Here is a 144,179-nt window from a genome sequence, read left to right as displayed (position 1 = left end):
TTTTAAAACAGGTAAAAAGGTAAACACAATGCAACAAGCAACCTGACATCTGATCAGGTAAAAATGTTAGGTATTTATAGTGACAAGGACCCAAAATGGAACCCAGGTGTGTGTTGATTGGTTGGAGAAGAGTCACGTGACAAAAGTGGAGGGAAACATGAGCAGAGAAATGAGGAGGGGAGGGGCAGAACCCTAATGGCAGGTGACGGAAATGAGAGACTGAACAAAAATAATTCATGAAGATGTTGGGTTCACGAAGACTACTTTTATTGTCCTCAAAGGGGACAGACAATACAAGACAACATGCAACATAGTACATGGAGACATTTGAACTTGCATTCCATTCCGTTGCAAATTCACTGCAGTGACAGCAGAGGGTAGAATGCAAGATCTGAAACTCTGAATACAGCGGCTAGCAGCTATTTGACAGGATGGACTCTACTTTATTCAGCAGCGGCTTTTTAATGGAGCTCAGACAGGCAGTTTAATTGGGTTCCAATGATTTTACTTCTAACTTTGACAGTGGCATTGAGTCAACTGTTTTGCTTGACCTTGAGAAGGCAGGGCAACAGAATTAAATTAATACTTTCAATGTCAGAGTTCTGTCAAGCTAAACTTAGCCAGTTGACACACACTGAAAAAGAGTTGTTGCACAAATGACAGTTTGTTGTCAATTATATAAAGGACTTTGGCCATTTTTCACAATCACAATGAAGCAGTCGTTTTCAACCAAACAATGTCCTTTTCTCCAAGTTGAGATTCAAGAACAGAAAAACTGGATAAAGGTTAGAAAATTAAGCAAGTGCACACAGTGTGTTTCCCGAATCCAGACTTGTTATAATTTAAGCTGCAGATGAACAGGAGCCTAACTCAGATGGGGACGTGGCCACATACAGGGATGAAATCGTTAAAGTGTTGTGTTCATAAAAACATTGTGGCACTGAAAACCTTACATTTTATTGTACTTGTATCAGTTGTTCACTGGGTTCTTCTGATGTTTGACTTTTCTTCCCCACACCTGATGTTTACAGGTGTTTCGCTCTTTGAGCCTCGTTGCACAATTTGCTATTGATCATTTTAGAAATTTTAATCTGAAAGAATCACTTTCTCATTCCTTCAGTTTTGACCACTGATTTTATTTGCGTTTGCTTTCCCCTCCAGCACTGCCAGCACTTCCTGTGACATTTAGGAGCTTGTCATTTTGCCCTACAGAGCACTAAAATAAAGTGAAGAGAGAATTTACTTTGTCCTTTCAGCAGAAAAAGTTTGAAGTATGGAGCAACTTCGACATCACTACCAGCAGTGAAACAATGTTCGTGGGGTTTCTTTAAATGTCAATAGGGCGAAAGTTCACGTGTAAGAATTAGGATTTTAATTCCATTGAAGCTAATTAAATTCATTTGTTTATTCACTCATGCATGTCTCAATGTCGATGGATGAAGTTAAACATTATTCTTTATAATAAAATAGGAAGCAAGAAAAGCTAAATGAGACATGCAAGTGTGGAAAGTCTCAATGTCACTGAGGAAGATGATGAAGATTAGCTCAGTGCTGTCATGTTGTCACTTCTCCTGCCATTGTATTAAAATAACTTGTTTCTTTTACAGCAGGCTGGAAGTCAACTGTAAGACTGACCTACTACATCCTGTTACGTCTGAGACCAAGACCTATAATTTATATCATTTATCAGAATCTGTCAGAATTTTTATTTAAAAAAATCCCAATTAATAAACAGGGATAAACTGGACACACATATTTACATTTTCTAAATTTTTGGTTTTATTAACTATAAATTACACTGGAGGCCTGGTTTACCATTTTCCAAGAGAAACTACAGCTCTGGAAAAAAGATCTTGTGAATAAATGAATCAAGTGTCACCTTCTATTACAGTGATGGCAGCGGCAGAGTATGGAGGAGAGAAGGAACTGCACAGCATCCAAAGCAGCCCCTCATCGCGGTGCAGGTTTTGTGGCTCGGGCATGCTACAAGTACTTTTCGGCGATGATATATATGTGCAAAGCGGAGTAGGGAGTAGCCAAATGAATTGTCAAGTGTGCCAACCCATGCTGTCTGTTCAAGGTCAAGTTGAAGTGAAGGTCTCCAAACTCATTTGCAAATGCGTTAAAGACGGGTTAATGGATAGATAATGCCGGGCACAGATGTCTGCTCATCAATCTCCCGGAGTACTGAGGCGAAGCGGCAACGTTGCAGGAGAAACGTACAGTCATAAAAAGTGCATTTAACAATTGTGCGTAATTAGATGAAAATAATGATGCATGATTGTTAATAAATGTAGACGATTTGGAATCATGTGTCCTGTGCCTAAACATTATGGACAGCAATGACCATCCTGGGACATGTGTTTGTTATTCTTTGTTTGTACCTAATTTCAGCAGCCGTGTCCAAACTTTTTATTTTCCATCGCGTTTTCTTATCGTTGCTGTGTAACCAAGTGGTTTATCTGGCAATCATGACGATTGAGGTCCCTGAAATAGCTACTTAAAATAATATTTTTTACAGATTTGTGTCCACATATTGAACACCAACGTAAGACTATCCAAAAGAGCCTAAACATCTGCAAGCGGCAGGACATGCTGTAAAAGCATTTCACAGAAACCTCTACTGCACAATTCGCATTTACTGTACATGACTGTAGAGGGTGAAGCGGCGTGTCGTCCGAGACTAATGAATAAAAGCATCACATTAGCATAAGCTGATGCTAAAGCTGCACATTGATCATGTTGAACATGCAGACAGCAGAGTGAAAGTCGAAACAATCTATTCAGCTGAGGGGAAAATGAATTACATTGAAGCTGTGCCACAGAAAACATGAAATAAATACACTTCATCCATAAGACAAAGATCGTAGGGTCTTATCGTGTTACTGTACTGTAATTCGATCATCATTTGATCATTTAGCTCTGATAACACTTTGCCCTAACAGCGTTTTGAGTGCTGTTTTACAGTGTTAAACATCATAGTTTCCCTCTAAAGATGGCAGGTGTGATCAGGAGATGTACCAGAAATAATCGCATCGGACTTGGAGTTAAACAGAAGGCCAGTTGCTGGTTCCATCGGCATGAAGTAGAAAGTTTATTAGAGTATTTCTACTTTTAAAAGAGTGGAAGAAGCTGTTGTTTCTAACACTTCCTGGTAATGTGAACATCCCTGTGGAGTACAAGAACATGGCCACTACTTTTGTCGAATGCCATTCCAGGCTTCATGCAGGCTTCATGCAGACTTCATACCTGCACCATCCTATCTATCTGGGATTCTGGCTGGAAGCCTTTGTTGCATGCTGTGCATCCTCTTTCCCTCCCTGTGCAGCATCCACCCTGTCAGTACCAACATAAATGTGTAGCCAGTGTAGCAAACCTAATGTAAAGTTTGCCGGGAGGAGGTTGGATCAACAAAGCAGAAAAGTTTCCAACAGGAGACCGGAGTTCAAGTCCAGAGTGAAACCACGTTCCACACAAAAAGTAATGTTTCTTGTGAGATTGTTCGACAATGATTATCGTCCTTAGTTTAGTCTATTCGTCGTCAAAAGAGAAGAGGTCAGCTCACCCAGATGCTAACAGGTCGTGCAATAGTGACATTTTTTGCTGCAATAAATTTCTTTTTACTGAAATATGGAATAGATTGGAAACACTCCGTCAAATGCAGATCCACCACAAAGTAGGAGTTGATTCAAAGCAACAGCAACAATACAGGCACAAGAAACGCTCAGCATTTTAAATTGGGGAGTATTTATCACAAAGCTGTTTTGTTACATTGCATTGCATCACAAGTGTTTGTATTTTGCAGATTCTGCAGTATGAGATTATTTCTGCCTCCACAGTCGTTCTTATTTGGTTAAGTTCTCAAGCTGCTTACGAAAACCTCACACAAACTGTGTTGTACGCTGGTGTTAATTATTCACAGCACTGTACAGTAGGAATCTCTTATCATTTTAGATGAAATCTCTATAGGATTTTGTAACGGAAACATCCTAAAGGTAAAAGAGTAAAAACAAAAATCCCCACATGTAGCACTTAGTGAAGGCTTTTCAGATGCCATCTGCGTGGTCTCCCCTCAGTATGGACGCCCTCATGTGCTCGGAGAGATGGGCAGCAGAGCAGCTGAATGTCCCAGCCAGACTGAACGCAGGCAGATTCCCTTCAAGTCTGCCTCAAGATACCTCATAATCACTTTAAACTCACCACGGGAGCAACTCCAAGAATACCACCATCACTAACGCGCTTATTCACCAGCTCAAATCCCATACAGCTCGGATCTATAGTAATGTCATCAAAACAAGTGCATTGTCAGTTTGATTGGGGTTTTTGTTTGTAGCAGGGTGCAACATCAGCGGCGACACCGTTAGCAGCAGCCAAGATGAACGGTGACACCTCTTTTGTCAGTAGCACATATTTATAATGATCTATAATGTTTTCATAAAGACTGGAGTCATGTTTCACCTCCTATCTCCTCGTGCCATGTCAGAAGTTAAACGGATCAAAAATATTCAAATTAATATAAAACTGAAAATGATTGCTGTCTTCCCACCCACACCCTCAGTACAACACAGAATCAGCATCAACGTAGGGTCTTCAGTGACTGTCCCCATCAATCAGGGGTCATCGATAACAATCAACTGAGCTTTAAAGACCACATCTCTTGTCTCTCAGCAGCAGATTTGTCCTCTACAACATCAGAAAGATCAGACGTACGTCTCTGAATATGCAACCCAACTCATTTTGCAGGCACTGGTCATATCTCATCTCAACACTCACGATCGAACCCCTCCAGATGTTACAAAATGCAGCAACACATCTCGTTTTAGTCAGTGCCCCGGCCAACATCTTCACCATGAAGAAACAACAAGAACAAACACTCCAATCAACTCCCTAAAAAGCAATTGAAAAGCAGAAGTCAGGGGATGGATAAGGCAATTAATAATGGTTGGAACTCTTACCATCACTTTTGGGATAACTTTTTTGAAAGTGGAAACTTTTTCACTTTGTATGTTTACTGGGTGTGTTCAGTGAAGACAAGAAAGACCATGACTGTGTTTTACCAGTTTAGAATTGTGTTTTTATGATTGTGACTTCAGTAAAGATCAGATCGCATTCCATGACCAATGACCAAGCCACAGCTCAAACAACGCAAAGTCTAAACATTCACAGTTCTCATAAGCCCATTTTAAAGACGTCTACTATTGATAGATTTCTGACCAAGTCTAACTGGCACAGGCCTGGGCTCCGAGAAGTCACCCAAACATGGTCCAGAGCTCATGTGAAGCCCTCAAAATTCCTTTAGGATTTTGCAAACCGTGATGTGATGAGGCCTAAAATGTGGCTTGTGTTTTTCTGATGTTATACATTGCAAAGTCGTGCAGGTTCCAGGGGGGGTTGGTTGAATTAATTGTTCCGACTGCAACATCGCAAATCCCTGAAGGCCCTGATTATAGTAAATGACAGGTCCTGCAAACTCCAACAGTATCTTCAGTGTGTGATAAGTCTGTTGTGCACAGATACGTTTGAAGTCTGAAGATCAGCTAATATTTTCTATTCTGAGGGACATGCAAAGGCTTACGTGGCTGCATTAGATTAAAAACAAATATTTAGAGCCTCTTTAACTCCCCAAATCAGCACCGTGCAAGAGGCCATTTTATCTACAGTAGAATTTTACAGCATTTTTACTTTTTAGGGAAATAGTGGCAATACAACGATAGTTTGACTTTACCGTATATAAGACTTAGGCCTTGGATTCTTGCTGTTCATGCATGTGCATAGACAACGGCAACAACACTGGCCTCATCGCTCACATTTTCTTTTACTTTGCTTATATCTGGATGATTTTAATCATAGCAGAGACAGGGCAGGCCTGAGCCTAATCTATGTTTTCCAACAACACAACTTCGATGTTGGCAGAGAAAATGGCACTGAAAATATGAATAGAAATACGGAATTAGCAAAATGGATGCACGAGGCAAGCCTGTAGTTTAAAGCCAGTATATCTGCGCCCTTACTCATGATTAGTAACGGATCTGAGCAGTTCCACCCCTGCAGATCAGCAGCTGGGTAAAATTAAATATTCCCCATTTTCCCAGACTGAAAAATACATGCAGGACATTTGAGATACGGCTCATCCCATTTCAAAGCTCAGTATGTGGCCTACCAACCAGCTGTTTCTTCCTACTTTAAGGGGGGGATGCACAGTGGGTCCTAACTGAATTACCTTGTGATCATGTTCTATTTGCCAAGTATTGCACTCAGGTAGTGATCACTCACCGGCAATTACATAACGTCAGCTGAACCAGTTAAAAAGCTGTAAATTATAGCGGCCAGTTAACTCGGCGTCTGGATCTTTGTAGCCATCTGAATAAGATGTTAATCGCCGGCTCTTACAGATAAAAGGAAATTATGTAGTGATTGTTAACTGGGGACATGGTTTTCTAGTTTTTCATAATTATTGCCTTATCTCTAAATTTGTATTCCTCTTGGAGGAGGAGTTATTGCTGCCTCACATTCCAAACACATGCACCCAGGTTAATTGTGATTCTAAATTGCCTGTAGGTGTGATTTTTGACTGAACGGTTGAGTGCGCCCTGCTGATCACCCAATGACGGCTGGATGTGGCTCCCGCGACCCTTAAATTTTTCAATATTTACCTGCCCTACCCGTAACTGTGGAGACGTTGTAACGTCTCATGGGCTGTTGAGTGAATTCAAGGTCATCACACAAAGAGGACAGACCACAGATGGTTTCAAGTACACTCTTTGCAGAAGGGACTTTGGAGCCCTGCATGCTTCATTTGATAAGCATTATAAAAGCACAGAATTCTGTCCTGCTACTTTCTGCAGACTTATATGTTCTGCATAAGAATAACTACCTCATAGACATTAACATGAGACACACACACTCACAGCCTGAAACACCCGACAGGAAGTAAATATGCATCATGAATAAGAAAGTATTTTGGATTTAGTAATTTATCTTTCTGTCATCAGTCAGCTCAAAGTGCAGTCAAGGAGCAGTCTAAACATTCAAAGATAAATGGAAAAATCACGGGGCCCCAGATCCAGAGCTCCTGTATGAAGCGAGTGTTAAGGTGATACAGCTCAGCAAAAAGGCTCAAAATGAACAACAGGGGACAAAAATTAGACTCAAAATGGCTGAAAACAAAAGATAATAAAAATTCCAGTTGATTTTCTCTTATAGTTTGGATGAGCAACACCTTAGAGTTAGTTTGTGGCAGCAGATTTTTACTTTGGTTTAAAATTCTCTTAGAAAATTGTTTTAAACAAACTAATTTCGTTCTTACCACAGACTCAGAAGTAAATGATGTGAAAATACCATAAGTCTGAGGAGCTATTAACAGTGTTTGTTTTAAAACAGAGGCGAAGAACATCACGTTAAACCAAGAACTAAAGTAAGCGAGTCAACATACACAAAAATCTGATTAAATCACCAAAACCAATGAGCCAATTCTTTTTAATTTTACAAAATCAGTATACACATACTTCTGCTCTGCTTTTGCTTCTTCAATGAGTGCTTTTAACTTCTCACCAACACTTAGTTACCACGCTTATCTACTTATCAGCAACGGGTGCAGTAGTTACCTATAATCAGAGGTGTCCTCAGGTCTCAAGGCTCATTACAAGATTCAGTTACAAGTGGGCCAACCAAACTAAAAAATCAGAATTCCATACAATCATGATGATGTGTGGCACGGAAATGTATTCACTATGTAGAGTTCAGAATTGAGGGGGCCTTGTGGTTCAGTGGTAGAGGATGGGGGTTGGGATGCAGAAGGCCGTGGGCTCAAATCCCACTCCCCAGGGTGTGGCCCTGCCCAGCCACTAAGGACAACCTTGTAAAATGGGAGCGTTGGCAGGAAGGTTAGCCGGCGTAAAAAGAAAAAATCACGCCGCAAATCCATGTGTGGAGCATGTTCCGGTGCGGCACAGGCCAAAAGCCATGGATGTGGTTTCCTATTCTAACAACTTTAATAGTTATTTAATTGTATGGTTTAAGGAGCCTTATGATTACAGGTAAATACGTGGTTTGCACAAACCGTCATTGTAATAGCTTGACCTGTTGAATTCTTTGGCTTAGTAGAGCAAATGACCCCCGAAGAACCTTTGCCCTTGAGTGAACCAAGCTTCATCTCGCCATCCCTTGGGGCCAAAGGTAGAGTTTACACTGATCACACGATGCACAGTGCAAAGGTTTCCGAGCATCATAACCCCTTTGATTTGACTTTTATTTATTTGATTCATTCAGCTAAGAAGAGGTTCTGTGCATTTTTATGAATGAATGTGAACGTGGGCCTGCTTACATGGGGAGGAGCAGAAATCACTTTTCATGCACATTATTTGTCATTGCAGCTCATTAGCGTCAGTTTGTACAAGTGTAAGAAGGTGTGTGTGAATGCATGAAATGGAGTTAAGTGAAGCCCTGGGCTCGAAAAATGAAAACATGCTCTGTAAATCCTGTAGATAAGAGCTTTAAACAAAGTCTTCTCCGCAGTCTGAACATACGGTACCTGTGCATAGGCGGCGTTATACAGTACAATCAGACGCAGGAGAACCATCATTCAGCCATCCTTGACTCAGATCAGTGACCAGAGTGCAAAATGAGACCCCCCCCGGCCAAAGAGGGGGAGTTTTGCACTCGTAAATCCTCAGATGGGGCTACTCCGCTAAGGTCAACACGGATCAATCCACATTAGTACTGGTGGATGATGAGCACACATCTAGTGAAAGGACGTAATCGATAAAGTGATTCTCTTTTTAATTTTTTTTTTCCCTCCCACCGACGGACTCGTGTGCTTTTCAAATTACACGCTTTTGAGTTTCAGAGCCGAGGATGGAAACAACTCAAGCTAGAGGTTTTTTTTGTTCGCTCATGCCACAGGTACTGCAGGATGTCTCTCCTCGGTGGAGAGGAGCGCGGCGTCTGGCGTGCATGGCGAGGCAGATGGCTTCGGCAGCTCTCTGCAGCCTGACTGCGACTTCACCATGTGGAGTGAGGCTCAAAGCTACTTTAATCAAAGAACGCGACAAGGTCCTGGAGCAGGATTGTGTGTGTGCGTGTGAGTGTGTGTGTGTATTCAACACGAGCGTCAGTTTTTACCTTGTTTACCGTATCTGCTTTTGCACTTTAATTGCTTCAGCCTGTATTTTCCTTCGCACACTTTCAAATTCTGTTTCTGCCTCATGTTTATCACTTCTCTTCCTACTTGTTTCTCCCTGAAATGGATTCATTTCTCTTTGGCCTGTGCGAAGAAATGATATGTAAATGACTTTAATAAGTGTAAAAGGATTTCTTCGCTGCTACCTGCACGTTGCTTTGCACATGTGCACTTAAGAAAAGTGGAATTCAGGCAGTTAGGAGGCTTTTTGCAGCTACAAAAACAAAATCCACTGGCACATTCAAGGGTGAGTAACCATGTTGCTATACTTCTTGGAGGAAGAGAGTCAGGACACGGTTGGAAAGTGAGAGAGAAATCAAATCAGTGGTGTGAAGCATTGGAGAGACTCCTCTTCCATCCACATGTACAGAGCCTGAGAAATATCTGCATGTACCCATAAGTATGAAAATGCAAACGTACATAAGCTCCAAAAAAGCCAACATAAGTGACGAAGAGGTCGTCAGGCCACAATCTACGAGCATTGTTTGTAAAGAAAGGGTCTGATAGGACGACACGTGCACTTTTCCTTTTCCGAGCGCTGTATCAGAGCCAGGCGGGCGGAGAGTGAGGAAATACATTAAGCATGCTTCCCTCGTATCCATTCGCCCTGCTTCTACATAATTAAAAGCCTCACCTGTTTTTCAAAGGCTTAATATCCTTTTTTTTTTTAAAGGATTTTCTCTGCTCCGTCTGTATCAGTGAAGATCACAGCTTTTACCTGGATACACCTAATGGGTTTATGAGACGTGATTAAACCATTTTGTACAGCTGTGTACGTTTAAAGTACAACATTGCCTTTTTTTTTTTTCAAATCTTCTGTACTATACAGTAATCTGACGTAACTAATGTATTCTTTCATGTACTTTAACCTTATTTGAAAAAAAGCATGCGAGCCTTGAAACAAATTGGGTGACGTGGACTAGTTATTCAACTTAGCTGTTTTCGTAGGTCTGTGCATCACCGAGTTTTATCAACCATGGCAACGCGTCTACGTGACATTTTGTTCCAGAGAAGGTGGTGAATGAAATCGCAACCAGTAGAGGCCGATACTACTATCACAGATATGGAAAGGCGGAGCCAAGTGAGGAGACTGAGGGACAAAACTCGTTTATTGTCGCTCCTGACAGGAGGGTACGAAGGAAAACATGACTGACAACGGAAATATGCAGAGCAACACGGATCCCAGCAAACAACCTAGAACACCAAACCCGAAAGAAAGCAGGACAAATAAGAAACCAAAATACATCCCACTAAACCTAAGTCACCGACCGAGAAACCCAACTACATGTCAAAACCGTCATCATCCACGTCTTCACTGAACACACCCATTAAACAGCAATTTACATTGAGTCATTTATTAATTCCACTGCGAAAAAAGTTATGGTGGAAAAAGTAATAGCAGCAGTGTTTTAATAACTGGCATAAAGCACATTTTGCAGCAATAACCTGGATCTGTGGATTAGACCTGTGCAACGTCCAGGAGGAATTTCTGGAGGAAAGTAACTGTTTCAGCTCAGTCTAATGATTAGAGAACAGTTCTCTTGAGGTCCTGATGGACCTCTTCTCATGGACCACATCATCTGATGCTGCTTGTGAATAGCACTATTGAGTGGTTTGATAAGTCAACATTTTCCTGGACTGGACTCCAGGTTTGTTAACACCTGACTCCTGTTACATTTAGTGACATCAGAAGCCAGGTGTTACTTTTTCCACCATCACTTTGTATGTTTTGTGGGTGTGTTAAGTACAAATATTGTATGTGTGGGTGCTGACATTGCAGATCAGATCACATTTCTTGACCAATTTATGCAAAAAACAAGAAAATTGAAAATTTATGGGCTGTTCCCAATGCGGTGTCTCCACAGCAAATCATGTGCCTCCATCTAACTCTGTCCTCTGCATCCTCTTCACTCACACCAACTAACTTCATGTCCTCCCTCACTACATCCATAAATCTCCTCTTTGTCCTCTAGACCTCCTGCCTGGCAGCTCCAACCTCAGTATCCTTCTACCGATATATTCACAGTTTCTCCTCTGAACATGTCCAAACCACCTCAATCTGGCCTCTCTGACTTTATCTCCAAAACATCTAACATGAGCTGTCCCTCTGATGCCCTCCTTCCTCATCCTGTCCTGAACCTCAACATCTTAAGCTCTGCTACCTCCAGCTCTGCCTCCTGTCTTTTCTTCAGTGCCACTGTCTCTAAGCCGAACAACATCTTTGGTCTCACCACCGTCTTGAACATCTTTCCTTTCATTCTTGCTGATTCTTTTTTATCACACAAGACACCTGACACTTTTCTCCACCTGTTCCAACCTGCCTGCACTCGCCTCTTCACCTCTTTTCCACACTCTCCGTTGCTCTGAACCGTTGACCCTAAGTACTTAAAGTCCTGCACCTTCTTCACCTCTGCTCCCTGTAACCTCACCGTTCAACCTGGGTCCCTGTCAGACCTCCACCTCTCTAGATTTTCGTCCATCTGCTCCCTGCTCTCACTACAGATCACAATGTCATCTGCAAACATCATTGTCCATGAATATTCCTGTCTAACCTCATCTGTCAGCCTGTCCATCACCAGAGCAAACAAGAAGGGGCTCAGAGCTGATCCTTGATGCAGACCCACCTCCACCTTGAACTCCTCTGTCCCACCTACAGCACCTCACCACTGTCTTACAGCTCTCATACATGTCCTGCACCACTCTAACATACTTCTCTGCTGCTCCAGACTTCCTCAGTGATGTTACTATTTCTAGAAACTCTATTATCAGTGGTAATCTCGAAACAGTGGAACAAGTGGTCACTGTAAGGCTACTTTGTAAGTGTATGTATGCGAAGCAACACTTACAAGTTCCTTTTGCATCATTATGTTGAGTTCTGTTGAGTTGTCAAAATTGAATAAAACAAATATATAATTAGGTCAATGCAGAGCTTTGATTTATCCAAAAAGGTGCCTTGATTCAAATTCACATGAACATATGAGCCCCCTCGATCTGCTCAGTGTATACTACACCTATCTGGGTTTGTTTCGTTTTCAGTTACAGCCTCTAAAAGATGAACTGAACAAAAAACATGAATGTGCACAGAGCATGTATCTGCTTTTTCACTTCTGCAGTCTCGCTTGATTCCCTCTTAATATGATAAAAAATAAATAAATAAATAAATAAAAAGACACACGGTGCCTTTCTCCAGTCTGTGGAACCTGCTCCCCTGATGCTGCTGCTCAGGATGTTTATAGACCTAAAGGGAACCACGAGAGGATTCAGGTACTAGCGACTGAAATGGAGAAGTCTGAACTGGGGCGACAGCTATAATAGAGTCACTTGGTGTCTCGGTGGAATAATGATCGCAATTAGTGGGGAATAAAGGGGAGATTACTGAGGGAGCTGCCTTGTTTTCAGCAGACTTATGTCCGACGAGCACCAAACGACCACTACAGAGTCCAAACAAGCATTAATCCCTTCCTCTCTCGCTCCTTCTGCTTTCTTTTGATATAAAGCATCAAAAAAAACGATTTTTTTTTTTACGGTAGTTGTGTGATCTTGCTCGGATTGAAGCTACAGTGTCTCCTCCACCCCCCACCCCCACCGCAGACCAAGGTGGGTTAGTTATTGTTAACACAAGCAAGGAAAAGAGGAATGAGCAGTGAAGTGCTGTAAGAATCAATATAAACCGGTTATTTTCCAGGTGCAAAACAAAGTTGACGTTTTAGGGGGAAATCAGCACGTGAACGATATTAAAGGCAATTAGATTTTTTTCTCTTGGGTTTGTGCCTGCAACTGTACATGTTACATTGTGTCTACACATAAACATTGTCATATGTTACATTGTATACACATATATATACACACATAAAGTGTAACTGTACACTTTCTGTGTAGACACTGTTACACACCTAATGTGTGTGTGTGTGTGTATATATATATATATATATATATACACACACACACACACACACACTGTAGGATTTTTAAAGAATTCATTTATAAATTCCTGCGTAAAATAAGTATTTGGTCAATAACAAAAGTTTGACTCAATACTTTGTAATTTAACCTTTGTTGACAATGACAGAGGTCAAACGTTTCCTGTAGGTCTTCACCACGTTGTCACACCGTAGCTGGTATTTTGGCTGGTATTTTCTAGAGTAGTGATGTTTTGGGGCTGTTGCTGTGCAACACAGGCTTTCAACTCCCTCCACAGATTTTCTATAGGGTTGAGGTCTGGAGACTGGCTAGGCCACTCCAGGACCTTGAAATGCTTCTTACGGGGCCACTCCTTTGTTGGTGTGTTTGGGATCGTTGTCATGCTGGAAGACCCAGCCACAATGCTCTCGCTGATGAAACCAGGTTTTTGCTCAAAATCTCACGATAAATGGCCCCATTCATTCTTTCAGTCGTCCTGTCCCCTTTGCAGAAAAACAGCCCCAAAGTATGATATTTCCACCCCCGTGCTTCACAGTGGGTTTTGATGTTCTTGGGATGCAGCATTCTTCTTCCTCCAAACACGAAAAGTTGAGTTGTTACCAAAAATTTCTATTTTGGTCTCATCTGACCACAAGCTCCCAATCCTCCTCTGGATCATCCACATGGTCACGGGTAAATGTTAGACGGGCCTGGACATGTGCTGGCTTAAGCAGGGGGACACGTCTGGCACTGCAGGATTTGATTCCCTGTCGGCGTAGTGTGTTACTGATGGTAACCTTTGTTACTTTGGTCCCAGCTCTCTGCAGCCCATTCACTAGGTCCCCCCGTGTAGTTCTGGGATTTTTGCTCACCGTTCTCATGATCAGTTTGACCCCACGGGATGAGATCTTGCGTGGAGCCCCAGATGAAGGGAGATTATCAATGACCTTGTATGTCTTCCATTTTCTAATAATTGCTCCCACAGTTGATTTATTCACACCGAGCTGTTTGCCTATTGTAGATTCACTCTTCCCAGCCGTGTGCAGGTCTACAATTCTGCTCCTGGTGTCCTTCAACAGCTTTTTGGTCTTGGCCATGGTGGCGTTTGGAGTCTGACTGTTTGAGGCTGTGGTCAGTTGTCTTTTATACAGATAACTAGTTCAAACAGGTGCCATTAATACAAGTAACGAGTGGAGGACAGAAGAGCTTCTTAAAGAAGAAGTTACAGGTTTGTCAGAGCCAGAAATCTTGTTTGTTTGTTATTGACCAAATACTTATTTTATGCAGGAATTTATAAATAAATTCTTTAAAAATCCTACAATGCGATTTCTTGGATTTTTTTTCCACATTCTGTCTCTCTGTCTCTCACAGTTGAAGTGTAACTATGATGAAAATTACAGACCTCTGTCACCAATTTAAGCGGGAGAACTTGCACAATCGGGGGCTGACTAAATACTTTTTTGCCCCACTATATATATATATATATATATATATATATATAGCCCTTGCATTTACAGCTCAGTCCACTTCAAGGCCACCATCACTGTTTATCTGTTTATCCATATATGTATTTATCTAATACACATTGCATGCATGTCCTTCCCATCAAACAATGTCCAAGCCCATTCTTTTAAAAAACGAAAAATGTTGTATCCATTGGTGGGAATTTTTTTCAACCACTTTTTTCCTCAACATTTCTGGCACTCGGAGAATTATGTATCACATGGTCAACCTGTGCAAGTGCATTCTGATGGATGCACGAGACCAATCAATCTGTTCCAGAGTTAAACTATTTTCAGGTGCTGTCAATACAAAAATATCAGTAAAATGCGTACATCACCACGGGTACATAAGGGAAAAATTATGACACCTTTGAGCTTAGTAGCACAACCCTCCTGGCCCTTGGCTCCACAACTTACCTACATAATAATTACATTTAATGTTCTGTTTGTGTGGATGAGGTGAATTGTGATGGTATATGGATTGAAACAGAGCTGCATTCACAGCATGAGTCAGTCTGAGATCAGTTACTGTTAGTGGAGCTGCTGCAGAGTAAAATGCAGGGTACAGTAAAATCTACAGATTAGAGTCTATCAGCCTCCGGGTTTCTGCCTTTGATACAGTCCTACATGTATTCTGGGCATCGTTTTCTCAGAAATGTACATTAAACTAGCATAAATTGTAAAAAAAACTAAGTTAAACTAAACGTTTTAACAGTTTTAATGTAATAATTTGTACGTATTATTGGGCACAATTATGGTGTTACTGTGTGTGAAACCAAAAGCTACAATTCATACACTAAACCCATTTTATTTTCTTAATAAATGAATAATACGGCATCAAGGTCTAGGATTTTTGTTTTTGATTTTTCTCTTCTTAAACACACAGGTCAATTTCAGATCACGCCCAACACTTTGGAGCTGTAATGACCTTTCAAAACATAAACCTGTATTTGCTGTGCTGCTCATGAACTCATGCCTAAACGTATCCGCTTAGCCACTTGCTAACTTAGATTTAGTTTTTAGAAGTTTAGTTTAGATAATCTACCTGCTGCAAAATTCCTATGTGGCATACGTTGCTTCAATGCAGAGCCTGGTACGCATGTTACATAAAGAATATTCATTTCATCAGTAGTCGTCACTGTAATCTGTGCAGTGGAGTCAGAAATGACTCCAAACAGGAAAAAAAAAAACACGAGTGATTGAATAAAGTGCACAGTGGATTGTGGCGACTAATAGAATAAGCAACTCTTAGAGGAGTCGCGTCTTTAATCAGAGTACAAAGTAATAACACATCTTCCACTAAAGACACTGGATCATCAAAGCTGTGACGCCAAGACTCCTTTGTTTTATTCCATCACTCATCACTTCCCCTGGCGCATTAAGGCACTCGACGGCCCTAACAAGCTCTCCCACGACATTTACTTGGACTTAATGGATGTGCAGTTTATATGTGTGTGTGTGTTGTTGTTACTCCTGTAATGAACAAATGCCCTATGACCTGCCTAGACATTCAGACAGCATCTTCAAATGAAAAGAGTCACCAAATTAGTGTTTTTGAAGCATCCTGCAACCTTTCCAATGTACAAACAACACCCACTCATGATGGTACAACTAGTCCGCATAACATTTGGCTTTCTGAAGGCGAGCGTGTGCTTTCCAAGCCAAGATCACTTGTTGTGTTCAAATATAATGTTGTACCATTCAGAAAGTCAATGCAGTTCTCCAAATGTTGAATAATGCTTTTTTCTTTTAATTTTAGATTTTTTAAATTATAGTCTGTTTTTACAACCATTTCATTTGGGCAAAGTTATTACACGAACTGAATCATGTGCTTCTCTTAAAATCAGCACGGAATGCAGACATTGAAATATTAATGACTGATACACGATACACTGATACACACCACAGAAAAACTAAACACACTACCTATTCAAAATCTCCCCAGAGTAATGGTTGTGAATCCAAACTATCACTGCTTCATAGTTACAGACACTTAAAAATGAATTTAAAATCTAAAATTAGGACTCAAACTGCTTAAAACAGCAAAACTTAATGTACTTTTAGTTTTCTAAACCTAACCCAGAAAATATCCCCACCTACTCTGAAGCCAATAAGAAGGAGGGTAGTCATCAGAGGACAGCTATTAAGGCCTGCGGTTATCCTAAGTGGGCCTTAAGCAGGATGGCTAATAGATCCAACGGACAGAGCAGAGACTCGGAGTTGAAGGAAAAACCCGGTGATTCCTTATATGGCTGAGTATCATCAAAGTTCAAAAGGATTTCCCAAACACCACATACCTGTTCACTTCAAACCCACCAACATACTGAGACAAAGACTTGTCCAACCGAACGTCCAAACACTTAAACACAAAAAGAGGAACGTAGTCTATACTACAATGAAGAGTGTTTAGACCTCTACATTGGAGAAACTAAAAAGGCCTCTACATAAGAGCATGCAATGCTTCTAGAACAGCCTTCTTCCTCCTACGGAACATTGTCAAAATCCTCAAACAAAACCAGCAGAAGAAAAATCAGCTGTAGTCAAAACTGTAGCAACTAGCACTGCCCTGTCTGCTAAAAATTACATTTCTATGCAACTAAACTGCAAAACCAAATATGATAAATAAAATCAATCATCTATTCCACTGATGCAATGTATTTTTTAATACTTTATGGGCTATATTTAGAAACAGCAAGCAATTCTCCAACTCAACAAGACCTCTGTATTATAGAGTTACTATTTCTCTGCATTTGCAGTTTAAGTTTATAGAAACCAGACTTTTTATGCCCCCAATACCAAAGAATTATTAATGTTGATTAACTGCTAATAATGAATTTAATCATACTTATCTACAAATGTTTGTATGAGAAAACACTGGAATAACAGCTGTATCCTACCTATGACACTGTTATTTTACTTTTTTTTACAATAACGTTGGCAACAGTAAAGTCATTGCCTGCACAGGTTGGATCTCTGTCACAAGAAACAGAACCCGCGATCACTTGGACAAACGATCAGATGTCAATAATATTATATATCTGGATAAAATTGGAAGCAAATTTCTTCAAGCCTCCTTTAAGACTATATTTGCAAACTCGATAGTACATGATCTGAACTGAAGGTTCCTCCAAGTGATGTCATCCGGAGGCCTTTTCCAGCTAGACCTAGAGAGATATTTTAATATAGGGAGGTCAGAGCTGCATTTAATGGCATTTATTTACATGTGCTACCCAAACCAGAACCAAAAGCACCAAGTTAAATATCAGGCGTCCTTAAAAGAAATATTTATAAAATGTGACACTGAAGTCTGACTCTGAAACTCAGGTCATGTTTGAATTACTGCTCTAAAGTGTATATAAAGTTGGATGAACATTAATGTTGCAGTGAAGATCAGTTTGGTGTCAGGCCAACAGCCCCAGTCTGAGTCTCTCAGAGCGTTTGACACATTATTGCAGCTTGTACACTACAGCATGTGGAAGCATCTTTGCTTTTCATTCAGAAAGACTTCCAGCTGGTAAAGCTGTGAGTGAAAATGTAATTTTCCAAACCTCCCAATCTCAGATCTGTTGTCAGCCAGTGATAAGCTGAAAAGCGGTTTTCTAGGATCCCCCATTCAGGAATAGAAGTGCTGGCTGCTGATTAATCGCTTCCTACCCCCCACACCCATCTCTCTCTCTCTGCCTCACTTGGCCTGTGATAAAATAAAAGCAAACAAATTAAAATGTTGGCCGTGGAAAAACCCTGGAGTTTGTGAATTCAATATGAATAATATAAACAGGTGGCTGCGGAGATACAACTAAAGATGTGGTCAAACCAGGAGACAGACACATAGCAGCAGAGACAGGTGGACATTAATGGGGTGAAAGGAAAACCAGCCGAGCAACACTCAGGCAATGGAGCCACGGGAGGGAGGCAGACAGTTTGACAGACCCAAAGAGACGGACAGGCAGACAGCTGCAAGGTCGACAGGTTCGCGTACAGTGAAACTGTTTCCCCGGCAACAGACAGGCGATCACTCATTCACGGACTGCAGAGTTGAGTTCAGTCAATCTTTATTGTCCCCAGGGGATAATTAGGAAGGGCAAACAGGCAGATGGAGGATGGCAGGGACAGACAGACATGTAGAGGTAAAGTGGCTCAATGCTCTTGTGGAAACTCTACACACACTTGTCCTGCTGATATGCAGCTTGCTACCCTGGTGTTGTCATAACAACTGAAACTGAAATACTGCCTAATTATCATTTTAGGAGGTGGGTAAGAAAAGGCTCCGAGGGAATTTTGTTAGATTTTGTTTTTTTAGTCGAGTAGAGGTTTGGATGCAACAGGACATGCTGTCCCACATCTGGAACTGAACCCCAGTCCGTCCACGAAATGGTTGACAAACTGCTGCCTTTTCTTTTGCTCCCCTGTGTGAAGGCTACAGTAATAGCTGCACCATGTGTGGAGGCACTTCCCAAATGTTGCCCTGAGATCGCAAAATGAAATAAATGACTAGTGTAGAACTGTGCTGATGAAGTGTGGAGGCTCAACATGTTGCCACAGACAGACGGGGGGCAAAGAGAAATAAGTAAATGAATATTGCTGCTGAGGTGTTTTACTACATACAGGTCTGAACATATTTTCCAGGACTAGCAAACCAGCCCCTATGTTTCCGATTCTAAACACAATATTTCAGACTAACATCATCTAATGATATTATAGGTATACAGAAAAGAAGGGGACCAAAGATGGATCCCTGAAGTGCGCCAGATTCATCTGAAGCAGAGTTGGACAGGACATGTGAAGTTTACCGTGACGTCTCTCCGACAAATAAGAATGAAATCAAATACTTCAAAAATACTGCAAATGATTTAATAGGACGCAGTATAACCCCTGAATAAAATATACATTGATGCTGGATTTTAGAAATTGATAGAAATATTTACATTAAAAAGTTTTGATATCTGGTGATCGACTTTTTTTAAAATAAAAACAAAAGAAATTATTGTAAATTTGATTTAAATGTAAGTGTCTTTGCCATCGTACACAACAGTTTAGTGTTACTTAAAGCCCAACATGCACAATGACCTAAGACAGAATTTCAAAAGAATTTTCAAAAATGTGCAACATTCAACGGTAAAGTATAGTATTAGGGAGGATGTGGTTTTTTGGGGGGTTTCCTTATCAGCTCAAAGGAACCAGTGATTTCCATAAAAGCAGCTTGATTTTTGGCAAAATGTAATGAATGTGTGCATTATGTGTCATGCTATAAAAAGCAGTTAAAGTTTTATTAGATTTTGGGTTGTGACAAAAGCTTGCATCTTCTCTTTTAATAAAAACAAATGTTTTATGACCATGGTTTCAATGAAGATGGTTTTTGTTCTTCCGCATATCAAACATGAAACCAATTACATTTTTTAAATGAGCTCCTTGTCCTTAAGTGTCTGAAACATCCCTCCCCCCACAGAGTCTGCATGTTTCTGTCTGAACGTCAACTCCAAACCATTTAGACTTGGAGACCTCCTACATTATGGTGGTGATAGAAGTGATTACATTTCTCTTACGGCTCAGGCCAATGTGCATCTCTTTGAGAATTTGTCCAATTAGAAGTGTTTTCGTTGTCCGAATCGTTTGCAAATGATTTATTACAAGTAAAGTAACCAGCACTAAAATGTATCAGACATGTTGCATAGGTCAATTTAGGTATTTTGCAAGACTGACTAGAAGCAAATACTGCTGCATCAGCACACTTAGTTGTGCTTACTGTTAGGGTCCACTATCCTTTTTCTTCTGTAGTAACAAACAGTGTTGTTACACGTATTGTGTGATGTGTGCATACGCACACCAAACTACATAAAATGACCCAGTTGACAGGCCATAGCTCCAGATATTTCCTAAATAAACCATTTAAAAACTAAGTAAGTAAAATACTAAGCAAATAGTGTAGGTGATCATCAGGTAGGGGAAACACTCAACCGGTATCTGGGAAGACAGGAGAAGCAAGTTAGCAACAGGTCTGTGCTTTACAGGTAAAGCGTTCAAAATGGCGGATGGCTTACTCAGAGTATGCTGCCGTTGGCTCCTGGTGGAGACGGGAAGACAGCAGGAGTCTGCTTCCGCCACACGCTCCGCCAGTGTGAGGAGGGGGAGGGCTGACGGGCAGGAAAGAGGGAACAGATTGAGAACAACGACAAAGTGCAATAACCCAAGATCCCAATCAAAAGTCCCAGAAACAAGGTCCGACAGAGATCTGAAGAGCCAGAGACCAAAAAGCACAGAGCAGACGTCTCCAGAAGAAAGAAACACCTACATGAATAAAAAAGAATATACAATCCAAATCTTCCAACTAACAATTCTATGTTGCTTCTATTGTTCTATAATGCTGTAACCTTTGCTACACGTTGTCTCCAACCTATTTCTTTATTTATTACTCCCCCCCACTATTGGCTGCTGTTCATACTGCACATTTCTGTCTTCCTTTTATAATCTTAAATATAAAATCAAGATGCATCTTCTTGGTTTATTCATCTCGTCCATTATTGTCATACCTAGGTCATGTTTCCCACACAGGAGCCAGCCACTGTCCTCTTTGTCTTTATCAGTTATCATTAGTTGTGACTGCAGTGCACCATCATCATCATCATCCTCATCAAGTGCTTTGAGTACCAAATGATGATGATGATGCCAAAATGTAACCACCATGGGTAGAGTCACGGTGGCCAATAAAGATTTTGGTTTCTGATTAATTATTAGACTCATTTCTCCAAATAGAAACTTGGAGTTGGATCCAGCATCAAACCATTTTTTGAAATTGTTAGTGATGTAAGTCTGACCTGTGTGTGTGAAGTCAAAATAAGGAAGTTGCCTCAGGATGACATGTTTCCAGGCCACTGAGGCACCAAGGTCGTGTTCATGGTGTCTGTAGAGCTGTGGGCGGTTTAATGACCCCAGGAGAAATTTCGATCCTCTCACAAGTCACACGGATAAAACACAGTGTTCTCTTTGTACAAACAGCGATTGCGCATTTTAAAATGTGACTACTTTAGAAGACGTGTAATCAAATCTGAGGCATAAAACAGAAACGTTTTTTAAAAAGTGCATATTCGCATTCGTGACCTTTGCATTCGTGCATTTCCGGCTAAGTCCCTGCAGGTGTTACTGCATTTTCTTTCCCTGCAGCATGGATGTGGAGGAAATGTTTATTCGGCACTGGAGCTGTTTGCTCCTGCCGTGACAAAGAGCCGTGTGTCAGAGAGCACCACAAACTGCCCGAAGTAGTTTATTACTGCAGTCTGCCAAGCCACTCCTGCTAATATCAGCCCGGTCATTTGGAAGCTGCCAGTCGGAGAATCGGCCTGTTTACCTGTCCGCCTGGCTGACTATCACTCTGTATGTGTGAGCACCCGAAAAAACCTCGGGTCCCTTCTTGAGAGGCCTCGGGCAATTTTAACACATTATCGGCCATTCAGGATGAGAGCATCCGCTAAGAGCTTGAAATTTCAGAAAGCTCCTGATTGCATTTATCCAGAGTCCTTTTATTAGCGATTCTACCTGGAGTCCACACAAAGGAGACCTGAAGTACGAGAGTGCTTTTTATTCAATTTCACACCACAACACTCTGAAGAACACTAATGGCTTTTGTTTGGCTTCCAGATGCTGTTTCATGTGGGATTCACTGAAGAGTTTTGCTTTTTCTAAATAAAATCTTTTCCCTCTGACAACAATCAGCTTCTGCAACATTTGTGTCGAACTGGTCGCATTTTAGACACATTTTTTAGGCAGGACTAAATGCTTTTTTCACATCCTTAATAGATGTGTGATTACTTCCATCGTTCATCCTCCATAGCCCGGGGGGGGATTGATGGAGATGTGTCGGGGGTCCAGAACCACAGGTGTTAGGGAGGTAGCTGGTAATGAACGGCTTCCAGCAAAATGTTAATCATGATTAACGAGGGAGAGCAGCCAGGAGGCAGCGGAGCCTGACAACAGTGCAAGCTGACCAGGCGTGGCCAACCGCAGCCATCGGCACAAAGTCCACGCATGCAGGGGCTGTCAGAGAAGCGTGGACGGGCAAGGACGGTCACGTTGACATCCTCTTGCATTTTAAAGATCTATGGGCTGCATAAACCGGTGCTGGCCTTCTTGTGCCTTTGTGGGATGAGATGAAGAATGTGAAACGTACCACTGACTCCATCAACAATAAGAATATCTCTGTGTCAGGTACATTAGAAATTTCGTCTTTTAGATCCGTTTTTTTTCCTGGAACTCTGTGTTCGAAACCATCCTTATCTGTATTTGTAACAACATCGCATAGGGGAAGATGGATGGATTGTGTTGTTCTGGCTCCAAGGGAGAAGAAATCCTTCTGTTTCCTCTGCAAAGTTGTGTATGTGGCAGCGGAGCCACGAGCATCGAGAGCATCGAGAGGAAAACATTCGACATTAGCGCTGATGAAAACAAAATCTGAAACCCACAGTTTTACAGTTTGCATGGGCTGACAAGTTGGTTAAAACAGGAAAAATGGGCCGATGGGAGGTTATACTGAGGCAAAACGGCGAAATAATGAGCTTTTTCCTCATCATTCAATCTCATCATTCAACAGGTGCACGTTAAACACAAACGGCAAATGGAATGAGACAGCGTTTCTGGTCCGTGGGGCAGATCGCACTCCCAGAGGGGTCCATGCATTGTTTATTTGCCTCCTCACAGGAGGCCTGAGGGAGGAGGAAATCACCTTGTTGCTCGTCAGCGAGCTGCTGTGATGCCTCTGTGCATTGTCCGTATGGCAGCAGTAAACATGGACGCCGGAGTGTGTTCTGCCTGCTGTGGGCGGGCGGAGTGGGTGCTCATGCTAATCAAGTGGGAGTGTGTGTGTGTTTTATTGAGCCATTTGGGTGCACTTTCCTCCAAATGTCCATCTGAATTTCTTCCGCCTGTGTGCCCGACTTCTACTTATGTTCAACGTTGTGCTTATGAGGGCGATTACAATTTTACACTGCATCAGGAAGCTGCACACACCCGCAAGCAGGGGATTTAAAAACACCACCACGTGTGTTTACTTTGGATTTTTGATCGACAGGCCTCATCGATCTGATCTTTAAAAAAGATTAAAGCACAATGTTTACACACTACATTACATTAGAGCCAGATGCAGCATTTTCCCGAGGAGCTGGTGATGATTAAAACTTTGCAAACTTTAATATGGTGATTCGGGCATTTAGAAGAATATTTCTGAAAATTTTTTTTCAACCACAGTGCACAACCGAGACAAATAAACGAGTCCATGCACACTTGTCAATGAGGTCCAATTACCACAGTCCTTCTGTGCTCACTCAATAAATGTTCTCATGCAACACTATTGACTTATTGAATTTGGATTAAGTGACCCTTAAAAAATAAGGACATCTATTAACCGACAGCTGTGTAAATACATGTGTCAATATAAAGGAAAGGACCAGTCAATTGGCAATAATTTATGTGTTCATCGACTTTAGAAGGCGAGAAAGTTAATATTGTTTCTTCATCTTGTTCTTCTGTGGCAGAAATGATAAAGGGGAAATAATCAGAGAATATTCGATGAACACGGCTGCTTTGTGCATCAATAGTGGAACGTTATCCAAATAATTCTCGCTAACAATTTTGTGTTGCAGCAAATTAAATCTTGGAATCTTTTGAACCTGAAACTGCACCAGAGATAAATGACCTTTCCTTGAAACAATACTATTAAAACCTGGGATGTTCGAATTCATATTTTGGTACGAGAAGAAATTCTTCACTGCCCTCGCAGAAAGTAACGACTTGAAACTCTAAAGCCAAATACAAGCTGGTCAATATGAGTGTGCAGCTCATTTCGCTCAATTCCACACAATTCTAACAATTACCCACCGCTGCCATTTGCAGCTGACAAGTTGTCAAGATTACATAGTGCAGCTTTAATGCATCCTGGTGTGACAGGATTAATGTCACAATCAGATCGACTTCTGTCTCACACACACACACACACATGCACACGAAAGCTCCTGGTAACATCTTTTGACAAGTTGCACAGGCCACTGACAGAGCCTCAGCCTCTCAGTGAGGAGACAGTTTTATCAGCAGACGCTCAGAGTCAACTGATAACTCCACTGCAAAAATCAAGACTGATAGAAAGTGTCAGAGCTCAAACCACTGGAGCGTGAGCTCCGGCTTCATCAGGAGTTACAGGAGAAAAGCAGCTGCCTTTTTAGTTGTCGTCTGGTAACGTCAAGCGAGAAATGACAGTAGCAGACAGTAGAAGAAATGTGATGCTGATTTCGTGACTCTACACACACACTTCTCTGTGAAATCTTGTCAGCACAAGCATAATTATCCTGGTGATAACCAGCGCAAACCTCCTCCTGCCTTTCAGGCCCTGTACACAGCAGAGGAGGCCGTCATCGTGCTTTGACACTGACTTCTCAGTCCACGGTTAGTGTTCTGTAGGCCACATTCTACCTGCCAGGACTGTTATTTCTACAAGCCCAATTCAATGGGGCGATGATGTTTAGGGTGTGATCTTCGGGCCCTCAGGTGGCACTGCATTAAAAACTGGCATGATTCTCTACTGGACATCACTGCGTGGGCCCAGGAACACTTCTAGAAATCACCATCTGTGAACATGATGTGAACGTTCGCCCTGCAATCTACATGTGGACGTTGAAGCTGTCTCATGCAAATAACCCATATGATGGGTTGATGAAATTTGCAAATCATTGCATACTGATTTTATTTAGGTTTTACACATCGTCCAAACTTCTTTGGAACTGGCTACATATGCAAAAGTCAAGGAACAAAAAGTGGCACTGATTTTGACGGTTTCGGGTAAAACAACTGTGGGAAACTAGCCGTTATTTTGGCACTTTGGTAAGTTAATCAGATGCAACATTGTAAAAGCGCATTGTGCAGCAGCTAAGTGCACAACATTTACCTCTTAACCTTTATGCGCATTAGTGTTGCAGTATTTAATTTAAGCTGAAGCGAGTTTAAGTGTTTCACAATCACTACGACTTTACCATCATTATACGTACGGTTGTTGGGGCAGAATACTACTAGACAAAAACGTCCAATTAAAGCTTCCATCCATGCTTGCTGCGTCTTGTTTGGGCCACAGTCCAAACAGGGTGGCGGCAGGCATCATTTCCCCCTGCAGCCTCCACCTAATCCATCACAGATCATGCACAGTAATCCAGACCGACGGCACTGATGCACTTTGACTGTGCAGACGTTTGCACTTCTCAGATGAGAGAGAAAGAAGAATTCTCCAAGTCCTCAACGATAACATGTCACTCTTTTGTTCTGCCTTTGTTTTAAAACCACTTTGACGTGTTTGCTGCTCTTTGTGGCTTTTCCCAAAAGGATAAAAATCTCATTTGTGCTGCATCCCCAGCCCCCTTTCTATTACATCTTGTGGGCAGATTTAAACCAAATGAGACGCATTCACATACATGCTCCGTGTTTAATCTGGGAAAGAGGAATGGAAAGAAAGTGCTGATGTGGGGAACTAAATGAATCCTATACAAAACAGCTCTCTGGCCTGTGAAGGCTTTCTTGTTCTGTGCCAGGAATAATAAGTTCCTCCCGCAATGTGTTCGAGGAAAAGAGCTGCTTTGAGGAGTCCAGCCTCTTAACCTTTAGTTGTAGTAATTCATTAATGCGCTCAGCTCTGCAGAAAATCAGGCTGAATCCAGCTCATGAAGTTACCTTAAAGTCGTGTGACCATAAATAGTTGGACGACTGCTAACTTAAAAAATGCAGAAATTCAAATGTGCCAGTGGTTCTAGAAATGGAAATTTTGACTTTTTTCATACAATCAAAAACCTCCAGGCAGCCACGTGTCGGGATTTGGACTCCACGTTTTGACCGGCATCAAACATCACTCTGCAAATCGATAATCCACCGCTCATTAATGGGACGAAGGTGAAAAAGGAAGAAGCACAAATTTACTGATTGTGCTGCACCGGCCAGGTTTTATTACACGATCTACAGCTTTATCACACAGACTTGTTAACCACCATCGCTTTGATGTGTTCATTTCTCATTATTAAACATCTAAAAGTTTATGTTCATCTGGACTTTACAAAGTGCAAAATTAAAAGATCACTGCTACAATACTATCAGTAACCCTCTGGCTGTCCACTTTCCGGACGGCCGCCCACCCTGAGCCTGGATCTCGTGGAGGTTTCTCAAAGTTAAGTGCTTTGTGACGTTTGTTATGAATTGACGTTGAACTGAATATTGTGAAAAACACGAGCAGACTTATATTATGGGATCACGTGTCATCTTGTCCTTAATCTTTTTTTGTTGCACATTAAACATCACAGACTGCTGACAATACGGTGGGTTTCTAGAAAAATACTTTGTGGACTGTTTGACCTTCCCTTAACCCCAACCACTCCACCATTTTAATGAATTGATTAGTGACTTTTAGCAGCCAGGTTCTCCTCCCACAGTCTGTGACACCGACTCTTGAACAATTCTGTGCCTATTGCACACTTTTAATAATCAGTACGGCACTTTTAATGTTCATTTTTCTGCCTTTTCTCATTTCGGTTGCACCACATTACCGTCACAAATTCCCTCTATGATACAGCCTCGTTGGAAAAAACTGCTACAGTAAATCTAGAAGCCTGTAATATAGACCGTGAATCCCACAGCTCACATCCCCTTCAGCTATATGCCAACTTTTAATTGATAGGATCAATAAAGTCACATTTTCAGTAGAGCATAAAAGTAGAGCTGTGAGTTAGAAGACGACCTGCGAAGAGGTAATACATCGATATTCTATACAGTGTATCTCATAAGTGCTTTGTCATCCTTCTTTTTCCCCGTCACCTGAATTCAGTCCTCCTGTGTGTTTGAATGCTTCTGCAGAATACAAAGAGCTGGAGGACGATGTCTTACTACGAAAGCCGGGTGAAGTGAAATAACAGACGAACACAAATTAATGCAGTAATGAATAACTTCAAACTACAGGGGACATAAATACTTTACACGGCAGCTGAAGGAGGAAGTTGAGTCCAAAAGATTGAGGTCTGAGAATCAGTGTTCGAGCACCTGGGGACGGACTCGCCGTTTGATTTGGGTTTGATGCTGGTCAGGAATTCCGTCACACCCCTCAGATATTATTATGACTTTCTTTATTTTTCTCTGAAGGACACTTAAAATCTAATTCGTAGCAGTTTCATTCCTGTCGACGTCCCTCTCAACATTTTTGGACAAGGTGCCCGGCAGCTGTCTCACACACTCTGCACATAAAGGGAAAACGCCTCTGAGGGGACTCCCTCCCCCACCCAAATCTGTTACAAATGGTGATTCCAGTTAAAGAGAGTGTGTGTGTGTTAATGGTGCAGCTGCCCCCGGCCCTGAGCCCAGAGGAGCCTACAACACAAAATCAAAATCTCTTCACTCGACAAGCACAACTAATGAAGAGTTCCACTGCAAGAGAAGACATCTGCCTTTTGAATTGATGTGAGGGTTTCGCTCATTCGTGAATTTACATTAAACAAGCGTACAGCCACAGTGTGGCTCGCTTGATCTGCTGAGCCTCCGTGGGGCTCAGTTTTCCACTTTGAAGACCAAATTAGGGGAAGTTCTTATCACAGTGATCATTTTGAGATTTTATCAATCAAGTCCATATTCTCTTTAGTCAAACTTCCAGCGTGTGAATGAACAATGTCGAAAGCTGTATTTCTACGGTTTACTTCATTAACATTGGTTAAAGTGCACAAAGTTTTTGGGTCCTGATTCTGATGCCCCCTGAGTGCAGAGTTTCGACAAGCCTCCAAATTCGCCAATCTGTTCAAGAGACCGGATGTCAATGATGAATGTGTAAAACATTAAGTCCCCACTACCACCGGCTGCCCCCTGCATTGTTGTCTCCTCCTCCCACTGCTCCTCAGATGCTGCTGCGCTCAGTACTGTTCTTGATGCTCCTGCATTTGAAAGCTATGCCAATTGCCCCACGCTATTAAGAAAAGGTAAAGTGGCTGCAAACACTGCAGCGTTAGGGGACGAAATACATTTCTACAGGACTTCATTAGGTTGGTGTTGTGCCACAGGATCATTTGCATGTTAATTCAATCATGTGCACCACTAACTGCAGAGTCACACAGGAGCTTGTTCAGTTTCTAACAGTGTAATATTGATCGCACCCGATTCCAGCAGAGGAAAATCCGACGTACACCTTCATCATTTGTCCCCCTGAACACCTGTAGAAGTGAGCCGTGTCCGAGTCCTTGTCCTACCTGCTGTTTCTACCACCAATCCTGATTAACAAGGACATCAATAGTCCACAGCATGCGCACGCTGTCAGTGGAGGTTTACACTGATGTCAATACACGATGCTAATGAGGTTTGGTGATTGTTTGCCATCAGATTAGTTCAGGGTCAATTTAGCAAGGTGTGCTCTGCAGCAAAAAGGTGACACTGTCAGGGTTTAGGGTTCAATTCCTCTCAGTAGCTGCATTGTCACTGCTGGAGGAAGAAGCCTGAGTGGGCGGGTCTTTGACGATGTAGCAGTTTCATCAAGCAATTCTGGAGCTGCACATGTGAGGTGGCTGTGAAATGAATTCCTAAAGGTCACCTAATGGTGGCAATTTGCTACTCCTGCAGCTTCTTTTCAATTCAGCTGCACTGGAAGATTGATTTCTTCTTTTCACATTTCTGAGACTGCAGCCGGAAACCTCTCTTACTTCCCGTTCTCGGGTTTGCTACGCGAGCTCGTCATCATACTGCTACCTGCCATGAAAAGCGGTTAGCAGTAAAGATATTTGGCCTTGTTTCTTGAACATCTTTCATTGGCCAGGAACATTTATAATGAACTTTATTTTGAGCCACGGGTCTCGGTCTGCAATAGAATGACTTTTTTGGATAATTTAGGCAAAGTACACATGGCCTCTGACGGGGTGTCAGTCTGGGGGATGAGTTCACTTCTTCCAGCCCGACTCCCCCCGTCCGATGTCCATCTGTGTTTAAGCTGAGTGCTGAGCAGACAGGCAGCCTAATTTTACCCAGTTTTTTTTTGGCAGGATTTGGCCTGAAATGGAAACCATAACAGAATTACCTCTTAAAATGCAGAGATGTTTGTCTCCAGTGCAGCAATGTCACCTGTAGGCAAATATCACCATTACAGGAGAAGGTTGACATGCCAACGAGCTACAACACGTGGGGACTGTGGCAACGTGAAGAGTCAGTGCCGTGTTATTTAAGGTTTGTTGCTAGGTTAATTTAGTCTATGCAGGTTCTTAGTACCATATTCTTTTACACTTTCATCTGTTTTCACAAAGCCTGCAAGACAAGGTACAGTACTTACTTTATATCTATGGCCTATAGCCATAGTCATATTGAAGCCATAGCCTCTGGCCTTAACACTTAAGGTAAAGTTAAGTTACCCTGAATAGTAACTTTGTCACAAACGGTGACAATGGCACATGTGCTTCCTAACTACAGTAGCCACGTTCCGCACATTGTGACGCAATCATCAATAAAGCGAACAACATCTCGCAGTACAGTCGAACTCTTGTCTTCTCAAATACTGAAGCGCCGGGTTTCCTATGTAACTGCACTGAAAGCTCTGAGCATCAATGACGTCTGGCCACGTGCCAGCGTGTAACGCAAACGGACTGGACAAAGGGGCGTTTTGACGCCTCAGGAATGAGAATGGGCCGAGCAGTCATACGGTGAGTCCCAGAGTCCCAGAACCAACCCCCTCTATATCAGGAAAACCACCCCCTCAACACGAGCCTCCATCAGTGTTCACCAATCAAGTGTTCCACTCACTTAAATGTAATACAGAGGAACGTGAATGAGCAGATGTCACCATCAAGTCCAACTCTGATTTCTCTGGTTGGACTCGTTCTTCATAATTCCATCTAAACAAGCACGGTACAGGTTTTCTTGAGTCTTCTTCATGCTGCTTTTCACTTCTTGTTTCTCCATCTGAATTTCATGCATCATAACAGTCACGCAGATGCAAACACATGTCGCATGAGGGCTGACAAATTAAAAATCAATTATATTAGAATTCAAGTGGACATTTGTCTTGGCAGCTGTTGAGTGTTAACCGGCTTCTGTATAAGTACTAACTTGAGTGTACATGAAGTGCACATGATTCGTGATGTCACGATGCCAGAAATTTGAAACATTCCACAAATCCATTCCAATTTTGTTACCACAATAAAAATAAGGAAAGAGACATTTTTTTTTAAAAACAATACTGCGTACACATACCTATCACATCTGTTGTGCAGGAATATTTACACACTCTGGTCATATCTTTTTTGTGTTATTTCAGCAGGTCACTATTAAAAAGGTAGTTGGAATTTTCCAATAGTCTTTTTCTACTTGTCCTGTAAAAAGGCAGTAATTTAAAGCTTTTCTTCTTCGCTTGCTTTGAGCGGCTAGTTGGGTCATCAGTCCTCCACACGTGTGCAGTAGCAGGAAGAATCACATTGCATTGTTACTAGAATAGTCACAGTTTTGGCCAAGTGCAGAGAAGAAGTTGGAGTCTGAACAAACCCGGCTGAGTCGCCTGAGTGAGGGTGTGTGATGTCAAAAGACTCTGGAAAGATCATGGATGATGTCTCCCAGTGCATAAGAAGATCAAGGGATTTCAAGGACAGGAAGTCTTAATTATTCGACAATCAGAGCTGCAGAGGTGTTTTTAAAGCTCGAGTACCCTCATCATTCCAAACAAGACGTCGGTGCAATTTGCATGCAGCCAACAGCGAGGATAATTATCTCAATCATTTGGTCCGAAAGATGCGTGCACGTTCATGCTCATAAACAAGAAGCCCGGAATCAAACACACACCAGCCTGTGGGGACGGTGTAACTCAAGTGTACAACCTCTCGCACACATGCCATCCCACGCACACGACTGTGGTCCTCTGATAAACAAAGCCATCATCTGCCATTAGCATCCTGTTGACCTGTTCATATGTGATATTAATCAGGCAGTGATTATGTGATCAAGGGAAGAGTGTTGTCCTGCAAAAAAAAGGGGGGAGAAAAAACACTTAGTACCTTTAGAGGTTTTCAAAATGTAACATTATTGGTGATGTGATGTGTATGTTTCATACTGAAACCGCACCGACTCAGTGCTTCAGGAAGCTTGAGTTTCTCCATCCTGTTTTTAACTTCTTCTTTTATTTGGGGGGGTCCATCGTTGTCATCATTGTTGACTTCTTCCATCTTGTTTCCATTTTTCTTCTCCTTCTTCCTTTTCTTTTCCTTCTACTTCCTTCTTTTTCTTCCTCCTCCTTCTTCTAATTCTTCTTCTTTATTACTAGATAAAATAAATGGACATTCAGGAGACAAAGGGGGTCTAAGAAATAATACTTCAGAATTTAATAAGAAATATTCAATCCTTTTGTTTTTAGAATCAGGAGGGGAAAACGTCTTTATAATGAAAACTACAGAAAAGACTGAAATAAGTGTTCTAATAAAATTTACTAACTCAAGTCATATTGAAGGTAGAGGTGGCAAAGGCCAAACAAAGAGCATATGAGGACTTGTATGTTAGGTTGGACACTAAAGAGGGAGAGGTGGATTTGTACAGGTTGGTGAGACAAAGATAGAGATGGGAAGGATGTGCAGCAGGTTAGTGTGATTAAAGATAAGGATGGACATGTATTGACAGGTGCCAGGAGTGTGATGGGAAGATGGAAGGAGAACTTTGAAGAGTTGATGAACGAGGAAAATGAAAGAACGAAGAGTAGAAGAGGTGACTGGTGTGGAGCAGGAAGTAGCAAAGATTAGTAAGAGTGAAGTGAGGAGGATGTTGAAGAGGATGAAGAGCGGAAAGGCAGCTTGTCCTGATGACATACCTGTGGAGGTATGGAATGTCTAGGAGAGGTGGCAGTAGAGTTTCTGACTAGTTTGTTTAACAGACAATAAAGTTGTGGGAAAGAGTAGTGGAAGCTCGGCTAAGGGCAGAGGTGAAGTGCAGGACTTTATGTTTGTTAAGGTTAGATTCACTGTGGAGACTCCTGAAAGGGAACAGCAGAAAGGAAAAGAGGACAACTAACTCCAGACATATGATACTGTTTCATCAACTATTAAATGTGACTTTTCCGATTCTGTTTTTCCTTATTTGGTTTTAATCTGGTTTTACAAAAAAAACAAAACAAAACCAAAAAAAACTCATAAAAATAAACTGCAATTTTAGAAAATAAGCAAAGATATTTCATGGTGACATTGTTGAAACTCACCATTAATCATCTCAGGATGTTAACTAAACTAAAATAATTTATTTTAATGTATTTATTTTAAATTGGCTATTTTCACTTTTCTATTATCAGGAGCTATACAGAATTTTACTTTTCTGTTCTTGGCAATATTGTATTGTATTAGTACATGGACAAAAACTGGATTTCATCACACCCTCAAAACTCTTTTGCTCTTGTCTTTTCCGCTACTAAACTTGTCTGGTTCAAAACCCTCTCATCTTTGTCTAAACACACAGACTAATTGTCACTTCAGTCAATTCAATCAGCTGCTGAATTAAAGGGCAGTCACGTGGCTCGAGTCCTGTCTGTTGACGTCCTTTCTGCTCGTAGTCTTCATACACGTGTTTCTATAATCTGCATGGATTCATCTGGATTTCCCTCTGTGTGAATCTATGCTCTGTAAATATAGTAACCTCCTGTTTTCCTTTTCATCCATAGTTATTCATTTTCCCTTCTTTTGAGAAATTGTCCTTGGTCTGGTTTAAGCATCTTAAAAAGACACAGGGAGTCATATGCAGTAAAGCTCCTTAGGCAAATCAATGAGCTTTGAAGACAGATTATATAACATATATATAAATGAATGTATATTTAATGAAGAGATGAAATGTTATATTTTGTCAGGTATGAAGATCTTTACCGCTTCAAACACGTAATTAATGTTAATGTTAATTACAAAATTTGAATATTTCAGGTATATTTTCTATAAAGAACTGTACAGCAGGGAGCGTGTTTGCTCCCATAGCTCTGTATTATTGATGATTTTCTAGGTCTTTCACTCAGCTGCGAAAACTTATTTTCTTTCAAGCGAAGTCTTGTTTCACCTGGTTGCCTCTCTGTGTGTGGCGCTGCTGCTCTTTTCTGTAACACCAGCTAACGGCAGAGAGACCATGCAGCTCATGGTGATGTATTTATCGAACTAAGTGAAAAAGAGGCCCAGACCCCGAAACAGTATCTGCGCTGGACCGGTTTCTGTCCAAAAACTTCATCTGCTGAGGAGACCCATCCCTGGATGGGAGACCCATCCCTGGAAATATGACACGGTGCAGTTTCTGCCCACATCTATCCTCCCAGTTACAAAACATTGGATTCTTGCTTCAATATTGCATCACCAACACATTACTCTGTGATTGGGAAACAGTTTGCAGTTGTTTTCCACGTTGGGATGGACACACTGCTAATAAATATTCATGGTAAATAACATTGTGGCCGTACTGCGGTTTGTTCTGGTAGCGTCTCTGTGTATATAAACCCACAACATCGTCTCTGCGATGGAGGGAATAGATTTTCTTTTCTTAAAGAACCTTGTGGTTCCTGTTCATACATTCTTTCAGTGTCTTTTTAGCAGGGCTGCGAATGACTGTCGGGGGCTAAACAGGGGGAACAAAGTCTATTTGTCTGAATTAATTGTGCTTTATTTACTGTGTTATATATATATTATGTATTGTGTTTTTTGATGATGGTAAGAGCTGTGTGACTTTTCTTTATTTTCATGGACTGCATCTTTAATTCCTATGTTATATAATAACACTTTGTTCAGCAAGCTACACAATGGTATTAGAGTTTCACATCAAGTACAGTAGAAATTGTTGTTTAATGCAGAGGCAAGAAGATGCCAGATGGTGGCAGCACTGTGCTGCAGAGTTGCTACAAATGGGCAGTTAATGTGCTGTTTGATTAGTGTGTGTTTGTGTGTGTGTGTGTCTAAATGCCCCTTTGGCATTTCCATTCATACAGATTCCTGCAAATTCAAACCTTGTGCATGAATCCATTAACTAACAGAGTGAAGTCCTCCAGCAGGACTGAGACTTTACAGACAAGCAGTCTGTTCCCTCGTGTCAGCGTGAGCGACTTTTTACACGTACACATTCACATCTATGTGGCAAACCAACTAACTGTCAGCCGCCTTGCCGCTAACAGATGCGATGGTGGGATGCGGCCAGTGTCAGAGTCAGCCTTCAATCTGACCATCTGAGAGGTGACAACGAGGAGAAACTTGGTGAGGAAGGCGGGATGAGATCATGGCTGAGGAGAGCAACGACAGTTCGGAGATGGTGTAATGTAAGCAAACAAAAATGGATTTAAATCCATTTAAAATGGAAAAACTCCAGCCCGTAGCCTCCTTGGCTTCCTGGATGCTTCCAGTTTAGGACAGGGACCGTGTGCATCTCATTATCATAAAACCAAACCATAGCGTTCAGAAAACACTTCAGGCCTTCTGTTTTTCGTGCACTAACAACCTCAGGGGTCAGCAATGAGCCAATCACAGCTTGACTCTGTGCATGAGTTCTAAACTTTTTTCTTAGCAGTCCACCGAGTTCTAAAACTCATAGAACTTTCTAGTATTCCAATTCGCAAAATATAACCTGCACCTGAACCTGAATTGTGATTCTCTTTGGTTTCAGACTTGATAAATGTTGCATGTAAGTGATTGTATGAGTGAGCTGGTTTGAAGACATGATTTCCCCGAACTGTTTTCCTGCACCCATTAAAGAGAATTTTTTAATTTATTATGTCTCACTTTGTTTGTGCACATATCGATATTTTCACATTTTTGCACTCATCAGTATGAGGCAGTAACAACTTATTGTAGCACCCTTAAAAAACCTTAAAAATACTCTAAATCCCTCTTTACAAACAGCCCAGATTCCTCTCAGTCCTCTGTCACGTCATTTCAAAGGCATTAAGATATTTGCATAAATGAGGATTCATTACATTTTGTTGAGTGACCAGCAGTAATGTAAAAGAATTTCAAAAAGAGCCACAATTTGCCGCCATGGGAAGCATCATTATCTGATTGGAGGAACTATACTTCTTCAGATGTGACTGGGCTTGTCATCGTTCATCCGGTGGTTCCTGTTCAAAGAAAACTCTAGCAACACGTGGGGCTCTTCATACGCCTGAATGGAAACTCATGGAAAATAGTTTTAACACTGCTCATTTTATTAAACATGATCTTTTAAACAATGTCAACAAATATGATTCATAATTAAAATCAGCCCATGAGACAAATGTGAAAGTAATCGCTCCTCGTATTTCTGACGTCTGAACAAATAAAAGGCATAATTATCGGAAGAACAAAATGCCAGGAGGCAGTACACGGCACAGTCTAGAAAAAATAAAAGGCCAGCGAGTGTCTGTGACTGACTGGTGTCATGTTCCCGTCTGGCCATCGTAACAGTTTGTTTGCCAGCTACAGAATATCTCCAGCCCTGTGACTGTCACCAAGTCTTCTCAACCACGCATTTCCCAAAGAACTACAGAGGACGTTCGGTGTTCCACCTTCTGGTATCAACGAGCCTCGTGGTTTTGAAACATCAGCCATAGTCACTGATCTAACAAAAGCCACAAGCTTCTGCATCCAACGTCATACAAAGTGTGGAAATGTACTCAGTAGATGGTGGAGAACAAAACCAGAGCTAAAATGGAGAAAACTGCCATCACAACTCGAATGTCAGTTCAGTATATCATGAGAAACATTTAGCAATACGTTCACCTTTAGAAAAGAAGTGAAAAGCTCTTGCTTGGTATAATGCTGCTGGTATAATGCTGCTACCAAAGCTATATAGCGGTGAACAGAACCCAGTGGTGTGTTAAAGAGACACACTTCAAATGTTGCCACCTAATAAATGGCTGTTAGGTTGTAAGTGTGTGCAAAGATCTTTGTTATAGGCCTCTGCTTCACGTCCGCTTCACCTCAGTAGGTCTTTCTATAGTCATAAAACTGTGTTAGGTTTAGGGAAAGATCGTGGTTTGGATTAAAATGATGCTCAAACAGCTGTTTCTTCTGTCATCAACAACAGTGACTTTTGCTTCACCACAAGATGCCACATGCATTCATACTATGCAGCTTCTGGCCTACTGGTGGATTCAGTTTGCCCCTAATGAAGAGTAATTATGAGCATTACAAGTTATTAAGGTCATTTAATGGGATGAAAACATTTAGAATGGCTGAACAGACTACAGGTTTGCACGAACACATTCCTACCAAATCATTGCTGTCCAAAGAAAAGTTTGGGCCTTTTGTTTTTAACTGTTCTTTAGGGGGTTTAGGAAATTTGAATCTCCCGGAGTTGCACAAACCATAGCTGATCTTGGGCCTGAAGCCAGAAAAGTTCAAATTTGAGGAGCGGCAGAGGAGAGCAGACAGAGGACAGGAGGGAGGCCGAAGCATCTCCATCTCCCTTCCAATCAGCCTGTTAGTGGCTGTCTAATGGCTCTGAAACAGCAACCTCACTGACATGCTCATCACATTTATTCTGCTACAGTTAGCAATGCAAATAAGGAGGGTAAGCAAGGGACTGTGGGGCAGGGAAGAGGGGGATCATTTACATGCTAAAACTCTCCCAGTTGCTGACGTGTAGAATATTTCAGCACACCTAAACATGAAATCTCCAAAGACAGAATCACTCCAGTGAGGGAAGGATGATAGGCAGCTTAGCTTCCGAAAAGCCTAAATGAGCACAATTATGCACCGACTGCTGCTGTGCATTAGCAAGCAAATGGGAGAGACTTATGATTAGGATTTATGCAAAGAGGGGTCTGAGGAATGATTGTGGTAGCAGCAGAAGAAATACACAGAGTAAATTGCGTTGACTGTAACTCAGAAGGCAGCAGGGAGAGGGAGAGGACCCAGCGGTGCAATCAAATCAGTCTCCTCACGATCTAATCATCATGGCTCTTCAGAACAATGTGTGACAAAAGTGCTGCGATATGAAGACAGTTTCATTGTGTTAATAACAAAATTCTCGTTTAAAGGTTGAGAAAAGAAAAGAAGCTGCAGCGAAGGCATCAACATATAGTATACAACATTTAGATTTTATTTTAAACTGAATTCGTGCAACTTCTTCTCTAGTGCAAGTGAAAATCTAAGTGGAAACAAAGGCCTAAAAGTAAAAAGGTATCATGGTGAAATTGACAATAAATTAAGCATTATTGCACAATTTTGCAATCAGTTGATACATTAGTGACTATTACTTAAAGGCTACAACCACTAGCTGGTTAGCTTAGCTTAGCATAAAGAACAGAGGTCGGGGGGCAATGAGGTCGTAAAATCCTCCCACTGTTTTTTTCACTGTGTTCGTAGGCAGAGGGAGAAGACAAAAATCGAGTGTAGGGGAAGGGATAGGGAAGGCTACAGAGTTGGAAGGTGGATATACTGTGAGTCCAGGGGACCAGGTGGAAAGGTAGCAAGGCTAGAAGCTTAGGAGCAGCGTTCAAGTTGTTCTACCATGGGCCAGATGGGAAGAGAAATGGAGTAGGAGTTAACCTGAAAGAGGAGTTGGTGAGGAATGTTCTACAGGTGAGGTAGAAACACTCAGGTGGACGACATCTCGTGTAGACGTTGTAATCTGAAAGAGAAAAGTAAAGTATTGGTAGGGGAGAGTGTAGCCAGATAACACAAGATGGCGGTGTGTAAAGAATGTTGTGTAGTTTTCAGGAAGGAGCTGAGACAGACTCTGGGTGGTTGGGAGGTGCTTCCAGATGACTGGACCACTACAGCTAATGTGATCAGGGAGACAGGTAGGAGGGTACTCGGTGTGTCATCTGGAAAGAGGAAAGCGGACAAGGAGACTTGGTGGTGGAACGAGGAAGTTCAGGAGTGTATACAGAGAAAGAGGTTAGCTAAGAAGAAGTGGGACACTGAGAGGACTGAAGAGAGTAGACAGGAGCACAGGGAGATACAGCGTAAGGTGAAGGTGGCAAAGGCCAAACAAAGAGCATATGAGGACTTGTATGTTAGGTTGGACACTAAAGAGGGAGAGGTGGATTTGTACAGGTTGGTGAGACAAAGACATAGAGATGGGAAGGATATGCAGCAGGTTAGTGTGATTAAAGATAAGGATGGAAATGTATTGACAGGTGCCAATCCATTCTCTATACAAAGGTGTCACTGAAAGTCTCTCTTGGTCCTGACATATTTTTACTGCATGTCAAGAATTGACCACACACCTCAGCGATAATAGCAATGCTGGTAGGTAGGAGAATTAAATTCCCTTTTTAAATCTTAAGTACCTGTGTCCCTTTTCATTTTTTCTTAGACTGGGCAACATCACATGTGCCTTTTAAAGAGAGTCTGTGGAAAGTCACCATGACCTGGTCAGGTGGGGCCGACAAGTATTGACTTTCCTGTTAAGCGTCAGATTAAAAGAACAACACCAGTTACATTTGTGGCTTCAATAGAAAGCTGGAGCCAAGAGACCAGGAGCCTGACTTTAAAGGCTGGAAACAGGAGGAAACGGGGTGAAGATTTGTCGAAAGATAACAGTGGATGACTGTTTTCGGGAGAAAGGCTGTTTCTACAGTATGAAGTGTAGTATCTTTGGTGACAGCACTGCCATTAGGTCAAAAATCAGTGCAGTGCTCTATAGCTCTAAATCACAACCATGAAGGCTTTGGGATTGGGGGGGGGGTGCGAGATGAAGGCTAATGAGGCAGGATGTGGAGAAGAAGGGGAAACAGTGACAAATCATCACAAGTGGAGAGTGAATGGAAGAAAATGGTAGAATCATTAAGGGAAATGAAGACACTGGAGGAAAGAGGGGGTAACACACACACACACACACACACACACACACACACACAGTCCCTCCTTCTTCCTGACTGAAAGCGTACAGGCCTGTAAATCCCACTGTATCATCTCTCCATCTTCACAATCCCACGATGGTCTCATACGCATCCAGTCCACCATCCTGCCACAGTCCTTACACTTTATTGTACGTTTTCCATGTCAGACTCACCAAACTCAGCAGATTCATAAATTGCTGGGCACGATGTTCCTGCTTATCGGACTTCATTGGCGGAAAAGGTTCCTTCATGAACAGAAATGCGTCAAATTTATTAGAGCTGGCTGGTGGAATTAAAGGACCCAAGACAATTAGAAAATGTTAATGGTTCTACAGTCAACCTTTGTTGTAATTTAAAGGTGAAGCCTGTGAGTTGGGATCTGGTTGCACCACATCTGTACAGTACTTTCACCCCTCTGGCACATTGTGCTTCTGAAAAGGTCTCGAATTAGCCGATTAATCAGCTCGTTAGTCACCATGATGGCCAACAGACTTTGTTCTGGCAGCCCCCCCACCCCCCACCCACGCAATGGCGAGCCATCGTTACGACTTCGCCACGGTGGCGAAAAACATACACCAGCACAGTCACACGGTCTCAGGCGGATAATGAGGCCTACAAATGAGACTAACCTCTCGTAGCAGAGCAGCCAATTAAACCACAGCGGCGGCATCGTGCTATGCCGCCGCTCTTCATAATAACAATGATGACGCCGATGATGGCGCCTGCACCGCTGAGACCAAACAAGACGTGAAACACCGACTGCCTCTAATCACTCCTCGATTCCCCACAGAGACAAAGAACACGAGGAGATCAGGAGGAGGTGGAGAGAGGCCAAAGGAGCTGACAGGGTCCAATGAAGCTTAGTGTAAAACATACTTTTTTTTTTCCCCCACATGAACTAAATTTAGACCCTCACAGAGGAGTACGGCACTTAACACGGGCGGTTAATAATGCGTGTGACTCTCCCTTTCCCTCCCGACCCCCCAACCAAGCAGCTGTAGGAGAAAGGAGGGGGCTGGAAATTGGAGACAACTTGGCAGCAGATGGATGTGTGACACTGACGTGAACACAAGTGGTCGCTTTGATGAGCTTGAGACAAATGTTTCCAACTGATCGGAACAGTGTGCAGAGTGCACAACACTGACAGGTGGAAAAGTGGATTACAGTCCGAAAGAGGCTCGAAGATGTAATACTTGTGTCAAAGAGCTCAATTAAAAGACACATCAACGCATCTCAAGATATTTAAAATCACTTAAAAATGGTGAACGATCACCGGAAACTTTCCAAAAGAGGCGCAAACAACCAAAAAGTGAAATGACCAAACACACACAAAGCATCTTTAAAAAAACCAATGAAAAATGACCCACTTACTAGGAACAAAAGAAAAGGGGAGGGGTCCTTACTCTGTCTGTGCCCAGAGGACCATTCTGTCCTAATGCATCCATGACTGTAGCCTATATATACTGTGCAGAGTTACAGTGGAGCTGAAGCTGACTCAGGTCTGTCACGCGTGTGGTGAAATCTTTACATTAGTGACTCGATGCTACAGATCAGTGGTCCTGTTCCACCGGGCCGCACAGAAAGAACAAATAACGTAATTTTATTCCCGTTCTATTGACGATGACAGTTTAAAAGATGCTTTTTTTTTTTTTTTTAATCGATTCTCTTTCTTATGAGGTACTTGTTTCAGCCAGGTGATACCAAAAATCTATGGGCTTGTATGCTCAACGCAACCCTCCTCCCAAACCTAGAGACTCGTGAGATGCTCCCGGCATCGTTTATATCCAGAGGTGTTGGTGCACGATGTGAGTTATTTTAGCTGCAAATGAGTTTTCATGGCCTCTGTGTCATCATGCAAACACTCAGATATGCTAATACCCAGTCTTCAGCAGGAGGTCGAGATGTCTTTTGCTCATATGAAGCCTGAGCCTGTTCGGTGGAGAGCTGGGAGGGACTGGTAGGTGCATGTGTGAGGTTGCCGCTTCCACCTGCTTCTAGTCTTTAAATTATGAAAATCTGTGTTCAAATCAATCAAAATTTTGCTTGACTATCGAACTTGCTGCACCGTGTGGATCCGCAGCCGTTTGGTTTCTCCCTTCAAGAGTGCAAAGCTAGTTTTCCTGAGGTCTGTCACCGGCGACTGTGCTGGTTAAAGCTGGACTGGACTCGTGCAGTTTACAGATGACGTATCTAATTGAGAAATGAAAATAGATGACTGTGTGATGTACAGTGCAGACAAAGCTGCTCCCGCTGACCCCCCGTTTTTCAGACGGCCCAGCTTCCACACTGCAGGTGAGCCTGACGACCTTTCACACAGAGCACCTGTCTAATCCCTGTGGCTTTACGCACTGCTGGTGACAGAGGAGACAGAGATGAGATCATATCAAGGATTACCACTTTAAATCCTGCCTATACTCCCCCCCCCCCCCCCTCCCCCTCACTCTGCTTCTGTTGCCTGGACTGAACACCCCCTCGGGGTGACAATAAAGTTAATCTAAATATTTCACACACTAATTTCAGCGTTTAGAGGGCTGATTTCCTCCTTTCCCCCCCGGCCATCCTGTTCCATTCTTCAAAATGTGTTATCTTTCATAATGTGCCCACTTCATCAATATTTCAACACATTCTCTGAGTGAACGAATGAGAAAACCTGCACAAATGAGTTTTCTGTGTTTTATTGTGTTTGCTCTGCAGAAACCTAAAGATTAGGGACTTTGTAGTTGTTGCCGTGCTTGTTTTAAATATTGCTTTTAATCCAGTGGGATTGTGCGCTGCTGTCATGCTCTTCTTATTTCTTTACAATGCTTTGCATTTTCTACTTTGTCTCATATTGTCTCTCTGTTCTTCCTCTGGTCCTTCTCCGCCGGCTAAGGGCATGGCTACACACACACACACACACACACACACACACACACACACACACACACAGCTCCAGCTGAGCTGCTCCTTGAAGTGGAGAAGGAGCTTAGGAGTGTGTGTGTGTGTCAGTGTGTTAGAGAGAGAGAGCTCATCCTGCACCACACACACAATGGTGGAAATTTTACATTGTGCCTCACTGGCACTTAAAAAAACATCAACAAACCCTCTGCAGAGGCCGTTTCCATGACAATGTCTGCTCGGCCAGTCCCGTTTTGGAGCATAGGGAGTGTGTTCAATTCCAGGGGAAGGAGGGAGAGAAGGAAGCGTAAGAGAGAAAGGAATGAAAGCAATCTGTGGAGAGGGCAGAAATAAAACGAGGACGAGAGGAAATAAAGGCAGAAAGTGGAGGAAAGGGATGAAAACAAACCAAGAAGGAGATGAAAGAACGTGGAGGAAAGTTTCAGGGGAGGAGAAAATGAAAAGAAGTGAGCAGAGGAAGGATGGTAGGAGAGGAAGGTGAAGGTGAAACTGAGCAGGACGAAAAAGAAATGTTGAGGTCAAAGGTCAAGTAAAAGGTAGAATAAACAGGGACGAGGTGGAAATAAAATCCAGGAGTCCAAGAAGAATCTGGTGACCTTCAGGAAAATTTTAATCTTCGAAATAAAACATTCATGCACAGAAAACGAGGTGCAAACATTTTCTTTTTACAGTAAATGTTACCTATAAAAATTGATTCTATCTGAAGACTTTACTACTTCTCTATAGTCAAGTTTGATAAAAAAAAAAACAACAACAACTCCATTAAACCAAACGCAATTAAGCAATCACATCAAATGGCTCAGATGAGATGACATCCTTTGACTATCACCCTGCAACGGCAGCGATGTCCAAATTAGACTTTGAGATCTTTTTACCCGCAAAGCCTTGACCTGCATCACTACTAATTTCCATTACTCTGCCATGATGGAGCTGTAATTAGCCAAAGAGCACTCGGTGGTAATGTAGAGGCAAATGAATGGGTGGTGGTAACACTGCGCGATACACAAAGAGATACGGTTCAGTGGGCAAATGAGACGGCAAATGGGGCGTAGCAAACTAGATAAAGTATTTCCAGTGTGTGTGTGTGTGTTTGTGTGTGTTTCCAAGGAAGCTCGTGGGTTTATTTCAATGTACATGCGCGTGTTACGTGTGAGCGTGGGCTGGGCTCTGCTGAGAAAGCCCCTCTCGTTGGTACGAGGCAACAGCTCCTTCCCAGAACGCCATTAACATTCATTCGCACAGGCAGCCTTCCACAAACAGTCATTAGAGGGGGAGCACTTCCTGTAACGCCGGATCACTGAGCCTCTTCACACTTCAAGTCACCGCCTTGCTCCTAACTCAGCGCTTTAATTGGAAAATCTATCAAACGCCGTATGAAATAAATACGTTCAGTCTGCTGCAGGGCTCCAGTATGTAAACTTTTTTTTTTTTTTTTTTGGTTTTGTTTCCTCCAAGCTGACGACTCCCTGGATAGAGACATTTTACGGTGCAGTCGCACAGTTTGTCGTCTTTGTGTTCCAGAGAGGAAACATTTATTTTGTTGCTTTTTGGTTTTCGGGCTCGTTAGCCTAATTGCCGCCTAATTCAAATTGAATCACGGCTTGTAAACAGAGTTTTTTTCCAGCCTGTCATCATGTCACATTTGATCCAAATGCTAAATTCGGCACTTTTCCTCTCAAGGGTTCATTGCCACCGTTAAAGGGCATTTTCAAACCTACTTCCTTTAGTCTGCTTGAAACACATTCGACTTGGTTTTCCCCACTTGGGAAAATGAGTTGCAAGGAGGTGGTTGCGAGGGGCGGTGGCTCTACAAAGCACTGGACTGTGAAGCCAAAGAGTCGAGATCAAGTCCATAGTCCTGTGTCTGGTGCGGTTCAGGCGAGACAGGTTTGGTTAAAGGAAGATCGTGGATGTTTTTAAAAGATACAACACACATTTTGTGTGAAAGGACTATTACATTTGGATGTGTTACACCAGCCCTTGATCTTCCTCTGACAGTGACCAGCTGCTGTAGCTGCTTAATCACGACCATTAAATACATTCATAACACTGAAGTCACACAAACTGGACTTTGTGCTGTAGCATCGTGTATTAGCACAGAGAGTGAAACCACATATTTTGGGGGACATAAATGCATTTTATTGATATGTTCAGTATCAACGTATTTGCAGCTTACATGTCAACATATTCTCGTTATGTTCACAGCCAATGTAGTGCGGTTGAATTTACGTTTCTCTGGAAAACGCAATCGAGTTTGCAGTTCAGCTGTGTAGCCACGTCATTTTTCGGAGAGGGGGTTGCAGGTGGGGACCAAAATAACTGCACAGAGTTAGTGTCACATTTTCAGGATTGCGACTGCTGGGATGTTGCTTTGATAATCATTTGAGTTTCGAGCAAATGGCAGTCGTGTATTTCTTCCATGTTGCAGAGCAGGTGATGATCTCATAGGGGAAAAAAAAAAAATCACCTGTTCAAAACAGAACCTTCTTCCCGTGTTTTTTGTTGTTCTTGTTTTTCCTGTTCCCACTTACTTCTTAAAGATTTATGTCTTCGGCAGGGATTCAGAAACCAGCAACGTGCTACCCCGTGACTTCTCTACTCTTTTACAAGACTTTTTTGACACAGAGCAACACCACAACAGTGAACCACGCTTAAGGCCTGGACTGAATTATTCATGTGCTGTTCTCCAAACACACGGCACCAGGTGTCAATAGTCCATCTGCTACTGCCAATAACACGCAGGTCATGTCCTGCAGATGGTCTGGATTAGAATCTCACGCTCATTCCAAAGTACTTTTGTAGGTGCTCAAATGCTGGTGAACTCTCTGGGCCTAATAAAGCTCCAGTTCTTGCTGCAATGCAATGGCACAGTTAAACACAAACACGAAACACCGTGTAGAAATTAAAATTTTTAATTTGATGCATAAGGTCGTTGAGCCAGCACCCCATTATCATCCAAATGATTCCAAAGTGCTCTTATTCATTCATGTGTTTCTGCTCCATTAACTCCAACCATTACACCTCGGATAAATAAACTGTAATAAAACGAGAAATATTGAAGCGCAGATGTTTTTGCTCACACAAATGACGGGCCACTAAATGAGTCACCGCTGCGCCGTCATTTCCACAATAACGAAGTGCTGCCATGCTTAAAAATGTCATGTCTTGTTCCCCAAACTATGCAGGTCCAATTTGTCACTTTGATTTGCACAAACAAATCTAAATCATTTTCTAACATGCTGATCTCGTGGCTCAAACTGGTGCAACTATGTCCTGTCCACTTCACATGTTAAATAAATTATATTTGAGTCTGAGAGATCCATAAAAAAATAAATGTGCCCAATGAATAAAGATTCTAAGTTAGTTTTAACCTGATATAATTTTAACAAGACACGTACAAATACTGTATGTACATCACTGCTAGTATAGTACACTAAACTGATCTAGGACGGAATTGGTCAGGTAGGAAGAATTGTTATCTGACTGGATAAAAAGCAACACCGAGCTGCACTTTTTGTGGACTTTTTTGATGCTGTGGCTCACAGCATTATGTCAATTTTCCATTTTCTTTTCTTAAGAATCACAAGAAAAAGAGAACTGAAAAAAAAAAGAATTAAAGATTCTTTGAAGGAAAAAGGTCACTGTACAAACCACTGTATGCACATGCTGCTGCTACCATCCTCGAATCACTGCAGGCTGTTGACCACGATGTCATCTCATCCATTCCCACAGTGAGTTACATAAAAAGGGGTTAGATGGTCATCGCTGCTGTATAGAAGGCATTAGCTTGAAATTCTAAAGGAAATATAAAAAGCTGGGAAAGCTTAAGTGAATACATGTTCCTGTACTTCCACCACAGCTTTCTGAGGACCAGTTTCAGGTTTGGATGCTGAAAATGAAAATCAATGTTATATTAAGTGTAAATGATTTATTATGCCCTAAAACTCAAACGAAGCAATGAATTTGGCTCCACCTGATGCTGTCTTTGGTCGATAGGCCGTGTTTGGTTCAATGTTGCTGGTTGCAGGAATGACTTAAAAATTAAAGGGCAATTATGTCAACTGAAATCCAAATGGCTCCAACAGTGTTGGTTTTTATCCAGCCTGAGTATGAACTGACTCTGGACATTGACCTTTTATTGTCTTTTGTCTTTTTAAATGGATCTTTTCCCATGAAGACTCTAACTCGGCAAGCGTCTTCCCTTTTGGTTCAAAGCGATCCCACAGGCCCTATATACTGATTTTATTTGGAGCGGTATAATGCACTCAGTGTGGAACTGTTTCCTAGGGACTAGTGCTCTAAAATTGATCAGCCTGAACTGAAAATCTTCAGATGTGTTAAACAATCACAACTCAGTTCAGTCATCATTGTTTTACACATCAAAGCCTTTACACTGAATTACGTTTTGAGCTGTTTAAAACAAACTAATTATTATTACGTGGCGCCAATATTCATCAGAATTCTTTTAATGATGTTTGAAAAGGTTTCATCTCGCAGCCTTGTGAGCAATGTTTTTTATTCAGTCACAGAAACACCCGTTTCTACAGATCAACTTTGTGCAAAGTCAGAAGGTTGATTCATGGTTTCTGGACACAGACGTTCGTATATATTTATACTGTACGATTGTATATTTTCAGTATGTTCCATATTCAGTATAGCCGGTGATAGTGACCAGGTGACCAGGTGATAGTGACGTATTTGGCTAAACATGAAAAAGTGGGTCAAATAACCCACCGATGAGGCTGCACTAGCCACTGCACTCTTTGGAAGAGCATCCGGCATTAAACCTGTGCCAAATGGGGCGACTGTGGTACAGGAGGTGGAGCGGTCGTCCGCCAATCTCGCAGTTGGTTCAATCTCCGCCTCCTTTGCTCAAAGTGTCTTTGAGCAAGACACTGAACCCCAACTTAGTTGCTCCCTGTGAGTGTTGGCCAGCTGCATAGCAGCTCCCCCACTGGTGGGTGGGTGAGTGAGTGTGAATGGGGGAATGAGAAGCAGCGTAAAGAGCTTTGAGTGCCAAAAGCGCTTCCATTTACCAAATCCAACATGTGGATCGTTAATCAGATTTTCATACTGAACTGGTTGAGGTTGGTTACCAACAGCCACCAACGGTCCTGTTAAACAACAGGGTGGGAGATAAATGTGCTACAGAGGGCAAAGAGAGGGGCACAGTGTCCAGAGGCAGCAGGGGAGGAGAAAGTCATGGATGCTGTGAAAGAGGGCCTGCAGGACGCTGGTGTGGCAGAGGAAGACGCAGAGGACAGAGTGAGATGAAAATGGACGATCTGCTGTGGCGACCACTGAAGGGAGAGGCCAAAATAAGAAGGTTAAAAAAAAACCCAAAAGCATTTGTGTAACTGCTTAAAGAGAACAACGCCAATATTAAAATTACAGTGCATGCAAACCCTAATACATAGTATAAACAGTCTGCACAGACAATAACTGGGTCCAGCTGGAAATAACTTGGGCTGCACAAAGACAGGGCATCATGCCGTGGGTCCAGGGACAGATTGGAATGACAAATCCATCCTTGTGAATGCATAAACCATAAATTGGCCTTTGTTGGTTTTACTGTGCACGACTGGGTAAACACTCACCTGTGGCTCTGCACAGCTCTTCTGGTATTTGTCATTCTGAAATATTTAATCACAATAAATAAGAGGCACCAAAACCTAATAATCGAGCTGAAAATTCTTGTTAGAATTACACATCTCTGCACATCTCTAGTAAAAAAGACATGAATAATTAAGTAGATATAAGGTGGAATTTGACTAATTTAATACTGCTGCAAGCAAAAATGTTTGTTTTTTTTAAGCAATGTACACGTAGCAACTTTAAGAAACTTTTGATTCAACTGAAAACCATAAAAGAGCAAAACTGTACGTTTATGTGCAAAGTGTTATTTTTCTTTTCATTCTCACCTGCGTTCCAGTGCAGTGCTGGCAATAAATCAAAATCCTAATGAATAAAGATTTCAAAAGTTTCCCGAGTAAATACAAATACAAATTTTCTTCCTTAAAGTTGTTGAATGGGACTATCAGTAATGAATGAGAGTCCTTTCCCAGAGTCATAAGCTGTGATTGGCTGTTTACTTTTGTGTACATATTATTTTGACTAAAGAGGTTTATCTGTCGTGACAGCATCATTTTATTCGTGCAGTTTCTTTTCCACAAAACGCTTTCTATTCATCTTGTCACCACATGTTCCTGTGGGCTGCAGAGTCGGGGTATTAATGTTCTGGTCACACACTTTCTCGAGCTTTTACTTTCATGTATTTACATTTACTGCAGTTTCCGCTGCACAGCAAACACTGTGGCGCATGAGACTGTTATAATTATCAATACCAAATACTAAAACCTAATTTTACTTATGTTTACATACAATGTTAAGGTCGTTTTTTTCCAGTGTTAGGATCTATTTTTACTGCTTCCTGACAGCTGGCTGTGGCTCGGGAGAACATCAACCTCTCGCTGCAGTGTCTTTTGTCAAGACGCTTAACCTCAAGTTGTCCCAGGGCCAAACTGTCATTGATGTGGCCTGGTTTTCGCCACAAAGATGAATAAAGTAGTTAAAGGTATTTTTTGTTCATCTGTGTTTGGACTAGTAAATTTATTGAGTTGCTATTCACATTAATATGGATGGTTTAGACTCAGGCCCCTTTTGAGCCCTTGCAAATGGGCCCATAGGCTCGTCCGTGACCTCTGAAGTTTTTTGTGTGTTTATCTTTGTGTTTATTTTGTGTCTTTTAACTGAGCACAGCAAATTTCTGCCTCAGAGAATCACCACCTTAATGCTGTGACCCTGGGAGCTGTGTTTTCAGGGGAAAGACCCCTGTTAGGTTCTCCCATAGCAAAGTGTTCCTAGAGGAGGGGTCAGACAAAATGTGATTCACAGACCCCCCTGATGATGTAGCAATGGCAGAATGTGGTACCTTGTTCTGGAGCCAGACCTGGTTCGGGATTGCGTCATTGGGCACAACCCGAAGAAAAGACATGGAGCCACCACCAGCAAGGGCAGGAATCAGGGTCGGGTGCGATGCAGGTCGGGCAGCAGGCATGTCAGGATGTATCGGCGTTCTGATCCCAGGCTTCAAAACCAGCTCTAGAAATGTGAAATATCACGTTTCTGTTTTAAGTCCAAAACTGCTGTGGTAGGTTGATACCAACTACATATAGTTGGGCTCTGGAACCAAACTGCTAAACTTATTTTGACTTATTTCTGGAGTTGACCAATGTGAGAGGCATCGGGAGGGGACGGGGGGAAACCAATTTTTTTTTTAAAGGGGACCAGGAAATGACGGGACCATTTCAGTTCAGGTATCTTGGGGTTTTGCTCATGACTGAGGGTAAAACAGATTGTGAGGTTGACAGGCGGTTTCATGTAGCTTCAGCCGTAATGCGGATGTTGTACTGAAGCATTGTGGTGAAGAGGGAGCTAAGCTGCAAGGTAAGGCTCTAAATTTACGAGCCAAACTACCCTCACCTATGGTCATGAGCTCTGGTTAATGACGGAAATAATAAGATCGCAAATACAACGGACCGAAATGAGCTACCTTCATAGGGTGGCCGGTCTCAGACTTAGACATAGGGTGTTGAGCTCACACATCTGAAGGGTGCTTGGAGTAAAGCCACTGCTCAACCATCTTGAAAGGAACCAGTAGAGCTGGTTCGGGCATTTTATAAGAATGTTACCTGAGCGCCTGCTGTTGGAGGTCTTCCAGGAACACCCAGCTGGTAGGAGACCCCATGGGAGACCCAGAACACATTAGAAAGATCATATATCTCACATGGCTGGGAAACATCTTGGACATCATGGTTCCTGCAGAGAAGGACGATGTGACGGCCTCATTTATAGTCGGTGCAGATCAATTTCCTCTGCCCTGCAGTGTGTTGACGTACCTTCACATTAGTGTGAAGTGTCACACGTGCTGTAGTGGTGAACTGGCAAATAGATGGTCTTAAGGGGTGAAACCTCCTCTGGTTTGAGTTCACTTTAATGGAACTAGGACTCAAAGACAGTCTGAAAGAGCTGAACCCAATTTGTGAGACAGTGTGGTGCAGCGGCACAGGTTTCTGCCTTAACCTTCAGGCCCACTCTCTCCAGTTTTTCAGGAGAATAAACATTAATGACCCGCGGTTCTGTATTTTTAAGACACTGACAATCCCCCAGTCTCTGCTGCATAACACAGTCAGACTGTGCAGCTGGAAGCTTGAAAATGTACCTTTTCTCCAGCCCTCTTGGCTAAGAACGCTGCAAAAATAAAAATAAAAATAAACTGCTGCTGCATTAGACCTTAGTGTAATCACATAATTACTTAAAAAATCTTGAGACATTAAAAGTACAAATAACGTTCCAGAGTCATCGTCAGCATTTGTCGGCGTTAGCATTAAACATTTCTTCAGTGAAGATATGCTTCCCCCACTTAGTTTGTGGAGGTGCAGAATGGAGATATTCCCCTGAGGCTTGACCCTCTAGCCAATCAGAGAAGGTTAGAATCTTAGCATCACTTACTGAAAAGGTATAAGGCAGCATTTCAAGCTTTCGTAATGGGTGGTTTGGTTTAGTTTGAGTCCCAAAAGTTTCATATTGTAGCTTTAATACGTATGTTTGTGTTTAGACTCTCACAGCACTTGGTTAAGATTTGAGAGGACTTGGGGACTTAGGGCAGAACTGTGTTTGCTGTAAGGAAACTTCATTTTGTGGGGAGACAAAGGCTGGATTGTGTCTTTGGAGTCTTGGGCTTGAAGCATGGAGGCGGTTTAAAACGTCCACGTTAAACAGGAACATGTGCAGCTGCTTCAGGCTGCTCCTGCAGAACAGAACCACACACTTCACACCCGTCTCCTTGGCCACACCAGCCCCGACGCCCTGCCGTTTCAGGGTCCTTCCCCCTCTTCCTCCACCCTTGTCCTCGCCTCTCACCCCGACCTCCGCTGTCTTCCCACATCCATCTTCTCATTAGTCATCACGCTGTTAACTCCTATCCCTTCGGAGAAACAACAACATGTCAGCAGGCCCTAACAAGGCCACAGCATCACCGTGGAAACGAGAGATAACGGGGCCGAAGTCAGAGGACATTTACGCTCCTTTAAGGTTAAGATTTCACTCTTAGTAGGTCGATCATCGTCAGGATCACCGCGCACTGTTGGCGTACTGGGCCTAAATTCAGTTTACCGCAGCTTGGATCCTATATTTAGAGCTCATGGAAGCATTTTTAAAAAAAGGGAAAAGAAAGATTGATGGGGCAAAAACACAAGTCAGACAGCCTGTAAACAAAATCCCTGGTCCGTTAAATTGATTTAAAATGTGTTGGTTCTATTAATGTAGCTTATGGTCTAAATGTATGAAAATAAAGCAGCTAAATACAACCTGCATCACTACTTTCCTGATTGTTTACTGCTATTTATGTACAATTTGACGTATTAGTTCTGCGCATTATTTCCATTTATAATATTTAGACTTTCTGAGTGAAGTACTGGCCTTTGGTATGTCTACACGTTTATGTCACGTGTCTAGTTACTCTCACCTTCAGATCATGTGAATGTCCCCCTGCAGCTGAGAATAATATAAATAAATGCACATTTTTTATGCTTTATCCTATTAATTACATTATTTCCACAAACATACCGGCGTTTGCATAAATATGGAATTAACACTGATTCTGCTCACGATTTACACTTGACCCGAAGTTGGAAGCTACATCACAGTGTCCCGTGAAAATCTCCAAACTACAGTCCTACCAATAAATATCAAAGTAGCTGTTGTAACTGCTGCGTCCATTACTGAGCTGTTACTGTGACGACCTGAAGACGGATGGAGCCACCGCACCAGGCCCACAGCAGCAGGCTGCAGACGATTACATCAAAGCGGCTGATTGGCTCATCAGTATGCCGCCGGTGACATTTCGCTGGCCACCTCATCGTCACAAACACGAACACACGGCAGAGCCGGGCTAGAGATGACTTGATGCAGGTTAAGTGCATCTGTGGGTTTTCAGGTGGAAACATGACTTTGGGTTCATGTTTCACTGGAGGAATTTTTTTTTTAAGTCCAAATTTCTGTAGTGATATTCAATATTTCACTAACTTAAGTAATTGTGATGAGTGACTGAACACTGTGTGGCTTGTATGTGTCCACACACACACATGCACACATACACACACACACACACACACACGGGGCCGGGGGGGGGGGGGGGCATGTGATTGATCTCCAGTTGGGATCAGGTGGAGCTGAGGACAGAGGGTTTTTTGAGGGCAAACGGAGCCTCAGAGAGACAGAGTGGTGTCCTCACGGCGAGCGACACAGCAACAGATGTGACAGGTGAACGGGCAACTTGCACGTCACACAAACACACACACAGTCAGCTAAGTGATGATGGTGTTTTTGATATTATTAATTTACCAAAAAATAACAATAAAATTGTGACTTTGAATATATTTCCTGTGGAGCTCGTCAGTCTGCACAAAACAAAACCTTGAACTTCACTAAAATGAGTCAGTCTAGACAGTCATGTGTATTAAACCTTAACTGAATCACTTTCCAAATCAAATGTAGAATCAGCCTGAGCACAATCAGCAGGCAACAGAGTTGAAGTTGCACTAATCAGTGTTTTTATTGTAACATTGGACTAAATGACTCAGTGTATGATAACACACCCACAGAGCATCTCACCAGACTCTGCAGCTCTACTTGCTCGTCTCAGCACCAGCTGGTGAACACAGCAGGGCGTTTAGCAGTAAGAGAGAGAGAGATTTCCCTCAGGGCTGGGTGGTTAAAAGAGAGTGGGAATACTGGACTTTGATCACTTTGTCAAAATGTAATGTAATGTAACCTTTATTTATAGAGCACAGAGGGTCCTTTGTCACATCTTTTGTCTCGTCTCTTTCTGATCAAATGTCTTGTCTTTTGGATTTTTTATTTTGTCTCCCTTTGGTAATTTTTGGTCTATTTTCATCTCTATGATATACAAAATTATCTGAAGTCTAATTTGAGGATTATTTTGCATCTGCGTCTTGTAACTGAGCTTTGTCTCCACCAGATGAGAGGCTGTGGACCTCTCAGTCCACTCTGCTCATGCCTTGTGGGCCTGTTGAATAATCCATTCATGCATTCATGCTGCGGCATGAATGTTGTGCCATGGTAAGTTTTTATTATGTTGTATTAAACAAATGTTGTTTATTAGCTTTGGTGTTATTAACTGAAAATTCAGTTTTTGTTTTAAATGTTCAATAAAAAACACATACTCACCAAAATTCGAAACAATATTGAACCAATTAATAGATTTTGCGAAATATTTCCCATTTTTAAATACAAATGAAACCATAGAAAGAGACAGATTGGACCATTTTCCTCCCCTTCAGCTTCCTGCTATCAGCTCCTACACAGTCTGAATTTTTCACCGTATTTCATCATGGTATCGATTTTACTTTAATTTCGTTTAGCAGCGGGAAGCGCCGCACGAGCATCTCACAGCATGACTCCAGTGTTTGTCCCCTGAAGGCACTGTCGGGCGCTGGTGCTAAAGTGACCTACGAACGGGGAGAGAAACATTTCCTCAAACCCTCAACTAAAGTGAACTGAAAGAAAGCAAACAGAGGCTCCTGCCCATCTGGTTCCAATCGAGAGTTGAGATGGAGCATCGGACCCCCCTCACAGTTCTTCTCTGGCTCTGAGGAAGAGGACGGCAACACACTCCCAATTTCCACACAGGTGGACACACAAAGACAACCTGCACGTGCCTCATTACATTTGCAGAGATGCCTCCTTTACTATGTTCTGTCAAACACAATATACACAAGCAGATGTGTAAACGATTCATGTGAACAAGGAAAATGTAGTAAAGCAGTTGGGACATTTTTTGTTGTTAACTGATATAATCATGGAAATACTGTCAGCATTTCATCTAGTCGCACACGAAGCAGCTGCACCTGTTCGACACAATGAAAGTCCCTGTATTCTTTTATGCGCTGTCTAATTAAACTCTTTTTTTTTTTTTGCATCCAGAGTGTAATTGTTGCCTCTAGGCTTCGGTGGCTCAGAAAGGGAGGGAAGTGTGCAACACCAAAAAAAGCATGTCCACCCACCTCAGGAATGAAACCAGGTTTCTACACCTGCTGCTGTTGTCCAGGGGAGTGGGTTTTATCAGCTAATGTATTGCGCCCTCCTGTGGAACTCTTAAATACTGGGGAAGCACATTAATTATAAAAAAAAAGGTTTGTAAATGTATTTCCAGCACAGCAAACATAGGTGCACAGGTTACATCTGAAATGCTCCTGCAGTGAAGTGATGCTAAATAGCTTCAGCATTTACTCACGTTAACCCCCAAATGAATCAGCTTATTGTAGTGGAACGAGCTAAAGATTAACATTTGGGCAACATCACAACACAACAGCCAAACCCTGTTCTCCTGGACTCCCCGGTCCGACGGTGCAGAAGTCCAGCAGCAGGGTTGCAGGGCCTGGCACCGCCTGGCACAGCTCAGCACTGGAACAACACTGGGAGTGTCTGCACCAGTTTGGTCAGATGGTTGGTGGAGTGACGACGAGGAGCTGGTGACGCAAACCGCACCAAAGAGCCCGAAAGAACCCACGAGATCCAGGTGGTGAGGCAATCCACTCCCACACACACACACACACACACACACACACACACAGGAGACTGCTGTGTGTTACATAACTGGGGTGGAGGGGCTTCACCATCTCTGTAGGAAACACACAGTTCATAGCAGTAGCCATGGAAACACACACAGACACACACACACACAGAAGGACATGCATGTGGACGCACGTGGTCTGGAAGAAAAAACACACACGCTGCTACTGTAACTGCACAAAGTGCACATGGGAATGAAAAGATGCACAAATATTAAAAAAAACATGAAAAAAAATAAAAACGTCATGCGATGCCTGAGCTGAGCTGTCAGAAGGGTCTGAGTGCCTCCCAACGGTCTGTGGCTGCACTGTGTGTCTCACTCACAGTCACACAGACGCTGAGAGATCAGATTGCAATTCAGTTTCAGTCATGTGAAACAGCAAAAAGAAAAGTCCTGAAATTTGTTTCGTTTTTGTTCACAAGGAGACGCCGGCGTCCTGGTCTCTGCTGGAGTCCCAGCTGGAACAGCTGAGGAAAGATCAGCAAGGAGGAAGAACAAGGAAAGTTCCTGGAGGATTAATAACATTAGGTCGCTAACGTATCAAAAGCACAAGAATCAGTCGCTTTTAACATCATTGTACGCGTTTCATCATCGCTATGGAAACCTCTTGAGCCCCTTTTCCACAGGCACAGGAACCTTTTGTGGAACTTTCTCAACATATGTTTCTACCACAGGAACCGGGGTCTAAATTACTTTTAATCACTGGTTATCTGCTGGTGGAAATGCACCTTCAGCTGTTATATCCTGATTTTTATGGTTAAAAAAAAAAAAACTAAACTAAACCAAAAAAAAGGCCTGTGTGCATCTGTGTTTTTCATCGATCAGTATGACTCCAGGCCCGATTCAAAAGGTTCCTGGTCCTGATTACGGCACCAATTCACAGTGGCATCATTTCAATTGGGCTTCAGAGAGACATCAAGTTTTCACCCAGACCTCATATCGTAAGATTCTCATCCAAACCACGTGTGTAAATGACGTCTCATCCTACCTGAACTGCGCTTTCACTATTTGAGCCCAATGAATCTGGGCTCTGTCATCTTGAAATAGGCCTGTGCCATCAGGAAAGACAAAAATCCATTGATTTCCAGAAACGTGGTCACTCGGTATATGAAGGCATTCAGCTCCTCCTTGCGTCCGTTGGTGATGAGCAACCAGCTGAGACATTTTAAGGAAGACGCTCAGCTATTTTCTGAACCAAGATGGACTCTGAGACCAACATTCATTGTGTTCAATGTGGGTTACTGCTTGGTGTGCGCACACTTTCCGATCACACTGCAAGACACCACAAAGCTTCGTTGGGGAGTTAGGATAAGCCTTTATTGGTGTTTGGAGGGAAAAAAGCCAGATCACATATGCCATCATCCTGTGGGACAGCACACAATACTGTGTTGAACTCATGGGAATTCAAGTTGATAACAGTCAGTCACAACAGGGAGAAGTTAGCTGAGAAAGGACAAAAAAAAAACACAGGCTGTGCACATTATTGGCATCGTTCTCATTATTACCCGCAATAGCATTGAATCACACAACAGCAAACTGTCACCAAACCACCAAGTGAGGAGTCACATAGAAAAATAGCAGTGTCAAAGTTTCTGAAACGTCTGAGCAAATCCCCAAATCCCACATATCAAAAAGAAAAGACCCGCGCGGCCTCCTACTTCCACAGACGGAAGCATTGGATGTCCGAGCCGTTGCTTCCGTGGATTTCAATCAAAAACAAAGTTTCCGTGTGTGCGTTTCCGGTTTGGACGTGTTCCCAAAGAAGAAACGTAGCACGTTTAAATACACCTGAGGCTTGTTAGGTCTCTGGGGGATGGTGCCAACAGCGAACAGGCTCGTGGGAAATCAAGGAAGAGTTGATAATGAGAACCAAAGGTGGATTTGTGAGGGGATCAAATCCGCTTCCTCTGAACGAAACAAGCTGCTGTGCGAAACCACTGGAAACATCGGTAGCAACGGTAAAAACATGACAGCCACCCGAAAAAGCGAACACACAAAGCGGTGGATTAAACATTAGCGGCCGTCTTATCGCCGACTTTCTGTTGTCCAAATCCTTCCTGTTCTGTCCATAAAAATATTCTGCTGTTGTGTTTTAGCTTTGTATCAACCTTTTTAACCATTGAGTGCGAACATTAATAGGGAGGTAAATTATAACTAGTCAGCCACTCGTACAGCATCCAGCCCCGTCTGCCACCACCCACTTAACCTGAACATGCACTTAACATTTGAACCCCCGTAAAATACGGTTTATTGCAAATTGCAGACGCAGCTCAAGTGTTGTGCGGTTTCAACGGCACTAAGATCACTGCATGAGGGCTTTTTTAATTTGATCACTTATCTAGGTTTGCAGGTAGACATGCAAAGGTATCATTCATTAATGATCACAACTTGCCTTTAGTGTGAAATCCTGCCAAGGTTCTCTGAGCCATGGCGACTTTGCAATAAACAATGCGGGAAAAGAAAGTGAAGTCGCCAAAACGAAACAAAGAAACATTCAAAGGAAGCCTCCACCGATTTTTGAATTTGCTTCTTTTGGTACATTTACACCCTAAACTAAACCCATAGAAAGCGAGTTGAAAATTGGTGAAGTCGCCCTTTACAGTTTATTCCCACCACACCCCGAAAAACCCCATAAAAGAAACAAAACAACCATTTCATGAGACGGAATCAAGACTTTTTTTTTTTTTTTTGCATGTTTGGTTTTTTTAATGTGTATTTAATACCTCAGACAAAAACACCTGAGAAATAAACTGAAAATGATTCCATTGGGTTCTTCTGTAATATATTCAATTATGTATATTACAACTATGATCACATAATTCAAGCATATATCATATACACATATATATCTAGTAAGAGAATAGTTTAATAATCAATAGTACAGTTGTATGGTACAGTAGCAGTAGGGTGCGTTTCTCGTTTCTCACTGGGTAAAGTTTGAAGGAGAGGTATAGACAAGTGTTTGTGTGTAAATCCATATATACGCTTTATCCATACAATATACAACAAATAAAAGAAAATATCAACTAAACGGAAGGAGTAAACAACAAAGAAATATTATAGGCAGTTCCGTATTGTGTGTCAGATGGTGTTTGCATGTGTGTGTGTGTGGTTAGGATTCATGTCAGAGTGTGTTTGTCAGGTGACGGATGAGATCAGATCAGCACCATAGAAGTCCATAACAACATCCACAACGACGATAAGGGTTCAAACCTGGGTGAGGACTGTGCGTGTGTGTGTGTGTGTGTGTGTGTGTGTGTGTGCGTGTGCATGCTTTGTCACTGTTCCATCTGTGCAAATCTAAACCAATTAGCATCTCGTATTTGCAACCTCCCGGACAAATCGAGAGAGAAACTCTGCCGTCGTGATTGTGCTGTTATTAACAAAATGCGTGTCTGTAGGTGTGAGCCGAGACGCGTCTGCAAAGGTAAAATCCTCAAACGCCTGCTCACATCCAGCTGCTCTGACAGTTAATTGCTTAGTGTTTTTTCTCTTTCTCTCTCTCTCTCTCTCTCGCCTTCACCTTCAAAATAAAAGCCCTGCAATTGTTTAGGTTTTTTTTTTTGTTTGTTTGTTTGTTTTTTCTTTTCCAAAATCAGACACGGAATCAAGTAGAAGATAAGAAATCAAGCGCTTGAACGAGCCCACAAAGAAAACGAACACAAAAAGGTCTTAAAACTATACAATTGTTTCCTTCACCGTCTCCCTCCTCAAACCCCCACCACGCCAGGAACGATCCTTATGTAGATACCTCGCCTCATCATCGCACCGTGTGAAATACCTGATTCAGCCGTGATACATTCTCTGTTACGCCTCGACCTCCAGCTAACCAGCTCCGTGAAATCGAAAATAGATTGTTGTTTAGCCATAGACAGCTGGGAGGAAAAGCGCTTTGTGTGGCCCCACGACTATCCAGCTACCAGCCCCACCCCGCCCCATATATAAAATATACAAAAGATTTGCTCCAAATCCTCCTGAATAGCTCTGCTAATAGAAAAATATACAATAATCCTGTGTCAAAATCTCTTTGTGTTATGGATGAAAACCCTGCACCGCCCCCTCCTCCTCCTCCTCCTCCTCCTACTTATCTTTGCTGGACTAGTCTGGCCTTCCTCCCCACTTCAAAAATATACATGTTTTTCTTTTTGTCCCATGTATAGAAAAAAAATAAAATAGATCACACGTTCGACCCCTCCTGGCTTGTGTCCGTGCCTTTAGCTTAAAAAGTGAGATTTCACTGGCATAGTGTGAATTCAACACCCTGTTTGAACTGGCCAGAGCAGCGACCGGGACGCACTACCTGCAAAAACGCTGTGCGACACCGGGCGTAAGCACAGCACCGAGGAAGGACATCGAGCTGCCGAGGTGACACAAGGTGGTGATACAGTACGTTGTGTGGATTTAGCAAAACAGCAGGTACAAAGAGAGTCAAACTGGGGGGGTGTGGGGGTGGGGGGGTTTCAAAATGCCACACACGAAAAGACGCTTTTGGTGTTTGCGCCCGGTGTCACATGGCGCTTACTGCAGATCTACGCCGGCCTTCCCCCTCACCATTTCAACTAAAGTGCTGCTGTTGTTGGGTTGCCTTGTACCCTTTCTTCATCTCTCTTCCCCTCTCCCACCCCGTTCCTCCTTCATCTTCCTCCTCGTCCGCCGCCTCACAAGTCTCCGTGCCGGCTCTCGTACTTGTTGATGATGTTCCTGCAGCGGCCCAGCTCTTTCCTCATGTCGGCCACCTCCTGGCGAAGCGCGGCGTTCTCCCGCTCCAGGAAGGCGGCCCGCACCGAGATCTGGTTCTCCTTCAGACGCCGGGCATCCCGCGAGCGCTTGGCGGCCTCATTGTTCTTCATGCGCCGGCTCCAGTACTTGTCGTCCTGTCATTGGCGGCCGTGTGGCATGTTGGGGTGTGTGGGGAAGGAGGACGGCGGGGAAGAGGAAAGAGTGGGATGAGAAGGGTTAGTTATGTGATGAGAACAGATGGTGGGGGAAAAAAGTGGCAACAGCTGAATAAAAACAGTAGTTTGCTGGACTGCACAAACATTTTTACACCATGGCCATTAACAATAATTGTTAAAAGGATCAATTGAAATCTATATTTTATGTCCAAATTGGGCTGGAGAGGGTTGTAGTTAAACTTCCCACTGTTTTCTCTGTAGTATCCTTCTGCTTCTGGCTAAAAAAAAAAAAAAAAAAAAACTCCTTCGGATGACATATCACTCTGGGCAGTTTTCAGTTCAGATGAGTTCATCTGGTTGCTTGTTCTCCAAGTTCTGGTCAGTTTGTCCTTCAGATGACCCCATCTGAACTGAAAACTCCTCCAAATAATAACCTTTGGGTGGGTTTTACCGCTAGAAGGGAAGCGATATTTTAAAATAAAGAAAAGTAAAGCTATTCATATACATGTCGTTCCCAAAGTAGAACCATAGGAAAAATTGGTGAACTTACCATTTTTAATAGTTTTCCCCACTCTCCTGCGTGTAACTATGGTCTAAGCATTATGTCATTAAGGCCGCATTAGCTGCGCTAGTGAAGCTGCTCTAATATTGGTCTCAAACGTAGCACAGTTCACTGACAGCTGTTTTAGCAACTTAGCCACATCTCGACATGCTGAGGGAGCTCAACCAAAGATCCCCGTGCCATTAAATTATCAGCTGATAGTTCAAGCAGGTCACCAACTACCTACTGCCACAGTCATTGTCAACATGAGTAGTGAGAAATTTGCAACATCTTGCAGCCACAGTGGTATTTAGTGATGCGTTTTCATGCTGCACTTTTACCAAACCATTACGTTCACCTGTAAAATTTTAAATCCAAATCTTTTTTTAAATCTTTGAATTTCTCGGTTTTTGAGTTGAAACTGAGAGGTTTTTAGTGTTGATGTCAAAGAGGGTGGTGGGGTCGTACTGGAGTTCATTACATTTAGATGTTGTGCCACCTGATTTAAAATCTGTGTTGGAAACAAACAGAACCTCTAAGCTACAATGAAAGCTTCTAATGTTTCTAGCTGCACCACATATCGGCTGTCACTACTGTCACTACAGACACCTAAAAGCTCTCTACAGACACAGATAGACACGTGGTTCGCATGTAAACGAAGAGCTGCACCTCCGACTGAAAATCAATGTGAGATGGAGAAACAATAAGCACTGGAGTGGAAGCTGTTAATAAATCTTCTCTCTTAATGTAGCCGCACAGTCCGGTCCTGAGTGAATAAACACACTGCAGACGTGACCGGCAACAGTGTCTTTATTCTGCTATGAAAGAAATTTGTTGGCCAGTCGGGGTCTCGAGAGAGGAAGACTGGAAATAACTGAGATGCTGTGTTTAACTTTTAGGCTCTGGGAGAAAAGCAGGAATGCAAATTGAAAATAAAGCCTTGCAGAGATCTCTATCTGAAACACTTCTGCCGGGGGAGTCACCGCGGGCCCAAGTGGTTTACCCTGTTTCCGCACAGAGGCTCTTTACAAGATGTGTTTACATCTGGCAGAGTTAACATCAGTCCCCAATTAAAACTCATCATCGTTTTTGATCGCAGCCAGATTTTCTCACTCTCCTCTGCAGTGACGGTGTTAAACCCAGAGCTGCTGACTAGTCCGAGCATCGGCTGCGTACAGATGATTTATAAAACCGTCAGGGACTGAGCATACAAGGTGAGCGCCTTCATCTCCCCGTAAATTACCAACGCCTCGGGAGCTGCAGCTGCCCTGCACTGAGCACTGCAGCAGGAGCCATTGATCAGAGCCAGTTCCTTATTGTGCAATGAGCTGAGTGCAAAATACTTCAGGGCTGTCATCAGAGGGCATCAATACTCGTGGGCGTCACGCTCCCTCAGCTTTTCCAACTTTATTACGGGGGCTGCCAAGGAGCTGTTTGATCTCATTTAGTCTCTGAGTCCTTCTGTTGTGTTGTTGTCTCGCTAAACTTGGCTTTTTAGTAGATTTAAAGGACACCTTCACTGACTTTTGGTTCTCTTTTGGGTAGTACATGTAAACGCACACCATTAAACTTCCCTATATGAAAATGTTTCTCTCCTTCTAGCTTAAAAAATGCCTCCAGATGACATCACTTGGAGGATCCTTCGGTTCCAGAGTATGTCATCTTGTTGCTCACACTATGGGGTTTGCAATTATGGTCAACCTGCTTTTCCTCCAGATGACATCATCTGAACTCCCAATGATTAAAAAGTACTTCAGGTGAGGTCATCTGGAGGAATTTGTCAGCTATAAGTAGAAAAATATTTTAATATAGGGAAGTCATTTAAACCCTAAACTAACACCCTCACTAAATCCCTAACTTCAAATTGGTTAAAACTTCAGTAACATTTGGGAATTCTCCTTTATTACCCTGTCATTTCAGGATTATTACCCCATTATTTTTACCGAGCTGTAACGTAAAGAGCTATGACGATCGAGCAGGGTGTTATTTTCCACTGACTTAACCTGTGACTGGTTATTGCAAAATCGGTTCGTTCCCATTCAGAACCGAAGCACATTTGTTTCAGAACATAGTATAAATTTAACCAGCGGTCTAAGAACATCACCCACATCAACATTCCTGTCAGACAAAGCAAAGAACTGTGGGAGATGTGGTACCTTCTGCTCATCGGGGACCAGCATCTTGCGGGCCTTCTTGATCATCGGCTGGGGTTTCAGCTCCTCCTCGGAGAAACAGTGCCGCCTCGGGTCGAAGGCCTCCTGGCCCGGCACGCTGGACAGCGCCAGGTCGGCCGGGTCGGGGTCAAAGTTCACCAGGACGTCGCTGTTGCCATTGGCGACGGCTGGAGGTCCGGGGGGTCCTGGAGGGCAGGAAGATGATGGTGATGGGTCCTGAGGTACCGCCTGGCCACCTGAGGGAAAGAGACATTATCTGATATATAACACATTACTATGGACACAAAAATCACTGCAGGACATTTTTGCTCGTTAACGCATCTCAAACTCAGTTGGCCTTTTAACTTATTGTTGAATCTAGTTGTTTCCCCGCTTCACAAAGGAAATCGATTTTATTAAAATCTGTTTTGTTTGTTTTTTTACAGGCAGCTCATTAAAGCCCTCAGGCATCTTGGCTGAGAAACGATCAAGGACTTAGGTGCACAAGGCAACTTGCCGTCCATTCGAAATAAAGCAGGGCAGCAAAGGTGGGGAGTGTTCACAAAGAGGCGGGCAGGAATCCAGAAATAGGTGGGCATGTAAACAGGTGAGGAGGCTACAGCTTGTCCAGACGATGAGGCAGAGAGGAAGAGGACGTTTCTGTAGGTGAACATAGAGCCAATGAGATTTTGTTTTGAGATTTGGATTTATGCTGAAAAAACCCTCTGTGGCCCACATAAGTTTAGCATTCGAAGTGGTTTCTGTTTAGCAAGCTCTTCCCAGATGAACACAACCTTTATGATTTCTGAAGCTTAAATACAATCACCCAAAGTAAAAAAAAAAACGACATTGAGTCATTAATGAACAACACTTTGGTCCCACGACTTCAAAGTCAACACCGCAAAGCTTCCTTGCAATTTTCAAATTATTCTACATCCTACATGGACCTCGGTTCATTTTGTTGCTTTTGGCTTGTTTTAATTTCTTATTGGTCATTTCATGTCTCTGGTTTTGGCATCATTTTGCTTCCCTTTGTGTTTATTTTACAAATCACACCAGAACTATGAGCGGTGGCTAACAAAATGGTTTATAAATTCAATTTCTGCCACTGCCAAAATCCTTGCTTTTGATACATTCAGTGAATGAAAATGTTAACGTTTATATATTTTTTACATTGGTAGAATAATATTTCTTCATGTTATTGTCGGCTTCCACGACTCAGTTAAAACATTTCTAAAAAAGAAAAAAGCCCTCAGGTGCTATTTGACTGTTTCAGGTCTTTAATGCCTCACGATTTGACCCTGTGTGGGGTTTTCGAGTGGGGCTCATCCATCTTGAGGCCTCTGTTCGCAGAGTCACGTGTGCCGTTCACTTAATTTCTCTCTTCCTCTTCATCCAGAGAGCAGCAAGGATCAGGCCCACTGAGATGAGCTGACCGTAAAGAGGATTAACCTCTAGGCAACATGGGACAGTGTAATCCTAAATGTGCACGATGCAAGTATCTTTGTTTTCCCATTAAATCCATCCACCTCTGTTTTCTCAGGGGGGCTCCTGCATTTTAAATTGTGGGCGGACGCCTCAAATCTGTCCAAATGCTCAGCATGTCATCGATGTTCACCGCTGTTGTTGCACTGACGCTCGTTTGCCACAGAGTGTCAGTATTGAGCCGTAAATACTGAGGAGGGCAGCAAGTTCACATCATGCTGGATTTACAACAAACAGCAAAGAGCAGGCTTCCTGTTTAACCCCTTCCTGCTGTGTGATGTGGGAGTTTCACCAAATGCAAAATGTGGTTCATCGTATCTGTAGATCAGCAAGGGAAGTTAGAGAAATCTGGTCACAAAACCCAGTTTTTGCACTTGTTTAACATGAAGAAATGCTCAAATTTAAGACACCACATCACGTTCGAGCTGGTACGATTTTGGATTTTTACACCACTTTGACTCTTAGGTGACACCAAAAACAACAATGAAATGAAATCAAATCCAATAAAATCCAACAAAATAGGATAAACAGACATTTTCTGGAACGATGTTAGTGGTACAAACCTGATTTTTTTTTAAAAAACCTGCTAAACCAGCTCTAGTTACTCCTGGAAGCTGCTAGTAAACGGTGTGTCTCCGTGATGCTCGTGTCCTGAAGCTATTCTGCATTTTAAAGAACAGAACCAAGAATAGTGAAGCTATTTCCAGTCCTGTCTCTCCGCCACCAGCTGTTAATGTTATCAGACACTTCTTCCTGATGTTTTATAGCATAAACAAAAACCTAATTTTGTTTTTTAAAGTCTTAGCTGCACAATTAGCCAAAACCATTCAAATGTCTATTGTGGCAACATTTTTAAGACTTTTTTTTTTCTTTGGGAGCTCTAGGCTTTCAGCCACTAATTATAAATAACTGCCGAGCTGGTGGCAAAAAAATGTTCACCGTGAGTCATTTTCCTTACCTTTGTAACAAATTCATGGATAATCGCTCTTGTTGATAATAGATTAAATTATTTGCGACTTATTGATCAAATTATGGAAAAGGCGGAAGAAATAAAAAGGCCTGGGATGTCAGAGCCGGGCCTTTGTGATCCCAGAGCGTTTTGTAAACCAGAGAGTGTCATTCGGAGCAGCGCGACTGACAATCATTTGTGACTCGACCGCTGCTGCGTGCTGTCAGTCACTTTATTAGGCACGTCAAGCACAATGCCACAACCAAAGCCTCTGCAAACTGTGAGAAATCAGGCTGACACTCCATGACAGGCAGGCAGTTTTGGATGTTTGAAGGAGGGGGAAGGATGATGGAGAGAACACCTCAGAGCTCCTCCTGAAATTCCGCTGAAAACACCTGACAAAACACTGAGCGTGCAACTCTACTACAGCAGAGGAGCATTCTGGGTAAATATGAATGAAGGAAGTGTTAAATTCAACCTCTGATTTTTAGGTTAAATGTTCCTACAACTGTGTTTGACTTCTCGTAGCTAACTTGCTTATGGAAAAAAAAAAACATTCAAGGAAAAAAGAGCAAAAGAAAAGAAACTAACATTCAACACTTTCTGAGAGTTTCGAGGTCAAACAGAGCTGCAACTAACCAATTTAAGATCTAAATCTGCCAAAACAGGGTTGTGTTTTCCCCAGATCAGAGCTCAGACCTTCAGAAACTGCCGTACTACACCGACGCATCATCCCGCTGAGTCGTCTCCGGTGATTATTCCCTTTACATGGCTAAACCAGAGTGGAAAAGCTGACTTTGTGTCTGTGGTTATTTTGGGTTCCCACTGCCCAGCTGCAGTCAAACCGAGGCTTGTAAACAGCAGTCACATGGATTCACAAACACAGCACACTGTCAGTGCCTCCTGCAGCAGGGAGCCATTCAAAGTGTTTTAAAACGGGCTTCAATTTCCAGGAATCTTTGCATTTATATACGCTCTGTTCAATTGCTCCGAAGCTCGAAAACCTGCAAACAAACATTCTTCATGGTTCATCATGGTTTTATCTTTATGTTCATGGAAAATCTCTGCAAACAAACAAACGGCCTTAAAGGAGGAATTAATGCCGTTTACAGCATTAATGGAACGTGCCATGTGCCACTCTCACAGGGTGGTCAATTTAACAACACCTTCCTACCTGACCACCCTCACCCAGGCTCACAATCCTTCCCACTCCTCAGCCCAGTGGTGTAAGCTCTCTGTGCAGCAACGACATGCAACATTTTCTCTTTTCTAATGGCTTTTGGATGCGTTTTCGGACAGTCTCGCAGCTCTTTCCATGCACACTACGCATACTGTAAACACATGCACACATTCATGCAATTTTCCTGAATCTATACATGAACCACAGTCGTCCTCTTAATCCATTCACAAACATCTACACACTTTCTCTGCTCCATCTGTTTGGCCGCAAAGCAGCAACTCCATCGGATCAACTGACGCCGCCTTGATCTGATCCGCTGGCAGCAGCTGGACGTTGCTGAGCCTGGATGAGTCCACCCAAAGCTTCGTCCTAATAACAACCATTTTGGGCAAAGAGTTGAAAGCGATCCAAGAGCATGGCTCCTGCTACTGCTGGGTAAACAGCCGCCAAGCATGGCTTCGCCTGGCTTCATTTCCTGTCTGTGAGCGGGGGCCATTTGGAGGAAGCAGCCGCTGACGCTCTGAGTCTGTCTATGCTTTCATTAATTTAGCCGAGATTACTGGTTTTTCTGCTTCAGCCTGTTGCACTGCTGTCAATCTCCCGCTCAGTATGGCTGACTTAAAAAAAAAAAAAACTAAAAAATACAATAAAGAAAAAACTGTCCTGGTAAAACCACTAAAGTAGTGCCACCGAGGTGCATCCCTTTTGGGGCCAGGCAACAAATTGACAGATGGCTTCTCTTAGAATGGCACCAAAATGGCGGCTAGTGTAACAGTATTCGCCATTCGCTCCCACGAAACTTAAAGCATTACACATATTGGCACCAATTTTTCTGCCCAAAACATCACAGTTCGTCCACTGTTTTCAGCAGAGCTGCATCACTGAAGTTCCCACATTAACTTTCAAGAGTTTTCAAGGTCTTTGTTTAGTGAAATTCAAGGACGCTTGAGTTTGGATTTTGAGCCTTTTTTTTTTTTTTCCCCACATTGTCAAGTGGAGAAATGTTGGATAAAATCCTTCATTTTAAAAACGGCTGCTGTATTATCTAATTCTCCACTGTGCGATTCGCCTCCGGATGTGAAGTACTGATCCTCAGATGGAGGGAACAGATGGATTCTCATAAATCTGGGTGATATTTTGTTACATTAAAACATCTGAAAAGCCATTTTGAGGTTTGACACAGTGGAGAAAAAAAATTCAGGAAATTCAAATGATATTTGAATAAAAAGGCCGAGATTTGTCCTCCAACAGCAGCTCTGCTCCACTGTTCTCGGATCCTACAGGGAGAAATCTGCTGCAGTGGGCAGAGACGCCCACAGAGGCAGAAAATACACAGGTTGAGGTTTGAGAGTCAGGTGAGCAACTCTTCCTTTTGACTAAACACTTGCTTCATCTAACTATATTTCCACTTTGAGCCGCCCACACGTCACATCGATGGCTGAATGCAACAAACTCACCGCTGCTCTCGGGAGGTCAGGGAAAGGCATTGTGGGAAATGTAGGCAGCCCAAAACAGAAGTGAGTAAAAGAGGTGAAACAAAAGACTCCGAGAAATCTGTATGAGCCTTTTCCAGTTTCCCTGCGTTCTTATGCAATAAAGGAAAACAACGCATTAACCAGGAGAACAGTAATTATGTTAATTATAGAAGGATCGAGGTGCAAATTAACATCTATTCTGATCACTGTAATTGGAATTTATGTGCAATTTCTCACCGGTTTTCATGCCTCTTTTCTTCTTCAGTGAATTTCCATGAAAATAAGGTACTTTTACTACGCTGCGAGTATTAGCTCCCTAGCCTTGAAACCTTGAAAACAAGTTGTGCGGCCCATTATTTCTGACTGAATCGAGCTGCTTCATACAAAGGAAGAAGAGGCGAGAAATCAAAAGAAAGAAATTAAAGAAAGTTTAAGGAATAAAGAAAGACATTTTTATTTTTGTTCGTGTCCCTTTGTCATAAAAGTGAAGTAGAATATTTGTACTCAAATGTTCAATGCATAAGGGAAAATATAATTCTTCTAAAGCTAAATGTCTGAGTCGCAATCTTGTGAAGATACATTTATGGGAGGAACATGTACATATCAGGTTACACCGCATTATCTCAGCACGGATTCAATGCAGAATCATAAATAAACCAGAGTCCATTTGCTTAAAATGTAGGAAACAAGATAATGACAGCAACAAATAGCAAAAAGCCGGAGTATCTACAATAAGAAGGAATCACAACGGGTGGTAGCAGTAGCAGTACTAGATGGGGGAGGCAACACTCACCGGAGCAACTAAGTTGGGGTTCAGTGTGTCTTGCTCAAGGACACTGTGACCGGAGGCACAGGGGACTGAACCAGCAACTACGGGATTGGTGGACGACCGCTCTACCTTCCTGCACCACAGTCGCCCCATAGCATGACAGTAGTGGTGATACAGTAGCATAAGTAAAATTCCCAGCTGCAGTAATATTAGTACTAGTAGAACCTTTAAACAAATGGTGCTGGCAGGATCAGCATGATAGCACTGACAGTAATAACAGTACTAGTACTAGCATTAGTGAGGAGTACTGTTAGCATTACTAGCTGTAGTAGTACAACATTTCACAGCAGTGACAGCTGTGGAAATAATACTGTAGTACTCTCAGCAGCAGAACTGTAGCATTAGTACCAGTAATATTTTTAGACATGCAGTAGTACTAGAGGCAGTAACTTTTTGTTTGTAACTGTTTGTTATTGTATTGTATTTTATTTTATTTTATTTTTATATAGGGGCAGGGCAGTGGCTCAGTTGGTAGTATATATATATATAATAGTAGTTGCTATTCAGCAACTATTAGCAATAGCACTGTGAGTATTAGTACTACCATCAGAGTATTAGTATTAGCAGCAACAGCAGTAATCAGATCAGGACTCCACATTTCATTTCCTGCTCCGTTTGTTTCTGCTGTCGGCTCACAGCGAACAACACGGGGATTAACTGTGAGCAGCTGTTTGTGCCAAGCAGAAAGACGCACACTTGGAATGTGATATAGGAAGTGTGTTACATAAAGAGGACTCCCCTCCCTGAAACCGTACACACCGAGGCGGCTCCTCGAATCCCTCACAAATATTTACAGCCTTCTATTCTGCCGTTACAACAGTTACAGTGGGGGCCCATCCAAACTTTGCCTGATTTCATTCCAATTCTCCACGCAGTACGTCCTTAGCTCTGCGTGAAGCTCGTTTCAGCTACTGTCTCTTTAAGACCCCCCCCCTTCACGCAGAGCGCACTTCCGATTCGGGTGAAGCAGCTCACAGAAACCTGCCGATGGGCCGAGCAGGGCCGTGAAAGTCTTGAGATAGTCCTAAACTTTCTTTCAGCTCATGTTTGGTAAGTTTGCAGTTCAATATGGAGAATCATAACCATAAAGTTACAACCAAAAATGCAATGGTCCCTTTACTTAAGGACCTTCATGTTTTTAGATACTTGTACTATACCTGTGTCATCACCCAACTAAATTATCAGTTATTATTCAACCCATAATTCAACAAGGGTGGAAAACAATTGTACTAAGTAAAATTTTAAACCCCCCCCCAAAAAATAGATAGAAATAATTGTTACCACCCGATACTGTACAGGTGATACTGTTAATGTGATGTGATACAGATCCCGGTTGGGTGCAAACTTCTACCTCAGCAGCTTTGCGCCTACACGACATGTGTAAAACTATTTGTTCACGCGTGTACACACCCGGGCAGAGCGGGAAATGGCCTTGCATGTACAAACAAACACACCGTCAGGCACGTGCACGGTCACATGAGTGTGCAGGAACAACAGAGGACGGACAAACACACACACACACACACACACACACACACACAGACACAATCAGTCCAGGTGACACACCCCAGGAGTCTCGTTCCTTATGTCAACACACTGACTGGGAGTTATGTCACTGCAGCCTCCTCCCTCTCTCACGGCTCAGATCAGATAATAGCACAGTGGACACTCGCAGACTCTTTGCATTTGTGTCTAAACATCAGGAGTTTGTTCCTTTAGATAAAAAAAAAAAAAAAAGCAGCTCTGTACCTTTTACACCAACAGAAGAATGAATGTGCAGCTATGAAGACATTTTAGGACAAATTACTGTCATTTACAATCTTATCCTACAATGACTTCATAGAATTGCTGGTGATATGAGAAACTGAATGAGCTGCAGTAATGGAGAGCTGGAGCTAAGCTTGTGCAGTCAAAGTTAAAGACTTTTGTCAATGAAATTCAGGGCTTTTTTTTTTTTTGTGGACCTTCCAAGGCCTTTATTCTAAAACTTTCTAAGACCTGCAGATGCCCTGCAACCAAACCTGTTCATCTGAATTATGCACAAACAAAAACACGATACAGATATGTATCAGATCTGACTCCATGTGGGCAGACGCTCAATAATCCAGGACTCAAGGTCAAAACCCCAGTTATTTGTACATTGCTGTTGTATTTTCCAACAGGGAATAATAAAAACTTGACTCTCCTCACCAGAAGCTCCTGTATGCTCATTAGTTCCGGTGCCTGAAATGTCATATACTTTATTTTTATTTGCTTATTTTGTATTTGCGATAAGCCTTTTCGGCTTATCGCTTAAGTTCAGGGTCGCCACAGAGGGTCATTAGTCGGCATGTTGATTTGGCACAGTTTTTACACCAGGTGCCCTTCCTGATGCAACCCTCCCCACTGCTGGGGATGGGCTGTTGGGGGTTCAGTGTTTGGCGCAAGGAGACTTTGACATGCGGTCGACAAGAACGGGGTGCGGACCATTAAGTTTGTCCCGTGAGGCTTAGTGAGCCGTGACTCTGTGATTGGCTTCACCTACTTTAAGACCCTCTGAACACTGCATGCTGGGAAAACCCCCGCAGAACTGCTGTGTCTGCCGTCGTCTAGCCGTCACAGTTTGGACTTCGTCAAAGTCACTAAAGCCGGGGACACACCTGAAGACTAGCTAAGACTGTCAAGACTGTGTCCAACAACTATCACAAATTTCTAGTCTCGGACGGAAGTAGCAACACACCTGACGACACACTAAATGAGTGGACGTTCTGGAGATAGACATCCCTTCAAACCTCAAGGGAAAATGATGGATGTAAAGGTAGGACAATGTGGACTATAGAGTCTACAGAGGCAGATGAAGGTAAAATAACTTTATAAAATAAGTTCTGCCTGAGTTGTGATGTCTTCAGTCGCAGGTAAGGTCATCAATATTAAACATGTGTAAAAAAAATCTTCTTGCCTTACAGGACAGAGACTGGGTCCAGACTAAACCCGAGAATCTTTACACAGCAAACACTTGACAATTGTCTCTGCCAACTGTTACTGAACAGGACCAATAAGATCTGACTAGTCCTGACATGCAAACCACTCTGGTATTTAGCTGTGGAGTCGCTAAGCGTGTTTCCTGCTTCCAACACATCAGCAGGTTTGGTGCATCCATGCAGTCGGGTTAAGCGGTGACTGTAAAGTTGCCTGTAGGTGTCTCGGCGTCAGCCCTGAGATAAGGTGGCACCCGGCGAACACTTAGGGTTAAGAGGACGGATAGATGGAATTCGGGTGCAGTGGTTGAAATATGGCGATTCCAGGAACAATCGAAAGCCCAGATCACAGAGAGGTGGGATCCGACGAGCACGATGCAGGGCTCAGTGTGGCCGTGCTGCACGCTGCCTTTAACCAGAGGTGGCCGATCGAACGAAAGGTCGTCCTGTATGACTCACTCCTCTAAAGGTCATTTGCATATTGGAGAGGCTCTAGCATACAGTCATTAAGAAAATCCGATCAATGCTGTTGTGACTCCCGTCTGTTCGTTGAGCTGCCTCTGTTTCTGCTTTCACACAGACGTCTGCAGCGTTTGGTATTATAATTGAACATTAACATGATTCCACCAAAATAACCAACCAGGATGATGATGAGGGCCCATTTTCCGGTACCGTCTCTGTTTGACTAACAAGTGCTCGTGGCTTTGACCCGGCATTCACTGTAGATCCGGTTAATGATATTCATATCATTGACATTTAGGCTGCTGATTGGTGAAAGTGCTCGTCTGTGGTTTTCAGCTGCTGGAAAACTATTTTCTGTTGATATGACAAACAAATTAAAATCCCTCCTATGGCTCTTGATGTCTAATCTACTTGCTTATTTCACAATTTCCTACTTTGTTTCTTTCCAATCCTGATTATAATAATAAATCAATTGAAGCTGTTTTTCCTTGGACCATCTGATTATTTTCCAATTAGATAATAGTTCAATGTCAATATCACGGCCATTTCCAACTAAAGGCCCGCGTTCCTTCTGGAAATTGGAAGGAATATTTCCAGGAAATGAACTAAAACAATATAAAACCTGTGAATTAAAAGCATTACCTCAGTTGCTCCTTTCACTAATCGTGACACACGGGGCTGGTTGTTGATGGGACAGATGTGATGTGAGGCAGAGGAAGAGCTCGTTTTTGGACATGCCGACATGGAAAATGTGTCAATTTGCACATTGTGTCTGTTAATATATTCATAATAAAAATGGTGTCTAAAATTCTCTGCCACTGTGGTCGTCTTTCTTTCTCTTTTTCGCTTTCCCCTCAGTGTTTATTCGCTCTGTAATCTTTGCTGCTTCCCCTCTCTCTCTCTCGCTCTGTCTCTGGCATGCTGGCTCTCTCGCTCCAGTGCTCTCTGCAGAGGCACGTGACGTGGCGGCTGCACATGGCCCGAGCGTGTGAGAGAGCGAGAGAGACTTGAAATCATGCAAAGCCAACACTCTTGCCTGGGCGCTCGCTCTCCCCCTCCGGCACTGCTCTCTCTCTGAGCAGTGTTAACAGTGTGCAGAGTCAGTGTCTGGTTTAACCCTTCGCTCACCAGGACTAATCACAGCCCTGAACGTTAAATCACATTATGCTGCACTCTCGTGTTTTAAAGAGACAGAGCGTCAGCTCAGCTCATGCACATTCACGCAGTAGAATTAAACTAGGTTTTATTTACAGTACGTAAGGTTTATTGGGGACTCGAGTTTCTGGTTTCAGCTCTTGGGTTAAAAGAAGAAACTCAGCTAAGCCTTTGCTTAGGTCACGGACGGTCTAACCAGCTTTTAGATTGTCCATGTGCAAAAGGCAGTGACTGGAGTGACGAGGGCTGCAGTAGATCACCGAAGCCTCCCGCGTCGATGCAATGCACCCAACACTGGCCCGTTGATGAGCCTCTGTCACCCTGGTTTTTCAAGTTCAGACCCCAGTCGGCATGTTGTATCAGTGCTGGACACAGTCAGCTTAGCCAATCAGTGCATGAGGTGAGAAAAGCATGCAAACAAAGAAGCCAAGAGAGCACACACACACAGAGACCCTCTACTCATATTTCATTTCAGCTGAACATTCAAATAGGACAGTGACAGCAATACGTATTCATCTGGAAGGAAAAATAAGAAACCACCAAACGGCAGTGAGCGAAAGTGGTGCGACACGAGCACGAAAACACTGCCTTTTAACGGTTTGCATCCACAGCCTGCTTTCCGTTTTTTCAAGGACGAACGAAGACCTGCAGGTACGGACAATCGTTCCCTTTCATGAAGACGTAGCACCTACGTGCTAACTGGCATTTAGCTGCACTGTTTGGCTAATTTAAATGTTCTCACTGCTTTGTGGTTGTGCACAGGATCAGTTCATCTGAGGCCAAAGTGACATCGCACAAAAGTGAAATCTGCACAGTCCCACTGAGCTTTGCACAAGACATAATTTAATAATGAGGCTGAACTCTGCAGCAGTCTAGTCAATAAATAAGTTAAACTAAATCATATGTTAATGTCAATTAATGCGCTTCTAACTTAGCTGCTGTGTGTAAACACAGAGATGCTATAAATGCATAATTCAAGCCATATTCTCATATTGCTGTTTGATTTCATCTGGACTTTCCACGGAAGCCTCACCACTTCTGCTTTCACGCTCTGCATGTCTCATGTCTGTCAGCAGGATTTAAAAAATTTAACAGATTCCCATGTAGTGTGCTGGGAAGTTCAGCCTCAGGCTAAAGAACAACTGCTTAAATTGAGGTGGTTAGTCAGATTTGACACATGTCTCTCACGGTGCCTCGTGTCCAACTGTCACACTACTCGTTTGTCTGTGAGTCAGTTCGCGCTCAGTTTAATGAACGAACCTCATTAAACGCCACCTTTGCAATCTGCCTACAGTTCACCGAGTTCATCTGTCCTCTGGCACACACAGGCTCAGGAATCGGAGGTTAAAAATTCGGGTTTTGATTAATGGGGCTTCTGACGGGGAGAACTGACCTGGAAGTGTCGAAGACGCAGCCTGATATAAACTGAGATTAAAGGTGATTCATGTTTTTTTTTTTACTGAGTCACTGAGCCAAGGACAGTTTCTTCTTCACAGCAAAATAAGAGACAGTTCCAGTCCACAGTTCCTTTCTGAAGTTTTGCCTATAAAAGGCCCACGGTTGTCTGTGTAGCGCCTTGTAAATACTGCTCACATAGTACACGTCCCTTGTAGCTAATTTTTATACGTACATGATATTCTATTCACTTAGGGTTGTTTAGAGGAGCCCAGACTGCTCGGTTTCCTCCACCACCTGCTTTCTTTACAAAACATTTGTATTATTCATGATGTACTTCGTCCATATTTTAGCTTTCTCAGCAATGATGACAATCACAGAACAGTTGGTGCTTAAATTAGGTTGTTGTTGTCCGTTTCTGTAATTGTCTCTAACTCAAATGCATCCATCCATCCATCCGTCCATCCGTCCTTCTCAGGACATACTACCAGTCTTACACCACAGCAATTTAGTGTCTCCAGCTAATCTAACTGGACTTTAGGAGGAAACCAGAGTAACCCAAAAGAAAGCAGGAATGCTGCAGGTGGCAGATGTGGTTTCACATCGTCTGTGTTTACATGTTAAATTGGCCTGAATCTGCAAAAGCCTCAATCGCCTCTGACTCCCTCAAAACTGAAACTAGTTAGTTTAAACTTTTTAAAGTGAACATAAGTGCTATTTTATGTTAATGCCGCCGCATAAATGTGCTATGGCAACATATATTTTGCTGCATTTCCGATTTAATAGCTGTCGTCACCTTTGAAAAAAAAAAGAGGCCTGTATTCAGATTTAATGTTTAAAAAAAATATAAAATAATACTATTCGCACCACAAACTACTTAACGCCCATATTATGCTGAATTACTTAAAGGACATGAGCAAACGTTCATTAGCTTCTTTATTCTCTATTTATCAGCCGTTAAAATGTCTTCATGTGTAGCTGTTGGATCCTTTTTTTTTCATCCACTAAAGGATAAGTCATTTTTTTCATTAATCCTTTTTTAACAATCGCCACAAAGACACCAAAATAATGAATTGTCTCTACTAGCGCGTTCGTCTGTGCCGTAGACGCCTTGTTGTTGCCCACAAAAAATAAAAAATAAAACCGCGTCAGCCAGAAAAATCCGGTGACATGTTTGTTCATTTCGCCAAAAATCACCGTAACTTTTTAGAAAATTAAATCAAGACAACACATGTCACGATTCCTCACAGTACACCTACGGTTTCATCCGTATTTCTAGGTTCCCCCCTCCCCCCTGACCTGTTCCACTGAAACATGTGCATGTGGATCAGATTATTATTTCCACTCTATTTTCCATTTATCTCCTCGGTTGATTCTCTCTCGCTGAAGCTCTGTAGTAACACTTCAGCTCCACAACGACCTGAGGGATTTCTGGCTGGAAGCATCATGCTCAGCCCAGTCACGTGTTTAGAATTCCGAATAAAAAGCTAGTACACTGCACGACACACACGAACACACACAGATGAGAGCGTGTGCGCATTAAAGCATACACAGCTGCATGCAAATGCCAAGGCAAAGAGGACACTCTCGTATGCATGTTCAAAGTTCAGTGTGCAGCACGTGCACATGTGAAGGCACGCGTGCACGCCAACACGCACTGGTGGTGTGCGTCTACAGACGCTCACAGAAGCACTCAGAGCAGATACAAAGACACACACGCACCCTGCGAGGCTTGCAGCAGTATCCAGTGCTATTCTCTCCTCAGTTAGCAGCTCTCTGCACGGTTGAGGCTGTGGCTGCTGTCTTTCAGCCATCTCACTTTCAATTACATTTTTTATTCAAGCTACTCCGCCGCTCTTCTTCACAGTGAAGCCTCTCCTCTTTTATTGTTTCTGGCCGGGTCGGATTTCACAATCTGTTTCCGCCGGGCAGTTGGCCTCCAGCTGGGAATACGATGTACTCATTGTATTCGGCTTTTGTGGAGTAATACGTGAAAGCCTGAATACAACACGGGCAAAAATATGGTGCGTGGAAATGATTATCTCTCTGGGATCAGAACCATCCCTCACAACCAGTCTGGCAAGATTTTCCAAACAATATTTCAAACAACAGAGCAGGAATTAAATCTTACTCTGATGGAACCTAATTAAATTAAGTGTCCACATGTGTTTCCATCATAACAAATGTATGTTGTGCAGCCAAATATGTTCAAACCTGCAGAACCATTTGCAACATTGTAGTTTTACTTGGATATATTTTGTCTGCAAACTAATGTTTTAGCTTCTTTCAGCCTATTGTTTTGGTTTTATGGCCCATAACATGAACGGGGGGAGACGGGACAGCATCCATTGGCTTCAGCGTCCAGTGCTTGTGTTTAACAGTCAGTGTCACAGCCCCACTTTGCTGTTTTCACTCTGCAAGCTCTCAGAAACACACTTTATATTGCATGTGCAGCAGTTGACCGAAATAGCTGGTGACTAGCTGGCGAACACTGTGCAGAGTCAAGCAGCTAAAGCGCCTGATATTTCTCTCAGCAGCTGCTGGAGATGAAAAACCAAGCTAAAAGAGAGAAATTGTTGGAGCCAGAAACATGACTAAACCACTACGAACTGAACACGGCCCCATTAACACCTTGTACCGACATGTGATCTGTAACTCGATGCATTATCTGCAAAAAAAAAAAAACGTGACCACATTGCAACTTACTACTTTCTGCTGCAAGGTTCAGCTGGTTTGGTGTATTTTCTTTAAGGATACTCTCACACTGTACGGACGTGAGCCAACTCTAAATGTGCTCTATCTGACCACATGTCTACATCCTGATCATTAAATGTTCCAAATCCACACACAGGTCCCCTGTTAATGGCAGGTTTAAATAGATATGCGTCTGTGGTGGGGTTACAGCTTACAGCACTGCTCTCGGTTGACCACAGAATCAATATGTTATGAATTAATTATGCGTTTCATAGCACTAAATAACCTTTACAGCCCGAAGGTCAATTAACGACAGCACGGGGACCTCGTGTTACGTAACTTCAGGTTAATTAAAGTGTCTCCAATGTGCCGTAAATATTTTAAGCCCTGACTCAAGACTCAAGTCAGACGGCAAAAAAACAAAACATCACCTGTGCACAGTTACAGACAAATAGCTGGAGCCATGTACATCGACACGGATGCATATTTTTATGAACATGTATGGTCAATCGCTCTATTCAGTGGAGGGCAGGCAGGAGTCTGTCTTCAATTACAGTGAATATTTCAAATATGATGGACCAACAAGGACCCAGTCTTCGTCTCTCCGTTGATTCAGTTCAAGGATACGTATAAAACTTACGATTATTGAGAGATGAACTGAGGTGAAAAAGAAACTTCTCCATCAAAGATCACACAAAAAGTTTGCTCTCTCCCTGTCTGTAATCATCCACGTTGCCTCGTCGTTGTCTCATCCTTCCTTTAAATGTCTATATAACCACTGAACATTTACAGAGATGTAGCAATCTGTCATCAATAAATCATCAAAAAATTAGATGTGATTCATTTGATGGCTCACGGGATGAAAAACAAAACCGCCAGCATTGTAAAAGAAAAAAAAAAAGGGGCTTTGTGGTTTCTATTAGTCAGAATTGGAAGTTGTCAGGGTTGTGAAATCTCCCAAACATCAACAAAAAAATAAAAGACACACACACACACACACACACACACACACACACACACTCACTGACAGAAGGAAAGGCTTTGCTGATGATGCTCTGGCAGTTCTGGTTCACATCAAAAGAAGCAGAGAGAGGAAACGATAAATTATGAATACATAACAGACGAAAACAGGCTGTTGGAGGGAGTTGAGGAGGGTTGGAGAACAGGGTGCCAGCCATTTATCACACAGATATATAATTAGAGAAAATCCCACTCTGGTTATTGTTAAAAGCGTCAAATGGTTGGACTGGGTTTAACGTGTCAGGGGGTCTGTGTCCTTAAGAGGTGCGGCCCTGCTGCCTCGTCATGTGAACATGTCAGTTTCAATCTTACAACGGGAAGAAATGTTTTTTCACTTCTACCCAAAAAGACGCTTTATTATTCAAACGTATTCATTCAGTAACCGATGAAGTAAATATTCGATGGAAAACTAGTAGAGACCTTGAAAAGTCAATTAAAAAGTCCATTTAAACAGATCAAAATGGGATAAAACCGCTCGACAGCGCCACCACCGCCTCACGCTCAGGATGTTTTGTAATCTTAACTCACCATGTAGACACTCAGCTCCTCCCATCATGCCCTGCTGCTGTTGCTGCGGCTGCTGCTGCTGCTGAGGGGGCGGCGGCGGCGGCTGTGGCTGCACGGTCTCCAGTCCCAGCAGTGAGGAAGAGGAGGACGAAGAGGACATGGAGGAGGAAGACGAGGAGCAGGGAGGTGGAGAAGTGGGGGGGCACTGGGAGCTCTGGTTGGGCACTGCCGACTGAGGGCTCTGGGAGCAAAGGGGGAGAGAAGAATTACAAAACATGAGCAGAATGAAACGTCTCCTGACAGAGACACCGTTGATTCCTCCAGCCAACCAAAATGAAATTCAGGTGTGGGACAAAGTTACTTCACACAAAAGATATTACAGAGCAAAATCCAATCTTTGTACTCGACAGAGGTGCTTCTTACTAACATGCCAAAAGCAGACAATGGTCTTTTGTTTTGAAAGGATGAGGCAAACTGTTACTGGGCTTCTTCACATCTGTTGATGTGGATCTTGTATAGACTTAATAGTTGGACATAGCTGGATTTGATTGAAACCAGCAGATGGTACCACAGTGCCGTGCATGGACACACAATCTTCTACGGAAATATAAAAATGGCGTCACGACCAAATTAAAATGCTAGTAAGAACTGTGGTGACAAATTGAGCTAATGCTGCCTTTTAGCCAAACCTCCCCTTATTCCCGCAGCATTGATATCAGAGCACATCTGTTTAAGCAGCATAGGTTAAGTTCCCTGGAGCACGTATACGATGACAATTTCGTGAGAAGAATGTGGGTTTACACGCTGATGTTGATGAACCTGATGCAGACGGTTTCCCAAATGAGGCCAACAGTGACCTGCGCGCACATCTTCGACCTGGAAAGCACCACAATACAAACGGGAACCTAAAGGAAGCACCTGGAAATTTAGGGTTTTTTGAGTAAAACTGCACGGACCACAAAGGCGATGACTGGAAAATGTTCGTTATCCTAAGATGGAAACCCAAGGGCAGAATTAGCCGTTGATTTCCAGTTGTTGCTATTGCATAGGTGCAGCACTCTGCTAGAGAGTATTCATTACTCAATAAGTCATGGTCCCATTGGCTGATAGTGAACGGGGAGGCCACACCTGCAGCGAATCAGAACAATACTTCTAAACAGCCTAATGGAGGACAGAGAGGATACTGGGCGGATTGTAATGACATATTTAGGGAGATGCTCAAAATACACTAAAGTATTCATAAAAATTAGTAGAAACTGACACAATACTGCATTTTTATCAACTTGGCTTCAAATGTTTGGGTACTGACAATGCTCACACCAGTAAAACGAATCCAGTGAGGAGCTGCTGCCGGCCACCTGTTGCACACAAGGAAAAACGGTCACATTTGAATAGAGAGGCGACGGCGTAACAATTCCCATCAAGCGTGTTTAGCGAGAGCTCTGAGGAAGTGACGGCCGTTTCCAGCTGAAGTTATGGGATCGGCGTTCTCTCGCCGTTTCATGCTGCATCGCTCAGACCACACGTTGTGATTTTTCTGCTGACACACACCACGGTGTGCAAAACAGACCCTGGTTAGTTCAACGCTTCTGCATTTGAGCACTTGCGAGAACCATGTTTGGGCCGTTAGGGGACACCTATTTGCACAGAAGTACTATTAACTAAATCTATTTTGTCTACTGTTTAGTTTGTCTTGACATTTCTGTACATCTACCTCAACGCGTTGGACTCCATACTGTAGGATGTGAATGCAGCATAAGACTGACGATGAAGTGACTTTGTGACCATTCCAGAGTCAGATTTTATTTTGTTTATTTCCTTTACGGTTACTCGTTGGTTAAAACCTTGTCCCTAAAGGTTGGTGAAGTCAAACTCTTACTGCTGTGGGTTTTGGTCTCCGTCAGCTTTACCTGGGAGGGGATCTGGGCGCTGGTGGAGCTGGGCCCATTGCTGTGCATCCCCATCCCATTCTCGGTCAGAAACTCCTCCAGGTCCATGTACTGCAGCTGGAACAGGCCTCCGTCACAGGGCAGGGTCCTCTCCCACAGGAGTGGGCCCAGGAAGGCTGATTGGGAAGTGGGGCGCAGTGCACCAGAACCCGGGGCTCCTCCTACTGCACCGGGCCCTCCAGCATTGACCCCCAGCGAGTCCTCATCCGAGTCCAGGGACTTGTCTTTGTCTGGAGAGGACAAAAGGACAAGCAGTTTGTTATGTGCAAGTGTTACAGACTTTGCCTTCATGCTAAAAGAGGCTGTGTTGGCTTTTGAAAACATCCTTCTGACCAAACAAAGTAATGAAACTCAGGCCTCCTCCCTTTGCCTGTGTTTGCATTGAAGGGCAAAAGAAAAGATAAGATAACAGACATCAACAAAGGAAGATAAAGAAGTGCAAATGAAACAAATTTCAACATAAAAAAGAGAGCTCGCTTTAGTATTCAGGGCTGGGAAAGAGTCTAGAAGATCACAAATGCAGCTCAAACTACACAGTGAAAAGTGTTAAGTAATTTAGTAAGTTTTTTTTTCTTTTCAGCACATTGTGTTTGCTTTAGAGCAAATGTCCCATTTTGGGTTTTGGGATTAAATTATTCTGAACTAAAACAAATAATTGATCCACTCAGCAGGTTTTGTATTTCCCACTGATACTTTGACATAATGGTCCCAAGGTTTATCTCCTGAAGCTATGCATCAAACACACACAGACTTTTATAAAAACACGCTCAGAAACAGGTGTTTCACTTCTCAGCACCAATCTGTGTCAACAGCCGGCCGTTCTTTAACTTTGTCCTGTGTGGGTTAAAGGGAGACTTGATGACTTTTGAATAAAGACATAACACATTATCAGATTTTACAAAGGAAAATGTGGAATCATAGGAACAACTACTTTGTTCAATCAAACACAGACAGAGATTTAGCTTCTGCAGCCTTATTGGGGCTAAGGGTGATATTACTTGTTGGTTTGCTGACTTTGGCTCTTTTCCCTTTATTCTACAGATTCTGTTTTATCATTTGAGACTCTGCACTAATACCAGCAGCTGTCTCCAATCAAGTGGAATTTTAGAAGTGGGTACTTAGGCTGATTGGATTCCAACCATCCGTTTCCTTAACCTTTTTAGATCTAGTTTGCTCAAAGTGTGTTCTGGTCCATGCACAACCTCCTTCTACAACCCCTCAGTTCAGGCCTGATTTGACACTGATAAACATTGTCTTTGCTTAGAATAACAACTGACTTTGGACAGGTTCACTTAAAGTCAGGTTTCCCACCTTTACAATGCCAAAATAGTCAGTAATGTTCTGCTGCAAATGTGACAAGTGAGACAAAGGTTGAGCTACTTGATTCCAGCCACAGAAACAGATGCAGAATCCCAACCTTTGCTTTGTGATTTTACGTTATCATAACTTCTTGTGCATCAAGCCTTCTGACTCAGCGAGATCCAGACCTCTGCATCCTGCTATATCAAATCAACTGATCAACTGATTTAAGACTATTTCCCCTGTTGGTGTGCAGCAATGCCAGGCGACAGAACCCTGGGAAAATATTTGAGGATTATCAGAATACAAAGGCTATTATCAGGCATTCAAAGCCAGACTGCAAAGCCCCCAAAGTGGATGTTTATACATAGATTTCAGTGAGATGGGTTTAAATAAGTAGATGCATTGGTTGGTTACAGGAAACACAGCACGCAGGTTTTTGTAGCACAAACCAAATAACACTTGAGAATAAGCAAACAAAACAGCGGCGACTGTGTGTGTGTGGGTGTGTGTGTGTGTGTATGTGGTGTAACCTGATCATCCACAATATTAAAACCCCTCACAGTTCAAGTCAATAACATTTATTACCTCGCTACACATTGAAACCTGAAAAGCAGCGGGACACATTGGGCGACTGGTGAAGAGTCAGTTCTCGAATTTGATGTAATGGAAGCGGGAAAAGGATCTAAGGACCAAACTGTAAAGGCAGTGGTCAGTTTCTACCAAAAGGGGTCCAAAGAGGGACAACCAGTGAACCAGCAAGGCTCACTGATGTGTGTAGAGAGCGAAGGGAAGCACTGTCTGTTCCACCGTACCCCACATTGATAAAAACAGTGATGCTGGCTATGATATGCTCGAAAGGTGTCAGAACAAACAGTCCATCATGCACAGCAGACCCCTCAGAGCACCCACGCTGACCCTGGTCCAGCCCAAAGTAGCCACAATGGACATATCATAACTGGATCGTGGCGCCGTGGAAGAAGCTGGCTTAGGCTGATGAATCAGTTTCTACATCACGTGGATGTTGTGGGGATGAGCGGCACCAGGATGGACTATGGGAGTCGGTCCATGGAGACCCCAAGGGAGAAGCTGCTGACACCTTTAGAGGTCCTGTGAATGCCGACTAGTACAATAGTTCTCAGTGCTGGTCCTCAAGGACCCCTACTCTGCTTGCTTTCTGACTAACCTTGACCTACACACTACTGATTGTCTGGATCAGGTTTGTTCAGTCTGTCCGAAGCTGGAAGATGCCAGTTCACTTTGTCTTACCCCTCTCTACCCTCAGGGAGCTTGTCTCACAAATTATCAGCTGAGGTGTGATTGGATCATTAACGGAATATCACACGTTATTGGCACGATGAGCTTCCATCGATACTCAGACAAGTTCAACAGCAGCTTTATAACATCTACTACTTGTTTGATTTCCTGAGGGCTACATTATTGCACAAAAATAATAATTACCGCACACCTGGTTGATGTACGCTTCACATGACCAACAACACTCTCGTTCTACCTATTCATGCATTTCAAAAAAACACCTCAACAAGTGACTCACACTGTGTAAAAGCTCATGAACAGAGATGAATCACTGTGCTTTGGATCCAGATCCGTGAGGTCTTTCTGCATTTATCTGCCGACAAAAATGTCTGACTGATGAGTCTTCTGCGAAAATTACACGGTAAGATGCAGTGCGATTGTCGGAAAGTCTTTTGCAAGACAAACAATCAACAAAACACACAGCTCCACAGAGGTTAGTGCTTGTGCTTTGCTCATGTCCTTTGCTTACTGTGAAGCACTTAGTCGCAGTCATTAAAAGGCATCTATAAATAAAGCTGACTTATCTGACCCTGCACTCTGACCTCCTTGTGAGAGAGGGAGGGAGGGAGTCCGATGGAAAGATAGATACAGACTTCAGGCATCAATAAACCACCACTAGAAAAAATAAATAAACTCCTTCAAATCATTTTCCTAACGAGACTGTTAAGTATTTATCGTTTGTTAACATTATTCTAAAAATGACGATCTCTTAAATTCCACATTAAATATCAATTAACCCCGCTGAGTAATAAAAGGTAATAAAACAGCAATAAAACAACATGTCTAACTAGGATTATGGAGGAAGAGAAAGTAATAATGCAGAGAAACACATGGAAATACATGGCAAAAATTTACATAAAAAAATGTAAATACACAAAGAAATTACAGAGAGACAGAGACTGTAATATCTGAGTTATTATCATTTGAATCTACTCTGTACTCTTAATGTCACAAAGCCAAAAGATAGAATACACAAAGAGAAAAAAGGTGATGAAATGTGAAATGCAACAGCTAAAAAATTGGTTTCCCATCACCAGCATTTTAATACATGTGGGCCCAGTTGCTTTTAAGGTAAGATTATTAACACGAGTAATTTTACTCGAGTTAATAATATTAATATTACTCTTACCTTCATATTTCAACTACCTCACTTATTAATATTGTAGCAGAGAGATCAGAGGATCCATGAGCCTCTGCTAAAAGCACACACGAGATGCAAAACCACTAGTGATGATGAGAAACACATGCGAAAATGACCAAAAACATCCCAACGATGACCCAACAATTGACACAACATGACTAAAAAGAAACCAATAAAGTCCAAACATGGATACAGACACAAGAGACATAAAAATGACCAATATAAATCAATACAATCCAAAAACAAATGTACGATTTGGTACCTACGTATTGAAAATCTATCAAGAATGAAACGGCATGCGAAGCTGTGATTAGCTTCCCCAACACTGGAAATCGAAAGTCTTCATGCTTCAACCCTTTCAGAAAACCTGACTTCTGACAGTCTGCTGCGAAACATCCTCATTTATTTATGTCATTTCTTCTATTCATAAACTTTTCAAATGGCAGCAATAAAAAAAAAAAAGGCTGAAGGCTACACACAAGTGAAAATCAACTTTTGAAAAGGACAAAATATTAAATAGAAAACATCATAGTCAAGTATCTGATTTTATTTTGAAATAAGAATCTGCATCAGAAAGTAACCAGTATATATAGTAGTGGAGTAAAAAGTACTGGAAATGGAAACATTGTCCGTTCAACCACACACAACAAGCTGAGATGGACCGTGTGTTCTGACACCTGTGGATCCTGACCACCATTGAGTTTTTCAGGCAATGTGAAAGGACAGAGACAGAAGGGCAGGAAAGAGGCGACAGTGAGAGGGAGAAGAGGGGGAAAGGAAAGGATGGAAACAAAATGAGTCTGTGAAAAAGGAGAGTGGACGGACGACAGTGTGCTTGCTGAAGACTGACAACAGCCTGAGAAAAATGCAAATGAGCCGTGGAGAAAGAGAGTGGAAGACGGCGTGATGTGACGAGAGAAGAGAGCGAGACAGGAAAAGTGCAAGAGGGAAAAAAAAAAAAAACAACTCGAGAGAGAACGACAGAGATGCGATAGATGAGAGTGGGCGTTTGTGAAGGCGTCAAACAAAGCTAGCCAGGGAGGGAAGGGAAAAAGAAGCAGGAGGGTGAAGTGAAGGAGCGAAGAGACAGAAGAGCAGGAAAAAAAAAAAAAAAAAAAAAAAAAGAGCCAAGGGCGATGCAAACACATCACACACAAACATCCTTTTTCCAGCCCTGAATGCTTCACCTATCATTAGCAGAATATGTGCTCTCTGGGCTCTGACAATGGGCCTATAGCAGGGGCCTCTGAGCTGCTTTCTGGCTCCATGGAGAGCCTGTCAGCCGGACTCACCATCACCACCTCCTCCTCATGCAAACGAACAAAAAAAAAAAAAAAAAAAAAAAAAAATGGAGAAAAAAAGGGATGCAAGTGCACAAAGAAGCCACAAGGGGCCGCTAACCAAAGGGGAGCCGTTGGACAATTAGACTCCGTGGCACACACACACACACACACACTTTTGTGCCTGTGGACAGACAGCTGTCCTGATGACGACTCGCTCCTGACAGATCCTAATTGGGATGTCTCTGATTTTAAGGTTAACGCAGCAAGTGCAGGGAAATTCGTATCAGAGCAGCATCCTCGGTCCTCACAAGTCTGCAAGAGCGAGCGTGTGCGTTTGTGAGAGAGAGAGACAGCAGCTGACTGGGAGTGATGACATCCCCACAGCAGAGAGGGGAGAGGAAGGACAGGCAGCCTGGGTAATATTTGTCATGGCAGCTGGTGGATGGGAAACAATTCAATCGCACTTTTTGTTTTTTTGTTTTTTTCCCTCAGCAAATCCGATTCAACGCTGCTTCGGCTGCTGCTCCTGCTTTGGCTGCATTTTGATGCTATGCTCTCCAGATTGTGTTGCTTTTTTTACTCCCTCTTGCACCACCACCACCTCCACCTCCTCCTCCTCCTCCTCCCTGAACACTTCATTTCACCAGCAAAAAGGAAACGTTTAATATTACCAAAAAACAGAACAGGACAGAAGGAGGAAGAAACACAATGTGCATATAAGTGTGTGTGTGTGTGTGTGTGTGCGTGTGTTGGACAAACAGGGCCTCTGTTTGTTTTTTTGTTTTTTACAATCACACCTACCCACTCAGTCACATGCACAGACACACACACACAAACACACACACACGAATAATCACTGTAATATTCCCAGCGATGTTTCAGCTTAGTGTTATTTTGAGTTCGAGACTCTTTAATGTTTGTACTGTTTCCCTTATATCGTGGCTGCAACCAACAGATATTTTGATCCGCATTTAATCCAACATGTGTTTGGTTTTTTTTTTCAATTTAAATGTAATTCAAAGTAATTTTAATTCAATATGCCCATTATAACTTCCCACAGCTATGATGTTCATGTATTACAGGGAGAAAAAAAAGAAAATACATTCTAGAAGAATATGATATTTGATACAGGGAAGAAGAAAATCCTTAACCCTATATATTGTCAAAAGTTCGAAACCAATTAATTTCCTGTCACGGACTAACTGCTGAGTGGACCAGTTCGTATAGTATTCAGACAATGTCTCTGTTCGGGCTTTGAAGCTGCATTTATACTTTCACAGAAGTCACCATACTGCATCACTTACAGTGCATTAAAAGTGGGGATTTGTCCGTGATGTTCGTGTGTCCCTTTAAGACGTTTTCACCTATAGGATCCCCTCTCGTGCACACGCACACACGTGCACACACTCACCTTTCATATCGCAGCAGTCCTTGGTGGCTCTGTGGTCGGCTTTGATTGGCAGCTGGAGCAGGGACTTCAGGTTGGTCATGGAGGTCAGGTGTCCGCCTTGGGGGCCACTTCCAGTCGGGTTGCTGCCCCCAAACTGGGGGCTGGTGGCCCCGGTGGGGAGATCAGGCGGTAGGAGCTGAGTGAGAGGCCTTGACATAACGTTGAGGGGAGCAAGAGGAGGAGGAGGAGGAGGGGGGGGGAGGAGAGGAGGTGGAGTGGAGCAATCTGTAGACTCCAAGTTCAAGATCCCAATAATCCAGTTAGTGATAGGCTGCTAATTGACAGGCGCGCCGTCAAAAGGTGCGCGGACAGGTGACGCTCAAGATCACCACCTGATATCCCGCTTTTCCGCCCGTCCCATGAGAGAAGCGGGTAAAGTGACTAAACGCAAAAGGGGCATTTATCTCCAAAATGGCACCAAGTCGAGCGAGTCGTCTTCATCCTCTTTGGACTGGCAGAGCCTTCAGGAGTTGCTTTCATTTGTCCCCCCCCCCCTTTTTTTCCTCATTAAACTCCGAGAAACGCGCACACAGGAAGACAAACTGGATCCTAGAGGCGCTGGAGGAATGAAGTCCACTTTGAGTTTGTGGAGGTAAAGCAAACAAACGGCGACTCGTCCGGGTCCGGTGCGTCTCTAGCTCGGTCGCTGGGGGGGAATGTGTAGTCCGGAGGGAGAAAAGAAAAGCAAAATCAAATCAGAAATGAACGCGGATGTCTGTAGTTCCATGCAATGAAAGCGGATTACAGCAGGGGGAGAGTCGAGTGGCGGCGGCGGCGGGACAAGTGTCCAGGAACGACACAAAACAGCCAAAACAAACCGAGCGAAAAAAGAAGATGAAGGAAATAAAGAGATTCCCCCCCGGAAAAAAAAGAATAATATTCAGTGGTATGGGAGTCAGATAGATGGGGCTGATGGCTCTTATTTTCCTCCCTCCCTCCTTTGCTCTCTCTCTCTCTCGCTCTCTCTCTCACACACACACATACACACACACGTGCGCGCGCTTCTCTTCCTGTCGTCCTCTCTGCCTCCCTCCTTCTCTCTCGGTCAGCTGGAACCAACACGGGCCGCGCGTGTGACGTCACCACTCACGGGGAAAGGACCTTGGGGGCGTGGTTCGTTGTAGGCAAAGCGACACGCCCCACGGTAACGCCCCCTTTTAAATATCCCCCCCCACTGTGATGGATTCATGGAACATGAAGAGCTCGTAAACATGAACTTCCACATATCATTGCTCTGAGTGTGTGTATTTGAATGGGTACATGATAAAGTAGAGACGTTGGCTCCTAAGTTGTGAGGCTAACTGTAACATTTATTGAGTTGCATTACAGTTCCATTGTTCTTACCCATTTTGCTGTATCTATTGTGAGTTCACCCATAGATGTTCATCTTGTATCTTATTATTCCTACAATCCATGAACGAACCACATATTTACATAAACATATTTGTCAATTTCAGCCAATAGGGAGCAGCAGCAGAAAGCGTTGCAGCGCGAGTGCATCCCGCCCCTCTCTCCTTCTCTCTGGCATTTAAACACCGAGGCCAAAACAACGAAGAGTGCTGTCTGAAAACTGCATCCACGGTGCGGTGACATCAGGATGTTTGCGTTTCCTCTTAATGTGAAAATGTGATTATTTATTATTATAATGAGGATTCTAGCCATTATTACCCCGAAGGTGGCAGGTGTTGGATCAATCTAAATAAGCTGCCCCTGCAAAGCAAACCCGGGACCAGGCGCTCACACCATGTTTACTCCGTTTTGGATTCAAATGTGACGCTTCACTTTGCTAAACTTACAGGTGTAATTTACCTACAAGCTGAAGGTTTCTTACTTATAGGCTAGAACATATTTTAAAGCCGTCACAGTTTATAGAGTTAAACTGTGTCTCATCTCATAAAAAAACACCGGTTTGCCCGTGTTGCTCCCTGTCAAATGTCCCTATCTGCCTCTCGCGCTCTCCGCACCAAACGCGCACATGGCCCCGGCACGCGCCGACTGTTGCCTACCGGCGATTCAGTCGCGCTGCGATTGGCTGAAACTGGGTCACTCGCTGCCGTTCTCGGCTTCTTATTGGATAAAAATAGGTCACAGTCTCCGCCCAGAGGTTTCCCCATGCCACGGCCACGTGACGCGCCGGTGGAGGGGAGAGGAGGGGGGGAAGACAAGAGGAGGCGGGGGAAGGGGGCTGCTCCTTGGATCATTTCACATCAAGTATGTATTTATTTATAATAAATGTTATCAACAATGTATTAAAGCACCGGATAAAAAATTGAATGCAAAATAATTTAAAAAAACAAAAAAATTAAATTAAGCTGTCACAATCTGCCAACGTTCGGTTTTATTAAGTGATACTAAATGTTTTCATATTAGTAGATATAAAACATATAATGTCAATATCTACAATTACAATGAATTTATTTCTAAATAGTATATGCCAATAAGAAATTATTGCATTGAAAATGTGATCTAAACATTTAGTACTAGATTTAAGTGACTAACAAGAAGTTACTAGTAATTCATTAAGACAAAATTAAACATTAGCAAAAAAAAAAAGTTTTGGAAATGTTCCAAAAATTTAGCCACAACATTCACACCACCTGGTGGTTTTAACATAAAACTATTGCAAACTAATATAAACTCCACCTTTACTAACCATGATCTTTGACCCTTATTTTTGTTCGTAAATAATTACCATGATGCATTTTTTTTGTACACCAAATAAAATTTACAAAATCTGCTTAGTAATTTTATTTGAATACAAAATGTTAAGTGGTATTCGTAGTGAAGAATTTTGTACTTGTAGCACCTCTGCACACAGTGTATTAGAGTTGCTTAGCGTGGACATGCAGACCCTCGTCCACCATGACATTTTTAAGACCACCAGTGTTGATGTTGTGGCTAAGTAGCCTAGTATCGTAGTAGCAGCAAGTATTGTATTTAGATACACCAATACTTTTGAGCATTTGTTTGCTGCCGCTTTAATCTATACTACAGTTCAGAGATTAAGATTTCAAAAAAACCATAAAATCTTTCTAAAAGTGACATTTATTTGTTCCGACATGTAAGTAAACACATACATCTGCTGCACTGCCGTTTTGTTTTGTGTTATTTAGGTCTAATAGTTTTGTGCAGACCAAAGTGAAAGCTAAACCCGGAAAAATGTCCTGTAAACATACGAACCCACACGTTTCTTGTTGAGACTAATCGGACTGATTCTTGAATGTGAAGCAGCAGCACTGTGGGACCAATTCCGAGAAGAGGTCCCCTCTGCTGACAGATACAGGTAAATAAACATGTTAGGCATGTCCTCGTAGTAAGAGGCAAGGGGCCTGTGTACGCTGGCACGCATCAGAGGAAAATGTGGAACAAAGGCTTGGATCCCCTAATGCGTGATATGAGTTTTATGAGGCGTTTCGAATTGAAACTTGTTCCTTTCCTCCAGCGCCTGCAGACTTGGGCAAGCAGCCATAAATTAGATCACATCTCACTGGCTCCATCTTGTGGCTATTGGTCTGCAACGCACAACCACGCCACAATGGTCGAAGTACAAATGCTCACAATGCAAAGTTCATTGTCCTTCCAAGTGTTCCTGCAGTAAAACGTCCTCTGTGACACATTTATTATTAGACATGACTGGATTAGATTGTTACAGTGCATCAACAGAGCAGCGCTGTGGGTGGAGGTAGTGTTAAACTCTTTATACACTTGGGCCTACTGCCTCTGTGCAGATAGATGTGAGGGGTTGTCAGATGATTCATGTGAAAGAAAGGAAAAACATTTCGTGTTTTTTTAACTGGTTTTGCACTGAGGTTTTAGTTATTTATAGATGAAACCCTCTGCATCAGTCCTTACTGGAACTGCTGAAATGCAGCTGAGGACGTTTGCTTTAGTATTTGCAGTAGGTGCAGTTTGAAGGTTTTCAATTGGAAATTGTATAAAATTCAAATTTCCACTCTACTACATTAATACTGTAATTACTAAAAAGTGTCCCCCCCCTTTAAACATTTTTTAAAAAGTGTTCAATTTATATAACTAAAGATCCAAAGTTTCAAGGAGTATCTGCGAGCAAACAAAGATGGTAGACTGCCATCCTGTGAAGAAAGAAGATCATATTAGCGGAAAGTTGTTAATTTCAGCAGGAGATGCATGTTGAGACAAAAACAGTTAAGGTTCAATTCATGCAATATATTTCAGAAATACTGCATAGCTGTGTACTCTCCCAAAAATGTAACTACAACCATGTAACTCGGTAGAATGTTTGCCCTCTTTCCTGTGTTGCAGGCAAATACACCAGAGTACAAGTGAAAACAGAAGTCGGAAGGACAAAGCTGCGAGAGACATAAGATCCACGTATCCAGAAAGGTATGCTTTGCTCACCGGAGTGCATGAAGACGCACAGCACCTGTCCTCCCATCACAGATGTATCCGTGCCTCGGAGAGAGAAACCTCTTCAGCGTTCCTGTAGGTGGAAAGCGTGCATAACAATCTACACGAGTATTTAATTATCTGAAACAAGCTTTGAGGGGGTGGACGAAAGAGTGGCGTGTTGGGGGTTTCAAGTTGTTAGCGCTGAATCCTGCTGGAGTCTATGGAAATGGGTAAACAGTTTAATGGCAGCAGTTTAGTGAATAATGTTCAGATTCTGATCTGATACACAGCACGTTGTGAGTCCACTGATCAGGCACATTGTGACCACCTGTACAATGTGATGCAAACCAATTCAGCATATTTTTACAAGCTTATCATTTCACAGTTTTTAGGTTGAAACTGACAGAAAGGTGATAATTCTACTGTTTCCCATTGAGGTCATACATACGTATTGTAAGAAGAGGTGGTTCTACAGTTTTGGCTACATCAATTTTAAATACGGAGGCCAAAACACTAGAACCAGCTCTTCTTAAAATGCACTCCAGTACTTAATGTTGTGGATGAACGGTTCATCTGCTCCTAGAATAATAACTTCGACAAAACCTTTTAAAAAAACAGATTATTAGTATATTACACTTCAGGCATTAGGGGAACCCTGAGTAAAGGCCTTGGAGTGTGTTACCAACCTTTCACAACGTTCTGGCTTACTGCACATGGTTTATGAGCAAGCAAATGTCTAAGAAGAAGTTGCAACAGGAGAAGTTGCTAAAGTTGCCTAGCTGAACGGCCAGTGGGCGTAGTCTCATGCACAAATGAACAGATGCACCTGACGTAACCGACTACACCAAACCGGCCGGGAGGCCAGCAACAAGGGTGTAGCTAGCACCGACAGCGAACGCGTCCCCAAAATACACATCAAGGGCCTAAAACTAACACAAATTTGCCAAAAATGAAGACAAAATAAAACCCAAACACATCATGATCCAAAATAGACAGTGAACACACACTAAATTTAAAAAACACACAGCTAAACAACAGACATCATCCCAACAAAAAACAGAAAAAGCTTTCAGAAGAAAATGCAAACTAGCCTAAAAAAAAAAAATGGGCCCTTCCACCGATGATACCCAGGGGCCAATATTCATGCAATGAAAAACCACATGGAAATTCTGTTTCATTGCTAAATAAAGGCAAAGCTTTTGAATTCCAATTGCTCAGGCCAGCTGAACATGCTAAAATGTCAGCAAAATACTATATACACATGAATATTTCCCCATAAGTAATAAGTCACATTGTGTATTTACTTGTCTAAATGCACAAGTTCCTTCGAATACGACGTCCTGCAAGTAGCATCACCACAACATCTCTCACAACCAGACAAGTGTAAATGATGACATTTTAACAAACTTAACCCAACAGGGAACATAACATTTCAGATTTTTTATTTGATTTGAGGGTTTCCAACAACTCACTTTTAGGCAAAGAAAAGGATAGTAATTTAGTAATAATATTACATGTTTTAGTTTTACAGAAAAGAAAAAACACGTCTGGACAGGACCTAAGTAATGAACTATGTGTACACGTTTTGTTACAAAAAGTTGGGCTTAACTGTGGCAATGTGGGAGCAGGTAAAGGGGGACGGGGATAAGGGGGGTTGGATATCACATTAATACATATACTCATCCCGCTCTTTTACAAAGATAGTCCCCGACTTGTTCCCTCCCACCCGTACAATACCAACAATGATAAAGAAAGGATACTTGGAGTAAAAAACAGCAGATAATCAATATATAATAAAATATAATACGAATTGTACAGTACACTCCGGTTATTTCTATTGTCCTTTTCAAATCCTGAACACATTAACAGTTTGAGTCATGTTTTCCCTCCATTCATGGCTCCAAAAATGACAAAAGTAGTGTATAATTAAAAAAAAAAAAAAAAAAAAAGTTCACCAACACTTTGCTTTGTCCCTTTTCTGTCACTTCAGCAACTAGTATTACTATTTGTGACATCACACCCATTTACTGTTTAGGTTGTTGTCAGGTCAGGATTAATCTTTAGATAATTTTCTATTGAGGGCAGATCTCATCTCAATATAAAGAGTGAGACTCTCCACTGGGGTAACAAACACAAATACAGAGCAAGAGACACGGACTATACTGTTTACCTGTGAATAATGCGAACACAATTTGAGAAAATAAACCGACGCTAAATGTAGCTCAAGTCTACGACAGACATCCAAATCCAAACACTGCTAATGGGAAAATTAAATAGAACGAGAACTTAATGGAAAGGAAACTGGATGAACGTATGTTTTAAACTGGTGCTACTCAATTTGTCACGTGGTGAGTTCCCTCACCTTTGGAGGAGGAGATAAATAAAGAGGCTGGTTTTTATTTTGGGTCTTTTCAAGTCCACAAAATAATTTAAAATCGGCCACCTCTGCTGTAGTATGTTAGGACTGTATACAGATCTATTCAAGGACAGGTTTGGGGATATTACGGCAGTTACACTAAACCATCCCCATTCTCCTACCTCTTATTTTGTTAAAAACCTGCTAGCTCTTGCTTGCTTCTTGGATTATTTAAAAAAAATAAACATCAAAAACAGTCTAGACTAGAAAACCTTTTTTTTTTCCTTTTTTTTTTTTTTTTTTTTTTTTACTGACTGTAATCTGTCAGAACTGTTGATCTCTCAGGCTGGACCAGAGCCGGGACTGTCAGCTGCGTCGGTGAAGGGTGACTATCAGACTGGTCATGAGATGGAGATTTAATCTTCATCAGCCCCCAGTTCCCAGCCGTGCTGCCGGTGGTCATCCCCCGACAGGAGAACTTGTGGCGGGTCAGGAGCAGGGGGCTCCAGAAACTGTGTCGGCATTTGTGGCATTGGAATGCAGCTTGTTTAAGATGTTGGCCCCTGTGTTTCAAGGCTTTGTGTAAGGAGCTGGTGCGTCTCCCACACACCTGGCATCTCAGTCGGGCGTGGCGGCCTGAGTTTCTGGGTGGGTGCTTGATGGCGTGGTGGACCAGCAGAGAACCCTGCTTGGCATATGTGGTGCTGGGGCAAATTGGGCAGGGGAAGCGCTTGACAGGGATGTCCATAGAAGTGAGCCCTGTGACTCTGACCGCTCCTCCGCACCATGATTTCACTTTCATAACACCACCCTTTATCCTCAGCTGGGCCAGGAGTTTTTTTTTGCTGAGTTGCGCCTGCAGTCTGGCCCTCTTTTTCCTCAAAATCATCAGCTTCCTGCGAGTGTCTTTACTCAGAGGGACACCCACCAGCTTTCCATCTCTCATGATGCTGTGGATTACCACTCGCCTTTTTTTCTTTCTGTGCTTTTTTGTCTGTCCATGCCTCTTTTGGAAGTTTTTTGAGCGGTAGTGAAAAGGGTGCTGCTGCAGCTGCTGTTGTTGTTGCTGCTGCTGCTGTTGTTGTTGTTGCTGCTGTTGTTGTTGCTGCTGCTGTTGTTGCTGCTGCTGCTGTTGCTGCCCAGAGGCCCCCTGTTGTAAGTGAGATGAGCCAGCATAGTTGGAACCTGGTCCTGAATCAAAGAAAAGAGGAGAGTACCCGGAGGGTTGGGTCTGGTTTACACGCTGACCATTGCGGTCAATGCCGTGTTGTGACAGTTTGTGCCGCACTAAGCTGTTGGAGTAGGCAAAGGCTTTGCCACATACTTCACAACGAAAGGACTTCTCCAGCCCCACGCCACCCCCGTGGACTGTCTGTTGATGCGCCGTCAAGTGGAAGTAGTGTCGAAATGATTTCCAGCATACTGTGCAGGTGTACAGTCTCTGCGAAGGGGTGCCATGTGTCGGAGATTTTTCTCCTTGGGAGCAAGATGAGAAGTAGTCAGAGTTTCCGGAGTTGGGAACTTGATTGATGGCAGCAGCAGCACCTTTTACTCTCCTCCCCTGGTTGTCAATCTCCCCTTTCCTGTGCAGCTTCCCGTGTCTGACCAAGCTCTGCGCGTAGGCAAACATCTTTCCACACAGATTGCATTTGTAGTTCTTTTGACCAGAGTGCACAGTCAGATGCTTGGTGAGGTGGAAAGGCTCACGGAACATTTTGCCACACACATCACAGGCGTGAGGTTTCTCCCCCGTGTGGACACGGTTGTGGCGTCTGAGGGTTTCCGCCCTTCTGAATCGTTTCCCACAGAGCTGACAGCCATATGGTCTTTCGGAGCCGTCTCCTGGAGGTGCGGGGCTCCTCCTTCTTCTGATGATGGTGTTTGGGTCCCTTTTCTCTCTGGGCTTCCTTGGCCTCCTGGGCTTTGAGTGGGGCAGGCTGGGATGGGTTAAAGGAATGGTGGAACCGTTAAGAGTGGATGTGGATGATGGTCCACCCATGTTACCAAACCCCAACCCCCCCAGAAGGCCACCAATAATATCCCTTCTCTCACCTTCTCGGCCCTCTGCATTTATATCACAAGAGGCTGCGGCAGCAGCTGCGATGGCCGACATTGCGCTGCTGGTGACTTCGTCCTCTGAATCGTCCAACAGAGAAGAGAGAGGGAGGTGTGGAGGTGGCGGCGGCTGCTGCTGCTGCTGCTGTTGGTGATGGTGGTGCTGTTGCTGACTTTGAGGGTGGGGATGAAGAGTTGGAGCTAAAGGGGCTTTACGGAGAGTTTGGCTTGTCATTTCACTGGCTAGTGTACTCCCTGATGAGTACAGAGATGAGGACTGCGATCGTCTGTAGTCTTCAACGCTGTTGTAGGATGACTGGTTGGGGTAGCGACTTCTAGAATAATCTGTTGTGTACTTCTCATTAGCCATCCCTGCACCATTGTTTGAAATCCCCACTCTGTTGTTTCCACTGCTTCCCATTTTACTGTTGCTAGTATTGGATGATGCACCCTCTCTGGTGTTGGCCCTGTTTTTTGAACTCCGGGGAGGTTTGCCACAGGCACCTGAAGCAGCATGGTTAAGTAGGGAGGTGCTTTCACGGAAACAACGCCCACAAGCTGGGCAGCGGAAAGGCTTCTCGTCGTGGATCTTTTCATGTCTCGTCAGGGACTCTCGACGGTTGAAGGACTTTTGGCAGATGCTGCAGACAAAAGGCCGGTTTTCTGAGTGTGTGACACTATGTTGAATGAGGTGACCCCTCTTTTTAAATCTCTTCCCACACTCTCCACAGCAGAATATCCTCTCTGGACTGGGAGAGTTACAGTCTGACTTCCTGCTTCGACTTTCTGGTGTCAAACCATGGCTGCGGAGGTGCCTTCGAAGGCTGGAGAGGTGAGTAAAGGTTTTACCACATTCACCACAGTGGTAAAGGGGTTCTGGTTCGGGCTGGCCAGAGGAGCCATTACTGTGGCTCTCTTGGGATTTGGATAACTGTTGATTACCATTAGCTACAAGTACAGAGGTGGAGTTTGAGGAAGAAGGGGCAGATGAGGAGGACGAGACAGTGGAAGATGACTGCTGTTGCTGTGAGGACGACGAGAGGAGAGAGGAGTGCTGGGGCTCGCTTCCGATGCCACCTATCCCAACACCCCCAGATCCTCCTCCCACAAGGATCGAGGAGGAACTTTGACTGTGCCCACTCGAACTGTTGCTATGGCTAGTACTGTCCGTTTTCCTCTGCGGTAGGTAACCCGCCATAGCTTTTTTCCTCCTGCTTCCTCCACTTGTAGATGTAGACGAAGTGTCCCCTGACTTTGCTGTATCATCTTTAGAGAGGGTCAGGTGGAGCGGGAGAGGGAGGGGAAGGCCAGCCTCTTGTTGCATTAGCGATGCAATCTGGTTTGAGGAGAGGACAGGAATGCCTTGGAAATCAAAACCACCCAGTGGGGCAGGCTGGGGGGCTGGGTGGAGAGGATGTGGGTGGTGAGTGTGGCTGTGTGGATGAGATAAGGCATGAGGTGTCAGCTGCTGCTGTTGTTGCTGAGGCTGTGGAGCAGTGTGGCTGTGGCTGTGAGAGGAGTGTAGGGCAGGGGGAGGTGCCAGGGCTGAGTTTGACTCAGTAGCCCCCTGGCTGAGGCCCAAGCCCAGGTGGTTGTGAGTTCCCTGCTGGACGAGGAACTGCTCCAGGCTGCTGTTGGTGGGGACCCCAGAGAGAAAGTACTGGTTGGCAGCAAGCATGCAGCTGAACTGCTGGTGGAGGCTGCGGGGGTCAGATTGGCCAACTAAGGGAACTGCAGTAGTGCCGGAGGGGTTGTTGGAGGCAGAAACAGAGGTGGAGGGAGATGGCGAGGAAGAGGAGGGACCAGAGGAGGGCTGGGGGACAGAGAGACCTGGATGCAGTGGAGGAGGTGGGGGTGCAGGTGTGACGACACCTCCGATGACCCCTGCGCCTCCTGCACTGCTGGTTCCACCAAAGTCAAAACGCCCCATCCCAGAGTGAAGCTGCTCCTGGGCCAGCGCAGCCTCGGCCGGATGAAAAGGCCGCAGAAACTGAGGGTAACCTGATGAGGCACTCCCACTGCTGCTACTGCTGTTCATCTTACTCGACTTCCTGGAGCTGTGAGACGAGGACGACGACTGGCTCTGATGGGAGATGGATGGTGGAGGAGCACTCATTTTGGCGAACAATGACGAGGAGTCAGCGAACGCGTTACTCCGAGAGCTTTGCAGGGATCCAAGTCCAAGGCCAGAAAGGAGGCTTCCAGAGGTGTCAGCGGAGGGCTGGTGCTGCTGCTGGAGCTGCTGCTGATGCTGCAGTTGGACTTGCTGTTGGTGGCTCAGTTGTCGTTCTAATCCAAGGCCTTTAAATTGATGGGCTTGGTGTCCACTCAGCATCTCTAGAATGTCCATGGGGTACTTGCTGAACTGGAACATCTCCCAACGCAGCTGTTGCAAAGTGTCCCGGGGCAACAACTACCCCGTGCACCAAGTCCGTAGTCAAAAAAAAAAAACTAACCCCTTATGAAACTAATAAGGTTTTATTTTCAGAGGTAGTCCTGCTATGATTCTACCCCAAAACTCCAACAAGCTGCTGCAATCCACCAAAAGCAAATGTTGGATTTCCTTACATAAAAGTGTATTTTTCCTATCCATTCGAAAGTGAAGCCTTCAAGTGCTTCTGTGCGATGATACTAAAGGGGTCATAAATAGGCAATATACTAAATTTTACTTAAAAAAAAACAAAAAAAAAAACAGTCTGTAGTGTTTCTATAAAGTATTCCATAACCGTATGCCGGTAGTCAGTAGCCCAGTGAAGTGAAGTATGTGAACCACTGCTTCACTGCCCTTCTGTTCCTTCATGGAGATACATGGGGAGCCTGAGGAAAGACGAGAGAAAAAAAGTTTAATGAAAAAATAATAATAAAATAAAGTGATTTAGTGACTTTTTACAAAAAAGGGGGATGACATCGGTGCATGACGTTTTGTGGCTTTGCTAGATGCCATGTCTCAAAAGAGATCTGGTTGAATAAACAAGTCAGTTGAAAACACAAAGCACTTGGTTTGGTCAGCGGAACTCAAATCTTTACCCTCGCGTGAACTATTCTCAGAGCTTGTAGTTTTATAACTTTTATTTTTTTAAAAACTACGAGCATGTGGACAATGCTGGAGCTCAGTGGAAACTGGGTCACTGATCTGACCCCCCCCCCCCACCCCCCTCACAGTGAATGCCCCCATACAAGCTTGAGCAGCTGTTATTTTTGTACAACCCTGGAAATGTTGGAAAGTGTTCTAGTTTTGATGGAGTGTTCAATCAACCTGGTAAAATGTTGTCTTCAGCTGCCTTTCCAACATCAGATGGCTTGAACCCAGCAAACCTGATACCAAATGGATACAGTAAACTTTAATTTGTACAAAGCAACGATTTTTTTTTTTTTTTTTAACACATCTTTTACGGGAGAGTTTTAAGATAATTTAATAACTGTCAGTTTTAGTGCGAGAAAGACTCATTTTCCAGTTTACTACACTTTTCACATCCCTTAAATTGTTTAATGTCTCTATTGGTGTATTTTGTATATGATAACGATGATCATTAAAAACAGAAAAATTTACATGTTTAAATGTAACTTACACGTCCACTTTCTTCACACTTAAATTCAGTGTGAGTTTAGTTAAACGACTAATTTATACGAGTTAAAAGAGCACATGTTTGGGTTTTAACTGTAGGTCATGGAGAGAAAGGATAATTCATATGCTTATTGTATTTTAGATTTATCAGCAATGACATTGTTCTTAATTGGCCTTTTCAAAGTTTTCGGGACACCAGTGAGAGTGGATAACAGATTACCAAAATGCCACAGACTCATGTCCACCCCCTGCAGGCTAACATGGCAGCTCATAGCGCGCGCACATGCACGCACACACACAGACACACACAAACACACCAAATGTCAGGAAAAAAAGGATGTGGACAGTGTCGTTGGTGTATGAGGGAAATAAAAGCTGCAGAAAATCTCATTATTTTGGTTCTTTCTCAATCTGGCCCTTTGTAAAGACAGTGATGCTGGTAACTTGCTATTAATTCGCTGGTTTACATTGAAGCGGACAAAGCTGGCAGGATATTGCTCCAGTTTTCTTTTCAAACAGCTGCTGGCATCCCCCAGTAGAAGAGGCCTGATGGGTAATGGACCATGTGACACATAAGACTGATTTTCTTTTTCCGAACAATGGCATGGGTGGACAGAGTGTCGATGTGCCTTTGCTCGTCTTTTTCACGTCATTTACAACATGATTCCGACTCAAAGTTCTTGCACATCATGTAAAACGATTACGATTAAGGTCGTGATTCGGTTTTGCGGAGGCAACGTGTTCGTCTGATAAGATGTTGGGGGAAAGACAGGGAGCCTTTAAAACTGCTTTGGAGGAAGGAGTGGTAATTGTTTGGGGTTTACGTAAGATTCAAGGTCCTATACCACCTACTTTAACTGCCTTTATCAACCCATTAGCAGTTCTCTAAAACATCTGGCAGGTGCCAGGAATAACATCATACCCATGGGCCCCCAAGCCCAAGTTGGCAGTTCATTTGCATAAAAGGCCAGAACAGAAATAATTTATGTTGTGTACATTTCCTGCCTTTTTCTGAGATACACTTCTTTTTTAGAAACCGGGGTTAATTCCGACCTTCCTGTGATTGTGCGCAGAGCACTCTCCTGAGACAGAAACCAGAGGAGCCAAACATCCTCATGTGTCCTGTCACATCTGAGTACAGTCTGGAGTTTGGCGTAGCAACACCGGGGACAACTATGAAATGTTGATCTTTGAAATACAGCACTGATAATAAACACAACACTGTAACTTAACAGTGGTTTACTTCTTGGTAATACTGAAAACTCCTGCTATTTAAAGCTCTGTACCTGTCAAATATTCTCCAGAAACCTCTGGTGGAACTGCCTTGAATGTCACCTCTTACATAAACGGTGACATGAAAAAGTTGATTAAGTTTGTAATAAGTGGGATTTTGACCATATTTGAAACAGATCAATGTTTGTGGGAATTAAAAACACAAAACTGCAAATGATTTGCCGTTACAATGTGGCAAAGCTGGGCCTCATAACTAACAGTAAAAGCAATAGTGATTATATGTCTGCATATTAATATAAGCCTAAACCCTGAATGAAACAAACTTTGGATTCTTTTTCCTTCACTGGATGAAATGTTTCAGCTGCTGCATCACCATCATCCACTGGTGCAAACAATAACCGATTACGATTATTTATCCATGAAGCTGCACGTTGCTTGTTCCTTTACAGACAGCATTTTATAAAATCACAAGGCAGAAACGTTTACTTTGCATCGTGATTGAAGGAAAAAAAAAAAAAAAACAAAAAAAAACACACACACACACACACACACTTTTCCTTGCAGACACATGCCTTCAGCCGGAGTTGCAGATTCCGCAAAAAGCAATTTCTGCTCCACAACGAGCAAAGTTTAAAAACGGTACGAGCTCCACTAAATTCTCCCAAAATCAACATGCAAAGTGTTGAGAACATGCAGAAGAGGCAAAGTGATGCTAATTGACCTCACAGGTAGTTGGGACAATGTGGACCGCAGTCGTGCAGCATGTTGTTTGCATCTTACCGGCTGATCCACGGGATTGACGCTCCCGGCTTTGGGACAGTCTGCTTCCTCCACCGACAACCGCTGACTTCGGGTCAGGACAATCTGAAACAGATGTACCGGTGATCGAGCAGGTTAGCCGGATGCAAATTCCTGCCATCACTCTCTCACAGGAGTCTGGTAGCATCCATCAATCACCCAGCTAGCTAGCTATCGTTAAGTGTCTGTCCAAATCCTGCAGCTCGAAACAGAGAAAAACACAGTAAATGAGCCTCACTTTAGCAGTAACAGACGCGGTGTTGTAAAATAAAATAAGGCAAAATACATGTAACCGCGTTTGGAGCTGATAATTATGACTAAACTGGCATAAAGGAGGCTGCATAGCAGCGTGCTAGCGTGCTAGCAGCTTAGCCCAGCTTAGCTCGGCAGCTAGCAAATTAGCCCGCAGACTCTCCTGCTGGATTCGGGGGTTACGTTTTTACCTTGGAGCGTTAAGATGTCAGCGGGCGAAGCCGGCTCACACGCGCGGAGTGAAACGAGTCAACGCACGGAGGTAGAAGTGCGGCGGGAGAGCGGGGTCGGCGCTGCCCGACAGCGGGGCCTTTTTCTCCATCCATGGAAAAACACACTGAAAGGCCTGGCTCCCCATCGGCCCAGGCAGGGCTGCTTTTCGCTCTCTAACAAAAACTATTTCCGCTGGCCCGACCCTGATATGTCCATTGTGTGCAGCCCGGGCTGCGCGGCTCGGCCGGCTCGCTGCTGCTCTTCAGCCACACGGTGCCTTTGTTTTGTTTCCGTCGTGTTTTCCCCTTCTTTTCTCCTCGGCTGCCTGTTTTCCGCCCCGTCTCACTTCTTAGTGTCCCCCCCCCCTCTGCAGACGACGGCTCCTCGGATGCTGCTAGTGTTAAAATGGTAGTTTCCTGTCTACATAATGGTTCCGGGTAGAGCCAGGCACAGGTTGGCGTGTTCGGCCGAGACCCACATCACATCCACCTCTGCTCCTGTGTTTGCAGAATATGGATCCTAAGCTGCATGATGCTCATGAATAAATAACTGTGTGTGTGTGTGTGTGTGTGTACGCCATTGGAAAAGAAATCACTGTGCATTCTGACACTGTATGTCATTATGCACAACGTGTGTGTTTTCACACCAAGTGTGTGAATTGGTAATTAGTCAATAAAGATATCATTACGGCGCGTGCTGCAAGGTGTGTGTCATGCGCTGCCATGAGCCTCATTTGCATTCAATTAAAAGTATTACTGCTGCCACGTGCGTGTGAGTGAGTGAGCGTGCATCTGTTTGTTTACTGTGCGCGTGTTTCTATGAAATATTGACCGCATTTCTGCACGTGTTTATTTTGCACGGTGATGTGCACCAAGTAATGAGCCTGTTGGAGTTTTTACCTCCTGCTGTGTGAATATTTAACACGTTATCATAATCTGTATAAAAACAGATTTTTAAACTGAGGCCAACGAGCCTTTGATCAGATAATGACAGTGGATCATTTTGCCAGTTTTATACTCGGGAGACAATTCCTCGTTGGTTTCTGCTTAAACGACGTTTAGCATTTGGCTTTTATAAAATTAAATTCCATCACAAAAAAACGGATCGTTATAGCATATGATGATCAACAATGTCCCACGTACAGTAAAATGCGATTTTTAAGAGAATAAACCCAGTGCAACTCTCCTAAAAATTTGGCATCACGCAAACATATTCACTCTTTTTCAGTTTCTCAAATCACAGTGACACTTTCCTCCGATTAAAAATGAATTTGCTTGTTCAAACAATCTGTGAACCTGTCACTATGCTTCCTGGCAACTTGTTTTTCACCATTTTGTAATATAGCCATTAACTGCAGCCCTAAAGGCCACAGTCACACCAAATATAGCTGAAACTGATCATTTTTGTTAATTTGTTTAGCTTATTATTTCTCACTTTGTCATAAAATGTAAATACCATCTATCTAAAGTAACATCTGTCATTATTTTTGTCCAGGCAGTCAACACAGCAAAGATATGTTGTCATTTACAATGATATAAAACAGAAAATTCGGACTTTTGAGAAGTTAGGATTTTTGCTTGAAAACCTGTTAATTATCATGAATGTTGATTTTCGTTTTTCCACAGCAATATGAATCTTTAATAAACAAACACACTGAAATTGAAATCACACAAGACAGGTTTTTTTTTTTATTTTATTGTTATCAATTAAACAGTATGATTTCTACAAATGCAAGAACTGATCACCAATAACAAAAGGGTTGCACATTTGTGAGACCTTTGTTTGGATATTCTTGGAAACGGACATATAAGGGGATGTAATAAATAAATGTATTTCACAATTTGAGGTATGCAGAGTAGCTTTGAGAGTACAAATATGCCCATGCCCCCCTCCCCCCTCCAACCCCTGGTGATTTACGCACACACACACACACACACACACACACACACACACAGGCACATAGATTTATCAGGGGAACAACATGGATTACAACATGTTTCAGATGAAATGAGAGAGACATTAAAAATACAACTGAATTGTCACGTTTCATTTACATTTCTTCTCCTTTTTTGCCTCATTTCTCAAGTTAATGAGAAGTTTTTGTGGTAGAAACCACAGCTTTTCCAGGCCTGTCAGCTAAAGCCCAGCCGCAATTAAAAAGCCTCCTCCAATTAGGCTGGATTCACACAGCAGATTGTTATTTTGAGTGTGTGAGTGTGAGTGTGTGTGAGTGTGTGACTGTGTGTGTGTAAATGGTATAGTTGTGGTGCCGTGTCTGAACTTTCTTTACAAAATGATGTCATCAGCCGAGGTGCTGCGTTGGCCTAGCGTGTGCTGCATGCATGTGGGCATTTCTAAACGTGAACGTACTTCTGCAGCTGGGTTACAAAAGCTGGACAATCTGATCTTACACGTATACATGGCAGAGAAATTCCGTGTTCTCCAGCAGACCTCTTCCCCGTTTACAGAAACCAGGTTTCTCATTTACGTGACAGGAAATCGGCAACTAGAGAATAGTGAATATAACTGCACGTGCATGTAGGCGAAGTTAATATCTCACCATTAAATGAAATCTCCTTTGCATTGTGTGGATTCAGCCTTGCAGGAAGAAACACCTGATTGCAATTTGTTTTTCCCCTTCTCACACTTTTTGCAACTTTATACGTACTTTATTTAAGTCAGACAAAAACTTGCATTGGTAAAACCAAAAACCAAAGCTTGACACAGTGTGAGCCTAAAATAATTTACATTATTTAAAAAAAAAAAGTTATTTTTGGTGAACGCAGCTCGACAAGAAAACCTGCGATTAATCCCTTGGTGTCCCTTCATATCACATGATTACAGGCCTACAAGCTGATATGAACACGTAACAATCACGACTTGGGTCTTAAAATCTTATGCTTAAGAAAACCCGGGTATAAAACCTAAAAAAAAAAAAGAAAAAAAAAGGTTGGGCATTTTCAAGAAGTAGAAGACACAGTAACACATGTGAGCACAAAAATGAAAACTGATGCATGAAGATTAAATACACACACACACAGTGACATCATAAGTCATAATCACTATGACGTCACCAACACTGGCTTCTGACATCGTCATGCGGTTTGTCTTTTCTCTTAGATTGATACAATACAATCGTTTTTTCTTTTCTTTATTTTAATTCCACTCGAGAGCTTGAGTTATGAAAATCTGGGATTGTACATTAAAATTCACAAAGATTAAAAAAAATAAATGTTTAAGTTTAGCCAAAAATTAAAATAAAATGAAAATAGTCTATTCAAAGGGGGAATCTTTAGACATGAATATTACCCATTAGCATGTGAGCACGTGTATTAAAAGACCAAAAATGGCTGGCAGCAAGAAACACTCTCTTTATTAAATCACAACTCAGAGGAGAAGCTGAAAGTCACAAACAAGGCCTCATGAGTCCAGTAAACTGCATCCATAAAGGGTAAATCCAGTCTGAACGGCTGGAAAGTCCATCTCACAGCCAGAAAAAAAAAAAAAACTAAAAGCTTTACAAAATATGACATCATCATGGCCACAACCTTTTCTCCAACAATGCGATTATTAAAAAAAAAAAAAAAAAGTAATCATGTTTTCACATGTTACACAAAACTTGTTTAGCTCTGCAAATTTGCCTTTATATTTTGTCTTTACACAAGAATAAAAAATAATCTGAACATATGCACAAGCATGCCTCGTGACGCTGACAAGGTGAAGAAACGAAAATGAGAAGCAGACACTGTACAGAGCACAGACACGAAGATAATTCGGTATAGCCCTTAGTGTGAAGTGTCCATTGTCCCCCCCGCCTCGAACCCGAATTGCCCTCCTGCCCTTCATACCAGGTGAGGAGCTGAACTTGCAGTTAACATGTGGCATCATAGACAGACAGCAGGGTCTGAACACCCATCAGCTGCAAAAAGAAACCCTGGGCTGTCTAGAAACAATAAAAGGTTTTGAGTATTCTTTGCTTTTACCAGGTTCGTATTAATGCATGTGGTTGAGTCTTCTAATTTCAAAACATCTTCTTACTAATTATTACGCAAAGGGTCACAGCACAATGTTTCATAAAGATAAACACCTACTAGACTGTACAAAGGCTTTGAGCCAAGACCGTATTTTTAAGTCGATTTGAAGGCCCAGTCACACCAGCGAGTGCTGCGGCAAAGGCAAGTGGAAACTGACGGGGCCGGTTTCTCTAACATGTTTCTATTCTGTCGCACTGGAGCTGAAGGGAAACTGTACCAGTGAATAAAAACATCCCAGTGTTTTCCCATAGAGCTTCGTTGCTGGGCTGAACTCTTTGGCCCATGGCTGAAAAGTGTAGTTATAGACAGTTGACACCTTTAAAATGTGAGCTTCCACTAGTTTTTTTGAATACTATAACACCAAGTAAATAAAACCGTTAAACTGTAGCTCGGGGTGGCAGAAGCTCCGTTGGTAAGACCACTGGGTCGGTAGTTCAATTCCCAGTGGCTCGAAGTTCAGCCTTCGAAGTGTCCTTGGGCAAGACACTAAACCCTAAGTTGCTCCTGGTGGGACAGGTGAGCACCTTGCATGGCAGCCACAATTATTGGTGTGTGTGTGTGTGTGTGTGTGTGTGTGTGTGTGTGTGTGTGTGTGTGTGTGTGTGTGTGTGTGTGTGACTGAGAAGCAACAAACATTTACCATTTAAACTTTTTTTAAATGATTTACCTGCTGGAGCTGATACATCTCTGAAAAAAAAGCCGTAAGCTCCATGAACCGGCTTTGTTCCTTTCAGAAAGATCAAATAAAGACATGTGGGACGAGAAGTGTTCTTGGGATTGTACATCATTCCGTACTGAAAAAGCCTAACAACTTCTCAGGCCTGCTCACTTTTCTGTACAAATCCATGTCAAAGTTGCTGCTGCTCTAATTGTGCATCATTATAATGGAGATCTCAGACATTTCTTTCTGTTCCGAAGAGTCAGACTAAAATACAGTCAGCATCCCAGTCTGCTGCTCCTGTTCTCTGGAAGGAGCGAAAAACTCCAGGGCTTTTCTCCCCGTTTTTGACTTCTCCTGCATTCAAAGTTTCCTACCAGTCAAATTCACCAAACTGGACCTGACACCCTCTGTAACGGTGTCGTTGAAATATTGCAACTTCATTTTGCCGTTTCAAATGCCGATGTGACTGGGCCTTTATGGCAATAATTGGTGTTCATGTAGTGGGTTTTTGTGTTTTTTTTTTAAAAATGGCATTTATTTTTACCTGGAGTGAATCAAACCACAAAGCAATCAAGTGACAGCTAAGTGTCCTTGGCCTGATATTGTTAGCAGTTTCACGACAGTCCAATTACAGCTAGAGAAAGAAATGACGGGCAGGTCACTTGTCCAGCCTTTAAAGTTACAAACTGGCTGGTTTAAAGGTTAAATATGTTTCCAACCAACTATACACACAGTCCTACAGGGCTCAGTTAGGTTAATACTATTATCATCAGGTTAATTTCATACAAAAGCAACGTGTTTGGTTTTAAATACTTTTTTATAAATACAAAGACAAGCAAAACCCGTCTGTCTCAGCCTCATTGCGCTGTCATCCACAGTGGATTCAAAGCCAGATGAATCTGTCAGAGCTCTCGAGGACTCACAGGACAGTGCAATAAAACTCAAGGACAATTCAACAAATCTGACTCAGCGGGTATCCTTCAATAAAAGTCACAGCGAATACCCAGCAGGCTTTAAACTGCAGTCATATGATATTTTTTTGCTCTTTTAAAGTGGACATTTCTGTCTTCCCTTTACAAAGAATGGCTGAATATTCTCTTTTTCGATACACAAAGTGACAAGGAGAAAATCAGTTGGCTATACTTACTATGAGAATAATGTGGTCATCCATCACTTTTTGTTTTAGGGGGGAGGGGGTGCTGCTCGGTTCCAGGGCAGAGCGCAGCCCTGTGAGGCAGCCAGCTGAGACAAAAATTCCTCTTTGCTTTTTCAGTCACTTTGCCTTTTCCCGCTCATTCCTCGGTTTCATCTTCCCTTTAAAAGCCTCATCGTCACCGCTTCTCATACTCGCCGTCTTCCTCTCTCACACAGTCACTTCGTTCTTACTCCCAGTCCGCAGTCCCTGCCCCCCTCCTCCTCCGGGGATGAAGTGCAGCTGTTCGATGGTGCTCTGCCTCTTGCTGGCAAAAGCCATCCGTCGAGCGTTGGGGTGACCTCCGGTCGTCCCTCCTCCACCGTGGGGGTCCCAGCCTCCGTGCATGCCCATCCCAGACATGGCAGCGGTGCTGCGCTCGTGCTCGTGGCCTGACGTTGGGTGGGAGTTCATCTTAATCATGTGGTGGCGGTCCATGGATGGCGTGACGCAGATGTTCTGCTGCGACTGGGCCTTCTGATGGTGGCTGAGCCGACCCATAGTGGGCACCATCCCGCTTCCCCCTCCTCGGTCACCTCTTTCGAGTATCAGCCCCATCGCCATCAGCTGGTCCTCCAGACAGTCAGGTGACACCAGGAGCCTCTCATGGGACCTGGAAAAACAGACTTGTTTATGTTCTCTGCTAATCCATCTACCAGGTTTGACACCTGGGTAGAACCTATGGCAATATAGTTTTCCAGTGGTTTAAAAAGTTCTGTTCCCAACATACATTTCCAGTTGTATTATAGTTTTCATATAGCGTATCACAAACTAAACAGGTCATATTGTTTGTTCTATTTTTCTTGCCATTCAGTGTTTTGAGTCATATGTCACCAGTGGGCCTACTGGGACATGTGTGGCCAACTGTCATTTATTCCTGGTCTGTACATGTAGATTCACAGTTTCCACATTGTGATAAGAGAATAATATCTCAATTATTATAATCTTTTAAATCAAGGTAGTAAGCTGATTTGATACAATATGCATGTTTACTTTTAATTTTCTTCATTGTTAGCTGCTGAGGTTCAAGTGTGATATATTTGAACATGTTTTTAGGGCAACAACCAACATATATTTATTTCAATTACTAATATGTCAATGTGTCATTTTTTGCTCAAGTGGCAAAATTCCAAATTCTTTTTCTATCACATGACAAAAAAAAGTCACTGAATCCTCATATTTTATTAGGGAGGAAGAGCAAATATTTGATTTTTTTTTTATTTAAAAAGGGACTCAAGCAATTGTTTGAATCACAATAATCCTTGAGTTGAGACTCAACAGCTGCTGTTACCCAGGTCACAAATAACCTTAACCTGTATTAACCTTAATGTTTTAAGATAAAAGGCTTTAAAGTCTATTAAAAAGAATATTCTGTTATGCTAATTTAACAGTCTACCCTCACCTTGTCTGACTATTTAAATTTTGATAAAACTATTATGTTTAACATTTATCTAATATTATTTTATTCCCTTTATTCTTATTTTTCATCAAGGAATTCTGCTGCATCTTCTCATGTCACCAGTTATAACTATGACCTCTGCTTTGTGCTCATCTTTCATCTTTTCTGATCTTTCTGTCATCATCCAAATGTCATCTTTCATCGTCTCCCCTCCCACCCCGCCATCCTCCATCCTCTCTCATTTCATGTCTCACCTGCGAAGGGTCTGGGAGTTGGAGCTCCTGCTGGTGCTCATCATGGCTTTGTAGTACTGGTGTTGCTGGTTCTTGGACAGACGAGACAGCGTGTTGCCCTCCCCAAGAGCCAGCAGCTGGTCCTGGGAGCGGACGCGGCGTGGTGGCCTGTCGAAGCTTGAGCTGGCGTACTGCGTCTGGGTGGGCAGCGGGTACGGGTTGGGGGTTGAGGGGATGTGGAGTCGAGGCCTGGAGCCGTGCAAAGGCAGCGTGCCCCTCGATCCCAGTGTGTACTCGCCACCCCAGGGCAGTTGGTGTTGCGAGGAGTGGAAGGACGGTGGAGCATTGTTGGCACGACGTTTGGAGGTGTAGTACTCGTCAAGTTCTTTCTCTGGTTCAGCAAAAGAAAGAGAATTTCCAAAAAATGAAATAAGGCTGCAACAACTGTGTAGATACAATATCACTAATGATACATTTGTGATTCAAGGATGTCTTGAAAATATAATGCATTATGATCCCTTTTCTACTATGATGACAGTAAATTTAAACTGGTGAATAGATTTACAACTATCACCATGACGTTTTGCCTGAAATTGCTTTTTATTCCCAACAATCCGTGAACGTTACATATCCGTTTGCAAGTAAAGGACATGAGCAGCAAAGGGTTTAATGAGACGCTGTGTGTTCCTACACCCTGAGGCACCGCGTCTCCCTTGTCCTACCTCCAAAACATCGTTTAATCCATGTGAAAAGTGTTCAGGGACAATACAGAGCATATAAGCCACCTGCATTTCTGAAGCTCTTGGAGCCAAATGATCGATTTTATGAAACTGGTATTTTATAGAAATTCAGGGAACTTACGGGATGTTTTCTAGGTTTGGAAATTATAGAAAATACATGCAAACTGGTGCATTTTATGGAACTTCATGAACTAATTCATTTTAGTCTGAACAAACATGACTTTGAGCCAACTCAGGTGTAGTACCAACATCAAGCTTGTGGTGAAGAACTAGTCAGAGAGTAGACGGACACTTTGAGATCTTTTCATCCATGTTAGTGAAAGTGGTGAAGGTGACCAGATAAAATAGAAAAGTCTGCAAACAACAAGTGGAAAAACTCCACCTGTTGATGAAGGCATGCAACGGGAACAAACAGCCTCTCTGACTCTCTGACAGCTGAATCTTGGTGTGAGTTTGTTTTCGCAACTGTTGTTTCCAAGGTCAAGAGAGAATTCTCAACTTCAGAAGAGAATACACATGCTAACAGATGAAAAAAGAAAGATGAAAGACATGGAGGCAAAAGCTAAACGAAAAGGAGGCAAATGATGCAAAAAGGGAAGGACAATGTCAAGCAGGACAAAGAGAGAGAGAAAAGAAGAAACTGAAAGAAAAGGGAGGTGAAATACGTCAAAAGAGAACAGATGGACTGGTGAAATGGAGGTGATCATATCAGAGGAGGCCAGAAAGGATAATACAAAAAAGAATGATGGGGGGCAAAAGGAGAGGGGCTCTGCAGATTTCATGAGGCAATAAAGAGAAAGAGAACAACAACAACAAAAACCAGACATAACACAGGTCAGGTAAAGATAAGTTTAAAGATAGTTTAAAACAGAGCGTTGAGAGAAGAAAGATCCAACATAAATCACGTGAAAATGAGGAACTAGAGACAAAGTAAAGAAAGAAGAAACTGTTGTTGAGGTTCATTAATAGTGAAATACAGTGTTCCTCTGCTTTCTGCTCCATAGCCTTGAGACCACTTTAATCTTCAAAGCATTTCCATGGAAGCAGCTCCCCAAGAGCCAATTTAAAGCTGACCTTTAACCAGCCACCTCCCTACATAGTCTTCTCCTCTCTGTCAACTCTCTTCCCCTCCTCGTTTGTTCCTTTGCCTTCTTTCTCTGCCTGCTCTCTTTTCCATTGTCCTTTTGTCGCCCCTCTTGAGGTTCTCTCTCCATGTCCTTTTAGCACCACCTTCCTCTCCGATCACGGTTTGTCTCGCGTGCTCTTCCTCTCTTGGTCTTGCTCTCCTCTTCTCCTTTCTTCTCCATTCATTCCCTTCCTGTAAAGCCAAAGTATTAGGGTTTCTCCCTGGCTGCCGTCCACAGACAAAGACACTTTTATTAGTGGCCTTTCTGCAGCGCCACATGGGGAACTACATCAAACAGGCCAGGTTTCATTCAGTGCTTGGCGAGAGGTCGCATTCTCTCTCTGAGGCACAATGACAACTTTTCAGTCTCCCATTGAAGGGGCGTTCTATGTAAACGGACTGTTTTTTTCCCCAAAAAGCAGCACCCTAATAATCAGCGAAGTGAAAACACGGCTTTGCTTTTGATTCCCTGTAACAAAGATTCAAGCTGTAAATGGAGGCTTTTGCATGTTCCTCTAGCTCTATTGTGCTTTCAAGCAATGTCTCTTTATGGTTTTGGTCTGTTACGGATAAACAGGATAAAGGGAACTCGATAAATTGGGTAAAAGCAAATTTCCATCCTCTGAACCGACATCACATACAAGTTTGCAACACGAGGGCATAAAATATTCCATGTTCCTGCCACATCCTGAATCCATCGCTCAATGAATAAAGTTACGCAGCCAAATTTACATGTATGTCTGTCCATGCTCCTATTCTAAATCAGTTTCTGCATGAGTCCAAGTGGAGAGTTAAACATTTGAAGAAATTCTGTCAGTAATCATGAGAATGGAAAAGCCAGACAACCCAAACGCATAATTCCTCCTTTACTATTGGAAATTGCTTCTGGGGCGTTTTAAAAACAAAAAAAGTTTTTCAACTATGTACCTATGTCTGTTATACTGCTTTAGTATACTGCTAATTACTGTATGTTGTCAGCCAGACCTCGCAAGTGTATCTGGAAAACGTGAGCACACAAGCGCAGTGTTTGGATTTGGCCAACAATGAAATGTAATAACCACGATGAAAGAGAAGGTGGAAAGAAATAGTGCCACCTAAATGACTTCTAATAGAAAAAGCACAGGTTGTGGTAATAAAACAAGCTGAAATGAACGCAGACATAAGGAGCATAGCAGAGCAGGGAAACAGAGGGGTGGGCACTGCAGAGTGGACAAACATTAGCTTCACCTGCATATTGCTTTAAGTTTTTAGGAGTATTTTAGACAAAAATTTCAAACTAAACATTCTTAGTCAATATGCTATATTTATTTAAAAAAAAAAAAGACTCATACAGCAGGTGCAGGTATATAACAGGCAAAAACTTAATTTAAACTGACAAAGTAAAGAAAAATAAATGACATTAACGGCAATGTCCTCTGTGCAGACCCACTCATCTCGGGAGCACAAGATCCACCGTGGGCAAGAAATTAGATTGTGTAAATCTTGAAGCTCTCTACCGTTTTCAAAACAGAAATCTGAAACATAAATCAGCTTGAACGATATGGGGCCTCAAAGGCTGCAGAAGAGCTCAGTTCATGCCACACAGAGCCTGGTTCATGGATAAGACAAAAAGGAAGCAGGGTGACCGCTGAAGGTCTCGTGAAATAATAGGAAGCCTTTTCCAAAGATGGCACAGCAGCATCCATTGAAGTGTTTTCTCCTAATGACTGAATTTAAAAAAAAAAAAAAAGCCTCCTCTGCGCTGCAAATTTACCTTATTATTACCTCCAATTGCCAGTACAGTCGTGTCACGTGCACACTCACACAAACCCCCATGTAGTACCCACCCATCAGTCAACCTGCAGAGGAAACACCCCTCCCCCTGCAGTCTTCAGCAGAGACAGACACAGAGACCCGTTGCCTGCCACTGCCTCTCAAATAGCTTTTCTTCCTTGTTGAAGACAACCAGGCCCCTGCAGAATAGCAGCCAATGCCCCTCCCCCATATCTCCATCGCGATCCCTTCTTGCTTTTCCTCCACAGCGTCTCCCTTCATTCTTCTCCCCCGGCTCCTTTATCATGAGATCTGCATTTTTGTCTTCACAAATATCCCTTTTTGCTTCCCGCAGTCTCCTTATTTGCCCAATCAGCTCTAACCTCTCAACGTTAAAACTGTTCTCTCTTAATTTCCCAAATCCCCCTTTTGTCCCCTCAAATCTTCATTTCTTCTTTTCTGCGCATTTATATCATGGAGCATTGTTTTGTCCCTAATTCTTCATCTCCGTGTAAATGCTGGCACCTGATTTTGATGTAGTTTTAGACTTTGATTGAGTCATTTGATTATTTTTTTTTTGGTTGTGATTTAGCTTTAAATCAACAGAAAACTAAAGCTAGTGTAGCTTTTGTCTTTTGGCATTATTTTTTTATGCATTTGTAATGAATATGCCATGTTTCTTTTGCACAGGTGTTGTTCTGGTCTATTTCAAGGTTAGTGGAAAAGGCCGTTTACTTCAGGTCCACACACCTGTCTTTCACACAAAAGGTTTCGTTTTTAACTAAGCTTGGGTTTTCAATGGTTAGTTTATGCAAATTTTGTTGAGAAAAAAAAAAGTTTTAACTGGCAAAAAGAACACTGCTCGATTCATTTTTCACTTTCTGACGTTTTGATTTCCTTTACTCTCAACGTTTTCTCAAATTCTTCTGCCTTTTCTCCATCTTCTTCGGACTAATTACCCTCGGTCTCCCCATTACTTCATTACAGTTTTTCTCAATTGCCAAGCTGCGTTTAATGAAACTGGGATCCACTCTTGATTATTAGGATAATCATCTTAGCATGCAAAATTATGAATCCCTAATGTATGTGTGGGCAACACCCTAAACAAAAATCGTCAATCAGCCCTTATCCATCTATAAAAGATGCTCCGTTCTGCTATTTGCAAGTCTGGATTAAAGACAATGGAATGTTAATGTTAAATTCATTATTTCAATTTTTTAGTTGAATTTTTTGTTTCATCTTAGTTTTCGGTATTTTTATTTAAGTATTTACTGTGTTCGCCTTTTGTTTTTTTGAATAACAAAAAAATAAAAAATAAATAAATCTTTAGTTCAGTAAAAATGCTCTAGTCCAGATGCTCACTGTAGGTCCTGCATGTCAAAGTCAATTGGACTGAAAGAGCTGCACACAGGAATGAATCAGGAAAACTTTCTCAGGAAATCTCTTCTTTACCGTAATTCAACAGGTAATGTCAAAAAAGTACAGGTGCAGAGGGTTTTGTTGTCTCTAGTAAAATCACCATGGGATAATGTAATATTGACAGATGTATTTTATATTTTTTTTGCCTACTTTATAGTAAATGATTCAAAGACCAAACGTTTGACAGAAGTTGTATTGTTGCTTATGTTGCGTGTTTTTATAGTTTTGTTAGTGTGAGAGCATTTTGCAAACACAACGTGTCATTTTTGGCAGTGAGTTTGTGTTTCAGTCTGTGTGTTAAGTTTTTTGAAAATGTAACTTCAGAGAGGACACAAGAGCTAATGAGAAAAACAGTAAGTTCCCCTTTTTTCAGTGTGTTTGCTTCAACATTATGCCTGTTTAGCAGGAACAGTTTAGACATTCTGACTACTCTGAAATGGTTATTTGGCTTTGCAGCCAAGTCCCAAATCTCCTGGCAGCGACGCCGGCCTGCTGCCTTAATGGACGTTGATTCAGGAGAGAAGTGATTGTGTGAAAATCTGAACAACCAGGCCACAAGAACTGAAAAAGCTGGAAAGAAAGTCACAATGTAAAAGAAGTAAGTTTAAGTTAAGTTTTGGGCCAGTATTAGCTAGTTATAGATTACTGTTTATGCCAATATGCTACAAACACAGGCTAAACCGCATCACGTGTTAGCTGAGCAGATAAGATGACAGTAGGGAGAATACTTCAACAATGTCTTGATTAATTGATGTGGAAACAATATTTGGCTTTATGGGGGCTGGGAGGTGGGGGTTGTGTTCTGGATTATTCTTCAGCCAGTCAACCATCACATATGCAGTCAGTTGCTATGCGAAGCTTCACTCTGGTCGCACTGTGGTGACTCAGCAGCCTTGTATAAAAAAAAAAAAAAAAAAAAAAAGTTAAAAAAAAACAAAACACATTTATAAGAAAACTTCACCCGTGCAGCAAAATCCACTTCTTGGCCATGTATCTAAGAGTTTGATATGTTCCAAACAACTTTCACTATGGCAAAACAATTCTCCAGACCTATGAAAAGGCACAAACAAATGTAAACTATGAGTGAAAAGCCACAGATCTTCTGCAGTCAAGTGGATTATACTGCAGAGAAGTTCCTGGATGGAACCGATGCTTTGACCTGGCTTTGTAGACTATATGCTGTGCAATCTGAAATGGAGTAAGGTGCATTTCAAGTGTTCAAGTGCTTATATGTTGTGAGTTCTATTGAGACACATCAGATTTATTGTGCTAGCCAGTCTATACTGTTCAGATATATAGATTCTGCAGAAATACTGTATAAAGCTATTGCATCCTATATGGCTTCCAGCAGGTGCGTTGTCTTGCCTCAAATCCCTTATGCTATGTCACAAAAACAGCACAACTGTACAGAAACGTCTTTTACTTTGTGTTTGTTTTAGATCAATGTTTCTATCTAAAGCATATTGTTTTAAGACATCTTGTTTGGTAAAATGAGATTTGATTAGCTCAGTGAGTGTGTTTACATGGACTTAAGTAGCCAGGTTACAGTCATCTTTCTCAGGAAAGCTGATTTCTCTGCCATGTATACGCGCAACTACAACCGGTCAAGGCAGATGGTCGTCCACCCTGAGCCTGGTTCTGAAGGAGGTTTCTTCCGTTAAAGGGAGTTTTTCCTCTCCACTGTTGTCTATGGCTTGTTCAAGGGGGAATTGTTGGTTTCTCTCTATACATCTTCATAGTCTTGACTTTATTCTATAAAGGTCCCTGAGATGACTTTGTTGTGAATTGGTGCTATATAAATAAAGTGGAAAAATTGAAATTGGAACTAGGTTTCTAATCATCTTTCTTCAGCTGGAGATGTGTGTAACGCAAGGCTACTGACAGGACCACATGGCTCCTTTTCAGAACAAAGTCTGCGTAAAGTCCAACAGAAAACAGAACTAACACAAAGCTCGTGGAAGCTTAAATAAGTCACTTTCAGACTGTTGTGGATGCATCTTTCCTCTCTCTCCCCTTGTGCTGTCGCTCAGTTGAAATCTATGCATCAGGCTTCCAAAATAAGTCTGAGGTGGTGGAGAAATCAGGTTGCTCTGCTGCTGCATGTATACCTGGATTTCCTGTAACAAGGTTTCTTAAGTGCGTGTAAATGCAGTCACAGACACCTGAGTGGTTTCAAAACAAGCACAATTGGCCCTTGTCGTTTGTAAAAATTTCTCAACATTCCTCTGTAGTTCAGCTGGGTGCCTTTTAAATCTGTGTCTCACCAGATGGTGCTTGTGCTGCACAATGAACAGCAGCCAATCACTGTCTCGGCATTTGGAGTTGATATGTGGGAGCTGCCAGTCTGTGTTACCGAATAATCAATTACTTGCTTCCCCCTCTTCTTCCTTCCATCTCCCTTTTGTTCTTCCCCCCCTTTTCATTTCCCTCTCAGCCGCTTTACACCCCACCCGCCTCCCCAGCCCCAGCTCACCTAGTCTCTTCAAGGAGCTGTAGCGGTTGATCTCCGGTTTCATGGCTGCGTCATAGGACGGTGGCAGCTGGGCCAGGTTGTGGAAGGAATGAGAGAAGGATGGGTGGCTGCTGTTGTGCCTCATGCCACCTCCAATGATGCTGCCGCCACCAATGCTAGGACCTTTCCCACTACTTGAAAGCAGGGTAGGACCAGAGGAGAGCTGAGGGGTGTTGTTCATACGAGGACCGCGCTCTGGAAAGAGACGGCCATGGATGGAAGGAGAGGAGAGGCAAGAAAAGGACAATGAAAGTAGAGGGAGAAACAGATTAAGAAAATGAAAAATAGGGGGAGGAAAGATGGATGTAGGAAGGAAGAGAGAGACCAAAAGAAATGGGTGAGGAAGGAAAAAGATGCAGAGGGGAAAAAAGAAAGAAAACGCAGCAAAGAAAATGGAAAAGAAGGAAACAGAAAGAACAACAAAAGAAGATAATACAGGCTGGTTAATGATCAGTAAACACAAGTGTCTCCGAGCTCCATGGCGACCATCTATAAATACAACTCTGTTCTGTTTATCCGATGCTCCAACACAAACATGTCAGCCACATGTAAAAACACAAATATACACCGATAATGCCCGGAGGAATCTAGACACACAAACATTCACATTTATGCAAAGTGCAGAAGCAGCATGTCGATCAATACACAGAAAAGAAAATGATTTTTCTTATGTAAGATTAGCAGTATGGGGGAGGGGCAGGCATGTCTGTTTTGCAACATGTATATTCATATCAGTTACATCATACAGTATACGAGCACATTCATATTTTCCCAAACAGCAGAACAGACAGCACTTTACGGGACCCAACATGTCGGTGCACGCAGCAGCGACCTGACATGTGTAGGTTCTGTACACGGAAACGGGGACAATGAGCTCAGAGTCAAAAAGGTACAAGTCTAATCGATGAACACATGCTGCCCATTGCTGGACCATTGTTCACCCTCTGATGAGGGACTTGAGGTGCTAAAGTAATAACGAGATGAGGAGAAGCTTTATTAACTTGTCGGATTCATCAGTGGATGTTAAAATAGGTTAAAATGTGAGAATGTACAAATACTGAAACAATGAAAGATTATTTAACTGTGTTTCCTGCGTTTTGAGATAGACTCAGTCGACACCGGGTCCATTCAGGATGGTAATGCTTACGGTCTGCAATATTAAGACTACTTGTTGAAATATAGTGATCATTGACCACTGACAGTAATGGGCAATAATGAACAATATTGTCTTCATCCAGTTACACCCGGGGAACACACCACATTCTGTACTGTGCATGTTACACACACACACACACTGTAGGGGGGGAAAAAAAGCAATGCTAGCTCTGAAAGCATATAGCTAATAAAACACGAACACGATTACAACCGAACTGCATGAAACGTTGAGCTACGTGTACTGTTCTTGTGTCATGCTACAAAATTGGCTCGGCCATTACCAGGAGTGCAAGGTAATCGATTTTCTTTTTTTTTTTTCCTGGGAACACCTACGACGGCTGAGAGTTTTGATAATGGTGCCATGGAGAAATGAACTTGAATGTTTGAAGAGTATCTGACTCAGAGAGCTGAAGTGTTCTGTTCTTGTGTTCTCCCAAGAGGCTGTTAACATTACCTAACACAGGAAGAGAGGGGACACAACTAAAGAAACCCAAGGACAAATAACTAAAAATGTCTCAGATCTGATATTTTTAACCAGATATTGGAATCAATTGGCATGAATGAACTAAATCAGCACCGATAAAGAACAGCTTACAAATGTATAAATCTTATAATATCACTGAGTTGTCGACTGAAGGCCATCATTCGGTGTCAACACCACTTCAAAAAAGGTCCAGGTTGCTCTCTGGTGATATAGCAAAGCAACGAAACAAACTAGCGCCTACAGATTTGACATTCAGCAATAGCATTAATTGAGTTTAAAATGTGGGATTGTATTTACTTTATATCTTTGCACACATTCCACGTAAAAAGCACCATTTACATTTAAACTTTTAGTTTAATCTTTACTCTCAGTCTGTTGCATTCTTGTGCAATTCATCCCGAGGGACATGTGTAGGTGTAATGGCCTGGAATCATGTTCAAGGAAACAGCTATAAAAGTTCAGTGAAAATCATGCTCATCATCTTTGTCCTCATATTTGTAATCCAACCTTAACCAGGCAGCCATGATATGCACCATATCAGTTTTCACAGTTTAAGAGCTGGAAGAATGACTTCTGACACTACATCACTTGTGCTAGCATTGTTTTTTTTTTTGCTTTCTTGGTATAAAATCCTGGGAGAACGGACTCTGGGACATGCAGTGACCTTGCTTAAGCCAAGGCTGACACTGAGGTGTAGTGTCAGCTGTGAGCACACTTGCACAATCACTGCTACACAGAAAGGAGGAGCAGCAGCAGCACATTTGGAAGCAAGCTTGTGCAATAAGCAGAGGGCAGGCCGGACAACTTTTAGCTCACACCCTTATGAAAGATGTGTCACTTTCAACGCAACCGTGTTTTGTGTGTGTGCAGACACAAGGTTGAGCTGACCATGGCACAGCTGTTTTAGGAGTGTAGGACAACAAGCTGTCACACCGACAACAAAACAAACAGATGGTGTGGTGGTGAGGCCGTGAACCCAGTCGGCAGCTCGCCGCCACCCTGGCTGGACCTTCGCCGCTAACCACGTGGCTTACCGATGGTAGCAGAGTGTATGGGGCTGGAGGCAGACCCCTGCTGGTTAAAATGGTGGTGCAAGTTCCCAGCTGAAAAGAGAGCAGAGCCGACAAACTGATGGACAACGACTCCAGAGACACAGGAGGCGTGTGCCGAGTAAGCATTTGTGTCAACAAAAAGACAGAGAGAAACAGGGACAGAAAGATGGGAGGAGAAGACAGTCCCTTCAGGAATTGGCTTTATTTTATTTTATTTACAGACACATATGTAGCCCTGCAACTATAGATCAAACTACCTATAATTTGATCAATTATTGAAAGACATTAATAGTGAAAGCTGTGTCCTATCGTTTCCTAAAGCCGAGATGTGACCGTTTGTTTTAGCAAAATCATTCTATTTGTGATCAGATGTGACCGAGCAAAGTAACAAATCATTACATTTCAGATTCAACAAGCAGCTGTTAGAAATTTGATTTTAAAAAACAATTGAAAACAATCAAGTTATGATCAAACCAATTGACAGTTCATCATGCATACATGTTTCAACAAATCAAAAAGTCACTTTGTAATTCAAAACTTCTACAAGTTCAACGGCATTAATAAACTATTCAGCAAAATCCTGAGGAGACTGGAAGGAGGGAGCTTGTCTTGTGAGACGTAAGAGACAGTGGCACAGCAACAGGGAGAAATAATGAGAGAAAAGTGGGTTTGTGTGCGTTTGGATTAATCATTACAGAAAAAAACTAATACGTTCACCACCACTTGTGTCCACCGCTCAGAGGGAAAAGGGTTGTCGAATGTTGCAGGTATGTTTTTTTTTTTTCATTAACCAAACCACAGAAATGTGAAATGTGTTAATGAGCAAAGTTTGTGGGTCAGAAACGCAACAAATCTGTGGGAGTAAATAATCTTAAAAAAGAAAATACATAGCACTTCAATTAAGTAAATTCCAAATGGTAAAAACTATTTTTTTCAAAGACTTACATACGCACACACCAATAAAATACATAAGAAACACAGAATAAGGTGCGTGTAGTTGGGAGTTACATTGACTTTCTAAAGTAAAATAGTTGATACATTTTTGAAGGCCGACCTGGTTTTCAGCACCTTCTTGGTTCCCTCGACAAAAAGCCAAATGGGATTTTCCAATCTTCCGAAATTAATAACACATGACTTTCGAAACTTAATAGCTTTTTATTTCTCACAATTGCATTTGTTAGGCTATAAACAAACTACATCACTGTTAAATGACTTCACCGCCACTACATTTCCAATGTAGCACATTTACACCTTCTACAACAGCCCTACTTCCTAAAGTGACCTGTAGGACGTTTAAAGTTTCCAACAACCTCCATAGTGTAATTGAGCCACTAGTCAGCAACCACCTGAGATACATTAAAGGTGAAAAAGAAATTATGAGTGGGGATATGAACTGACTAATAACGTGCAGTAAAATCAATCTCTTGATCTTGTGGTAACAACAATCCTTATTTGGGGCATTTAACAAAACTTAACAGGCTTCAGGACGAGGGAACCAGACGGGCTGAAAGGTCTTTCAATTCATTTTTAAATAGAGCACAGGATAATTTACACTACTGTATAATAACTATAATAAGTGTCATTGTGATTTCCACTAATGACTGACAATAACTTCTATTAATAGCAGCATCTGGCAACAATTCAGTCACAGTAAATATAGTTGTCCTGAATTGTGATGTGTGATTGGACTGAGATTTGTTAAAAAAGTAGGGACAATCATCACCCGTGTCACTGGGGGGACACAACAAGCTGGCTTAAATTGATGTCACGGTAACGTGCATTTGCAATTAACGTGTTTTTCTTTTGTTTTTTACATTTTTAAATTCCTGTCACTTACTGCGGTTGTCCTTGCTCTGCAGGATGGGCGTGTAGAGGTTTTTGGATATGCGTCCATCTGAGGTGGTGGTGGTCAACACTGCGGAGTTGTTCCTCTCTCCCTGCTGCACCGGGCTTGACTGGTGACGTAAGATATCAACCAGTGATCTGACAAGGCAGTGGAGGCATGGAGCGATGGAAAACGGGAGATGAGGACGGAGGATGAAGAGGAAGAAGGAGAGACAAGAAAGAAAGGTGGAAGGGAGGAGAAGGAGAATGAACATACACTCTTAATAGAAAAAAAATAATAATAACATGGTGTCAAATTTCACACAGCACATCAGGAATTTTTTTTTCACAAGCTGGAAAACCGTACAATACACCGAACAAACTAAACACTTCACATAAAAAAAAAAACAAAAACACATTCAAGTGAAAAATATGGTGAAGTTTCCATTTCTATTCAGACCACATAAGAGACTGTAGCTGTGCCCCCACCTTTAATGTCAACTAAGCCCTTTTGCAGATGTGCACTTAAGACACTTTGTGTAGTTGATACCGAACATTACATGAGCATTAAAGCTCTATCTGCAGGAGACAAAGATAAAGTCAGCAGTGTCAGTTTCCATGTCTGAAAAAGGTTCAGAACACCTTAGTAATGCCCCCTAGTCTGCCTTGTCATCCCAGTCTCGGCTCGCCTGTCCTCCAGTCCACCAATGGTCTCTGAGCTGCATCAACCGTCATAAACATTAAAGAAATGCAACAGGCCTGTCCTCAGTTCTCACCTGGGCATGTTGATGTCCCTGTTCCGGGGTCGGCGAGCCACCTTGCTGAAGGCGATCCTGACGCCCACAGCCACCACCAGCGTGAAGGAGATCACCCCCCCAATCACATAGGGTGTACTGTATTTAGAAAGACATGCGTGACATTTACTCGGCACAAAATAGCCACTTTCACACATTATCCAGACTTTATCCCCCCACCCCACTAGTACAATGTCCGCGTGCAGCACACTGCTCTGTCCTGGATTGTTGGGGAGGATTTACCAACAACAGGAGGACACTTGGATGATGTGTCTATCACTTGACTCCCATTGTAGTCGAGTAATAGAACCTTTTTTTAGCTGCGTGGCTCCAATGTGCAACCAAAACCGTTTACCACAGCCTAAGTTTTCGATCATGTTGAGCCTCCTGAATGTCCTGATCTCGCTCGGAAATCACACAACGACACTTTTCACCTTCACAATTTTTCCGCTGTGTGTTACGTGTATGAACTGCAACTTCGGACAAGGTCCGAGCCAGATTTCTGAAACAGGCTCATGTTTTATTGTCTTACCAGGTATTTACTTGATTACGGTGTTAGAAAAGTATCACAATAGAAAACTTACCATATATGGCACTAAGTTCTGTTTTTGGTCATTTGACCAAAAATACCAAATACTATGTTTACTTGTCTATGACTTAGTGGTAAAAAACCAGTCCATACTCTGACCTGCTGCTGTGTTGCTGAAGTGTCTCAAAGTCTGGATCAGCCTTGTTGCCTGCGGGCACGGTGACGGGGACCTGTGGGTCGGCCCAGACGGGGGACTTGTAGTTGGTGCAGGAGTCCTGGTCCAGCCGGTTCCGCTCGTGCTCACAGCAGAAGCGGTAGTGGCAGGTACCGCAGCAGTAGATGTAGCTGCCCTTGGAGCAGTTGAACGTGCTGTCAAAGTGCCCCATAACATCAAAGTAACCTCTGTGGAACAAAGCAAATTAATTTGTTCACCGGTGCTGCAGTATTTGAGATTACTGTAGCTTGTACTCATGAAATCTGGCCAGCTTGCTTCAGCAACACTGGGCAGGTGACTGTATTGGGACCAGTTATCAAAAATTGATGACATTTAAGCCTCAGTCCAACCTGCTGTTTCACCTCCTGTTGCTATCAAATTTAGAAGCAGATTTCCATTACACTAATGAATCATTTTTTTGGCCCTGCTCACTGGCGTTTGACCTTGATCAATTCTACAGTATTACCGCAACTTTAAAAGAAATGAAATAACCGAGCTTAGTAGAACATTAGTGACATATTTGGATCATCATATTTTTGATCTGTTTGTCTGCTTTGGGTTGCATGAATATAGCTGCTGACAGTTCGACTTTGTGTAGCTGCTCGCCAACACACAACTGATTTAAAGCTGATTACATGTTGCTTAGGAACAGCAAGACGCCTCTCAGTGCAAAATATAAGCTTCAGTGAGTTCGAGATCAGAGCTGCAGGAGGAGAATGATGATGCGTCTTGCTTTTATAGCATGCAGTGTGATAAAACCGTTAAACAGGTGGAAATGAATCTGTGCTATGAAGGACATAAACCCCCTCTGCCTTTAACTCTGGGATGGTTTATCTGGAGGACTTTTTTTTTTTCAAGGCTTGAATCTTTTGTGTCTTTGCACTCAGAAGGTGCTGTGATTTCTGTTAAGAGGACAGTGATCCCCTGAAGTTTTCCTTAAATAGGTCGACACCAGAGCCGTTTTTAAGCATAACAGATGGTTTAACAACAGGGTTCTTGTTTTGCCTATGCTCTTTGAAAAGACTGTTAATAACTGCTTTAACCTGATTTGCATTGGTCTTTTGAAGTAATCATTAATATTTGCCATTGTTACATAATAAATGAGTATTTATATCAAACCATTTTTCCTCTTCCTGTAAAATATCCCATATGTATTTTTGACGAGTCTTGAACCCTGGTACTTTAAAAAAAAAAAAAAAAAAAAAAAAGTGATTGTAAAACTGTTTGTTTGAAGATTTGAGGTTACGCCATTCATCATAAAAAAATTAAAAAAAAAAAAAACAACTCTTAGCAGCACGTCACATATTTAGTCCTAGGGAGCCTATGACTGAGCTGGCGTGATCGAAATGGGAAACATCCTTTGATGTGGTACATTATTATAAAGTCAAAAGTTTTCAAAAACAAGTGCAGACTCTTACGGGTTTAGTCAACTTCTATTTGCAAATAATGAGGGTCAGGTCTCATCTGGTTTAACATCTACCCTCCTGCCGCTTTACTTGCGTAGAGGTGAAATCCATTTCATAACCTCTGCCCTGATTTTGTCCAATTACAGAATCTAAAGATGCTCCTACCGCTGCACTGTGACTCACCCACACCACATACATCACAACACGGAAGAGATTTATTTCTAGCTGTACCTGCATACGTCCACATCCACCAGTTGTCTCGGAGGTGGAGCCACCTGGGCTGCACCAAGCGGAGGCTTCAGGGCGTCAGCCGTCACGTTCCTTGGCAACATGATCTGAGGGAGAGGCTTTGGAGGCAGCTCGGCCACGACTGGTGGGTCATCTCCGTCCTCCACTTCGGCCGCTTTTGGCCCCACTTTGGGTCCAGAGGGCAGCGGCGGTAGTGGTGACTTGTAGCCAGTCAGGCGGAACAGGGTGGCGCTCGTTTTGGCAGCAGTAGCCGAGCCACTGCTGCTGGTCAAAATCCTGACATTACTATCGACAGCACGCCGCTCCGAGGACAGCGTTACAGTGGAAACAGCGAAGCAGGAGACAAGGAGGTGAAGGAGGGAGACACAAAACATCCCTCCTGAAATTGTAGGTCTCATTGTTTATTACAAAGTAGTTCAGCTGTTTTAAAAAAAAAAAAAAAAAAAACGATCAGCGTCCTCTTCTTGACTTATAAAAACCGTCAGTATGAAAAGTTTTATCTCCAATCCCTTCTTGTGGTGTGCACACTGCACACATGCAAAGGGCTCGTCTTAAAGTTCAGCAGATTCACTTGGTTCAAGTGATGTTTCATGAATGTGTTTGGCTTTTCACTCTTTCGGTGCAAATGTAAACATTTCTCTCTATACGAAAAGTCTCTCTCTTAAGCAGCTTTTGTAAACATTGAGGTCGATCAGACTTTTCAGGCCCTATACGAACCACCTGCAAACTGGCTGTAGTTCAGAGATAATCGTTAAAATGTGGTTAGTTTCTGGCATCTGATCATTTTGAATTTTTCGTTTTGGTCTCCTGGTTGAGTAAAGTGGTTATTTTACAGTCGACAGGCCAAAGGTTTAAGTCCTCAAAATAGGCAGTACTTTTTTGGAACTTTCAGTAGACAAAACGTGAGTGAGAAAACTGTAAACTCTTAAGAGTTTGCTGTCAGTTGCTTTTGACGCAAAACTAATGACTCACATAAGAAACTGCAATTGAAAATGTCTTCTGTAAACTTTAAGCGCTGTATGTAAACTTCATCTTTCACATTTGATGAGCTTTAACAGATGGTGCATGAATTGGGCACTTCTGTTGTCCTGTATGAATAAGTGACTTATAGAAATCACACATGAAAAAAAACAAAAATCACGTAAAACTTAATCAAATATCTGTGTTGTGTGTGTGGGTGTGTGTGTGGGTGTGTGCACGCACGTGCATGTAAGTGTGTAAACAGTGCTGGCAGCGCTAGAAATCTCAGCTTTGTTTGGTGAACATACTGAGAGGAAGTAAATTTGGCACAAGCTGTGACTTCAAATGTAATAATTTTTTTTCAGTTATTTATTTAGTTTTTTTTACATTTCAAAATTCACCAAATAAATAAGCTCCTAAAATGTTTAGAAGAGCATAAGTAAAGGTCAATATGCTTGAAATTTTGGTTTCAAGTGTAGCAGAAAAGTGGATTTAAAAAAAATTCCGGACCGTGAGTTGGACAGAAGTTCTGCTAAATGACAACATTAAGCAGCATAAAATATTTAATAGTCCTTTCAGCAGCTGCTAGAGGACAAAGATCAGTCCAATAAACAGGCGTGTCAAGGCATTCACATAAGAGTGATCAATAGTGAGGACTGGGTGTCAAAAATCACAGAAAGAAAAGGGTAAAACCATGAGGGTCTATGTGCGTTCGATACCCTTGTGTGAGTGTCTTTGCTCTGAATTTAGCTTGGCCCAAAAGAAGAGAACAAACGAGGGCTTGGGCCCAGTTCTAGCAGGGCAGCGAGGTTCTGCCCATAGAACAGACATGAAACTGTCTGGATTCATACGTCAACGCAGAGGAACACGGGACGACAACTACGGGGACTCAACACGGTCACTTCTGGGCTTGACACAGTTGGAGCTGCCTCGTCACAAATTAATTCCAGAGCGTGACCTAGAAAGACGCAGGTAGAAAAAGTCAGAACTTACAAAGTTGTTCTTTCATCCAAATGTACGAAACTTGGGGTTTTTCCTCACGAGCAGTTTATACATCGACTCCCTGAATGCGAATGTGCACAGATGTGACTGAAAATCACTGTGTTGGCAAAGTCTTAAACAATGTGAGGTGTTCTGTAAATGTGAAAAGGTAACTGTATGGCTGGTGTTTAGTATGGCTTTAGATTATGTTCTTTTCTTGTACAAAGTTGATCTCCTTCCACGGAAAAACGTAAATACAGTGAAAGGCTCTAAATTGCATGTTTTCAGCAGAATAAAAAGGAGGAAGAAGAGGTCACTGGGAATAGATAAAGGGGATTTTTAGGTGGTTTCGTGTGGCGTAATCACGTGCGACATGTGGAAGAAACAGGAGACGACAAAGCGCGAGAGGCCTCTCAGATAGGAGCAACTGGAAGAAGGAGATAGAAAAAGTATCAGTGTTTCACAGCGCAGACTGAGACAACAGTGTATCTCTAAGCCTCTGAGATAGCGGCGGCGGCGGCAGTGGTGGTGATGCCCATGTTTATCAGGTTAGAAGTGGCTTGTGTTGCTTGTCAGTCACACGCCATCCCGCTGAAGCACGGTGAGAGCTATCACGACTTACCACGCTACAAACTACAAAGGGACCATTAGCTGGAGGATCTGTTTGTAAAGCACTTTGAACCAATAATGCACTAATAATCATCCCCGTGTGAAGAATCTTGCAATTTTAGCAATAAGTGCATCAAACACTGACAAAACACAACTGATAAACTTTTATGGTTCTGTTTTCCAAAGTGTCTCTTTTATGAATGCGTGGATTTTATGTTATTTTTTGGAATAATGTGTTTGTGGGTTGAAGGGGACAGAAAAATAAAGCTCAAATCTGGTTTTCAATACTAAATGACTAAACTCATGAGGACATGAAGATGATTACACTTTTTTTTTTTGCTTCTTCTTTTGACACAGTCAGTTTGGCCCAGGGTTTTGGTCTCGGTTGGAACAGTGGTCGAGAAGAAAAAAAAAAAAAATAAGGAAAAAAGTAGTTAGCGAGGAGCCTCTGCTTGGAAGGCAGCTGAGAAAATCTCACAGAAAAACCTCCAAGGGTATGAGGAAAGTCCTGATGAGATCCAAGTAGCTTCTACCTTTTCTTTGCTTCTTTCACTCAGAGGTTCATATCCACACTTTAAGCAGTGCCACACTGAAAGACAAGTACACAACATGCAGAATGTTTGTAAGAATCCACTCAGCCCAGTTTGTCTCCCACACATACAGATGCTTCCCAGTTCAACATTTTCATAAAATTGCACCACTGAAATTCAACATTTGAAGATATATAAACATATAAATAAAAGGAAAGCAGAACAGAGTAATAGTTGCAATTATATATTAACAATTAGTCTTAAGGCTTGTTGCAGTACTGAATCAAAAACCAACCCCACAATTCTACAAAATGTTGTTACCTGCTGCAGCTTGGACATGATGTCTTAAACCAAAAAAAAAAAAAAAAAAAAAATCAAAAGAATAACAAAGGTGTTGCATTTATAAAATTACTAATTAAAGAGTGACTTTCATTCTTAGAAAAAGGTGCCACACCAACACAATTAAACTGGGCGGTGCAGGACAATCCTACAGCAATGGTGTACAGCCATTACAGTGTCATTCGGGATGAGACGTTTGGGGTCACTTCATACACACAGTGATGCCTTGTTCAAGTGTTCAAGTGCACCTTCTTGACAATTAAACTTAAATGGCAGCTGTAGATCAGTTGGTAAGGGAGTCATCCATGGACCACAGGGTTTGTGGTTTGATTTCCGGGCCTGGCTATAAGTCGAAGTGTCTCTGGGCAAGACACTGAAGCCCTAACAGCCCATTGACGGACAAAAAAAGAAAAAAAACCCAAAACAAACACTTTAACCGTATTGGCCTACAGCACAATTTTAAGTTCCTGCAACACCACCACACACAAACACACAGATTACTATATATAAAACATCAGCTGACAGTGGAGATGGAAGCAGCCGGGATCTGACTTTGATGAAAAGAGATCAGGCAACATGACAGCTGCCGTATGGCTTCGTCCAAAAGAAGGACAGAGGAACGAGACCACAGGTGGGTGTGTTTTAGTGGATGTGTGTTCGGCCTACAGAATGAGGCCTGCAGCACTGGGAAGGGAGGACTCAGGTTTTTCCTGCAGTGGTAATAAACCCTGACACTGAGGTTCCCTTTCCCTACTGTAAACTGACAATTTTACGTTAACTTGTTAATAACTTTAGTCACTTGCAAACACTGAAGAGAGACCCTGCACACCGTGCCTACAAAAGTGCTGGAAAGCCCACCATAGATCCTTTTCCTCTACTGGACACAATAATCCTGCCCCAACTCTCTGAAATGAGCAGGCTTATAGTTTTTACCAGCAAAGACTGTCAAAAAAAACCCAACACTTCTCCTGAACAAGAGTCGGCTCTTTGGTTGTTAAAACTTAAAGAACTGGTTCAAATCAGGCACCAGCTCTGAAACGGGCCCTTGGTCTGCCTTGGTGGAAAAGCTGATATTGTGTAACTTTTAAAACCACCTGTAGTCCCTTTAAAGAGAAAGTCACATAATCATTTTTAGATATTTTGATCTATTACTTTGTAGACAGCCGTTTTCAGTTTGACATGAAAGAGTATTTTTCAGCGTTCAAAGTTCTTTTAAAGAATGAATGAAATCTCTTATAGGCACTGGTTACAGTAAGTCTAACAAGGTCTTCAGCCAGCAAAGATAACATTCTTGCAGATTGTCCTGGCTTCTTGTACTTTAATTCAAAATTTCAAATTCCTTCTTTTCAGAGAAAACCTGAAATAAAATGACCCAGACTAAATTCAGTCTGAGTTGTCGGGAACCATTTCCTGAATCACGGTACACTAAATAGCCTGGTCCTCTCTGCTGGAAAGTTCTGGCCCTTCTGCTGCCTTGACAACCTGGCTGTGTGTGCGTTAGTGTGCCTGTGTGTGCACGTTTGTGTGCATGTGTGTGCGTGTGCGCAGGCGTGTATCTTGACCCTACGGGGGCTTTTTCAACCCGCTTCCTTAGATGTGGTAATTAAGCTGCTGCTGAAAAACAGATTAACTTTCAAGGCACTAAATGCATTAATTCAATAGAAATACAATAAAGCCATGTCAGAAAATATACATTCAAGACTGAATACCTTTAAAAGTATTTCACACACACATACTTTACAGGAAATAGCAAACTGTAGCTATTACACATTTTAAATGAAAAGTACAAATGCATAATTTTGGAAACACTAGTCATCGTCTGGTTTTGTTTCAATAATAACGCACAATGAGAAACACTGAAGACAACACAGTTCTCCAGGAAATCACAATAATTAGATTGTCATTTCATTATGACCGTTTTTATTAAATGATAACCAGGCGATTTATTAAAGAGCTTGTGCATGTAGGTCAATCTTAATTGTGATAAAGTGCAGTGATGTAATTATGATACAACACAAGCAAATAACTCTGCTGGCTGTGTTTATTATTGGTTTGTATCATTTACATATATATAAAAAAAACTTTATTGATCCCAAAAGGAAATTGGGTCATTTCAGCAGCCAAGACTACCAGACGGAAAAATTAAGATCCCTATTGTGTTTCACAGCACATAACTTCTATCAACCATATCTTACCGTTTGCCTACATGGGTGTTTGCCTGCATCTGAACGTGTCCATCTTCCTGCTGATTCTGGTCATTTGTCTTGCTGTTTGTAACACACACACACACACACACACACACACACACACACACACACACACACACAGTATTCTGACTATATTGTATGCCTGCTGCTCTGCTTCCCTGTCAACACTATGTACTGTACCAGAACAGAGGAATACTATATGGCATGTACTGTATATTATATCTATGACCCATTTCCATGCATTATACTGCAAGTATACAGTATGTGCTACAGCTGCAAAGGTTCTCTGATACATCAAGATATATGAGCATTACTTCTTTAGGACATTAATGGATTATTTTTGCATTAAGGTGGGCAGACATTGTGCGGCTTTTGTGTGTTACCGTATGAATGCATTCTGCATGTAGTGATCGACCGACCCTTTGTTGGGTTTGTGTCGTGACAGTTTCAATAAACATTATTCAACAACGTGAAGAGAACAAGAAGGGAAAAAAAGCGATGTGAAGGCCAGATGTCAGGAAAATGTAGGCATGATTGTGAAGCTGTTCTCCAGAGAAATTGTGTTTTAAAATCACAGCAATTTCTACACCACAACTTTACCTATTACCAACATGTCAAAGATGTAAGAAACCCAGCTGACTGTAGGTTGTTCAGGTCATTCATCAGGAGACTCACCTGACTCAACCGCTCAAAGTGCAGTTAAACAAAAACCTCAATCTAAAATCAGTGGGGTGCAACTGAATGCACCTAAAATCCGACTGACTCTTTATAATCGGACTGGCATTAATGTGATGACGTGATCTGATTTGTAAATTTCCAAATAAGTTCTATGATGAACACACATAAATTATTGTCTTGCATAAGGGCAGTCGATATATAACACCCAGAATCCCAACAGCTGCTGTTGTGAAATTTCCGCCTGATGGAGAGAAGATTATAATTTGATACCACCAAAGAGTCTCAGCTCAGACTCAATCCGATAGCCAACATTAATAATATTTTATAGTCTACATTGAGAAGCAACATAGGCCTGTATGGAAGATACTTTGTTGCATCCTTCACTTCCTTGTAAATAAGGTTATCATACATAAATAGCATGTTTATCTCCATGTTGTCAATGCATGATTGTTTGCTTTTATTTATAATACATTGAATCATTTTGATTCTGTCTGATGTATCATATGCTCTAGACTGGTTTTATCAATTAAACATTTATAGTCGGTGTTATTCTTGGGTATTTAAGACTATTCAGGTATGGTTTCTTTAACATTCTTTCAAATTCAAGTTGCTTTTTCGGTTTTTATTCATCCACCTCAATATTTGTCTAACAGAAATGTTTTCAGTTCCAAACTTTAAATTATAAATAATCATGTAGTGTTATACTTTAGTGCCTTCAGTATTTCTGATGTAGACTAATTAATACCAAAAAAAAAAAAAAAAACAGTCATCTCAAACAAACCCTACTTCAAAATGCAGTTATTTTCAGCACTGTGCGTTATAAAACCTAAATGCATGAGTAATGCCTCCCTGAGTGATTCAAACATTCTGAGATGTGGTGGCAGTCCATCCACTCTCTGCCATATTGTGCTTCATTTACAAGGAACACGTCGACCTTTAGATGAGAAAGCACATATGGAACGGTGGTTAAAAGTCTGTAAACCATCAGAATTGGTAATTGATCATCTGGTCATGACAAATACAGATCTTAATGATTTCATTTTTTTTTCCAGACTGATCAAAAAAAAATTATCTGCCTTTGTACAGTATAGACCTCTGTAAGGTTAGTGACACTGACTAGCTAATAAAACATTGGGTAATATATTCATAGGTTTTAATTTTAACAAGATTTTGTTACTTATCCCATTACTTTCGACTAAAAAATAATTTAAAAGCAAATTGAAAATTAAGTGTAGTTAGATACAAAGACTGAAATACTGAAAATGTAGCTTAAGTAGTTGATCAGAGAATAATTCTGTTCTTGGCATTAATTTCTCCAGCAAAATGCTCGTAAAAATAACGTTTCCAGCTCCTCAAATGTGAGCATTTGCTACTTCTGTTTTAATTCATTTTATATTGGATTTCTTTGACCTATGGACTGTTGGTCAGACACCGAACAGGTCCATTTTTTGCACTATTTTCCGACATTTTATTAATTAAACAATTTAGCAAAAAGTAATAAAAGTGACAGGAATATTCTCTGACATGGCTTTAGTCAATAAATAAAAAAAACTGTTTACTTGCAACACTAAGATTGCGAGGAGTAATGTATAAAACTAGATTAGAGTTTACACACTGAACATCACATTGATTATTTTATAGCTGGTTATACATTTGCCATTTAGAGTATTGTGATATTGATTTTAAACATACTGTCTAGTGCCAGTATGTGAAAAATGCACACATACAGTACATGTGCCTGTGTATCTGTCTTACTGCATGACTTTTCCTTGCAGGAACACATGTGCTTAAAGAGAGAGTTAATGCAGCAGCCCACACCCCCATATAACAAACACACACACACACACACACACACACACACACACACACACACACACTCCTGAGTACAACCCTCCATCCATTCACTCCCTCCCTCCCAGAAATGCGTGGGATGAAGAGTCTCTAACTGAATAGCCCTTCAACATTTAACCAGAAAGAAAAAAAAAAAAATTGGGAAGGAAGAAATAAAATGCTTGTTGCAATTCGATTTAGATGGATCGAATTGCATCCATATTTTCAGCGTGGGTCATCTCACGCACAACCTTGCGTTTTCACGTGAATCTGCTCCAGTAAATCTCCCTCCTTGTTCGACCCACGTTTGTCTCACTTTCATTCCTAATTTCCTTCATCTCCCACCTTCCCACTGACCCATCCTCTCTCTTTCCCTTCCTTACCCCCGCCATCCTGCTCTGAAGCATGCTGGGAAATGGGCCAAAGCAGAAGGGCATGTAGCAGCAGCAGTAACAGTATGGTTCTGTATTGTACTATGTAACTGAGGCGAAGCTGGCAGACCAGTCACTGCGGCTCTGAACTCCGTCCATAAAGGTCACTGCACTGCCCTTGGTCCTTACACTGTGGTAGTGATAGAATAAAACTAGTTTAAAAATAAAATCCATTATTGCAACCTAGTTTTCAGATGTCACTGAAGAGTATTATAGAAGGCCCATGCATCCATTAACTCTAGCTCTGAAAGACACAGCTTAATGTCATAATGATTCCATTTAACCAACCTTTGCTATAAAGTTTACCAAAATCTAGCTTTAAAAACACAGTAACAAATGTAGTGAAGCTACATAGGAATAAATAAGATGACATTAACTACAAAGGGAATATTAACTATTGTTATTATAGTCTACAACTAAGGGCCATTTTCATTATTTTTTTTTCATTATTTATTTTTTTTCCACATACACATACAACCTGAAAAAAAAAAAATAAGAGAAAAACACTTTAGGTGACCAATCTAAAACTAACATATACATTTGAAATAAATAGCCTGTTCCCAGAATATAAATGCATCATTTGTCAGTTAATTAATTCACTTAACCTTTATTTATCTGACAAAAGTACAAAGACATATTTCATATTTCAATGATAATAAAAACCTTATTAAAACTGTTTCATGTCTTCCTGGATAATTCCAGTCTTGACAGGCAAGAAGAAGGTTTGTTAAAAATAAAGGTTTAAGCAAACTGACAAATCAGAGTTTTTCGTTTTTAATTGAATTTTAGTCCCAACTTTTCTGAGAATGAGGTTTGCAATATTAAACAGGGAATCCTCACATTTGATAAACTATTGAATCTTACAGCCTAAATGCTTGATGAGTTAATTGTTTAACAGTAACAACTATTTTCTCCCAATTTGTAAAATTGTCACACGTTGGTTAATTTTGATTGTCAGTTTGTCTACAATTTTCTCCAATTAAATTCTTTTTTTTTTTATTATAAACACGCCAGGCGACTCATGCGATTCCCAAATCTGTACCAAATAACACTTTAATATAACTTACCTATAGAGACACACATATGGTTTTTGTGTCTCTATTTTCTGCTTTTAGGCTGTTTTTATGTGCAAATAAACTAAAACTAAACTTAGACCTGTACATCTGTATTAATTAATTTGCTTGGTAAATTAGTTAAAATGATTTATCAACTATTTAAACTGCTGCCTCTAACAAATTGATTCACTGATTTATCAGCTGAGCATTAGCAGTTACAGTAACAAGAAGTTTGGCTCCTTACTGCAAATGATATTCTGTATTAACACTGTAATAGTGCTCTAATGTCTAGAATCAGTTATATAAAGCGCATTCACATCAATTGTGGATGCCCCACATAGATAGACCTGGAGTGACAAATCCAGGATGCCAAATTCATCCCAATTAATTTTTTTTGTCCTAGCTTCTCTCTGCAATGTCATTTTAAAGCTGCTTCGTATTGTGAGAAACACCATCAACGTGACACAGTGAGGATTTTACATTTAACCAAAAATCCACATCTTTTCTAATCTCTGCTTTTGCAACCTAAACCACAAACATGGCTGTAGATGCTAACTCTTGTCTCTGGTGGGAAAGTTGCCCTTAATCTTTCTGCCATCCACCTCGGCCACCTCCTCTGCTGCCATGGACAAAACTAGTGCGTTGTTCACGCGATAATAACGTTGCCTCAGAACTTTATCCAGCCAGTGATTACGCTGACGAAATCTAATTGGCAAAACAAGTACACAGGTCTGATCAATTATTCTGAAGGTTGTCAATCATCCAAGAATCCTAAAACGTCCGTACAACATGATCAGATCTCACTTAGCATTCAGTGAATACTTAGCTGTTACATCATGGTATGTTATGTACAACATCTTTTTTTCCCCCTTCTAAATTTACACCATGTCTTCAGACTGACAAACTGGGACATTTCCTCACCTCTTAAGCCCATTTAATTGAGATTTTAGTGTCACGGGTCAAAAAGTTGTACGCAAAAACAGGACTGCTTTTGAGTTGCGCTGTGATCTGACTGGCCTACTTTAAAGTCGTCTCTGCCTACATAACATTGCGCCCCAGTTCCTGGGGACAGACACCACTAAATTGCCATTTAAAAACGCCAACAGAAAATAAAAATGATCCAACTGTTACCAGGGTCCAAGCAGCCATTGTGCACAGCCTCTCCGCTTTAACTCCAATATGTACAACATATCCTACAATGATGAGGTTTGTTGCATTATTGTACAAAAACCAGTTTGAGCCCATCATTGAAATCAAACCACTAACAGAACTGTTCATTGTCTTCAATTTCGGAAATGTTTAGTTAGATCATTGAACAATTTGGGAGACTGGATTAAAATTTTCAGGTTCAACACAACTAAGTGATTAATAGCAACTGTGAAATGTTATCGCACTATTCTTCACAATTAAGTAGCACTATTTTGGGTCTAGACACATGCACAACAGGCATGTCTTAAATAGGGTACTGGTGCAAGTCAGTATTGCATTTTGATTAAAAAGTAAAAAAAAATAGATCTGTGCTGCATACAGTGACATGTCCTGTCTTTCTGTATCTGGAGCCTAATTTTTTCGTAATAGAATTAGATACAATCTTTCAATGGAAGATTTTTATCCCATGGTTCCGTGCTTTTGATTTTTTGATTACTAAAACTTTTTCCAGAAGTAATCCAAAGCCAAAACACCAAACTACTAAATCAAACTCCTCATTCACTGCGTTCAAACACTGTACTGTTGCAGTCAGCTTTTGATTCAATTGTCACGTCTATATGAAACCTGGTTGCTTTAACCTGGGCAGGAGATTTGAGCAACCAACATCTCCAGGCAGATTTTTCCTGCAGGCAAGTAAAGCATCAAAGGTGTAGTGGCTAGAAGACAGAAGATTATTGTACTGCACAGTGTCATCTGTCACTATACCATTTAAATCTAGGAGTTTCTTTTTCCAAAAGAAGTCTGGGGTACAGGACTGATCTGATTATTGATCTGTTACGTGTAGAAGTGGATTTACAGTAACTACAGTGCATGTAAACCCGTTTAAAAGATCAATGGCGTTTGGCTTGTCCCTTCAGGGGACGCCACAGTGGAACTTGGTCCGCAGGTTGATTTGGAGTGAGTGACCATCCTGCCGCAACCCTCCCATTTTATCTGGGCTCGGGAGCGGCAACACGGTGTCCTTTGGTAACTGGGTGGGATTCGAACCCGCAGCCTTGTGCATCCCAACCCAATGCTCTACCACTGAGCCTAGTTTTTTAGCTGGAAACTCGCTGCAAACCCACTGAGTAAATTGACTGTGATGTGCTTAATCTGCAGAATGTTCCTATAAAGTTTAGTCAGTGAACCTGTTAACACTGCGTCACCCTATCCTGGCTGTTACATCATCCCCCACCATACTAACCACGAAACATTAATTTTCTGCTAGTTTAAAGCATTTTGTTTAGAAAAGAGAGAGAGAGATACACAATACTTGTTCCTTAGAAAAGCCTCATGTGGGCCTCAATTTGTGATTGCTGGACTTTGGAACAGTAGAAACAGAAACCTCCTATTCATCCAAAAAATGTGAATTTCCAAACCTGGAGTTTTGTGAAAACTGGCACAAGGCACACAATACAAAAAAAAAAAAAAAAAAAAAGATAACCAAGTGTGTAATGAATATTCAATGAATGCATCACTGAATATATTAAGAGTTATTATGTGATATGTAAATGCCGTTACTGATTGCATCATGAACTCACAGTTTATTACACCATATGCCCTCGTCATAAGTGAGAAACGGATAGTGACAGCCACTATGAATGAGGACAATCGTGCAATTTCTTACGGATAGCAAAGATTTATTTACTCTGTTAGTCGGCTACACTCCTGGCCTGTGAAACCATTTTTAATATTTTAAAAACGTTATCAACTGTATAATTCATCAGCGTGTTCCAGGGCATAATTATTCTTTCCAATCTGTTAAAAGGTGGCTCATATGGCTGCCATGGCTGCACCTCCCTCACAGCCAACTGGAAAGTGTCGGTCCAGAGAGGGGCATGTTCAGTTTTCCCTGCACCAGTCGTACACCACTCCAGGCCGGAGTGCGATGACTAACCACTTGGTAAACAATTTCAGTTTGAACAGTGGCACTCTTTGGCTACGCAGCTTTGCTCAGACAGTGACATTGGCAACCAGCATCAACACCACCAGTCAACAAATAATGTTTGAGACAATACTCACTGTTGCCAAGTGACTGCCCAAGAACAACTAGACCAAAAAAATAAATAAAAAGTTGCAGGAGTCTACCAAATAAAATCATTTTCAAATGTAACACATTTGCCCACGAAATGAACAGTATCAAGTGGTTTTTGATTCATCCAAAACAGTTACTCACATCTGTATCTCGACCCTGACTGCTCTACCAAATGACTTACAGCTGCTTCTCTTTTTGAAATCAAGAATTGGCCATTGACATTTTTATTATGTTTTTTATTTTTAACACCTATTACATATTTCCCCATTAAATACATACCAGGCTAGTACTTAACAGTAATAACACTGCAAGGCAACTATCAAAATTATTTAGAACTAAACACCAACTAAATGTTAGCAAATTATGAAGAATTGCAATGAAATGAACTTGGATGGATTTTGACTACACGAATTAGCACTTTTTCAGGGAAAAACAAAGCTCATCATCTTAAGCAGCCATATTGGTTATTGTCAGTTTAACTACTACAAACATTCAATAGGGTTATTGGAAAAAAATGGAAATTGTGATCTACAGTATTTATGTACCAACCTACAGCAATTTACTACATCAGAGACACAAAACTATAGGTTTTAACCAGGTTCACAAATATGTAAAATCACGTTTTATTTTTGTTTCATTAGTAAGGACATTTTAAATAATACATGAATCAAACACTTCAGTCCCAAGCAGTGAAACAGACAAAGTGTGAATAATAGGCTCTGTTCTACTTTGTCTTTACATAAGGGATGTGATTGACTCTAAATAGCTTCCAGTCCTGTCATGCAGGCTAACTCTGCTCTAATATCCCCGTCTACAATCCCAGCAGACCTGAAAACAGCCAGCACTGAAACCAACCAGGTCAGGCACATGTCACAATTTAAAATAAAAATTTAATAAAGATGTCTGACAAGTGGGAAAATGGGTTCTTCTAAAACCTCACGATTAGGCAACAATTAATCATTTATGACGCGCTATAATGTAATTTCTAGGTTGTTGTTGTTTAATACAGTGTTTCTAGCTTTCTTTTACAAATATCCAGTGAAAATAACAGAACGGTCGGAAGCAAACAACAATAAAAAAAATAAAATATATATCCTCAAACACTTTTAAACCCCCTAGGACACAAGAAGCGCCCAAGCTTTCTCAAAACACAGAAAAAAAAACCTGATAGCTCGTCTTGTCTGGTTACTCTTTTTGTCCGGACCACAAAAATCCACAAAGAGAGTCAGTTGTTTCAAAGTTTTTTTTCATTTCACAATTATTGAGGCCACTGTGCTCACGGGAACCACCAAAGTTTCTCGAACTAAAGGGCTCGACGTTTGGCCGCACTGACTTGCCGTTTTAATTGCAAGTGAATTTAAGTGCCTCGCTGAACTATGACCAATCAATTCAAATAGCCACAGGTAGGGTCTAATCACGGCCAACACACAAGGACAATTACAGCAAACATGGTCCATCTCAACACGACACGAAAAAGGGTCTGAATGGTTTTATTAGATTATTTTGATTATTACATTTCCAAAAACCCTGTTTTCACTTTGTCAATAAGAGTTATTAAGTTTGAACTGAAAGTGCTTTGTACGGAAGTGTCCACAAAGAAAAAGTCCCTGTTCTTTCACAAAATACTAAACGCTGCAGGGTGAAATGAGTTGACCTTTAAAAAGGAGGCAGGTGAGACTGGATAAGAAATAATCAGTTAAAAGATACACCTACAGATGTTGGATCAGGGTTTTAGGGGCACGCAACATTTCTCTCGCGCGTCAATAGCGTTGCGTAATGGTAGAGTGACTGTACAGAACAAATACAGTGATTGTTCCCGAAGGCTGCTGTGTGCTGAGAATAACGTCAGCTTTTTGTACCCACATCCTTGGTGATGACACACACACACACACACACACACACACACACCTGAGAGTCTCCACGAGCCGCTGGTGAAATCTCCCCAACGTCCAGGGCTGCAATCAACATTGGCTGTCAACATACTGCAGATTTCATGCTTGGTCTCTGGGGGAAACTAAAAGCCTGACCACCACCTATCAGATTAATCACAGCTGACTCATAAAAAAACTATGATGATAGTAAAGCTGCAGACGATTCACCTCCTCCACCACATCGGAGCGAGCACATAGAGCCCGGCAAGCATTTGCGAGCCAAAGCCACCAATCATGCTACTTGAGAAAGCGACTTCAGATCATTCACTACACTGCCTTTGACGCCTTTAAACCCTCAACTAATGTAAACACCACCCAAAAATACAATTTAAGCAAAAACACCCTCCAATGGTCTGACAGTGGTTATATCATCCATGTGTGATGTGCAATGCTTTTGTCATAACTCGCTGTACCCACATTCTCGTCTGCTTCCACTTCAGTCAGTGATTCCCAGCATTTCCCAGAATGCCTCTCAGCAGCCCCATGAGAGTGGGTGTGAACTTCTTCATTTCTCTCTAAGGTAGGCGTATACAGGCATGCAAGCAGCTTCAAAGTGTGATCATTCAGCTGTGGGGTTATATGCATTTATAATCTCAGCTATGCCCCTTACTCACACTCTACATGTCCTGTGGCCGCACTGCAGCCTGGTCCGTGGAGGCTGCTGTGGGTGTACAGAGCTCTCGCTCTTCCTGTTGGGTAAAGATTTTTATCCTCAAGTTAATGTTACATGTGGGTGTGAAAGACACACTCTCTGAAGTGAAGCCTCTGCTCTCTAATTGACAAGAGCTGACCGAACAATTATATTTTGAGTTGATGTTTAATTCAATTAACCAGCTGCTACATCAACAGAAATGTACAATAATGTTGACAATGAGTTGTGTCATTTATCAAGCCAAAGTGCTAAAACTTCTGCTTCGTAACCGTGAAGATACAATCTCACTTGGCCTTTTTAAATAAAATTTAAAAAAAAAATGCAGGTTTTGGATTGTTGCTGTCACAAAATGAACAAATTACTGATATTAGCTAGAGCTTCGAGAAGTTGTGATGATAGTTTTTAATGCATTGATAATATTCTACAAAAACCCAATTGATCAATTACTCAAATACTTGTTGGTTAATCAACTATAACCTATAATATGCTCTGCTTTATATCCTAATACATTACTAAAACGTAAAAATAATGATGAACAACAATTACCCTGAGCATATTCGTCTTTTTTCTAACATTTATAGTCAATGCTGCCTCTTTCTACCAATCTCCACACAAGTCAGTCCAAATGAAGCAATAATTGTTCAGTCAATAAAGAAAATAAATCACCAGCTGAAATCCTACATTGACTGTATAAAAACTTTCGGCCATCACATTTCACTGTGACTTGATGTGGAAGTGATGAGGTCAATTAACCAGTAATAAATTAGCCATCTGCAATTTTGATTATCAACTCATTGTTTCATTAAATGTTGCCAAATTCCTTACCTGTTTAATGTCTTTATAACCGAATGTCTTTCCCTTGTCTTTAAAATAGTCTTCATCTACTTAATTTTTTAAACGGGAGAAGCCAGGTATTAGTAGACGACCTGTTCTACAGTCCACATTTGATGTGAAAATCATCATCTGTATTTATTTACACAACTGCAGTAACTAAATTACACAAAGCTCTTAGAAACTTAGGGTGCATCGCAAAAAAAAGCTGTTTTCTTTTTACGGATTGAAGTGTTTTAATTTGCGAATTTGATTTAGTCACTTTTGCTGCAGGTGAAGTATCACAACAGAATTTGGTGTGTGGCAAAAAAGGCCAACTCTAAGTGTGTCAATTATGGAGGATGGGAAGCACTTCTCCAATGCATCCTCACTTTAGTAACATGGTGAGGCAGGTGTAGGTGTGCCGCTCTAAAAATCCTGGTTAAAACACATCCTCAACCACTCACAGCCCCGCAACCATATGCAAGGTGATATCATCCACAAACACTCACCTACACAGACTCCTACACGCATGCCTGCCCAAACACAGATTCACAGGGCTTGAGTTGGGTAAGGCCACCTCGCACCTGTGAGACCATGAGGCAGCGGTGCAATGTTAAGTTTGCAGGGTTTGTGCATTAGCATGATGCATTAGCATTCACGAGGCAATGATGCTGAATGCTGGAGCCAGTCATGTGTGTGCAAGTGTATGCGCTTGTGCACGTGTGTGGTCTGGCTTTGTCTGCATATTTCTAATGTAGCGCACGCAGGCACGCATGCAAATGGCGTGGCTTTGTGTGCACACGCAAAAACACAGCATTATTCCCTTTTGTGGAGCTGCTAGGTGACTCCATGTACGACTGCTGCTGCTGCTGCATTCAGGGCATCACAGTCGGGCACAAAATGGGAGGGTTTCGCTGCGTTATGCCGAGGCGTTACTGTATTGTATGGATGCATGTATGGCTGCAGAGGAGCGCAAAGCCTCATGATGAAAACCTGTTCGCCTCTCTTACACACTGCAGCACCGCGACACAGACGAAACGGAGGCAGCAAAATACCTGATTTTCTCTTTTACGCAGGGACTCCAGAGAGAGGATGCTGGTCCTATGGATGCGGCAGCCGTCACCATTTTCCCCTTTGAAGAGACTGGGAAGAAAACAGTGCCTCGTTGGAATTGAAATAAAATCAGGTGGAGACATCGACATCAGCCCCCTCCTCCCCCTTCCTCCCAATCAATAAATAAATTAAGGCTCGATAATAAATCACAAACACTGGAGTGGCACACGTGTCCAAGCTGTGAAAACCTCTCATGACTGACGCCTTTAAGTTTGACATTATCCGCCTGCAACACCAATACACGGGCACAGGGTCCAGTGAGGGATGTTACGCTGTAAACTACGACACTAGCAGATGTCTTTTCTCTGAAGCAAATGTGACTGGCTTCGGCTTTTAAGCATGTTAAAACCTGCCAATTCACTATTTTTACCATTCTTAAAACAGTGTGTAGAAATATGTTGTTGTTGTTGTTGTTTTTTTTTTACCTGTTTCTTCTTTGCTGTCTTCGGGTTGGATCTAGTTATGGTCCCACTGGTTGGTAAAAGAAAAGATGTCACCTACATTTTTCATTGTAATCCTCAGATCTGGAAGAGGAAATTGATTAACCGCAGTGTCGCTCCGCTCGCTGTCGCCTCCTCCGCTCCGATACACCGAGAAAGCCAAGCGAAACAAAGGAAAGCGTGTGAAACGGGTGAACAGACTCGTTCAAAGGTCTTTCGAGTCTATTCCAGCTGCTTCAGTGTGGCGCTCCCCCTGCAATGCCGACGGTGTTCCCGCTGCTTCTCTCACCGGCGTCCGCACGGCTCCGAGGATAAGTCGTTGATTGGACAACTTGACGCGCGCCCACGTTCGCGTTCCTCAAGTACGGGAAACGATCCACCAATCACGTAACGGGTAACTCCCCGTCGCTGCGCCTGATTGGCGGAGCCGCGTTCGAAACCGTTGGTAAATTCCGGACACACGCGCACCTGTTGGCGAGTGCAATTATAACTAATATTAATGCGCTGACCATTATTGTACTTTAGTATTAATGCGCTCACCGTGAATGTAGTTCGGTATTATGGCACTGACCAAAAATGATTAGTCATCCTCCTGTGCTGAAGATCTAAACTGCTTACCGGAAATTATTCATTCTTAAATAACATTGAGCCATATTTGCTTCTGATCTTGAATATCTGAATGTTTAGAAATTAAGTTAAAAGGTGTTAAACTAGCTTCCACCACAGGGTCGGTGGTTCGATCTCCAGCTTCGTCCTCAGCTGCATTTACACTATCGATGACACATCATATTTGTAATGGTGATGGTTCATTTCGGCCCCAAAGTTCAGCATTATAATGTAAGTATTGATGTCCCAATAACACGTTTTCCCAGACTGGAGTATAAGTACTCACATCCGAGTATTTGCCGATGGTTCTAATTAGAGTTACAACACAGTAAAAAAGTCCTGCACGAACTGAAATAGTTTGAACTGCAGGAACAAACATGGCCACAACAGATGTTTAATAAACGCAGCAACTTTCAAAGAAAGGAACAAAAAGGAGAAAACGACGAACAGAGCACAGATTTCCGGTGAGATCCTGGATGGAGAAGTGTGAACAACATGGACTGTAGATTCCACACAGGACTATGAGGATAAACTACCTTCGGAAAACAAAGAGGACTTCAGGTCACATTTTAGTTACTGTGTACCATTGTTTTAAAAATATTCTTAAGAAAGATGTGTATGACTGTTACTAACTAGTAACACCTCCGCAGGTAATGTGGTATCGGAGAAGTTGTACAAGTACAAGTACACAAAGACAGGATCATCCCGAATCATAAGCCAAGTAGCTACCACCCTTAACTGTGACAGGAGGGACCAATCCGATTTTTGAGGGGCCTTTTCCACCCCAGAGCACCCCTCTATCTTCACCCCTGCTCGTTTGTTTGTTTGCTTTTTCATGAATCCCCCTCCACCCTCCACCCCCCCCCCCCCCCCCCCCCCCCCAAACAAAACAGCAAGACCCCCAAACTGAAACAGATGCAAAAGGACTACAAAGAAGTGCTGCATCATGCCGATGTTTGGTGTCTCCAAAGTCATTTTGCAGCTTTCTGTGCTTATTTTGTGATGTGTCATGTGTAGCCCATTGCACCGATCTTCCATCCATAAATAATGTCTCTAAAGAAATAGGAAAAAAAAAACTGCTGACCATGTTCACTACTGTTTATAAAGACC

At 42.3% G+C, this 144,179-nt stretch overlaps 3 protein-coding genes and 1 long non-coding RNA gene across 9 annotated transcripts; 1 reads left to right on the top strand and 3 right to left on the bottom strand.

Moving 5' to 3' along the window:
* Positions 1-53,039: 53,039 nt before the first annotated feature.
* LOC137136234 (uncharacterized) lies at positions 53,040-55,648 on the top strand. The gene is made up of 3 exons (XR_010915566.1): positions 53,040-53,200; positions 53,307-53,407; positions 53,710-55,648. It is a non-coding gene; the product is annotated as an uncharacterized lncRNA (long non-coding RNA).
* A 2,846-nt stretch (positions 55,649-58,494) lies between these two features.
* dbpa (D site albumin promoter binding protein a) lies at positions 58,495-88,205 on the bottom strand. Its single transcript, XM_067521333.1, has 5 exons — positions 87,018-88,205; positions 80,528-80,796; positions 78,639-78,858; positions 62,513-62,766; positions 58,495-59,794 (listed from the first exon to the last, which is right to left on the bottom strand). Exons 1-5 carry the CDS (start codon positions 87,211-87,213, stop codon positions 59,579-59,581), a joined length of 1,155 nt encoding a protein of 384 aa, XP_067377434.1. The 5' UTR covers positions 87,214-88,205; the 3' UTR covers positions 58,495-59,578.
* A 4,644-nt stretch (positions 88,206-92,849) lies between these two features.
* On the bottom strand, positions 92,850-102,345 carry LOC137136026 (uncharacterized). 3 transcript variants are annotated; one of them, XM_067521117.1, is made up of 3 exons: positions 101,875-102,345; positions 101,414-101,633; positions 92,850-98,652 (listed from the first exon to the last, which is right to left on the bottom strand). In XM_067521117.1, exon 3 carries the CDS (start codon positions 98,207-98,209, stop codon positions 94,088-94,090), a length of 4,122 nt encoding a protein of 1,373 aa, XP_067377218.1. In that variant the 5' UTR covers positions 98,210-98,652; positions 101,414-101,633; positions 101,875-102,345; the 3' UTR covers positions 92,850-94,087. The 3 variants fall into 3 exon arrangements, with proteins under 3 accessions (XP_067377218.1, XP_067377132.1, XP_067377313.1); XM_067521031.1 differs by having other exon boundaries at positions 101,414-101,627; XM_067521212.1 differs by having other exon boundaries at positions 101,414-101,497.
* Positions 102,346-104,757: 2,412 nt separating this feature from the next.
* Positions 104,758-142,831, bottom strand: shisa7b (shisa family member 7). Of its 4 annotated transcripts, XR_010915523.1 has the most exons (11): positions 142,449-142,828; positions 141,966-142,053; positions 124,654-127,810; positions 122,962-123,204; positions 122,256-122,372; positions 121,493-121,638; positions 119,638-119,706; positions 116,926-117,159; positions 109,437-109,806; positions 107,739-108,396; positions 104,758-105,839 (listed from the first exon to the last, which is right to left on the bottom strand). XR_010915523.1 is itself a non-coding variant. In XM_067520679.1 (10 exons), exons 3-10 carry the CDS (start codon positions 125,067-125,069, stop codon positions 107,955-107,957), a joined length of 2,037 nt encoding a protein of 678 aa, XP_067376780.1. In that variant the 5' UTR covers positions 125,070-127,810; positions 141,966-142,053; positions 142,449-142,828; the 3' UTR covers positions 104,758-107,954. The 4 variants fall into 4 exon arrangements, 3 of the variants coding, with proteins under 3 accessions (XP_067376780.1, XP_067376918.1, XP_067377006.1); XM_067520679.1 differs by having other exon boundaries at positions 104,758-108,396; XM_067520817.1 differs by lacking the exon at positions 119,638-119,706 and having other exon boundaries at positions 104,758-108,396; positions 142,449-142,814.
* Between the last annotated feature and the right edge of the window lie 1,348 nt (positions 142,832-144,179).

The sequence above is a fragment of the Channa argus genome, chromosome 1, assembly GCF_033026475.1.
Source record: "Channa argus isolate prfri chromosome 1, Channa argus male v1.0, whole genome shotgun sequence".
NCBI lineage: Eukaryota > Metazoa > Chordata > Actinopteri > Anabantiformes > Channidae > Channa > Channa argus.
This window is presented reverse-complemented; position numbering and strand designations above follow the sequence as displayed.

Bases quoted from the DNA above. Each gene is read 5' to 3' on its own strand.
- dbpa (XM_067521333.1), bottom strand. From the start codon at position 87,213: ATGTCAAGGCCTCTCACTCAGCTCCTACCGCCTGATCTCCCCACCGGG. The intron at 78,859-80,527 runs GTAAAGCTGACG...CTTTGCTCCCAG, and splicing joins GCGCCCAGATCCCCTCCCAG to AGCCCTCAGTCGGCAGTGCC. The intron at 62,767-78,638 runs GTGAGTTAAGAT...TCTTTCCCTCAG, and splicing joins AGGAGCTGAGTGTCTACATG to GTGGCCAGGCGGTACCTCAG.
- LOC137136026 (XM_067521117.1), bottom strand. From the start codon at position 98,209: ATGTTCCAGTTCAGCAAGTACCCCATGGACATTCTAGAGATGCTGAGT.
- shisa7b (XM_067520679.1), bottom strand. From the start codon at position 125,069: ATGAGACCTACAATTTCAGGAGGGATGTTTTGTGTCTCCCTCCTTCAC. The intron at 122,373-122,961 runs GTCAGAGTATGG...TTCTAAATACAG, and splicing joins CTTCAGCAACACAGCAGCAG to TACACCCTATGTGATTGGGG. The intron at 119,707-121,492 runs GTAAGTGACAGG...CTCTCTTTTCAG, and splicing joins GCAGAGCAAGGACAACCGCA to CTGGGAACTTGCACCACCAT.